Below are 107,089 nucleotides of genomic sequence, written 5' to 3'. Positions count from 1 at the left end.
TACCTTTGCATAACTGATTCTATTTTATATCGTTTTGCTGTAGTTTACACAAATTGGGTCATTGTACTTTTATGTTTCTACAATCACTCTGTCTTTATTGTTAAGGTCTAAATTTGTTTGAAGTATTTTTGGTATTCGTTTCGGGGTTGATTAGTAAGGGGTTGTGCAGTGAGTCATAACGTCTGATTCACTCAAATCAACTAATGGGAAACGATATTAGAAGGATAAGCCTATTTAATTCTAGCCGACCTGACAAATAATATTCTATTCTATTCTAGGCTATTCCGAATATGTAATTGAATTTCAAAAATAATCGACCGCTTCCTATCGGAAACTCCTGTCTCGAGATACCATTAAAGACGTACATCATTGCATTTTAAATCGCCTTTGTTAACCTCAATTTAGTCTTTGCAACATAATGTTTCAATGAACATACCTAATATTACCTAATAATACATATTAATTCGTCAGATTAATATGAATATTTTTACACGTAACAAGGACCGATGATAAAAAAAACATTACTTTACTATCAATACAAATAAAAAATAATGTTTATCTATTTATTTACGTTTAATTGTTCATATTGTAATTTTTTTTCAGTAAATGTGTAGGCGATTACGTCTGGCGGCTCGCCTGGTGTAAAGCGGATCCCAGAGTGTTGTTTCTTCGCATACTTTGATATCCACGATGGCCATTTTCCAAATAGTCGTCGTGGCCTACAGGATAAAACGTCCGGTGCATTCGTGTCAAGCGATGCACCGGTGTTCGAATCCCGTAGGCGGGTACCTATTTTTCTAATCAAATACGTACTTAACAAATGTTCACGATTGACCTCCACAGTGATGGAATAACATCCTGTAATAAAAATCAAACCCGAAAAATTATAATTTGCGTAATTATTAGTGGTAGAGTCCGCACGGGTAGGTACCACCACTCTGCCTATTTCTGCCGTGAAGCAGTAATGCGTTTCGGTTTGAAGGGCGCGGCAGTCGTTGTAACTATACTGAGACCTTAGAACTTATATCTCAAGGTGGGTGGCGCATTTACGCTGTAGATGTCTATGGGCTCCAGTAACCACTTAACACCAGGTGGGCTGTGAGCTCGTCCACCCATCTAAGCAATAAAAAAAAGTAATTAATTATAATATCACAAGCTGTTACCCGCGCCTTCGCTAACCTTCTCCTAATATAATAGTGTTACTGAAAAAAATCTATATCAATCCGTTGCTTCGATTCGACATGAAAGGAGGACGCTCTCACATTCATAACATTAGTATGGACGAAACTCAAGAAAAACTCCAAATCCAATCACGGTTCCATATGAAAATATTTTTCTTCAAACAGTTCCATCTAGGCTTGTCTTTAGATCTCTCGAGAAGCTGCTCGTAATCATAACACAACGGCACCTGCATACACGCAAGTTAATCAATTCTGCAAATTGCATTTAGACACGATGCAATCCCTTCTTGCGAGTCGCTCGTAAACAAGTGGAAGGTACCTACTTACCTATTTGCTTATCCGATTTCTTGGTAAAAGGTACCTACCTGCATTTGAAGGCCGGCAGTCTCATTACTGGATAAGGTTACAAAATCTTAGCTCATCATACGTACTGACTATAGTTGCTACTTTTTTTTCTTTAATATCAATCACAAATATTCGCGATTGACTTCCACGGTTAAGGAATAACATCGTGTAATAAAAATCAAACCCGCAAATTTTTAATTTTCGTAATTACTGGTGGTAAGACCACTTGTGAGTCCGCGCGGATAGGTACCACCGCCCTGCCTATTTCTGCCGTGAAGCAGTAATGCCTTTCGGTTTGAAGAGCGGGGCATCTGTTGTAACTATACTGAGACTTTAGAACTTGTATCTCAAGGTGGGCGGCGCGTCTATGTTGTTGATGTTTATGGGCTCCAGTAACCATTTCACACCAGGTGGGCTGTGAGCTCGTACCCATCTAAGCAATAAAAATAAAAAAAATCGGTAAGATTTTTCGGTAAGTTTTTGTTTTTGCCTATGTATACGAAAGTTGAGTGGTTTAGGAATTAACTGATACAATGAAACACAATTTTCACATTGATTAATTTATTCCATCGATTTATAATGATAAAAACACATTTATGCAACAAAAACAGGAAACGTCTAATGACAAAATCACTATCAACTAGATGCACGGGTCACTTATCTTCGATACACAACAAATACCAATAGTTACATAGTTATTTTCAAATTCAATAGTACATTTCAATTATTTAAGTATACACACACACACACAGACAACAATCATTTATTTCGTTTTTATTTTTATATTTATGTATTGATAGACACATATTTAATTACTTTAACATTTTAGATATCGTTAGTTATGTATCGGTAAGTTTTTTTTTTTTTTTTAAGTTTAGTAATGGAAGGTTTTCAGTAACGGTACCATTTGTTCGTGAGCAGTAGTGAATATATCAATTAATGTTTCCAGCGGGACGGTCATATAACATGTAATTGTAAATGTTTCGTAAAAAGCAAACGTTACATTACGAAACCAAAACTAAATTGTAGATATATATATATATATATATAAATATTCTCGTACGCGAAACGCAATGTAGACGCTACACAATCACAGACGCGGTCGCGTGTGTCGCGAGAATCACATCCTCCAACACGGCATGTCTTAAATTGACCGTTACAACCCTCTGCCGTCTAATGAGAAAACTAGACAGAGTATTATTATAGTTAAATTATGCACCGTATGAAAACTTTAGTTTAAGAAGATGCGCAGAACGAAAGACCGCGGGCTTCTAGTGCGATGCCTAATTGAAACGCGAAATTGGTAAAAGAAAGATACAATCAAGGGCGGATCCAGCTTTGGCGCCAGGATATAGTCATATAGTCGTGGGCAAGTTAAGAACTTATAATTTAATTTTGATAACAATAGCTAATAAATAAATCATGATGTTCTTCAATTAGTCCAAGTTAGTTCAAGTCCTGGAACTAGCTCAGGGGGGGGGGGTCATGACCCCCATGACCCCCCCCCCTGGATCCGCCGCTGGATACAATAACCCATGCGCATAATTAAAATCGGATCCGTTTTAAAATGTGACGTAACGTGACGGATATTAACGTTAGAATTGTCGGTAAATATAAATTTTGCTTGAACTTTTAACGTAGGTAGACGTCGCACTAAAACCTGCTTTCTTGATTCGAGTCCTGGCCCTATACATATTTAGTAACAAAATTTATACATAATATATTCTTATCACACTAAGTTAAATTAGTTCAAATTCTTAAAACATACATTTACGTAATGTAAGAGAATAAAAATTATAATGCATTCTTAAACAAATGCAAGGTATACGTTATTGAAAGCCTTAGCTTCCAATAAATAATAATATTACAAACATGTAAGTGAAAAAACAACTCGACGCCTATACTATATATTTAATAATCATTATACTTAAAATTACATTTTAACTAGAACAAACGAAAAGCCGTTTGAAATATTAAAATCAATACAATTAATAAAAATTTGAATAGTCAATAATTTTTTAAATATTATTTAGTGCCATTTTTTATTTTAATATTTTTTAAGTTTGAATTAAGCTGTTAGTTAAGTTTCGAGTGGATTGATTTAGTGCGCCATCGTCACGAAATCCGAAAATCAATTTTGACAGTTCTTATTTTTTTTTATTGCCTTTGTAGGCAGACGAGCATACGGCCCACCTGATGGTGAGTGGTTACCGTCGCCCATGGACTTCAGCAATGCCAGGGGCAGAGACAAGCCGCTGCCTACCGCTTAATACTCTCCACAAGCCTCGTTTGAAGAAGGACATGTCATAGCGCTCGGGAAACACCGTGGAGGGGAGCTCATTCCATAGCCGGATGGTACGTGGCAAAAAATATCTCTGGAAACGCACTGTGGATGACCGCAGTGGCTACACGTAGTATGGATGAACTCTACTCCGGTGGCGGGCGGTGCGATGGTAAAAACGAGACGTTGGTATCATCTCGAACAATTCCTCATAGCACTCCCCAGCTCGTATGTCAACGTCAACAGTCGTGACATAGGTTAGTCTCCATTTATTTAAAGGGTGTTCTACCGTTCAAACAGCCACGCATGAAGGCATTCCGCGGCAGAAATAGGCGGGTTGGCGTTAGATATACGTTTTTGTGATTTTAATCGATGCATTTATCTGGACGGTTATTCTGAGAATTTTATATTACGATTCCGTTAGTATTACTGAATATTTTATGCTGATTTGGGACTGAAATTTTGTTATATTTAAATATGTCATCGATATGTTTAACGATAAATGGTAACTGTTTCGATTAAAACTTTTATCCACGGATTTATAAATATTATATTGCATTATTGAAAAGTGTAAGCCTAAATTCAAGTAAACGTTTAGTTTGAGAATAATTAGTTAAAATTCTATTGTAATTTAAATCTTAATTTCTGGTAGGCAAACAAGTTAACGAACTAATCAGCGTAGAGTTGTTTTTTCAGTTAATTTCCTTACTTTACAAATTTAGTCGATACGACGAGTCACCAGCCTTAGAATTCATTCCGATACACTGATCTAATCACACATCCTAATTCTACTAACGTCATTCCAACGTCACACATTTGTCGGCTTCGTGCGTTCAAGACTAATAAATACGTTTAAAAAAATGGCTATGTTCAAGCTTTTCAGACACGAAGCCTCAAATGCGTCACGCCGTGACTCATAAGCGCATTTCATAAGTCAGTAAGTACGAATACAAAACCGCATATCATACACACTTTTAAACACGTAGAGATGGAACATTTATACAACAACAATATATTTAAAAAAAAACATCAATAATGTTCTTTCTGTGAAATAAAAAATACACCTATCGTAACTCCAGGGTGACGGATACGTGCCCACAGATAATCACAACAATAAATAAATAAACCAATTATTTTTATTTTAACGAAAAGCGAAAGTGAAACTTCCGATTTAAAACTCACACAAATTCATACATTATAATTCAATCATTATTTACATATTACTGGCGAACCGTACACGTGTACTATATACGCGGATATTATGAGTAAAATTGAGGATACGATATTAGGGTTCAATATACATTGCACACGGCGTCTAACATAAGAACGGATTGAGAATTCGCGAAAACCATATTTCGAGGTCCAATGCTTTATGTGATTGGTCTAAAGTAAAAAATCAAATAGTGCTATTTAAATTTCGAACGTTAAAATGTAATTTAGGCGAGATATAATTTTTTATTTTATTTTATGACCTGGTGACAGAGACCTTTAGGTCATTAGGCGAGATTTCGAAATGAGCCTGTCCAGATTGTAAAATTATTGCGATTCTTGTAGAAAAAAAAATATGTACCGAATGATTGATTGCCGTTCACAAATTAATAGTGCAAACGAAGAGGTGCTCTGACGTCAAAGCTGAACTTGTATTTAATATACGTTCTCGCAGAATATAACATTTATAACACTTAATATGTATACTTCATTTTTTTTGTGACTTTTTATTTTTATTAATGCTTTTATTCATAATAGATTTATTTCAGATTTTTTAATTTAAATTTATTTTAAGATCGTACCAGAGTGTGTTTTGTCGTAAGCTAAAGCAACGTTTTTCAATATTAGTATGTAATTTTAGCTAAAATAAATATTGATAATTTTTAAAATAACCAAATTTAATAAAGTCAATTAATAATAAATATTGTTTATGTACGTTGTTTTTCCATCTTACAACTTATAAAACAAGAAAAGCCTATTATTTTGTATTAGAATCTATAAAACAATTTTACACAATGACATATACAAGAACACAACAAACAAGAAACAAACAAAAATATATATGTACATACAGATATTTTAATGAGTCATTCAGCTTAAAAAAGTACAATATTAGGTCTCTACCATGCATTATCATACTGTTGTATACAGAGTGTATATGATCGTTCGAAAAATCTGAAGACCGGGGACTGAGAATCACATAGAAATACTTGTATGTTGAAATAATTGTATACATTAACCCGCTGAATTTCCCGCCGGATCTTCTCAGTGGATCGCGATTCCGATCCTGTAGTAGATTCAGTGAAGCATTGCTCTTGCTAGGGCTAGTGTTAGCAATTTTCTCAGGTGAAGGAATAACATCGTGCAGTAACCTCTAATCTTATCAGTCCTTAAGGACCTCTTATCAGTCTGCACGGGTAGGTACCACCACCTTGCCAATTTCTGCCGTGAAGCGGCAATGCGTTTCGGTTTGTAGGGTGGGGCAGCCGTTGTAACTATAATGAGACCTTAGAACTTATATCTCAAGGTAGGTGGCGGCATTGACTTTGTAAATATCTATGGACTCCGGTAACCGCTTATCACGAGATGGGCCGTGGCTCGTCCACTTGAGCAATAAATAAAAAACGCTCGCCTACCCCTACATGTTCCCACTCACCCTACCGGTCCACGTGAAGTCGGAATAGCTGCCTAAGCTACCAACGATTAGGTAGAGGAAAAAATGTATTCGAAATTCAACGTTTTTTTTTAAAAAAGCAGGCGCGAAAACTGTCATATCCGGGGAAAGCGAGACTATCCACCAAATGGTTTCGTAGAAATTCAATAAGTACCTGACGTATTTATGGTCGGTTTAATAAAAGAATATCGTTTTCAGTTATTTAGTTTAATCCGGCTTCGAATTTCAGAACGAATCATTTACACCCTGTAAATGGATCTTTTTAAACGTACGTCGGTGATACTATTACACAATGATACAATTATTGTTTTATCGAGTGTTTCTGCTGTTTTAGTAAAGTTAGTAAAAAAGTAAGCGCAGAGACAAACATCAAAGCATAAAACAAAAACAAAAAAGTATTGTATTTCTTGTCCAGTTGTAAAAACATTTTCGATATAAATCTGTAATTGGTAGTCTAGTTTTAAAATCATTTAGAATCACATTGATAAAATAAAATCTAAATAAACAGAGTTCGGAATACTCCATAATATTATTTCATATAGTCTCTATTAAAAATTGAATAATAATACATTCTAAAACATCATATTAAAAATTTCATAAAATTAAATTACATGTCAATATTGTAATAATGTGAGCACAATTTATTTAAATACCATCACTTGAGTTGTCAAGACGCTATTGGAATTTTAAGCTTGATTTATAATAATTATTAGATTTTTAATACTGCTATATTTTAGGGTAGCGAGAGAAAAATCAATTCGGAGCTATTTTCAATTAAGTAAAATATAAGTTTAAAAACAAAAAAAGACACTTTAGTACAAACTGAAATAAAAGCTTAATTTAATTTTTTTATTCCCGCGTTACTGGTCTGATATTATTAATCAAATGTTATAAAACTATTGTTTTGTCAACGGTCCTTGTGTGCAAATACATATTCAAGTTAATCCATAGTTTATGGATTTGTGAAAATTAAATTAAAACATTCCTTTACATACATAGCTAGACTGTATCTAGTTCATAAAGGAGCGTTAATTATATTTATTATAATAATGTAGCAATATTGCAGCCGGACCTTAGACTAATCAAACTGGAACTTAGAATTCAAGTCTCAAGATGGGGCGGCACTTACTTAATCGATATCTATGGGCTCCAGTAACCACTTAACACCAGATGGGCCGTGTGAGCCCACCAAAAGAGTGTTAATTTTATAATATGCGTATATCTTTACTCCGTAATTATAAGCAAGTGATGGTATTAATACAAATAAATGAATAAATAAAATCTAAATCAACATTCCAATAATAATTTGATTGTCATTCAGTTTTAAAAAATTAAGTACTTAAATCATTCGGCAAGAAAATAAAATTATAAATAAATAAATTGTTCACGGCTAAGTAGTTCCCTGTGACCATATAAATATGTATTTAATAATACTGCGCGTTTCTGAATATTTAATACAATGGGACGTCATGACTATAATACCACCATTATAATTTAATAGAATAAAACACTAAATTACATAAAATACGACCCGTTTAAAATTCATTAACATAAAACAACGACCAGGCGTGCCCAATGGACGATCTCATTATTATCATATCTTTTATTAAAAAACTTTTGACAGTTATATCTTTTATACATTTAATTAATATAATTTCTCGATTGATCGATAGGGTATTAAATAACATGAAGCTTTGATGAAATGTATTGTTTTCGTTAATAGTGATTTTGTTTCGATTTATCTATCCAAGAAGTACAAAGCCGTGAACAAAACGCAAAAGTAATGCACAGAGGCAGACATTGAACGTATTCCGACGCCGGAGTCTAATCAGCGCTTTTGAATTCGGTGTCTATGCGACGCTCTAGAGCGAGTAGCTCCTCTTCGAGTTGCTAACGACAGAAACGTCACCACAATGATTGAATTTCCATAATTATTCACATTTATTCATAATAAAATTATTTTGAAGTCGTCGTGGCCTAAAGGATAAGACGTCCGGTGCATTCGTATCTAGCGATGCAACGGTGTTCGAATCCCGCAGGCGGGTAACAATTTTTCTAATGAAATACGTACTTTGCAAATGTTCACGATTGATTTCCACAGTGAAGGAATAACATCGTGCAATAAAAATCAAATCGGCAATCTTATAGTTTGCGTAATTACTGACGGTAAGACCTCTTGTGAGTCCGCACGGGTAGGTACCACCACCCTGCCTATTTCTGCCGTGAAGCAGTAATGCGTTTCGGTTTGAAGGGTGGGGCAGCCGTTGTAACTATAATTAAGACTTTGGAACTTATATCTCAAGGTGGATGGCGCATTTACGTTGTAGATGTCTATGGGCTCCGTAACCACTGAACACCAGGTGGGATGTGAGCTCGTCCACTCATCTATGCAATAAAAAAAAGTTCTGCGTTTTTGTTTCGCTGGTGATGCCCATAGTAAAAAAGCCCATATCTTTTGGGAGCTTTAAGCATCCTAATGAGTATAATATTTTTGGTAAAATCGTAATTAACGCCAACACCTGAATTAATTGAAACTGGATTGACGATAACAAATTAAATCTATCAGAAATGTATATTTTATAAGATTACAGTGAACATTTAAGATAAATAGTTTGTTTAGTGAAAAACGAATTCAAATTCAAATTGTAAACAACGTTTTTTTGAACGAAATAGGTTCACTTATATAAATCAATTGTATATACTCACATCTTCGGCGCCGTCCGCAAAAAAGGACGGGTGAGGTGGAGGTACTCCACGCTCGGATCCTACGACGCGTCTATCGGATGGGAAACGCTAAGGAAAGATAATATTAATATAGAATAGGGATCGCAGCGCATAAAATAAAACTTCCACTATTCCAAAATATTCTATTATAATAATAATTTAATAAATAATAGTTTTATTACGTCCTTCTCATTTTTCAACCGTCTTTTATTTATTTATTTTTTATTGCTTAGATGGGTGGACGAGCTCACAGCCCACCTGGTGTTAATTGGTTACTGGAGCCCATAGACATCTACAACGTAAATGCGCCACCCACCTTGAGATATAAGATGTAAAGTCTCAGTATAGTTACAACGGGTGCCCCACCCTTCAAACCGAAACGCATTACTGCTTCGCGGCAGAAATAGGCGAGGTTGTGGTACCTACCCGTGCGGACTCACAAGAGGTCCTACCACCAATTCTTGCAATTCTATGTTATTCTCTTCTCCCTTTCTTACAGTTTTCTCTCGCTTTAGCGCTCCGTTCCACACTCTTTTCATACATTCCGTTCTTATTAATCCTACATTAATATATAACAATTATAATATATAATAAACAAGCGGACCTGAAAAATTATGAATTCAGAATTATGAAACAATGGGTTATAAACCGTTTAGCATCTGTGAAAGTGCACAAGTGAACAAGAAACAAAATCGCCGAGCGCGATTCCTCGGGATCTTCTAAAATATCCACCTAGATAGCCAGCGTTTTATTCATATTCTATTTAAGGCCATCTCATTTCGTTTCATTTAATTCCATCTCAATTAATTACAGTTTAAACTTTTTCTTCGACACTAACTCCTTCATCACATGCAATTTCTAAAAATAGCTTTTAAACCCGGAGCTTTAAGGTCTAATATGGTTTATAGGCACATTCCATTTTCATTCAATTTAAAAACTCAAAAATGGCATTTAACATCTTCATTCACTCGTGTCTTCAATTAATTGTTTAAGTAAAAAAATGAAAAACGACATTATAATGTTCAATTTTAAGATTTGGACATTATGGACACCTAAAGTTATATAACTGTAAATATGAAGATTTATCTCATCATCATCTCAGCCTATAGCTGTCCAGTGCTGAACGTGGGTCTCTCCAATCGATCTCCAATAGGGCCGGTCCGTCGCCGCCTGCATCCGACGTGACCCAGCGGTTTCCACCAGGTAGGTGGCAACACTGCGTTTGCCAGTACATGGTCTCCACTCGAGGATCTTCCTATCTCATTGGGCGTCTGATCTGCGCGTTATGTGGACCCATCCACTGCCACTTCAGCTAGCTAAAAGAGTTATCAACAAACAGAAAATATTCCAATAATCATGGCACTTACCCTGTCTAGAGGGGCCGAGCTGCGAGCGACAGTTGGCAGAGCGTCACGGATATTTTCAAAAGCGTATACCTAATTGGGGGAGCAATTTTTTTATTAAAAACAAATATGGTTGTTTGGTCCTCATTTTCATTGGTCGATATACAGCAATGGTTTTTTTATGACTTAGGGATTACTGGTGGCCCGGAGGCCTTTTCAGTTTCACCAGGACAGGTGGGCGAGCAAAGGCTTAGCAAAGGAGGGGTGGGATTTGCTAACAGCTGCCCGAGCGCCTCCAAAGGAGACCTAACAACTCAAGAGCAACTTCTTCGCGAATGAATCTACTACCGGAACGGAATCGCGACCCGCTGAAAAGATCCGGCGAGAAACTTAGCGGGCTGATGCATGGGTTAGGTAGCACGTCGGACTCTGCCGAGTATGATGAGTAGGGTTACCGGGGTCCCTAAGCCTGCAACTAGCGTTAGAGTTGAAGGCCTAATGCTAAGAGAGGGTCTAATGCTAAGAGTTTTTGGATCTGATGGATCCGTAAGGACGTGTACATTAATGGTTGTAGGAGTTTAAAGAGAATATTCGACTGTGACCAGCGGTGTAGCAGTACAACTGATATTAATGTATGTTAATGTATGTATGACCGAACGGAATAGGTACTCCCCCCATTTCTGCTGCGAAGCAGTAATGCGTTTCGGTCTGAAGGGTTGGGCAGCCGTTGTAACTATACTTGAGATCTTAGAACTTATATCTCAAGGTGGGTGGAGCATTTCCGTTGTAGATGTCTATGGACTCCAATAACCACTTAACACCAGGTGGGCTGTGAGCTCGTCTACCCAACTAAGCAATAAAAAAAAGTATGTTATAATGCGATGCCACTTAACATCGAGTGGGCCGTGGGTTCGTTCACCGGTCAACATACTAAAAAAAAGATACAGTAGAAGTAATTGAAAATCCCAGTTCGCGCTTAGCAAAATATTTGGCGACTGACCGACTAATTTGCGTGGGCCTTATTTATAATGGTCTCCTATCTGCGTCAGTTGCTTCCAGCCTTTGAGAATACAGTAAATAATCTACTAACATCGGTAACAGGCACCTGTGGGCCGGGGGGCACTTGTTGTCCTTGAGACATCTGGGATATCGGGGGCATCGGCCCAACTGGCCAGGTCACTTCGGTCCTCGGGACGTGATGCATCGAAGGATACTTCGGAGCCGGGATGTTCACGCGGATGTCGGATCGCAACTCAGAACGGATGTCGATCGGGGACTGGATTGGCGCTGCTCCTAACGAAATCAGAACAAAACGAGTTACTAATATAGCTATTCCAACAGCAATGGAATAACGATGATTTTTTGACCAGTAATTCTTGCTAGTGGTAATTGTTCAGACCGGCTGTTTATAATTAGATAATACTATTAGCCTCCTTCGACAACTCTAAGCGCTTCTAGGTTTTTTATTGCAGTAGATGGATCCTCCTCGCGTCGTTTGCTCGTTGCTGAGGGTCGTGATCATTATACTTCGACATGATTTTACTCCTTGTAATGTCCCGCCAGCGCCTCCGATCATTGGCCGCATGAAGGGCGTCGTAGAATGGGATCTCTAGTGTGGTGCGGATTTGGTCGAACCACCTTGCCAGACTGCGCGTACAAAAAATATCGGGTATGACGTTTCGCGTCCTGTAAGCTTCAAGAGTTACAAAATAATTACCGTCTTCGAAGGGGTAGCGGTTAGAAGCCGTCGGCATGTACATTTGGTTGGATCCTTCCGGCACCCCATACACCGAAGTCGGATACTCAGGGTGCTGATACTGCTGGGCGAAGTTAAAGTTCGGATTGCCAGAGTTAAGATCGTAGATGCGACGCGGACCCGACGGCATATTTTGTTGAACGAAATTCCTGTTGTTTAAATAAACTGTGAGATCGTTTGATAATAATAGAACGAACACGGGATATCTATGAGACAAAGTTCTTAACAGTACGGTTAGTGTGATCGTGGAGCCTTTTTTTTTTCTTGTACGGTGCCTAACCTCATTCGTGAGATTTCCGCGCCTAGGGGCCGTCCGGGGTTTGGGTCCAGGGATGTTTAGGGCCCTACCCACCAAATAACTCTCCTTGCACTCTCTCATTCAACGTCCGATCTCCGCCTGGGGTCAGTGCCCGGGCAGAGCAGGGGGCTTCCTGTGGCCAACACTACAATCAGACTCGTAGTGCCACCCCGAGGACGCGCGACCGACGGATAGTCGAGGCGATAATCGACGAGCAACAACACCGATCTCCACGGTACGGCAAAAGGCCAGGCCGCCTTGGGGGTATCACCGAAATGTGACATAGTGTGACAAGGGGCATGGGGGGTCAATAGTTTTGTGACGTCACATGTTAAAATTTAAAATATTAAAACGCAAAATTTAGACGTGAATAAAAAAACTTTAAAAATCTATGAAATTGAACTATAGTTATTAATAAATTGAAAAAACATGTGACGACACATCAGGGGGGGGCGGGTATAAAAATGTGACAAGGACGGGGGGGTTCGATTTCCTCATGACCGTAAAACCTACAGCAACACCAACACCGCCATGGCTATATTAAACACATGTTATAGATGGCAATATATGTTATCCAATTGCCTTTAGTTTCCTGGTAAATTCCAACATTGGAAGCCGCATGTGAGAAGTGAAACTTACGGATTTTGTTGCAGGTCAATCAGTTCGGGCATTTCCACAGAGGCAGCCTGCATGGGCCGTAATCCCTGTGGCTGCGATTGCAGTCCCTGGGGTTGCATCGATTGCGTTTGGATTCCTTGGGCTTGCATTGATTGTGGTTGGATTCCCTGGGATTGCATCGATTGCGGTTGGACTCCTTGGGATTGCATCGTTTGAGGTTGGATACTCTGGGATTGCATCGATTGCGGTTGGACTCCTTGGGGTTGTATCGATTGTGACTGGATTCCCTGGGATTGCATCGATTGAGCTTGCATTGCTTGGGATTGCATAGATTGCAGTGTGGTTCCTTGGGGTTGCATCGATTGCGGTTGGATTCCCTGGGATTGCATTGATTGTGGTTGGATTCCTTGCGACTGCATCGATTGAGGCGGCATTCCCTGCATGGCTGCAAGAAGAAAAAAATATACTCACAACGGACAAGCAATGTAGGTCAATTATGATTAATATGAAAAACAACAAAAAAATTGAATTTTCCATAAACTTTTTTTGCTATTCTGTAATAACATCATTAATATTTATAATTGTTAGTCATGTCTTTCGTTTATGATATAAATTACTCACGCTGGGCACCGAAAGCAGAGGGGTCGACGTGTTGTGGCATCGCGAATTGATTATACATGTTGGGAATTATGTGTATTGGCTGACCAGGTAGGATCGGTGCCAAGCCAGGTTGCATCGGCGTCAGTCCATGCTGGAGAGCGGGCACTCCTACTATCCCGGGCATGAACTGAAAGTGTCCATTTATGTTTGCCATCATCGCTCGATATCTGTACAAACACACGAAAGTACTTACTCGCGGTGCTGCGAAACCTGTTAACAAGATTCAGAACAATAACTGCGCTACAGTCAGTGTTACGCTGTGTCATTTATAATCTGGCGTGAGGTACCACGGGCGCAGGACCTGCTTCGACACGCGTCTCAGCTGACGGGAACGCATCACAACGTTGAACATTCATTAACTATTCTTAATAATATGTGTACATTTAGCAATTCTTCACGACCATGCACATTGACAGCAAAAGGAAAGGTACGTTAGCATTCTGGTAGTGGAAGGTGACTGACTGAAGCACAAATTCAGCACGACAATAACACTTACGTGAAATTAAGTCATATCAAAAGCTAATTAAATCAAAAACGAAATCGAGAACTCCACTTGATAAAATAAGACAAGTGGCTTCAGTAAACGCAACATAATGTTTCTACTTCGACAAACCTTAAAATATATAGTAGTAAAATTAAGTTAACATAAATAAAAATTAAAACATATCTTAAATAATAAAATAAAACGAAAAAATAATAAAAATAGTGTTTTGTAGGACTATAATTCAAAATAAAAATCGCTCACATGATAGAAGAGTTACAGTAAAAATCAGGTAATTTAATTACTGTAAACAAAAGATATACAATAAAAAGACAGTCATAACACTAAATACTTTATTTCATATCCATTCTAAAACACATAGAGATTACAAAAGATATGTATTTGATGTACGATATGTACCTAACGACAAACACATGGGGTCTAATTTGAATTAATTCATAATTCACTTGGTACCAGGAGACCGAGTAATGTAATGCCCACCATACAGGACGATACACAGGTCTGATCTGATTTATCAGGCGCCTCCTTGAAGCAAAATAAATTATGTATTATTGAGAAACAATATGTTAAAAAAGTTTCAAACACAGATACTGTGGCACAATTGAATATTTAAGGTGGCTACTGACATGATACTCTCATTGTTCTGGCATAATACTATATTAGTTGCACACATAATAAAATGTTTTATTACGTTGAAGTTACAGTCAATCGCCAGCTTATTGTAATTACTTGAGACTTAAAGTCTCATTTAGTTCTGTAACATTTGTAGCAGAGATATTAAGCACAGTAGAATCTCTGCAGATTCACAGTATACTTTACCACAATTAACTCTTTCAACAAGCAGTCAGGAATTTAACTGTCATTTGATTGGGTAATCTGGTTATTTAGAATCTGCTTGTAAAGAAAATTATAATATTTTAAATTTTTTCTTCATCTTCTTTCTCTCCATTGTGATTATGTTTCACTTGTTTCTCATAGAACGGACTATTGCCTTGTCCTAACAAAATCCTTTCAGTAAATGTGGACTGGAACCGTAGGCATCATTTTAATAGCAAAATCCTCTCAAGATATAATGCAGTCAGATCATAATATGTATAATATCCTTGTTGTAATTTCATTTGGTTATCTCCTTTAAATTAGTTATAATAATTAGCCATATGCTTATAATAAAATAGGCACACAGATAACTCCTCTTAAGAACTTTACAAGCATGGCATGGAAGTGCCTTTGGGTATTATGTCACAGTAACATAAATATTAAATTTTCATAGAACCTTTTTATATTAGATCATAAAATAAATTTTACTGAAAATGATTTTTTCAAAAGGAAATACAATATTTTCATTACTTCTAGGTCAAGTATTTACAAACACATCAGATAATTAAATTAAGCTAGCATGTTAATAAATTAACTCAGATGCCACTGTCATTCATTATACAAGACACTTAATCTTCAAGGAATTGACCAACAAAATTAGGTGATAGTTCATAGTAATTTATAAGTTTTAATCAAAATACTATTTTTCTTTTGTCTCATCACATTTCTTTGAATTAATATTACTCTTATTATTATAATCTCTAATTAAGTTGGCTTTAAGTGTATAACTTCCTTGAAACAAAACTGCATTAGTATGTGAATGATTGTCACTTAATTACATGCATTCACGGTTTTTTTTATATCAGTCAATCAGAAACATATCTAAAGTATGTTAAATGATATTATAAAAACTATCTATTTATTCCACTCTCAAACAATGAAATAGCACATTAAAAGTTCAAACTACCGCCAATGCATATATTTGTTGTGACAATGTCAATCCTGTTAAACGTCTATACCTTTCTAGTTCCTCTTCAGAATGTGCATACATGCATGAATTTCCCCTCGGACACAATGATCTCAGAACATCCTTACACATAGCCATCTTGTACTTCCCGTGGGTAGGTGTCGGTGTCGTACGGGCTTGGGGTGATGATTGACCTAATTCATTAACACTAATTGTACAACAATAATAACAATAAACTTCATATAGTCAATAAATAGTTGTTTTGGAAACTCAACATAGGCAATATTTGTTATCTATTAGATTCCTAGAGTTCCAATGAGCATAATATTATCACTCAGTGTTTGTTATTATACTGTGCAATACATCATTTAATTGCACTAAATTATTAAGGAAGCATTACTAATTTTTTTTAATGTTAACATCCTCTTTAAAGTTATTTTAGATAGTTACTTTTTTAAATTTAATGGTAAACAAAAAAAAAATTCAAAATTAATGATACTTTAAGAATTCATAATTTTCCTCTTAAATAATGAAATACAAAAATTAAAGATTCTTCATAGATATTGAGTGTGTAACTGATAATAATTATTACTTCCAGCAACTGTTTTACGGGATTGAGTGTGAACAGGAAAGACGTCTTATTGCTACAACTTAATATGTAATTTATTTTAAAACTGGCGGTACATACTTATTATTTTGGTTAGACTATTTATTTTTTCAATGTTTTTATACTAAAATTGAAAAATGTATCAAGACTTAAACATAAAACAAATACCTCCGAAAATGTAACTTTAATAATATGTAAATGCAAAATACATTTTTTCTTAGTTTGTTGCGTAAAGGCTAAAAATAAAAATAAATAATAACAGAAAATTAAGCTGTTTTGATTGTTGTGACACATTTTTTAAGTGGGTTTGGTCTTTAAAACGCAAAAGAAACAATAACCATACAGCCAAATTTTTTAAAATGAAACACCAAGGCATATTTTCTGCTGCAACCCGAAATAAAATTTATAAATCTGAAAAATGATTTTGCAATGAAATTGAATGAAATAAATTAAAGAACCCGTAAAATGGTTGGAGTTCGCTTAACTTAAACCTCACAGAACTTTTTGGATTATCCTGAAAACCTACATGCAGCGCTATGGTTTCATTTTGCTACAGTTGTGCGCCTTTATAAATATTAAACGATTAATAGCCATCGTATCACGTTTAAGGCTGAAGAATCAACAAAATAAAACAACTTAGTTACTATCAAACCTCGCATTCTCGCCGAATTATTGAAATAGCTGAATATATACCCTAATCCATACTAACTGAAAATATCTCCTTGAAAACCAAGGGCAATCTTCTACGCACTTTAGTGTTCTCCATATTTTTATACGGCGCAAAGACCTGGACTTTGAAGAAAGCGGATCGCGACCGAATTAACGCATTTGAGTTGTGGTGCTGGCGAAAAATGCTAGGAATTCCCTGGACAGCACGTCGCACCAACGTGTCGATCCTCCAAGAACTCCAGATAAAGACGAGGCTTTCCACCATCTGCCTTCGTAGAGTTCTGAAATACTTTGGCCACATTGCAAGAAAGGAAAACAGCAGCTTGGAGAAGCTAATGGCGACTGGTAAGGTGGACAGAAGAAGACAACGAGGTAGAGGTCCGACACGTTGGACTGACCAGATTTGCACTATCCTCGGCACTACAATTCACGATGCTCTACACTCGGCGGCAGATAAAAGCAAATGGCGTGGAACCATCTGGAATAAGCTCTTGTTGCGACCACGGCCCTCGGTATTGAGGAAACCGAAGAGAAAAGAAGAAGGATGCTTACGACTGAAAAACTGTATGTTGCCCTCTGTCTGACTAGGCCTAGCTTATTATCAGGTGGCCATACAAATATTTTTTTTAAATAAATAACAAAAACGAAAACTTCCTAAGCTGATTGACAAAAATCAAATATGTGTGTTGTATGAAATTCTCGATGAGAGGAGGGAGCTGCAACTAAGATACGTTGAACTGATAATCAGGGAGTCACTCCTGGACCCAAAGAGCAGGCGATTCGACATGGCATGTTAGATAGCTTAGTATCTGACATCCATAAAATAATCCTTAAATCAATATTATTCAGATGAACGAGAATGTAATATGTATCTATTTCAGATGATAAAATATTGTGAAGTAAAAAAAAAAACTTACTAGTTGATGGTTCGTTTCGTAGATCCTTTTGCCCTTGGTTAATGTCTTTTCCGGCCGCTTGTTGCTGAATGTAATTAATCAGTCCGATGACAACTTCCTTTAATGACGTCATCACATCGGCCATTTGCTTCCATGTTGGGCTTTTAGCATCTGCAAAAAATTCTTAAACTTGCCATTTGGAGTCTCAAATAATTAAATTTATTAGGAACTCTTGGCAAAGAATAGTCTGCCCATCTGATGGTGTGTTTAGCTTCGCCCATGGACCTCAGCAATGACAGGGACAGAGCCAAGTCGCTGCCTACCTATATGTACTCTCCACTTTTATTTTGAATAGATCTCGAAGGACCACACGTTAAATTCTTAGCACATGCTAGCGGTCTTTATAGCTTATTAGAAAAAACCGATACATCCAGATCTTGAATGAAAAATTCTCTTAAAAACGTTTCTGACCGGGAATCAATGCCAGTTGCGCTTGTAATAAAAGGTCGGTGAATATGGGCCGTAAAGTAAATAATTAAAACTACATAGTTTTAATTATTTATAATCCGATATTTTACGTATTTCGTCGCCAAGCAGGGTTTTTTTCATTTATTGCTTAAATGGGTGGACGAGCTCACATTCTACCTGGTGTTAAGTGGTTACTGGAGCCTATGGACATCTACAACGTAAATGCGCCACCCACCTTGAGATATAAGTTCTAATGTCTCAGTATAGGTACAACGGCTGCCCCGCCCTTCAAACCGAAACGCATTACTGCTTCACGGCAGAAATAGACGGGGTAGTGGTACCTACCCGTGCGGACTTATTACACGATGTGGAATTCACCGTGGAAGTCAATCGTGAACATTTGTCAAGTACGTATTTCATTAGAAAAATTGGTACCCGCCGTTGCATCGCTACATACAAATGCAGCGAACATCTTATCATTTAGGCCACGACGACTTAAAATTAATTAACATACGTAAGAAGCTAATAAAACACGTATTAAAAAATAATAGTTCATAGAAGTCCTTGAGATACTGACTGTCGAATATGAAGTGATTAAGGGTGTCTTACCGGCGTTGGCGTCGATGTTTGCGAGTTTATCGAGATGCATGCTCATTGTCACCAGTTGTTCCGGGTCTCCGGTACGTTGCAGCGCGACAAACAGCTCTTGGACCGATTGGGCAAATGACTGAGGCGTCTGTAATTTATCTGTACCCAACGACTTCTGCTTAGTGTATGTACTCAACATTAAATCATATTTGCGGCTTAAACTTGCGTTATTTTATTGTCATTATATCGCTTCGAATACCTTACAGTCTTCCTCCTTCTTTACAGTGTGCTTAGTGCGAGTTTATTAACTCCTCGATAGCGTAAAAGTTAACTCATATTTGGATTTGGATTTGGAACAGCTTCTCTTCGTTTGCCGCTAGGGGCGCTGTTCCACCTTGAGATATGAGTTCTAAGGTCTTAGTATAGTTACAACGGCTGCCCCACTCTTCGAACGGTTAAATATACAGAACGTTTTATTCGGTTAGTTAGTTCAAGGTTGCCGTGATAAATTTAGGCATGCGTATCCATTGGAATTAGAAGAAAGTAATTTTGTGCACTAATAACAAAAATAGTTGATTACAAAATGTCTGTATACTTTATAAATATAGTGGATACGTCTATTCAACTAAATTTACCTAAAGCCAAAAACATGAAGCCTCCGAATTCGAATTTCCTGTTCCAAAATGTAATTCTCGCTATTTCAAGTGACATGATCGACATTGAATCTGTACAGCTACATTTCAAATGAGTCAACTACATGTAGACGAAGGTTATCATCGAATGGTTTCATGAAATGTTTTGTTTCGTTGTATTTACCACGTTAACAAACAAATTGAGGTTTTTTCTTGACTTTTTAGACAGATAAGAATACGGCCCGCCGAATGGTGAGTGGTTACCGTAGCTCATAGACAACGTCAATGCTGAGCACTCTCCGAAAACCATATTTGAAGGACGTATCATAGGGCTCTGGAAGCACCGTGGAGGGGAGTTCATTCTAGAGCCGGATGATACGTGGCAAAAAAGATCTCTAGAAACACACTGTCGATGAACGCAGCGGTTCCAGAAAGTATGGATGAACTCTCTTCCGGTGACGGGAGATATGATGGTAAAAAAGAGATGAAGGAATCATATCGAATGATTTCTCAGAGCACTCCCCATTGAACATACGGTACAAAGCACAGAGAGAGAGGGTCACAATCTTGAACAGCTGATAGTGACAGGAAAGGTCAAAGGTCAAATGGCAAACGTCCCAGAGGACGCAGTCCTACGAGATGGTCGGACCAAATACGATCTTCTCTGGACATCAACTTCCACAATGCCCTTCATGAAGCTAAGGATCGCAGCAGATGGAGGGAAATTGTACAGGAGAAACTGATGCAGCGGGGGAGTCACGACCCTCAGTAATGAGGAAAACGACACGAGGAGGAGGAGGACAAAGTACAGAGAGAGCCGCAATCCTCACGTAGACTCAGAGGTTCCCAAAGATCTTGGTAGCTTTGGGTCAACGCCAGTGGTGACGATCATGGTAAAATGATTACAGTATAAAGAGTAGTGGTCGAGCACCTTGTGAAACCACTTTTTTGGTATTGCCACTGCCGAACTACAAATTCCCACATTGTAATTTGGCTAGCAACACTCGATTCACTATATTATGTTGCTATCGATGACATCATTTGTATATTGTGGAAACGAGGAGTACAGAATGAACATTATATCCTTAATTAGTATGATGGCCTGGGAAGGAAGATAATTTTAAACGAAGGTTATTTGTACCGAAATGTCTACAGGTTCTTAGCACTGTTGCTAAACTCATGAGAGCGATGTTTGGGAATGAGGAACAGAATATATAAGTATGACACAAAACGTTAAGGTTCGAAGTGATGACCGATTCTATATCCGGCTAGTAAACCTTATTATTCTTTGGACACAGATCAAAATACTATGACTCACCTATGATGCTCTGCATGTGACTCTTATGCGCGGTGTCGCCATACAACAAAGCACTCCACTGATCGGGTGCGATTCTCAAACCTGATTCGGTGGCGATCTGAACTATCTGAGCGTCGTGTTCGCGCCTCAATGAATCGTACGTACGGAATTCCTCCTTGAGTTGCATGAGCGACGAATCTGACTCCCTTTTCGATACCTAGTACAAATGCATTCAAGGGTTTACATTTCTCTGTAAATCCAACGGGCTCTAAGTTTACTAATTAAACCAATTAATCGGTGTTTATCCACATTAACTTTTGTTTAAAATGTTCTATATTATATACGTACTCTTAAATAAAACAATTCAAAGATTACGGTGACAAGTTATTGTATTTGTTTGTTAAGAAAAAAAACGGCGAGAAAAAGAACTAATTTCTTAACCTTTACACTACGGTGGCAGGTCATTTGAGAGATGGGCGAAAGATGGCGTTGCTTTTGAAAAAAGGCGACTGCCTCATTAGTTGACAATAAAACTTTTTTATTATAGAATTTAGGCAGTATTAAATACAATACAAAATGTGAATAAGATATTTTGAGGAGACATAAGATCTTTTTAACAGTTTTCCAAAACTTAAACCTGTATAGCCTGGTATGATTTTCAATTAGTTTTTTTTCTTTACTCAAAATTATATAATACCAGACTGTAAACTCATAGATTTTACTTAACAAAAAATTATTGTTACAAACTGTAAATATTGTTATCTTAATAATAAAAAATTTTCGTTACAGCAACATGCGTATTGTGATTCTTTTTATTTTATTATTTTTTAGTAATGAAGGATTACTGGTAGCCCGGAGGCCTTTCCAGTTTCACTAGGGCAGATGGGCGAGCAAGGCCAGGAGGGGATTGTGATTCTCCAAGATAAAGACCTCACCTTAAAACATGAGGCCCGGTACAGAAGCTGCACTACATGCCCGATGCTTGTTTTTGAGGCCTGCGGAAAATGCGGCTCCAGTCTTTGAACCACAAACATCACTAGTACCTGTTAAAAAAAAAAGGAGTAATATTAAGAGCATACAAGTAAGTACAGGTGAGGAGAGGTAGAGGGAGAGGTAGACCTAAGAAGAAATAGATAGATTGCGTGCAAGACGATATGTATAAGAGGGGAGTGAGAAAGACGAAGAAATGGTTTAAGATAGAGGAGTATGGAAGGAGAAAACATGTTGCGCCGACCCCAAGTGACTGAGAGAAAGACAGGCGAATGATGATGACAAGTAAGTATAGGTATGCATATTATATAACCTGAATGAGATCTTTAGTATAAAAAATTACACAGAAAACTAGGTACTGAATTTGTTCCATTGACTTGCGTTTTTAAATAGTAGTCGTTATAGCTTGCAGTAATTTTAAACTTTTCGCAAATAAAGAAAAACTTGTAGAATAAACTTTTCATTGCACTATGAATATAACTAACAAATAATGTAAAGGCACGTGACAATGAACATATGAAGAAAAAGAGTTTTTTATTTTTTTATTGCCCTTGTAGGCAGACGAGTTACAATGGGCGGCTATATCGCTTAAAGCGATCTCTTTCAGGCAACCTTTGTCGATGTGTATTAAAACAATTTTTTTAATATTTCTAAAAGATTATCAAATTCATATAATTAATTTTTAAATCAGTATTTAGAATGAAAAATCAATTGGGGTGCAGAGTGACGCGATAAGATGGGGTCGAAATCTCAATTTTGTTCCCCCTATCTAATTGTTGGAAGCTTAAGGGTCTATTCCAAATACACACTAATGGGAACTCAATAATGATTTAATATAAAGTTCAATAAATATTCGGAAATTCGTCCATAATTTTTCTGGTTCGATTTTATTGTATTAGATGAAGATGATCCTACACGGTGGAAGATGTTCATCTATATATTAATGCGTAAAGCAAAAATATTGTACCCCTTTTTACGAAAATTGCACCGGCGGGGTAGAATGAAATTTTCCACAGTTATAGAGAATATAGAGAAGGAGTGCAGAATGATATTTTTTTTGAAATTATGCTCAAAATATACAATAAAACAATATAAAAAAACACTACACACACTACCATGTATTTGACACACACACGCATGCATACTATGTGTTTATTGTCAAACTTTTCATAATGCTTATAGTCTGTGTGTGTCAAATAGAGAATAAATTGAATATTGTTTGTCTTTATATTTGTCTAAAGTGTAGTCTTGGCGAAAGCTGTGATTATAGAAGTATAATACAACAATAGAATCATAATAGTATACAAACTTATAATTTCACTTAATTATAGTCGAATTTTGACCGAGGGACCACTAGTTTTTATTAATTTACAAAATAAGTTTGACATTCAAAATACATCCCTTGTGATGATTGACGTTCAATCTCGTGATGAAACCATAATATCTCAGTCAACCATATTCTCGTTCCGTGAAAGATTATTATAGCATAATTATTATATTCAATTCATTACCTTTCGGGAGAGAGCGGAACCGTCTTCGAGTGCGAGGAGTACCAATTTTAACACCTCTTCCTGCATAGCAGGACCAAGGAATTGGCAACCACGCGCCCTCACTGCCGCCCATAAGTTGGCGCTTAGCTGCTGCGGATTCTGGGTACAAAATTGATAATTCATTAACTATAATACATTATTATTTGAGATTACAAGGGCGAGCTGTATAATTGAAACTAGTTGTGCGGTATAGTCACGCGTTTTATAAAATGTAAAAAAATTCGAAACTTTGGAAATATTCGCGAAATAAAACTGTTTTTAATTATATTTACCCGTGAAAACCAAATAAATTATTAAGGACGATTTTTCAGTGACGATTTTTTTAAAGTACAAAAACTTGAGTTTAGTTCATTCTTTTTTGCGATTTGTTCATTTTAAATTGATAATAATTCAATAAGTACAAAAAAAATTTGCAAACATAGAGAATATTTATTAAAAAAATATATATCCGAAAAAATATATAAATGTGGCCATTTCATATTGAATTTAATATATAAATAATAATAATAAATCAAATGTACACATAGTATGTGCCAATATCCTTGAAGAAGTTAAAAAACAACAATCGAAGAATAGACATAATCCATTGAATGTTGTTCCCTCCAATGAGTCGACAAGATTTTTTCAATTGAATTGCTACGGTATCTTTTTACTTGAAAGATTATTTTAATTGAATTTATATGGCTGTATCTGCTGCATCTTTCGAAAGAGTTGAACGGTCGTTAATAAATTCAAGTGTACGTCCATTGATTTGTAGGTTTAGAAGAAGACAATCGCAATCGGAGTCATTACAGCTGCGAGTCGGCCTTCTCTAACTTATCATCACTAAGTTCTTAGTGTCTAAGAAGACACAATAACCTCGAGTAATTCGGAAAAGTTAAGCAGGTATTGCGGTTAAGACTGTTTACCGACATCCACAAAAATAATACATAATATTTACAAATTTAATCTGCCTATTTATTCCGTAAATAATGAACCTGTAATCTATAATCCTTTGTACATGTCTGAGTGAGCATCACTTGAAAACGGTTCGACTGGTTTGATTGATTTATTTTTAGTTATATTCATAATGGTTAGTACAAGGTATTATTTTGAAAGAAAACTATTGATAAAAGCGCTTTTTTTTCTTACCTAAGCTGGTAGCCTTGAGAGGCTATGCCAACGGAACCGAGCGAGTAGGTGAGCTCACAGTGCTCAAATCTGACGACGTTGCTAACACTAACTCTAGCAAGAGCAGTGCTTCGCAGAATCTACCACCGGATCGAAAACGCGACTCACTGAGAAGATTCGGGGAGAAACTCAGTGGGCTGTGTCGGTGGGTTAATTAACACGCCGAGCCCTTCGTCGACGGGTTCGACGAGAATGATGACCGGAGAAAGCGCGGGAATATTTTTATATTATCATCAATAGTCACAACCGAATGTTTCACTAGTACTCAATAATAAAAAAATAAAAATTAAAACTACTTTTACAGAATAATCTTGCGTTTATTATTGTTATTATATTACTTCCGACATCATTGATTCCGTCCTCACCGATGACTACAATATTTTATGTCGAATTTTAAAAATATCATGTTAACTACAGTCAATTTTTCAATAAAAATATTTCTTGACTTTTTACCGTTTGTTTCGAAACTTCGGACATAATAAAACGACAATAGTAACACAAAATCGTCAACGTAGTTTTAATTATGTCTGAGACTAGCGAACTGATCGAATTACGAAATATGATTTTATAAAACAAATACTTAAGTTAAGAACGTACCAATCGAATTAGACGTAATACTCGTATTGAACTAAGAAGCGGACATTTCTTCGAACCGATTCGATCGTTATTACGTCGATTTAGATACTAAATTACAATTAATACTAGATCTATATATTAATACGTGAAGCAAAAACTTTGTATCCCTTTTTACGAAAAATGCGCGGACGGAGAAGTATGAAATTTTCCACACTTATAGAGAATATAGAGAAGAAGTGCACAATGCTAATATTTTTTTAAAATAATGTATAAAAGATACATTAAATCAATAAAGAAAACATTACGCAAACTATATAATATGTATTTGACGCACACACGCATGCATACTATTTATTGTCAAACTTTTGTTCTTGACGTCTGTGGTCAAATTGAGAACAGATTAAATATTGTTTGTCTTTATTAATATTTTTTTATAGTGTAGCCTTGGCGAAATTTGTGATTATAGAAGTATAAAATACAATCATAATAGTGTACAATGTTATTATACAATTCCAATTAATTATAGTCGAATTACGACTACTGCGGGACCTCTAGTTACAATTAATACACACACCACTATTTCAAAATACAAAGCTTTTATTGGCAGACGAACGCGCATTTCACCGAGTCAGTCAATTAAAACAGTGAACACGCGTCAATCATTGTGAAAGACAATTTTAGTTCACCGGCGAATTAAATCCGATACTGATAAATATCGTATTCGAGCAAAAATCAATTTGAAATATGCGTAGACTTATAAAGTTATAGTACAGCTTTTAAACAATAATATTAACGATTCGATTTAACCCACATTTAGGTACGTTAAGTACGGACTTAAGGAATTATTTACCTTTACACTTGCTTTCAGAATTAAAGTTCTCATCAAAGATACCGATTAAAACAATTAAGCACAAACACCTTCAGAAATCTGTTCTTCGCTCAAATCGTAATCAAGCTATCATACTGTAGCGAAAGATAAGCTTCAAACAGATATATAAAAGTTTGTGTTTGTAGTGTTGTTCCAAGGTCCCAAGTTCTAAGGTCTCAGTATAGTTAGTTACAATAGCTGCCCCACCCTTCAAATCGAAACGCATCGCTGCTTCACGGCAGAAATAGGCGGGGCGGTGGCACCCACCCGTGCGGACTCACAAGAGGTCCTACCACCAGTAATAAGAATTCAAACATAATATTCTATAAAGTAATTTGAAACCGTCCATGGCGGGTAAGTTTGGTAAATTATGTTCTTCACTAGGGCTGTCACTCTGTATGTAATCAAACTAACCTGATGTTGAAGAATGAGTTCAGTGACCGTCCGTTCGCCAAGAGACCTGGCTGCCCGTGCGGCCCTGCCCCGGCCTTCCTCGTCTGTTATCGAACACTGCAGCAGCGTTACCAGCTTCCTCTGCATAGGCCTCGAGAGTCGATTCCCGTTGCCACTCATATTGGCTGCAACAAAAAATTTCGAATTCGAAATATTAATACACAAGAGGAGGTTATTAGTGCTCGTATTGGTCTTAGCCTGATGTTATATGAGGCTGTCAGCGCAAAAGTGGCCTAAGCTTACCATAATTAGTATAGTTAGGTTTAAATTTTCATCAATTTGAATATGAGTAGGCAAAAAAACAACACGCGCAAAAATAATGTTTGCCAAGCTATCTGTTATCTATGGGTGACACTATAGGCCGGCTTTGCGTCAAAATTTATTATAATTTAAATAAATTCCAATATACGTCATATAAGCTTGAATATAAAAATTGTGGGTTAGGCCACTTTTGCGCTGATGGCCTCATATAGCCTATGGCCTTCTTCAATAAATGGACTATCTAACACTGAAATAATTTTTCAAATTGAATCATTAGTTCCTGAGATTGGCGCGTTCAAACAAACAAACTCTTCAGCTTTATAATATTAGTATAGATTGTCGAACGATTGACCACCGTAGCTGTAGTTTGAATCTCCCTCTGTATTTTCACCAAATTTAGAGGCATATTTTACGAATCTCAACTAAACTTAAACTAAAATTTGATAAAGCACGTTGAGGATTAAAATTGTAAATTGATAACTAATTTCTGGTATTATTCTTAGCTGCGATTGCTGACATTGCTTTTCCTTAGACGCTTCATACGACTGACACTTATTAAATATCCAAAGGAGAACTTTTCCGAACATCCGAAAATAGCTCTTAGCTCCAACACAACACGTGGAATAAGATATATTTTTTATTTTTTGTATTAAGTTACATTGTAAATTTCGTAGTCTTTCTAAGTTCAACTTTCTTTGTACACAATACTGATAAAATGCTATTTTAATAAAGTAACAAGCCTATTGAATTTTCTTTGTTTTTTTTGCCCAACTCACGACCTTTCTGATGTTAATCTATGACGAAAATTAATTGTTAGCGAGCACTAGGTATAAATTTAAAACATAATTTACGCCTTAATTGAAGTCGGTTAAACGCTTGCCTTAAGCACTTTGGATTATTTAGGAAAATGCATAGTTTATTTGATATGAATGTATTACGATTCATTTTACAATAACGCAGTTTCCTAGCGCGGTATGTCATTGCAATGTTCAATCAGTCTAATAGCGTTCTAATTCGAAACGAAGTGCCCGGTTTGGTCCATTACTGAATTGTACTTATTGGTTCTAAACTGCAACTTTGTAAGTTTATTGTGTTCGATCGACACTTAATGAATGTATCTTAATGTATTTTAATTGACAACTAGAAACATGGCCGCTGCTACAGACAAAGTATGGTTGGTGTAAGCGGCATTAACCAGTAAAACAATTTTTAAGATTCAATCTCGCATTTCACATTTTAATGCCTTATTTTTTTTTATTGCCCTTGCAGGCAGATGAGCATACGGCCCACCTGATGGTGAGTGGTAACCTTCGCCCATGGACTTCAGCAATGCCAGGGGAAAGCCAAGCCGCTGCCTACTGTTTAATACTCTCCACAAGCCTCGTTTGAAGAGGGACATGTCATAGCGCTCGGGAAACACCGTGGAGGGGAGCTCATTCCAAAGCCGGATGGTACGTGGCAAAAAAAACCTCTGGAAACGCACTGTGGATGACCGCAGTGGCTCTAGGTAGTATGGATGAACTCTACTCCGGTGGCGGGCGGTGCGATTGTAAAAACGAGATGCCGGTATCATCTCGAACAATTCCTCAGAGCACTCCTGATTTATCGTCAAACTGACAGAAACTGAGCACCAGATTGGCCGAAACCGCCTCACAATTCTCCTCTGTAGCCCGGATTCCACTTCATGATCCCGTCGAATCCATAGAAACCCTGATACATCTCCCGCGATAGAAAACGTCCGAACTTAGGAACCTCTTAAGAGTTAGGAGCGCGGCAATCCAGGTTCGCGATTAATCGGATTGGGATGCGTCGTTTACATCGGGACGTTAAATCCCGCCTAGACGAATCTCGAAAGAAATAAAACGGGATAGTTATTTATTAGGACTCGCACTCTCCCACCTATTCTTCTGGCGACTAACATGGACCATCAAGTCTGAAACTATTGCCATTATGCTCTCTCCTCTCGTACGTCCTTTAGATCAACTGTCGACGATGACGATGAAAAGGCAGAGTGAAAAGGCCGATGCACTGCAAGAACTGTGCACCACCAGTGCTCAGATTGCGGACTTCGAAACACCGAGTTAGTGGACAGGGAGATCGAGCGCAGAGCTTTCTTGCCATCCTCGGACGCGTTACCGCCTATTACCACAACCGAAGTCGTTGAAGCATTCGAAAACTTATACAGGCAGAAAGAATCCGCCCTAATACTGGAATTTTACTTAAACTATAGTTTATATATGTTATTTAAAAAAATTAAATAACTAATTTATTGCAGAAACTTCATTATATGTTATATATTCCAAAAACATAAATAAATATTTGGTTTTTATTCTAACAATTATATATAAATTTAAATTTGGCACTATGGGTGACTCATAATTATATTAAATAAAATAAAAACTAATTAAATTTCTTTAACTCCATAAAATCGAAAAATCGATTATTATTAAATCATCATCAACAGCCCACAGTCGTCCACTACTGGACATAGGCCTCTCCCAATCCACACCACTGAGCCCGGTCTGCGGCTCTCCTCATCCACTTCTTGCCGGCCACCGTGCGGAGGTCATCGCACCATCTAGCCAGGGGGCGTCCCACGTTACGTCTTCCGCTGCGCGGTCTCCACTCGAGAACCCGTCTGCTCCAACGATCCTCAGTCCTACGGCATATATGGCCAGCCCACTGCCACTTCAGCTTGCTGATTCTTTGAGCTATGTCGATGACTTTAGTTCTCTGACGAATAATCTCATTCCGGATTTTATCCTTCAGAGAAACTCCGAGCATGGCTCTTTCCATGGCTCGCTGAGCGACTTTGAGCTGACGGACCAAACGCTACAATGTCTCGTAGCGATCTGTTTCAGTTAACATTGATTGGCTGATTTTAATCTTAGTACATGTATAATACTAATTATAATATCGTTGTATCTTCCGCTAAGCGAGCTTTATGTTCTTATGAGAAACAAAAATTATTTAAAGCTAACTAGGACAACGTTGAAAGCTTAATTTAATAAGCTACTAAAACCATTCTTATAATATTGCTGTTTATGTTATTTTGTTCATGAAAATAATTAGTATCGAACTGAAATTCGGTTTGTTATTTAAACGGCGTTATTCTGTGACTATTATACTATCTACACAAATATATTTTACTTTAAGATAAATCTGGAATTATGAATGAATGACGAATGATTTATTTTTATTTCAGACAACAACAAGTCCATATGTGTACATAGTATCATTGAAACATACTTAAAATTAACAAAACCAATCAAATAAAAACGATACATTTATTAAAAATAATTATCAGTTGAATACATTTCAAATTTCCATTCAACTGATACTTACTTCGAACCAACCATTATTATTATTATTATTATTATTTAGTCCGCAAGTGAACCATGGTACAATGGTTCAAGTACCGACAGTCATAACGGTCTGTTAATGCCTTCGGGATGCTGTTAGGGCTGACCCGGACCCGGCGAATCAGGGATGTGCACCTTTTCCGCATGGTCGTAAAGAAACAATCGACTCGTGCCTCGGCGAACATCCCCGACGCGCTACAGAACCGAGGCAGCCCTAACAACAGTCCGAACGCATTGTTGTATTGGACGCGTAAGGCGCTGTACTGCTTTTGACTATAGAGCACCCAGCATCATCGTGCTTTGTTCATCGGTGTATACATATTCGTTTACCAAAAAATATTATCTACTAGAATTATATTACAATTATTAATATAAAGGTCGAACATTTGAAAAGTGCTCATTCGTCTAAATAAGTTCACCTACAATAAGACAGAACAGAGTTATTCGATTAAGGAGCATTTGCTATTTTTATTTTGCAGTCATTTCAAACAAACAAGTCCGCAAGGTGGAATAAGTCTCAAGTAAATATCTTTAAAACATTTTAAAAAGAACAAACAAACAAACAAACAAACAAACAAACAAACAAACAAACAAACAAACAAAAACATCCGCTTCAGACGCGACCAGCCTTGGGCTTCGAGAAAGTATATTAATTTACAGTGTATAATAATGCAAGAGTTTATTAGCCCCAAAGCGAAACAGAATATTTGTTGTTTAATAAAACTATGCCTTTTTTATTTGGACGTTTCAGTTTTCTGTTTAACTTTGAAATAAAATGTTACTAGTCTAGAAAATTTAAAGTGAATTTTTAATTTACTGGTGGTAGGACCTCTTGTGAGTCCGCACGGGTAGGTACCACCGCCCCGCCTATTTCTGCCGTGAAGCAGTAATGAGTTTCGGTTTGAAGGGCGGGGCAGCCGTTGTAGCTATACTGAGACCTTAGAACTTATATCACAAGGTGTGTGGCGCATTTACGTTGTAGATGTTTACGGGTTCCAGTAACCATTTAACACCAGGTGGGCTGTGAGCTCGTCCACACATCTAGGCAATAAAATAATAATAATTAAGTTCTTCACTAATTAATTCACATTCCGTTTATCCGTTCTGGAAATAATTATGTTATCATGGCCTAAAGGATAAGGCGCCCGGTGCAGGCGTATCAAGCGATGCGACTGTTTCGATGTTCGAATCCCGCAGGCGGTTACCAATTTTTCTAATGTAGTACGTACTTAACAAATGTTCACGACTGACTTCCACGGGAGTAACGTCGTGTATTAAATAAGAAAACCCACAAAATTATAATTTCCGTAATTACTGGTGGTAGGACGTCTTATGAGTCCGCACGGGTAGGTACCACCATCCTGCCTGTTTCTACCGTGAAGCAGTGATGCATTTCGGTTTGAAGGGAGGGTGGGGCAGCCGTTGTATTGTAAAAACGGAGACCTTAGAAATCATGTCTCGAGGTGGGTGGCGGAATTTACGTTGTAGACATTTATGGGCTCGTATTATAAAATTTCTAAAGTTCGATCTACGCACAAGTCTGTTATGTAATGTGAAAGGGCTGCCAATAAAACAGCCGTAGTCAATTACCATAGGGTTGTCTCAGTGAAAAAATTCAAAATAGAAAAAAACAGTTTACCGTTTTTCAAGACCCCAAAACACAGAGGTAACACAGGTTCACACGGTAAACATTTTTCACCTCTGAATTAACTAAACACGTGGGAGTATTCGAATATTAGAATTCATTTTCATCGTTACTGTACCTACATATTGAATTTTCTTCGGTTTCCGATGAAATAAACACATTTTTTCTTTGAATATCACAGCTTAAGCGTCAAAATATAGAAACGATATCAAAGTACGTATAGGGATTGAGAACTTAAAGGATCGAACACAAAGCAATAGTACCGTGAGCGCCTAGCGATCGCCCACATTAATAAGTACTACAAAGAATTGTTGTCAATGCGAACCTTCCATACTTTAATCTGGTCTGCACGTGGGCGGTATCGGTATGTTATTATTTATATAAAATGCATTGTATTTCGTTAGCTACAAAGGTGCTCCATTGTATCGGCTGTTCCTATGTTAAGCATGCCTGCTATTGATAAATTAATCGATGACTCGAAACTATCTTCGGATCCTTTTTACCATCGCACAGCCCGTAACAGAGTTCATCCATACTAACTAGGCTATGGAATGAGCTCCCTTCCACGGTTATTCCCGAGCGCTATGACATGTTCTTTTTCAAACGAGACTTGTGGAGAGTATTAAGCGGTAGACAGTGACTTGGCTCTGCCCCTGACATTGCTAAAGTCCATGGGCGACGGTAACCACTCACCATCAGGTGGGCCGTATGCTCGTCTGCCTACATGGGCAAAAAAATAAAAATAAAAAAAGAACTAGAACCGCTCTTTCATTGGTTTCCGGAAATATTTTCTGCCACGTGCCATCCGGTTTTGGAATTAGCTTCCCTCCACGGTATTTCCCGAGTGCATAGCACGTCCGTCTTCAAAGGATGCAAGGATAATCCGCAATGCCAGGGGCTCGATGTCTATATGCGATGGTGACTGCTTACCAATAGGTGAACCGAATCTTTATCTACCTACAGTGAATAATTTAACAAAAACCTATCATTTATAACAAATAACGGTGATTTCGCGCTCAGCGACACAACGTCTCGATTTCCTTATGTCGTGTCTGCCTAGATTTGCACTTTTCGTCTAAGCGATGTCTTAGAAGGCGACTGAGGACACGGTCAGCGTCATTCAATGAGGATCATATCAATATGCTGTTACCGCTAACATCCATTTACTGATGGCGGGAACATCAACGCAGGCTTTGAGCTCACGTTTCAAGATTGGTGACGGCATTTACGTTATGATTTCTACTGATAATAAATTTGAATTAACTTTTACGCTATCGAGAACGTTAAAAAACTCGCACTAAGCATACTGAACACCAGATGGACAGTAAGCTTCTTCACTAATCTACGTAATAAAAAAAGTTACACACGGATCAAATAGATTATTTTCTAGAATAAATTTCCGACATTATCAAACTAATGACAATCATTTTTAGTACTCACCGTTGCCGGAGCATTTCAAGAATACAGCAAGTTCCTCCATGGTGCGTATAACAGTGTCGTACGCCTGCCTGTCCGACTCCGGGAGAGCCTTGATACAAGGCGGCTGATATGGCTGCGAAGGTGGCGCATAGCCCGCCAGCTGAAGCAGCGCCGTGTTCACAACCAACTCCTCGGGTTCAACTTGTATGATCGTCTGTTGGCGTTATCGAACAATTACTGGTGGTAGGACCTCTTGTGAGTCCGCACGGGTAAGTACCACCACCCTGACTATATCTGCCGTGAAGCAGCAATGCGTTTCGGTTTGAAGGGTGGGGCAGCCGTTCTAACTATACTTGAGACCTTAGAACTTTTATATCTCAAGGTGGGTGGCGCAGTTACGTCGTAGATGTCTATGAGCTCCAGTAACAACTCAACACCAGGTGGGCTGTGAGATCGTCCACCCATGTAAGCAATAAAAAAAAATTTGATATGAACAAATAAATACCCATTTACATCGGCGGTTATAGTACCCGGTATCCCAATTACATATAAAGTCGTATTTAAACAAGAAACGTTCGTAATTTACCGAATGGCGTATTGATTTTAATTGTTATAATTGAGTTTCGGGTGCAATACACTCAAACGCGAAACTACGTTTTAGCGAAATGTGCCTTATACTTCACGACACACACACCACTTTCCCCTGCTGCCCTACGACCTCTTTCTTCGCTTAAAGCCGTATTTAAATTCAGACGCCAAATCGATGAGATTTTTGTTTTTGTTTCCTTCGTGACTGTGTATGATGTATTTTCAGCACGTCTCTGCTAACTATAGTACCGCTTTATTCATTTCTGATAAATATTAATGGGAACGGAACACGGTCCGCGATATTCAATCGTTTTATGCAACCTCACGAACTATTGTATTGATACAAAAAAACGTATTTTAATGTCTTGAATGAAAGGAATGAATCACTGATCGCGAGGTAGTTTTCAAGACACTGCATTTTTTTTTTTTTTTTTAGATTGTTTTTCGAAGCCCTTTGTAAAATGTGGCGAATTGTTTAAGGAGTATCCTCCTCCTACTCTATACGTTCGGTCATTGCTGAGCATCGTGATGCAGACAGCCCAGACCTTTTCTTGTGATCTGTAGTCACTATGTCGGTCCTAAAGTACTTTAATATAAGTTTGAGACGATGGTTAGCCCAACGTTCGCAAGTCGACGAAAAATACCTTAGTCCTCCATGACCAGGAAAACAATGTAGTTTCGAAACTTCAAAAATAATGAATTTTTTTAAGAGATTTTATGACCTGGTAACTAAGACCTTTAAGTCATGTCTTATTTTACTTTATTTTCTTAATTTTATGAAAAATGATAATATGGAGTGAAATGAAATGAAGATGATTAATTTGAGACATTAATCAACTGGGATGAAATTTAATGAAATGAGATGATATGGGATGAAATATAATCGCAGTAAAATGGTGGTCATTTACTGAGATTTTTTCAGTGGACTTTTTGGAGGAACCCGAGAAGTTACGTTCAGCAGCTTTATTTCATTTTCCCACATTTGTGCACTTTCACAGATATTAAACAGTTAATAAACCACCATTATTACACATTTAAACCTGAAGAAACACTAAATAGACAAAATAAAACAAATCACACAACTTCACTCCTCGCGTTCCCGCCAAAAAGTCCCAAAATAATGAATTGGAAATAATAAATGCGAGATTAAACCGTAAAATTAGTTTTAATTGCGTCTACATAGAGTACTTTACGGTAGGCAGCGGCTGAGCTCGGCCACTGACATTGCTGACGTGCATGAGCGACGGTAACCAGTCACCATCAGGTGGGCCGTCTGCTCTCGTCTGTCTATTGCGGCAGTCAAAAAAAAAAAGATTTGTGGTGTCGTGGGACACCGGATAGGAACGGAGTGCCAAATTATAAAAATATTAATTTTAAGTTCTATTCGAGGTATAAATAAAATAATCATTCGGGTATACATTTTTTAATGTGCTTTTTTTTATTGATAAAAATAAAAATAGTCGCTAGGGTCAAACCACTCCGCAGTGCAATGAAGCAGCCTCGCCCTGGGGGAACCGTCTGCATTATAACAGTATCCCTTAGCTAGGTAGGTATGATTTAGCAAAAGAAATACGAGAACGTCTATCAACTTTGTAACATCTCGTCACCGCGATTCAGGAATTGTTGAATTTACATGCAGCGACATCTGTTAATATCAAACTAAATTGAAAAAATCTTACGTTTCGGACGTTTTTTCCCGGTTAGGGTACCCCTCCACTTCGTCCCATAAGGAACTTTGTTCCAAAAAGACGGAAACAATCTTGAAATTTTGTGGTTACTGGCAAAGTAACTGGCAAAAATGATGATGAAAATGAAGGAGAAATGAAAATGTTGATTCCCATAATCTTCGATTCTACCGAGTAGATGATTACATGAAGAGCACGACCGAGGTGTTGGATATTACATAGACCTTTAAACTTTTAATAGACTTTAAACTTTTCATATTTGTCGTTTGTTAGATCAGCAATAATGCAATGAATAAAAAATGCTCTCTATGATAATGTTATTAATAAAATAATTAATTATCATTATATTATATGTTAATATTGAATTTCAGAGAGCTAAAGCCTGATGACCACAAACCGGTAACAATTTGACTAATTAGATTGCGATCGAATTGGCTTTCAGAGTTACATGAGATCATCGTTCATCTGAATTCAATGGAATTCACGTTACACTGAAACAATTGACGTAACTGACAGCTGAGCTTTGAAGTTCAGATGACATCGTAATTGCAGCTTAATTGAGTATTGCACAAAACGGAACTCTAAAAGTCAAAAGCGGATTTTCGATTACGGAATTCCCGCAATTCCCAATTTCGAAACATTTATTGGCATCGCTTGAATTTTTTAAATGTAATGTATCGTCGTACATTGTAGGTTAAATTTGGGTAAAAAAAATTGTGGTTCCTTTGCTTTTCGTGAGACACAATTACAACTACGTTCAAGGGTTAATTTTCGCATTTATAATCATCATATCGTTTCAAATACTTAACATTTTTCGTTATCGGGAGAGACAGAAACAGATGTAGAAAGATCGTGCTAGAGAAACTAACACAGGAGCAGTACAGTTTTTGTGGTAACAGGAGATCGACTGAAATTGGTCAACGATGAATGGTCAACGATAATATAATCAATGAATAACCTTAATTATGTAGGTACCATATCACTCTAAGGATAATAACTGCCATGTGATAAATCAAATCCGCTAAACTATAAAAATTGCGTACAGCCGGTGGTAGGGTGTGTTTTGCCCGCAAGGGTATGTGAGATTGGAGTCTCAATTATATTGTTTAACGACTATCCAACCCTTCGCCATCCCATTACCGTTTCGTGGCAGAAAGAGATTGAAATATTTGAAAAAGAAGCTGAAACGTTTTTTTATGAACTTAAGACGTTCTGAAGACGACTCCTAAGTTTTTGGAAATCTTGTGAAGATGTTTCAAATGTGGGAACGAAATACCAATAGGCTTTAATAAAAATAAATTTTAATTAATTGATTTACAAAAAGATGTAAGAAAAAATGATTTTATTGTAAAAAAAGCGTGAGGTGCTTGTCAGGATATTATCAAAATAACCCTTCTACTCATATCTGTTCATAAAATTTTTAGAACTACTGAGACCATGCACCCCACGCTTTTTTTAAAATAAAATATTTTTTTTTTACACTATTTTTAATTCAAATTTATTAAAATTTATTTTCAATTTTTTAGTTGGATTTTCTATAAAAGCATATTTTGTTGGTCTTTTTTAAACTATTATTTATTTTTAATATTTAGTTGAATTTCAATAAAAAAAATTACCAATTTTTTATTTTAATATTGAATTGTAATCGGTCCTTAATAAGTATACCAAATTTCGAGTTAATTCGACGAAGGGGGGGGGGGGGTGTCAAAATCATGTTCAAAGATTCCGTTAAATACTAACATACATACGTCTGAAGCTAATAAAAGCGTATTAAAATATTGAGTACTGTCCCGAACAAATCCCACGACATTTCATCACCACTTAACCAGACGCGAAAGGCTGAAGAAAGTGTCCGTCTGAAGGACCTGCATTAACATTACACAACTTACGGGAAACTACAAAATTTCTTCTCGTCTGCTCCTTAAGATAAAAGTTTTCAATCATCGTGAGTATAGCGATGCTAACTGAAATATACATCACCCTTAAATATGAAAAGTCAGATGATGTTCCAAATATCCCGCGCTGTATTCAAGACTTGCTGAACCATGATATGCATGATATCATTTATGAATTTATTTCTAATACGATTCAAAACATTTAAAAGGATTGTAGTACTCCCCGGATTGACTAATTCGATTGAACGGACATACTTTTGGATTTACCTTAACATATCGGATTTGAAATAAGCACTTGGAAATATAAATAATTTTTATTTGGATTCTACTATTATTGCTTATGGGTTTGACTTCGACCAATTCAAAACATCAAAGAAGTGGCTTAGGCCTTATGACCGAGAATAATAAGACATGACAACAATAAGACAAGACATGGCTTCGGCCTTACGATCAAGAACAATGAAGACGTGGCTTCGGCCTTTAAAACTTCGAAAATTCTCCAATCATTACCAAGAACAATACCTGGCTGTATGGGCTAAAGTCCTTTGCCTTTCCCATCGGGGTTAAATTAATATCATCATCATCATCATCATCAGATGATGTTTCGAATACATTATACAGTCTTTGATGGTCTCTCTCCGTGTCCAAACCAACATATTCGTTTATAGTGATTCTACCATTGAAATCAGAGAAACTTCTCGTTTTAATCAAGCTAAAACATACACCAACATGGCACCAATGCACCTTTGGATGCCCAACAAGCTTTGTAGGAAATCCAGGTAAGTTCTAGTGTGCTAGTTGGACATATATACATATGTATGTACTCGATATATGCCAGTCAAATGCAGTCCGAAGTAAGTTATCAAACCAAGCCTTTGAGGACCTAAAATGTAAACTAAAATTGTTTTGAGAAAATACGAGTAGTTACTCTAACGGGCAATACTATAAATAATTACTAACGTGGTAAGTGTTTTACAAAGTTAAGTTATTTTATCTAGTTTAAAAAAAAATTATTCCCGTTTTATCCTTATTATTTACTCTGCACTACCTTTGGTTGACTGGTAGAGAATTTCTTAGGCATTAAAGTCCGCTAGTGTAAAATTTACATGAAGTGTATTAAATAAATAAATCGTTGCATGATGTTGTATCGCTTGAATGGTATCAGCTTTAATAGTCCATCTCGCGGGTTACAAAGGTTTTATTATATAAAAAAAGATAGATAGGAGAATAGTGAAAAATTTCGCGTACAACCTAAATTCGATTTTTCGCATACGACGCGCTCCACGACGCGTGCTACAGGCAGACAGGTGTAATTGATTCAATTTCGTTACAGATATTAATTCGAAAACTGCAGCCCTCAATTAATAGCGCGGGCTGCAGTACAGCGAATTGCAACTTAATATAGAACTCGAAACAGAGGATTTCGTTACGGAATTTCAGGTGAAATTGTACGTTGAAGAGAATATGAAGCCACAATGGCGCTGTGATCGGATATTTTAAATGGAAACAGGGGCACTCGGTGCTCGCCAATGTAAATAAATGTACGCCATATTAGCCGTATTGTATGTAGGTAGTAATTATTGTGAATTCCGTAACAATTCAAAATTGGTTGTGTAGTGCATTCAATTTGAAACGTAATTGTTCATGTCTTAAACAAATACTGAATTGCTGAGTTATAATAATAGGTTGAGGAAAAAGTCTTTTCCCATTATATAATAGTATGTATGAACTTGTATTAAAATCTCTTTGGCTATACTATTTGTATCTGGCTGGTTTTGGGTATCATTAAAAGTTTAAATTTTAAAGAAGATAATTCCAAATTCAAATTAGGCAAATGTGTGATTTTTATTTATTTTTCGTACTGTCAAGATGAGTGAATCTAATGAAGAAATTCGATACATTTTAAAATTTCACTACAAAAAAGGTACAAATGCAACGCAAGCCGCGAAAAAAAATTGCGATGTTTATGTACCTAGTGCAGGGTCTGTGAGAGTAGCACAAATTTGGTTTAAGCGTTTTCAATCCGGAAAGTTTGATGTCAAAGATGCACGTCACTCTGGTCGCCCTATTACTGATAAAATGGATGTCATTTTTGATAAAGTGGAGCAAGATCGGCATATCAGTAGTTACGACGTAGCTGAAGAACTGGGAATTGACCACAAAATAGTTTTGGAGCATTTGAAAAAAACTGGATACACAAAAAAGCTCGATATTTGGGTACCTCACGAGCTCACTGAAAGAAACCTAATGTAGTCATTTGTAATTCTTTATTACGATGTAATGAAACCGAACCATTTTTGAAGAAGCTGATAACTGGTGATGAAAAGTGGATCACGTACGACAAGAACGTGCGAAAAAGGTCGTGGTCAAAGGTCGATCAGGCTTCACAGACTGTGGCGAAACCCGGGTTAACTCGCAACAAGGTGATGCTGTGTGTGTGGTGGGATTGGAAGGGCATTATTCATTATGAGCTGTTACCACCACGCAGGACCATCGATTCTGAACTCTACTGCGAACAACTGATGAGAATAAAGCAAGAAGTTGAGAGAAAGCGGCCGGAATTAATGAACAGAAGGGGTGTGGTTTTTCATCATGATAACGCTAGACCTCACACATCTTTAGCCACTCAGCAAAAATTAAGAGAGCTTAGCTGGGAGGTGTTAATGCATTCGCCGTATAGTCCTGACCTTGCATCTTCAGATTTCCACCTGTTTTGGTCTCTTCAGAATTATTTAGGCAGTGTCAAGTTAACATCACGAGAGGACTTTTTTACTGGTGGTAGGACCTCTTGTGAGTCCGCGCGGGTTGGTACCACCACCCTGCCTATATCTGCCGTGAAGCAGCAATGCGTTTCGGTTTGAAGGGTGGGGCAGCCGTTCTAACTATACTTGAGACCTTAGAGCTTATATCTCAAGGTGGGTGGCGTATTTACGTTGTAGATGTCTATGGGCTCCAGTAACCGCATAACACTAGCTGGGCTGTGAACGCATCCACCCATCTAAGTAATAAAAAAAAATAAAAAAAGGGACTGCCAAAACCAATTGTCGCGGAACTTTGATCAGAAGCCCCAAAATTTCTATAACAATGGGATCATGTCCCTAGCTACAAGACGGCAAAAAGTTATCGGACAAAATGGTACCTACATACTTTAGTTAAATGTAAATAAATTATATTAAAAAATGTTGTGAATTTTCTTAAAAAATACGAAGAAACTTTTTACCCAACCTATTAGTATTTTGTTCGCGTTTCATGAGCAGACGCGGAGACGAGAAGTAGAACCACTTTTACGCTTTTTCATTGTCATTATATTATTTCTATTGATCGACCTCGTGATCACAAAAACCTTAAAGTATTTGATTTAACTATAATGAAAAACGCAAGAGTATCCGTATGGTGGTAGAACGTCTTGTAATGGTGGTAGGACGTCTTGTGGGTCCGCACGGGTAGGTACCACCACCCTGACTATTTCTGCCGTGAAGCAGTAATGCGTTTCAGTTTGAAGGGTGGGGCAGCCGTTTTACCGGTTAGGTGGGCCGTGAGCTAAACCAACTATCTAAGAATCTAAGCAATAAAAATTAAAAACTTTATGTTCAAGTTAGTACTATTACGTTTTAATTGTTGTTCGGTATGTTTTAGCAATAACTTGATTCGTGCTACAGAAATAACCACTTCTAAATAGAACTGCGGTATATAATATTTTACTGTCCAGTATATTGTATAATTGATTATTTAATACTACGTCTTCAAAGTTATTACAAGGGCATGATAGAACATAAAATTCAGTTAACCGTGTTATACTTTTAAAGTTCGTTTGTTATTAATTTCGATATGATTGCACGCATTAACAATAGTCGATCTTGTTACAAAACTTTGAGTTGTTGCTTTTTTTTAAGTGATTTTATGACCTGGTAACTAAGACCTTTACGGTCATGTCTTTTTTTAAGTTATATTTTTATTTTAATGAAAAATGATAATATGGAGTGAAATGAAATAAAATGAAATGAAATGAGATGATATGGGATTAAATATAATCTCAGTAACATGATGGTCATTTACTGAGATTTTTTCAGTGAACTTTTTGGAGCATCCCGAGAAGTTACGTCCAGTGGCTTTGTTTCATTTTCTCACATTTATGCACTTTCACAGATATTAAACAGTTAATAAACCACCGTTATTACACACTTAAACCTGAAGAAACACTAAATAGACAAAATAAAACAAATCACACAACTTCACTCCTCGCGTTCCCACCAAAAAGTCCTTTGAATCGTTGCGTTATCTGTGATTCGTTCTCTATCATTCAAAGTAATAAATATTACTGGTTATTTGGAAATTTAAAATTACACGTGACCTATTGTTCTATGCTCCATAGCACATACATATACATATATGTACATACTCGTAGTTTAAACTAATTCAATATTTTTTGAAGTCGTCATGGTCTGTAAGATAGGACGTCCAAAGTAACCGTATCGAGCGATGTAACAATGACGGCGTTCGAATCCTGTAGGCAGCATAAATAGTAACAAAACTACATGGCTTCATTGCGTTATGTTCGCTAGGTCCTCATACTTCAAATTTAATAGAAATGAATTTGATACCTAGGTATTGAACTAAAATCAAAGTATAGATTCATATTTAAATTGCTTTGTCAATGATCAAGTTATTGAATGAAATTTTTTGTTTTTATTCAAACCTCGGACATTAGAACAGACGGCAATGATTCTAAAATTCACACATCAAATAAAAAGTTCGAAGTCCAGAAATGACATATTAAATTAGAAGCTAACAAATAATTACCTGGTCGAAGGGGCATTGTTTCCGATGAAGGTGAATCAGACAGTGCCTACAGAGGGTGTGGCCGCAGCTGAGGCTGATAGGACTCCGGGGCGGAGCACCGAACTCTCGGCAGCACACCGGACAGGTTAGGTAGTCCGTCCACTGAGGCGCCTGAATTGGCATTCTGTACAAAAGAAACATATATTTATAATTATAATAATAAAGCCTTTATTCAGACAAATACTTTTTTTACATGTACAATTATTATTTCATTTGTTTTTTTTATATGGTTTAAATAAGTAGTGGTATTAATATTAATTAAATTTTTATTGAAGTTTTTTTTTAACCTAAATTATTATTATTTTTTGTCTGTTTGTCTATTATAGACATAGGCCTCCTCCAACTGCCTCCATAAGCTTCTATTTTCAGCTGTTCTAGTCCATGTACTTCCCGCAACTGCCTTAACGTCGTCCACCCATCTCTTAAATGGTCTACCTCGGTTTCTTTTTCTGTCTTTCGGATACCAATACATTATAGTTTTACACCATTTCTCCTGTCCTCTTATAGTATGCCCCGTCCACTTCCATTTAAGCTTCCTTAATATATTAATGTATTTGGTTTAAAAAGTATCGCCGGCAAAAATCGGAAATATGAAACATTACAGCGTCGAGCCAACGACGCCAGGTGGGGGAGGAAAGTCCTCGAATGGAGGCCACGGATTGGTACCAGGAGCGTGGGGCGTAATGCAACCAGGTGGACCGACGACTTAGGGCCGATCCGGAAGGCGGAGGACCGCATTCTGTGGAAGGCATTGGAGAAGGCCTATGTTCAGCAGTGGACAGATAAAGGCTGATGATGATGATGATGATGACAGAAGTTGTTTAGGATATTAATTAAGATTCAATGTTACTCATACAAAATTCACATGTTAGAATTCCGAGTATGCCTACTAGGACACAAATAAATACACAAAAGTAATACAATTAGAATAACAGAAAAACCGGTGAAGAGTTTCTAAACACACTACATGTCTTAAATAATGTTAGCTCATTTCCTAGAAGTTTCTATGGACTCTGGCATGTAAAAAATTCAATGGAAAATACACCTCATCTGACAATCATCTATTTTTAAAAATTCCTATCAAAAATCGACATAGAAATTCGAACTCCAACTGCGACTAGAATTCGTACGTTAATAACCTTAAGTGTCATCTCAATATTTGTTTAAAGATAAAACTAGTAAATTTTTAAGCTATTGTATAGATTTTATCGCGGGCCTTGGGCGCGGCTTGAGAGCGGAATCGTAAAATTCCGTAACAAAAAAAACCTTCCACGTTCACTCAAAAACATTCCAACACATTCACACGTTGCGCTTGTGTAGTGTTCAAAGTAAGAAGTCTAAACACCGATTTATGTACTATCAAAATATGTGATATGATTTCGTGGGTAACACAACGATAGCGCGATTCAGCTTTTGCGTCAAGCGCCATCTATCGGCGACAAACGGAATTGTAAAATAGAAAATTATATCACATTACAATGAGTTGGGCGTGCCATTTTCTATCGCTTAGTCGAATAATTTTATTACTACTCCTACTACTCATTCAGTGATTGGAGTGGCATTAAAAATAAACTAGCTAAACCGTTGATTCTGGGCGAATGAGAGTTAGAACTAGCATCCGAAGGCGTGTCTCTATCCCATGTAGCGCCCTCTAGTGAGTGCGCGGTCAAAATGGAATACTCACAATGTAGCAGATTCATTGAAAGTTAGCCCACTGAGTTTCTCTCCGGATCTTATTTTATTGTTGTTTTAATATTAAATTATTATTGTCGATTTATAATTGCATAAGTTGATAAAAAATGCTATGCAATAGCTTTACCAAGCACTTTACCAGCAGTCTCCGAGTGCCACACGTCTTTTTTTTTATATTATATAAATTATTATATGTAATTGCATTGACTTGTTGCAGATTAGATTTCAATATACAAATGAATTCGATTCTGGCATAGATCTTTTTGAACCTCTATTCCAGTCTTCGTGATCTTTTTAAGCCGTTTCTAATTTATCGACACGAATATTTCTGCTATGAAGCAGTCTTGCGTTCTGGTTTGAAGGGTAGGATTTCCCTGTACAAATAAGACATAGACCTCATGTTTCATGCTGAGTGGAGACATTCATGTGAATGTCTGTCTGAGGCTAACTTATGAGGTCATCTAAATTTCACATAATTTATTACAAATATTTTTAATAAAGTAAAAAAATATGCTGTATTAGAAATAAATGAAAGTAATAGACCCTTTGAGAAGTCGATAATGGGGGTCGAAGGAGTATTTTATATTTAAAGGGCGCACTTTATAATATACCAATTTGTTATATAATCTCGTTAAACTGTCGAAAGTAAAAATCAAATGAAAATCAAATGTAATGCAAAATTGAATTATAGATTCAATTTGTAATGCAATTAATTTTATATTGTAAACAAATTGCGTGCTTCCACTGGTAAGCGCAGACCACTTCTATGCCTACTTGTCTCCTTCTTCATGTTGTGATGTCTATGAATGCAAATAACCGCTCAGCACCTTTGAACTCTCAGCTTATATGTCCGTCGTTAATTTACTTTGTAATTATATCTTCACGAAGCTAAATTCGCTAGCCTTGGCTTGACAATAAATGAAAAAAAAAACTCAATTTCGCATAGTTGTGAATTATAAATACCTACGTGAGTTTGCGTATACATACGAATGGGATACTGATATTCCATGACAAAATTAAAATACCTGCAAAAAACCTCACATTTCGCACATTTTTTAAAAATTTCGTTGTAAACGAAAACCCATTACTAAAGTTTTCAGGGTATCACTCAAAATTGGATTTTCAGCGATAGCTTTTTAGTAACAGCAAAGCATAGAGGTGCTTTGAATAAGCTCTTGATAGTAAATAAATAAAAAAGTCATCCGTCATCATAACGTAACAGTTTCAATCAGTAATATCGATGGTCTTGTCTTATTTAGTGTTCTCATGTAATTCATTTCGAAGTCGTTGTGGCCTAAGGGATAAGACGTCCGGTGCATTCGTGTTGAGCGATGCAACGGTGTTCGAATCCCAGGCGGGTACCAATATTTCTAATGAATTACGTACTCAACAAATGTTCACCATTGACTTCCACAGTGAAGGAATAACATCGTGTAATAAAAATGAAACCCGCAAAATTATAATTTGCGTAATTACTGGTGGTAGGACCTCTTGTGAGTCCGCGCGGGTAGGTACCACCGCCCTGCCTATTTCTGCCGTGAAGCAGTAGTGCGTTTCGATTTGAAGGGTAGGGCAGCCGTTGTAACTATACTGAGATCTTAGGACGTATATCTCCAGATGGGTGACGAATTTACGTTGTAGATGTTTATGGGCTCCAGTAACCACTTAACACCAGGTGGGCTGTGAGTTCGTCCACCCATCTAAGCAATAAATTTAGATTGAATTTATCTTTAAAAAAATAGCTTCGTTTCATCATCACCAGTCCACAGTCGTTCACTGTAGGACATAGGACTCTCCCGATTTTCACCACTGAGCCCGGGAAAATATATTAGCTACACGCTTTCCGGTCACTTTTAGCTTCGGACCGATCGGCAGTATGTTCAAAAGAAATCTTCATCTGTATCATCTATACTAATATTATAAAGCTGAAGAGTTTGTTTGTTTGAACGCGCTAATCTCAGGAACTACTAGCCGATTTCAAAAAAATCTTTCAATGTTAGATAGCCCATTTATTGAGAAAGGCTATCACGCTAAGACCAATACAAGCGGAGCACTAATAAATAATGTTTCAAAATCGGGGTTTTTTCCCTTTTGAGAGCTTTCGCTGCGTGCGCTGCAGAAACGGTTAAAGTTTCGCTAAAATAATCTATGACAGAATTGTTCCCCTTTAAAAGATCTAAAAAAAGTCAGCGACAGCATAATATGTATATATGTTATGGTTGGCTCACTATAACGTTTTTATGCTAACCAAATTTGTTCTAAAATAAAGCATTATTTGTGAACTATTCCACGCGGACGAAGGCGCGGGCAAAAGCTAGTTAGGTATATATGTTTCCACCTGTGCGTACCGGCGAATACTTCAGGCTATGTATAATTAAGTACAGAAAGACTGAAAGAAAAGTGCCGCCCGGCAGGACAAGCGTCCAAAATCTTCCCACGCATCGTTTGATTGTTATACATACCAGTTAAATTTTAATAATTAAAAATTGGAAAAGGAAAGACTAATTAAGATCTTCTCATCCCGCTTGCATGTTAAGTGCCGGTAGATACGGGAAAAAGAGATCGTCGTATTCTTTTAACCAAGTCTAAAGTAATGCAGCGGAATTTTAAATTGTTTTTTCCTGTTAATTCGAGGAAAACCTTTTTGGTCGTTAACTCGTCTCAAAGTTTATGACAGTTTAACACAGAGCACGCTAGCATAGTTTTAAAATCCGATCAAAATAAGAAGAAAAAAAACATTGTTAGATTAGCTATGTCAATCGAAAAGCAAATAGTTCAATCAAATAAATTCTAGCAATACAAAAGAAAAAAGAACATCGATACGCTATTTCGCAACAGTTCCATATCACAGAATGCATTAGCAACATTTCGTGACGCTATGTGCAACAGCATGTATTTGATGTATGAAAAGTATATTAGAAAATGCACAAATGCACGAAGAAAATTTCGGGTTGATCATATAAAAAAAACCACATGAATAAGTGACGTAAAAAGACAAAGTGATATGTAAGCGGATACAAAGATGCATTGCGTTAGCAAGAAATCGAGAAATCGCATGGCATCTGAAAAAAACTAAGAAAATACACTCATCTAAAAACATCAACTAAAATATTACTTTTTTATAATACTTATCCTATTCTAATGATGATGATATTCTATTAATTACAACAAAAATTCTCCACTCGTTATTGGTTTCCACAATTCCTATTTCCTAAGACCTCTTAAGTCCGCAAATAATTCGGTACTAATTATAGCGGTATGTATTAGTAGTAATGTTTCATACAGCATTAGTATTCACTCCCGCAATACAAAATGCGGGGTTGCGTTTAAAATATCGGCGTAATCAACTGCCACAATCGCTACTGCTTCTTAAATATCTTGTGATTCTCAATATTGGAAGTACATCTGTATACGCGTCATAATTAATATCCCTATCTATTCGCTGGTAGCCTAAAGGGCAATTTCAGCATCGCGCAGACGGGTAGGTGAGCTCACGGATTTAAACTGAGCTAAAACACCAGCCTCAGCAAGAGCAGCGCTTCGCAGAATCTACTACCAGATCGGAATCGCGACCTACTGAGAAAAAACCAGCGAGAAACTCGACTGTCTATGGATATGTAAGTCCACGCATCATATGCAGTCCGATTTTATCAATACGGAAATTAGTTTGCGCTTAGCTTGTTGTTTTATTTTTACTTACCTGTTTAATTTTAACAAAATGTTTTATCTTAAATCGGCGGTTTGGCTAATTTCTTATCGGATGTTGTAAGCGTATCTTGAGACATGAAATCCAGGTTTCCACCGCTTTAAAATAGCGTCCTTTGTAGCCGTAAAAGCAGAAAGCTTGATTAATTTCGTTGCACAAAACTAGTACGGGCTTCATTAAAACTTTGACAGCCTGAAAATAGTTTATATCGCGGTGCACATAGTTCAGCTTTAGTTCCTATTTAACAGTTAATCCGTTCGAATAACAACAAAGGGAACAAACATTAACTGGAAGCCACGTTCCGTAAGCTATATTTAAAAATTATTAATTATTTCTAAAGTAGGACTGATGTTTTGGATTTCTATTCCTTTAATGATCAGAGAATGTATTAATTTAAGACACTGCTAGATAGCATTATAATTAATATTTGGAAGATAAATCTAAAGTCGTAGTAAGCGTATGTTGTAAGTGAAATTCGCAATCTTCTTCGCACAATGACACTATTTTTATAGATAGCAATGACGTAACAAGCCGTAACGTCCATCTTTTTCACTTTAATTACAGAAATATCTAGAGTTCACTTGAAATGATCCACAATAAACGAGACTATTTCATAACGAGAAATACCTTCAACAGGTATACTTATTAAGACTAATGTTAAAATAACGTTCCTGTGGACGAAATTCTGCCATAATCAGACAACTTAAGACTTAGATTAATTCAAATATCGAATTATCTCTATTGTTTTGATATTGACATTATGAACATTTTTGGCCTGTACCATAGAAAAAAAAAAAGTTATTAAAGCAAAAGGAAATCATAGCTAGCTGAACTAAAAACTAGAAAAAAATATATTATAAAGATTAGGTAAAAAAAAAAACAATGATTAAGAAAAAAATTTTTTTATCGTAAATGTTAGTAGGGTATTAGTTAAGCAATTATTGTAAATATTTTATGGACAGATATTGGTAGAACTAGTCATTATAAAATATGTTAAAATGCATCCCACGATAATAAAAAAATTCTTAAAAAGGAAAAAAAAGGCCTTTTACTACAGCTAGTTAGAGAAAAGTGTTCTTTTGTTTTAAGCTATTATTTATTTTTGCTTTTTATGTTTTTACGATAGTAACATCATATAATTTCATAAAAGCAGTAAGGGATAAACAGCTTTTTTAGTGCATTATATGTGAAAACAGGTTCTTCTATGTTTGATTTTTCGTAACCTAAACATTTCATGCAATGCATCACCGTTACCGTCACATGGGGCTCTCCTTGTCAATCTGAGCAATCAAGTGCTTATATCCAATGATAGGTTCCACGATTACCAGGGATTCTAACATGCCTAATTTATTTATTGTTTTTTTTTTTTGTTACTCTTGTAGACAGACGAGCATACGGCCCACCTGATGGTGAGTGGTTACCGTAGCCCACGGACATCAGCAATGCCAGAGCCAATGGTAGAGCCAAGCCGCTACCTACCGTTGAGTACTCTCCACAAGCCTCGTTTGAAGAAGGACAAGTCATAGCGCTCGGGAAACACCGTGGAAGAGAGCTCATACCAAAGTCGGATGGTACGTGGCAAAAAAGATCTCTGGAGCCACTGTGGAGGAACGTAGTGGCTCCAGATAGTACGAATGAACTCTACTGAATTAATAATTAATTTTATTAATATTTTAGAATCATTTATTAATTAGGATCTTCCCTATTTTATTTTTCATCCGCTTTGAAAATCAGTGATAACAGTCTCTACATTTGTTACCAAATTTTGAACTGTAATTTATGTGCCTAATGATGTTTCTTGGTGGAAAATAATTACTAATTGTACGTTCTTTTTTACTTATCACAAGTATTCAAATATTCATGTTAGGTACCTCTTACGATATTTTCTAGATGAAATAAATAATCGATATAATATAATTAAAACTCAAAAGATGGTAGTTCATTATCTTCATTAGCATCAAGGTGTATTCGTTGTTTTTTAGAAAATTATTATTATCAAAAATCGATATAATGTTATTTATACTATATACTATAATAATATTATAAAGAGGAAAGCTTTGTTTGTTTGTTTGTATTGAATAGGCTCCGAAACTACAGAACCGATTTAAAAAAATATTTCACTGTTGGAAAGCCACACTATCCCCGGGTGACATAGGCTATATTTATTATATTGTGCGCTACTTCCCAAGCGAAGCCGGGGCGGGCCGCTAGTTTTAATAATAAAACGAGATTAGAATAACAAGTGTCAAATTGCCGTGAATATGAGAGATCAAAACAGGATATGCGAGAGAACGATATGAGGGCAGAGATAATGTATAACAGATCTGAATGGTAAAAGAGAACATGCTGTACCGATCTCACATCATTTTAGATGTCGTTGTGGCCTAAAGGATAACACGTCCGGTGCATTCGTGTTGAGCGATGCACCGGTGTTCAAATCTCAGGCGGGTACCAATTTTTCTAATGAAATACGTACTCAACAAATGTTCACAATGACTTCCACGGTGAAGGAATAACATCGTGTAATAAAAATTAAGCCCGCAAAATTATAATTTGCGTAATTACTGGTGGTAGGACCTCTTGTGAGTCCGCACGGGTAGGTACCACCGCCCTGCCTATTTCTGCCGTGAAGCAGTAATGCGTTTCGGTCTGAAGGGTAGGGCAGCCGTTGTAACTATACTTGAGACCTTAGAACTTATATCTCAAGGTGGGTGGCGAATTTATGTTGTAGATGTGTATGAGCTCCAGTAACCATTTAACACCAGGTGGGCTGTGAGTTCGTCCACCCATCAAAGCAATAAAAAAAACATAATTTGGGATAAGGACAAGAAGAAGTAGTTGCTGTAATATAACAATAAAACTTAAAATCCCTAAAGCATTTGAGATGGTGTATTTTTTTATTGTACACTCCTTATCTCCTATTTTTGTAGGTTGTAGAGGGGGAGGGGGGTTAGACTTATTATTGCCATATTAATTACAGATTTCCATTTCAATCCGACACTTTTTGAGTTAATCCCTATTATTATGAGATTGTTTTACAAGCTATTACGTTTTATTTCTTTGTTTCAATAAACGAAATGACATTACTTCCAATTTACTTCAACAATTAAGAAAATGTATTCTATTTTTGGACAGCAAATGTGTAATTAATAGTTTCTGATGAGCATCATCAATTGATTGATGATATAGTACAAAAAATGGGAAATTCCTAATGTATTTTTTCCGACTTTAAGGCGACAGGACATTATTATTTGTTATTAATATAAATGTACAGCTATCGCCAATTTCACTGACAAAATAGGGAAAAAGATATTTATCGTGACCATTTTGATGAAAAAGATACCAAAGGTGGTGACAATAAAACAATAATCAATAAACAAATGACTGAATTGTAAAATAAAATTATATATGTTTTAAATACAAGTACTTCCAATTTAAAATTTATTACCAGCCTTACATATATAAAAGTGTTTTAATTGGGCACTGTTGTTTAAGCGCAAGTTCATAGGTATCTATACCTATGAACCTTGTTATTAAGGCAGTATTCTGGCTTTTTTTGTGTATTTTCAAAATTTAGACCCTTAAGAATATGACCATAAACGGGTTTTCAAAAATTGTAATTATGTTCGGAGATATATTGGATTTTGTGACGCAGTATCTAAGCCAGTTGAGTAGAGCGAATCACACAGTTAACTTATTAAATTAAAGATTGAAAATCGAAGAGAAGACTAATTGAAGATTGATAATGAAATTTACCTCTAGATATATGTAAGTATTAAATATTATTATCTGAGTCACTCTATTGGAATTGTTTCTCAAACTTAAACGTTTTTCTCGAAACTACTTTTTTTTTAAATTGTTGTCATATTGTTGTTGTGATATTTTGAGTTCTACTCCACTGATTCCTTTTAAATATGTTGGAAATCTTCTTATGTGTATCTCTCTATCGAGTCTTCCTTGGATTTTAGAAAATTTCAATATTGAGTACTTCTAAAAAATCCGAAAAGGTAAAAAAAAGAGAGAGTGAAAAACATTCGAAAAGGAAGGACAAAAAGAAGAGAATCCGTCCCAGAACAACTTGGCATCGTGTCGCTCAGTAGAGCTGGAACTGGGCGTCTCGGGCATGACGTAGGAGGACATACAACAGACTGCCCAAAACCGATGCAAATAGAAGAATTTGATTTGAGCCCACCGCCCCAGCAGAGGATAATAAGAAAGAAAGAAGAAGAGTTAAACTCTGGCTCGGCTCGATTAAAGAAGATATAAGTAGCGGTTGCTTTGGTGAAAGATTGTGATACCCTTCACACCGGAACTAAAGTGCTGGGCAAACAGTTTGCCTGAGACCTGATGACCCTGGGAATTCTCCATTGACCCTGTCATTCCGCTTATCAATATTGCTCATCTCCAAACAACGCTTCCATGAGCATTGTAACAGTGTTTAAAGATACTAGACATTGGACAACAATTATCTAGAATCTTCATTCGTGTCCTAGCGGTCACAGAAAAGTGTGGGGAAGCTATTTCATTATGTCTGCAGGCACGTTAAGGTTTAGGTGCTTCTCTATTGATAAAGCGCTTTGTGAGAGTCCCATACCAAATGCCTTGTTTAACCTTTGCAAAGATTCCTAGCTTTGTTGGTGTTAGATTCACATAAGAAATCCTTCGGGACTCTCGGTGACGAAGTAGTGCTCTATTCCAGGATAATTTGGGTTTTGGAGTAGCCCTCAAAGCATTATAGTCTATCTTGTATGGACGATTCAAGTTTCATCATTGCTTTATTATTGTGTCATCTAGCTTCTGATTTGTGTCAATACCGTTATGTGATCTACTACTGTTTTGCGGGGAAAATAGCTGTATATCGGTGGCGTTTCACTCTATAACATCATACCTAGATCAAGACAGATTAACTATTGAAATTGTTGACAGTAATGTAGAAAGGTTAAAACCAGATCACAGTTCAAAGACATCGAGGACGTTACCTCGTAGGTAATATCTTAATAAACAACCAAGCAGACTGTTATCTTATTAGGTTCTCTGACCTTCCCCGAAAGAAATTCCATACAACATTATTTTAGGTATTCTTAATTTGTAACTTAACCGTAACTCCGCGGTTGGTCTTCATTTGATTGCCTTTTAGCAATAATATTTTAATTTGAGCGTATCTGTTAGCAAGCAATCATTTCAAATAAAGAAAAAAAAATCGTACTTGAATAAAAATAGAAACCATATTTCATCACAACGCGAAGATTTTGTATCTTCGAAGAAGTCCGAAATTAATATGTTCAAAAATCAATCACTTAATAGGTTGGGGAAAAGTCTTTTCGCATTATAGTATGTATGAACTTGTAATAAAATCTCTTTGGCTATACTATTTGTATCTGGCTGGTTTTGGTATCATTAAAAGTTTAAATTTTAAAGAAGATAATTCCAAATTCAAATTTGGATTTTTCGTACTGTCAAGATGAGTGAATTTAATGAAGAAATTCGATACATTTTAAAAATTTTGCTACAAAAAAGATTAAAATACAACGCAAGTCGCGAAAAAAAATTGCTATGTTGATGGACCTAGTGCAGTGTTTGTGAGAGTAGCACAGATTTGGTTTAAGCGTTTTCAATCCGGAAATTTTGATGTCAAAGATGCACGTCGCTCTGGTCGCCCTATTACGGATAAATTGGATGCCATTTTTGAAAAAGTTGAGCTTGGCTGGGGGGTGCTAATGCATCCGCTGTATAGTCCTGACCTTGCACCTTCAGATTTCAACCTGTTTCGGTCTCTTCAGAATTCTTTAGGCAGTGTCAGGTTAACATCACGAGTGGACTGCCAAAACCAATTGTCGCGGTATTTTGATCAGAAGCCCCAAAATTTATATAGCAATAGGATCATGTCCCTATCTACAAGATGGCAAAAAGTTATCAAACAAAATGGTATCTACATACTTAAGTTAAATGTAAATAAACTATATTAAAAATTTTGTGAATTTTGTTAAATAATGCGAAGAAACTTTTTCCCCAACCTTATATTTACGCAGTAATTACTCCGAATTGGCATGTTAGTTTGCTTTTAAAATGGAAAATCAATCAATAGATAGATGTTTGCGGTAAACGTATGAATAGAACACCGGTGGCTATAATGCGCACAAAGTGCGTTCAAATACAACCAGTGATGCGATCGAAAACAGTTTTATTCGTAGATCTAGATGGACAGTTGTCAAGTAACTACTGAATACAGGGTAGGCCGTGACGCTATTTCGGAGCCTAATGACATCACGATATGAATACCTACTACCCACCTGAAATAGGCCAACGCCAAAATAATCAAAGTTGTTTATGAACGTCAGTAATGCCAAGGGTGTAGCCAAGCCGCTGTCTATTACTCAAGACCCTGCACAATACTTCTTTGAGAATGAACCTGTCATAGGGCTCGGGAAATATCGTAGCGAGCATTTCATTCCAAAGCCCGATGGTACGTGGCAAAAAGTTCTCTGAAAATGCATCGTGGCTAACCGCAGCGGTCGTGGATAGTAAGGATGAACTTTGCGCCGGCGGCGGGAGGGTCGATCGTAAAAAGGAGATGAAAAGATCATATCGAATGTTTCCTCTGAGCTCTCCCAGTGGAACATATGGTACAAAGCACAGAGAAAACCAAAGTCTCTCCGTAGACTCAGAAGTTCCAAGCTATCAAAATGAGGCAGTTAAATCTAAATCCAATCACATTTACAAAAAAAAATCGGTAAAAATGTTAAATATTTTTAAATGTTAACATGAAAAGTAGGCTTTACTTCAATTTAAAAAGGAACGAAATATAATGGGATTGGGGCATAAATGAATGAGAAACTCACGAACAAAATTGCAACCTAGTCTAGTACGTAATTAGACTAGGGTACGGGCGTTTCAAAATTGAACTAAAAGCCAATTTTATTACGTTACTCGTGAAGCCCATCCAAGGTTCGCTGTGACAAACGCTATATATATATCGTACGTAGATAATATTATGCCAGAAACTTTTTCTACATTACCGACAACATCTGTACAGACTTTAGATGTAATTGGCGACACGATAGAACAAAAACAATATATATGATATTTGACAAAATTGTGATAAATCAGTGTTCGTCCAATGATAGAAAATCGAAATGATCGAATAACGACACGTCAAGTTATCGAGGTTTTGAAAAGCAAAACGATTTACAATTTTGTTTATCGATATATCAAAACCATTCAATTTCAACTAAACTAAATAAAAGAAAATCGACTGACGAAGAGAGGAGAGAATGGCAATTAACAGTTTTTTCTTTGCCTATTGATATACGGAATGTCAATTCTCAAATACTAAAATTAAATGTTAACAGTAAAAACACATGGACACATACTCTTGGTCTATCATTCACTGCGTGTTATCAAAGTACCTACTTACTTCATCGGCGATGGTCACCTCCGGGTTCTTTTTAATCGCTTTAGCAGGCAACAAGTATAGGGCTCACGTGTTGGTGAGTTGCTACCAATGCTTATAGATGTCAGAACTGCCTCTGCTTACCGCTTAGGATGTAAAAGTGTACCAGTAATTACAGTGGGGCGAGTTAATTCCCGACTCGGTTGATAATGGGAAAATAATTTATGCATGCAAATGAATTTTGCTCCGGCGGCGGGCTGTGCAATTGTAAAATGAACAGACGGTATCATTTCTGATCCCATGTTTGCTCTAAGCACGATCGCTGAAGAGTATCGTGCAAAACTTCGACCATTGTATATCGTTCTTATAGTTTTTTTTTTGTCAGGAGGAAATCGCCGGACTTCCGCCCTTCACTGGGGATGGAGGGCGGGGCATATCAGATTCGAACCGACTAAAACCTCCTGTCGCTCAACAACCAGCATCCAAACCTCGCATGAGACAGAGCTCATGAAAAAACAAAGGGAGAAAGTGAAGCGTTTAGTGCGGAGCACATCTCTCCCATCACCCTACCCCTCGGGACGTCGGACTGGCGGTCTTCGGCGCCACGACCATCAGCCCTCTCGGTTGGCAGGCTATCCGAAGCCCGCCTAGATGGCGCCGGTTAGAATGGTCTATCATACGGAATACCCCGCTGGGTCAAAACAAGCGTGGGTTGAGGATAGCCGGCTTTCCATCACCCGGATGCTCATGCATAAAACGCGTGCAGAGCAGCTTGCACGTCGTCTTCTTAGGCCCCCTTCGCCGGTCCCCAGGCCGACATGTGAGGGAGACCCGAAGACCTAGGGCTTAGGCGAAATCCGCCTCTCTGGCCCCCGCTCGACGGCGGCGGAGCTGTGTGGGTCTCACGCGCCCCGCCGCCTCCTTCTGCGAGATGGTGCACCCGCAGAAGTCGAGCATCGCCTTCCACGACTCGTCGTCACCGAGCATCGATGCCACAACACTTGGCAACGACAAGTCGTGTCCTATTTTTGCGACGAAGACATGGCGCCACCCCTCCCATGCGAGGCAGGCGACGAGCGTATGCTCTGCCGTGTCGAAGTCGCAACCACAATGGTTCTTATAGACAGGGAAAAGGCATTTTACAGTGTCCCAAAGGGTATGTGGTCTAGTAGAGTCTTCGCAAGAAGAATGTCTCCGAACATTAAGTTAATATCACAGCGGACATGTACAAGGAGACGAGAACAATTTTATGAATAGCAGTGGGTCAAAGAAAACCAATAGGGGTTCTGATTTTTTTTTCTTTTTTATTGCATTAATGACGGACGAGCTCACAGCCCACCTGATGTTAAGTGGTTACTGGAGCTCATAGACAACTAAAATGTAAATGCCGCTCCCAAACTTGAAATATGAGTTCTAAGGTCTCAGTATAGTTACAACGGCTGCCTCACCCTTCAAACCGAAACGCATTACTGCTTCACGACTGAAATAGGCAGGGTGGTGGTACCTACCCGTGTGCACTCACAAGAGGTCCTACAACCAGTAATCACACAAACTATAATTTGCATCGAGGCTCAGTACTGAGATCCTTCCTGTTTTGTTTGGTTTGAGACCCATTTTCTGAAATGGTGCAGTCCTCAGCCTTGAGAACTTTCATATACGCAGACGACTTTGCTATATACCCCAATAGCTGCGCAGAGTTACAAAAGGCACTTCTGTTATGGAAACAGCAGCTACAGGCCTAGTACTGAGGATTGCGAAGTCTCTTTTTTTAATGACCCAAAACCAGGTCACAACAGTCCGATTCCCATTGATGGTCAACTTGTAACCATGTCATCAACACAAGTATTTGGATGGTATGTTGAACAGATCTGGGAACTAAAAAAGGCAATATTCCACACAGTAGTCGCAGCGTGGCTAAAGTAACAAGTAATCAGTGTCAGGTCCGAGAAGATGCCTGTCAAACTCAAAGGTTTGACCTATTAGAACATGATAAAGCCAATTCTTATGTATGGCAGCGAAACATGGGCTGTAGCCTAAAAGAATGTGAGGTGGATATGCGGCGTAACCCGACTCGATAAAATGCGCAACGAAAACGTACGAGGGAGCCTCAATATATTTAACATCGCCGACAAGAACCAGGAGAGTAGGCTGAAATCTTATGGTCAAAAAGGAGCCCAGCAGACTACGGAGGAAAGGCTATGGCAGCTCAACCTTCCCGGTCGGAGACCTAGGGGATGACCCAATATAAGGTCAAAAGATATAGCGTTGAAGGACAAGAAAAATAAGGAAAACCGATAACCCACCATGTGGGAAGGAAGAGAGATAGTGAGTATCATTCCAAATTTCTCCTCAGCGCACTCCTGGCACACCGCAGGGTTCAGAACGTAGAGCGAAGACAGAAAGCTTCGGAGCGAACAGTCCTCATTATGACCAAACGAAATGGCGTTCTACTGTATTGTCCCGAATCTAAATTGCCGATACTTAGGAAAACCGACACAGATCTGAGGATAGAGTACCACACGAAGTCGGGGACCTGTGATTACTGCAACTACATCTCTTCATTCGTCAGAGTCAAAGTGTCACTGACATCGTAGTTTTTTTATAATTTCACATGCACCGGCCTCAACTGAGACGGACGACACACCTAATATCAAATATGTCTAAGAGATATCGAATCCAACCGGCATAATTGGCCGAGAGACTAATCAATAGGCCAACTACGTGACCATGTCTAGTCCAAGCTAGCTTCCTATTTCTCAACCCCTAAAATCTTTCCTAAGTACGGGTAATAAATGCAAGCCCGCCTGATATCAATTGTACGAATCAAATAAACGTGTCAGTATGGAGAGTCGTCGTCAGTATGTCGTCAATCGTCTTAACCAATTAATTTCAAATTTGACTGTTAAATTTCAATGCGGTCAGCTGAATTTACATACGTCTACGCATAACGTCAAAACAGGCCGTAAGTTCACTACCCTTTCTTTTTCTTTTTTTCTTTTTTACCATAGCTATAAAAAAATGTTAAAAATTAACACTTTAATTCTACTTAACTTAGTGCATTTTCATACGTCGTACAACCGTTGTTCTACGTAAGTAATATTGTAGGTGAGTTATGTAATAACGCGTAGCTCGTAGCTGGTGCTACGGAACTATTTATCTTAACTTTTTATTTTAACTTTGATGCTAGAAATATAGTTCAAATTATATTTAACGTAACTTCTTATGGCTTACTACATAACTAAAATATCAAGAAACAATAAAAAAAATTAACTTTGCACTTTTAAAATTCCAGAACATATTCGTTAAGTAAAGTGCTACGACTATGTTGCTACGAACTATATAAGTTGTTTTAGTAGTTGAGATAATTTTAACTAAAGTTCTTTAACTAAATCTTAATTTGAAACAAAAATCTTTTGAGTGTAATAAGTACCGTTATTTCTCGGACATTGTGACGTAGAACGTAAGATGTGTTTTTATTGTAACACATTCGGAACTGATTATGATATGTATGTACTGTTACTCGAATAAAGAAATTAGCGGTAGGCAGCGGCTTTGGCTCTGCCCCTGGCATTGCTGAAGTCCATGGGCGACGGTAACCACTCACCATCAGGTGGGCCGTATGCTCGTCTGCCTACAAGGGCAATAAAAATAAAAAAAAGCTAAAACAGGATTCAACACATGTAGCTACAACGCTGCTCTGATATATCGAATACTTAAATAAATTAACGAATAACACAAAAGCAACTTAAACAGCAATTATTCTCAGATTGATTTACATTTAAAGTTACTTGATATAACATAGATATGAATAATTAAAATACATTTACAAAAGAAGTAGAAAATATTTTAAAATGTAACATAGGAATAACAAAAATGTGTTAAAAATAAAAAAAAATCTGTGCTACAAATGTAAATTAAACCATGCAGATTTGTAATTATTGCAACATAATAATAGGAAAACATAACAACATAACATATATAAAGGATCATAGAATTCATTTTTAAAATAACAAAAATATGTTATTACAAAAAAGTAAAAATTGTAAAGCAATACTGATAAACTTAATTAGCTATTATACAATGTAATGAAAATAAAGGAGTTAATTTATAATTTTGCACTAACTTACTCAATACAGCAGACGTAAGTGTAAAATAATACAAAAAATATCAAAACCACAAAAATCATAAATACAACCAACTTAATTGAATTGAAATGGGCTAGAATTAGCAATTATTCCTAATTAATATACACAAAATACAAACGAGAAACTAGTTTAAAAAAAAATGATAAAAACTAGACAACGTATTTCTGAGAAATATAGATTAGCCGTTTAGTTTTAATCGTTTCCGGTTATATAAATTCTGACCTTAGGTTGGGGTCTATGAAAGACTCGTCGAAATCTCGTGAAACCGGGGTTTGAGACATATTTGACTAACGTCCAGCCTCGACGAGCGCTCGCGTTGTACTGGGCGATCCGCCCAAGTAAAGCGTCACATTTGATCTTTGTAACATTTTTATATTATGCATGAGATATTTTTCTTTTAAATAGGAACCTAGGCATTTTTTCAAAAGCCATGGTATAATATATATGTTTACAGTAATAAATGTAGTTTCAAATATTAGCTGAATTCCATTAGATTTAATTATTAAATTCCTTTTGTCCTATTCCTTAACATAATTTAAATTTATTTAAAAAAAAAAATTGTTTACGTCATCAAATATAGGATATATATTTGTTTTAATAAATGAAAATATGGTATTTAGGTTAAAGTTCTTTTTTTTGTTTGGGTTTAAGTTTAGTTCGTAAGTAATTTGTGTTAAGTGTATTTTGAAGCCCTCGTGCGATAGTAGTAAAGGTCTACGTTATCTGTAGTTCTGTTCTTACGGAACTTCCACACCGAACTTTACCAATAATGTGTACACATTTTTACGTACGACTTCAGCTATAGCCTATATATATATAAATGAATTGCTGTTCGTTAGTCTCGCTAAAACTCGAGAACGGCTGGACCGATTTGGCTAATTTTGGTCTTGAATTATTTGTGGAAGTCCATAGAAGGTTTAAAAGGTAGATAAATATGTAAATGCTCGGAATTAAATAACAAATAACAATTTTGTTTTTACTTTGATGTGTCCGCCGTCGGACGGATTAATTTTGTTTGTTTTAAGTTTATTTTATACAAAATTTTAGGTATTTTATTTATCGATTGAGGCAGTACGAAGTCTGCCGGGTCAGCTAGTACAAACTAAAATCTTTGTGTTATAAATTTTAAGCCATGGTTTTTTACAAATACGCACGTACTTACTGTTAGTTTCGTGGAGGTTTGCACCATCGTTTTTTCTATTACTAACGCTAAATATAAATTACAATAGTAATAGTAATATAAATTATTATGCAGGGCTGAGCACTGATTGCATCAACCAGGGACTTCGATCAAGTCTCGTTGGCTATTATTACCTTTCGTCGTCAGCTTCATTAAGAAACTTGTCCGTCCATCGACGACTAAAAAATTATGTTGTGCTCATACTAACGCTTTGTAAGAATCATTTTTTTTATTGCTTAGATGGGTGGACGAGCTCACAGCCCATCTGGTGTTAAGTGGTTACTGGACCCCATCTACGACGTAAATGCGCCACCCACCTTGAGATATAGGTTCTAAGGTCTCAAGTATAGTTTTACAACGGCTGCCCCGCCCTTCAAACCGAAACGCGTTACTGCTTCAAGGCAGAAATAGGCAGGGTGGTGGTACCTACCCGAGCGGGCTCACAAGAGGTCCTACCACCAATAAAAAATAAACAAAATCTTGTAATATGAAAAGGTGGGTGCCACATCTCAGCACTTTTCGCAGTTATACTTACCATTCATGTGGTTAGACGAGTACCAAACACCATTTAACATCAAGTGGATTGACTCTATTTAATAATTTTATTCAATCGAAAGTCATACCGCAGATGACTTAAATATACAAATTCAATATTCTTTTTTAAAAAAAAAGTTCTCCGTCTGTACTTTTCCTGTTGTTGTAAGATTTCTTTTTAATTATGGGAAGATACATTTTTGCATCTTGGCCCGTTTTGAATAAAACGGAAATATTATTTCAAAGCAAGCTCGGGGCGGAAATTTTGTTATTTTCATATTGCATTTAGGTCTTTGATGTTGATACTAGATGCGCCAATAAATCGAATTTCCTACTAAGCTCACCGGTCTCCGCGGATAATTTTGCGAGAGCCTGTTCTAATCAAATTCCGTTACTGAAACAAGGGTTGCAATAAAGTATGAATTTATCGAGAAATTCTTATTTCTATGCTATCGTATAAAGAGGAAACGTTGTAATCCAAAAAAATAATAAAGAAAGTACTCATTATTCAATAACTTCCAAATGGTTTTCATAACGAACTAGAAATATCATCCAAAACGTAATTTTTGTGTAGTAAGTGTAATATTTGCATATTTTTTATTGCCCTTGTAGGCAGACGAGCGAACGGCCCATGTGATGATGAGTGGTTACCGTTGCTCTTGGACTTCAGCAATTCCAGGAGTAGTGCATATCTATGTGTTTGGTTTTTCTATGAATTACAGCGATCCGGCTGACAGCCATTTAAACTCTTTGAGATTTAAAATGCAACGCTCTCATATTTCCTACGTTCGAGGCGTCCTTTGTAAGATTCCCTTTGTGGGATCATAAAATGATTACACGTGTCGCACAAAATATATTTCTCAAAGTGACACAAGTGTCTAAGAGCTGAGATTAAACTCACGCCTAAATGGTAATGAAGTCTTAGGAAAAATTCATATGGTTTTTTTTCCTACCTAATTGTTAGCCTAGAGAGCTATTTCAGCGTAACCTTAACTAGTAGTTGAGCGCGCGGGGCTCAAACCTGACGACGTTGCTAAATCTACCGCCGGAAACGCGACCCACTGAGAAGATCCGGCGAGAAACTCAGTGGGCTGTGTCTGTGGGTTAATTTACTTACTCGTCAAGCCCTTCGTCGCAAGCGACGGGTTCGACGAGGACGATGACCGGTGCTTGAGGTACCTAAAAGCGCCTTTAGTGGATCGGGAGGATCCGAAATGACGTGTCTTGGGCGACGTCTAATGCTTTCCATTTTGTCCGCAGAATCGGGATTCATATGGAAAACGAATGTGGTGCTTAAAGTTTTTCTGCTACCAGAGCTCCTGATCCTCAGCTACTACAGTCACATTGCCCACCGACAGTCAGACAGCTGGGACAAAGTGATTGTGACGGGCAAATTTGAAGGAAAGAGACCCCGCGGCCGATCACCTAGCCGCTGGTGTGACCACATAACCATCCTAACTGGGCTGCCAGTCGCAACCTCCATACGAGAAGCTGAGGATAGGACGAGATGGAAACAGCTCACAAGACAGGCCACGGTCAAGTTTCAGGGACTTTCAATAATGAAGCAAGTGACAAAAAAGTCGTCTAGGTATTCGTCAGTTGAGAAATGCTGCATCTTGTCGATAATTTGCAAGTAACGTAATTTTGCTAGGTAATACAAGTAATATCATTTACTGTGGTATTAGAGTACCCACGACTTCACTCTCATTATTTGTACTAAATAATATGAATGCGCTTAAAATATCAATTCGTCTCCTGAATATGTATTAAAATCTATCAAGTATTGCGTAGACGAACGAGGTCATGACCCACCTGGAGTTAAGCAGTTATCGGAACCTGTAGACATCACCTAAAATCACCCACCTAAAACACGAGGTCAAAGTCTTCATTGTACTGTCTCCACAATAGTCTGATCGTTGAACGAAATATGCAAATTAACCAACAAGTAACTAAAGAGATCCGTTCCTTAACTGAATGCCATAATGTCTTGTTCATATATATATTATTTTTTTAATTTTCAAACATCCCGATGCCTCTACTATAGTTTTACAATTAAATGAAACCGATATTGCCCTCGGTGAAATTCACTGATAAACGTCACCCCGAAGTATGTCAGACATGGATTTGCATATTAACATACAAATCGGGTTTTCGCATTAGCGCTCATTTGTAATGCGACAAGCGATACAACATGACACTTCAAAGCAATTAGCTCCCGATGAGTTAATCAATAAGGTTTTATTTAAAAAAGAGTATCTACACATTTTTTTATTGCCTTTGTAGGCAGACGGGCATACGGCCCACCTGATGGTGAGTGGTTACCGTCGCCCATGAACTTCAGCAATGCCAGGGGCAGAGCCAAGTTGCTGCCTACCGCTTAATACTCTCCACAAGCCTCGTTTGAAGAACGACATGTCATAGCGCTCGGGAAACACCGTGGAGGGGAGCTCATTCCATAGCCGGATGGTACGTGGCAAAAAAGATCTCTGGAAACGCACTGTGGATGACCGCAGTGGCTCCAGGTAGTATGGATGAACTCTACTCCGGTGGCGGGCGGTGCGATGGTAAAAACGAGATGCCGGTATCATCTCGAACAATTCCTCAGAGCACTCCTCATGGAACATACGGTACAAAATACAGAGGGAACCGAAGTCCCTCGGCAGACCAAGGGGTTCATCACCTACTAGTTAATCAATAAGTTAAATTAAAAACACGTGTTTATCCATACTTACGTGTACCGCTTCGATATTTTTACAAGGCATTCAGATTGCAAAACAAGAAAAGCAATTACATTCAAAGTGTTTATTTAATGGAATCGGAAACACGGTTCCAAATAGGAACAATCTTCTACCGCTAGTCTAGTTTCAAGCCCTTTTAAATAGACTACAGACTAAGAAAAACGTATTTTGTTACAATGTTTATGAGTTTACGCTTACGTGCGTACTCTTTATCGCACCGGTCACTCATGCAACTGAAAACACTATACATTTCATACATAAAGTTACTTTCAGGAAAACTGGAAATATAGAGCACTTAGCGCGCGTCTTAGATGTGTGACATTTTCAATGAGAAAACGCAAAGATAGGGATTCGTCGCGCGCGCTAAATTATTTTTAGGCAAGAAATTTAAAAACATGTTTTTTTTAAAGGGATTTTATGACCTGGTAACTAAGACCTTTAGGTCAAGTCTTATTTTAATTTATATTCTTATTTTTATTAAAATGATAATATGGAGTAAACTGAAATAAAATGAAGATAATTAATTTGAGACATTACATAATCAACTGAGATGAAATTAAATGAAATGAAATGAGATGATATAGGATGAAATATAGTCTCAGTAAAATGGTGGTCATTTACTGAGACTTTTACAGTGGGCTTTTTGGAGGATCCCGAGAAGCTACGTCCAGCGGCTTGGTTTGATTTTCCAACATTTGTGCACTTTCACAAATATTAAACCACCGTTATTACATATTTAAATCTGAGGAAACACTAAATAGACAAAATAAAACAAATCACACAACTTCACTCCTCGCGTTCCCGCCAAAAAGTCCCTTAAAAACAAGTACCGCTAAACGTCTCGGCGGGGCCAAGCAATCGTAAATGGAGCGTTGAACACAATGATGAATTCTCTAACTGACGCGCTTCGCTACTTCTTGTCATCGTCATATCCATCAAGTTCGGCCGCGACAGGTCGGATCCCGTTCTAAGACCGATAAATTTAATAAATTGACTGGCGCTATCGCTGCCTGGACGCATCGTTCAAAGCCGCACTCGTATAACGGTTATCCCGTCCCAGCCCAGAAAATCTCTCTGCTTTACAACAAAAATGAGCAGTACAATGTTGCCGGCTGGTCTGTCACGCTTTTTCAGTAGAAAACTGTTACGTTATTCCTTCGTTGGGGGCTTTCGTTAACACACGTTAATTTACTGGACGTCTTGTGAGTCCGCACGTGTAGGTACCACCACCTTGCCTACTTCTGCCGTGAAGCAGTAATCCGTTTCGGTTTGAAGGGTGGGGTAGCCGTTGTAACTATACTGAAACCTTAAAACTCATCTCAACATGGGAGGTGGCATTTATGTTTTATATGTCTATGGGCTTCGGTAGCCACTCATCTAAGCAATCAAAAAATAAATAAAAAATACATGATGACAAAAAAAATTGGTACCTACTCGAGAAACAGATTACGGCATTGTCACTAAACATCACCGAGCGTTTCACATTTACGCTTCAATAGAACATTAATATCGAAGCACGAACACTGAACTTTAAATTTAATTTAAGTTTAAAAATCTGCACTGATATCTCGAGATATTTCTTAGCACAGTAAGTAGTTTCAAAAGAAGAAAGAAAAAAAAACGATATCAACGGATATTGCAGCAGAAATTCTCAGTAAATCGCTTCAGTAAAACAACATTCAAACTAACTGAAAGTATAAAATTCTTGGTTCGCTGCACAGTAAGCACTGACATAGAAAATAAGAATCAACAAGTTCACTTGCGCACTTTTAGTTCAGTTGTAATACTCGTCACTTACTTACAAATAACTTGTACCTGTTGCTATAGATACGGGAAGACCGGATAGCGTTATACACACTAACAATGTATATGTACCTAGCGATATGTTCGATGATACAGGGCTGACCCTCGTTATTTTGTAATATGCATATTATTAAAGTGACATTTATTTACACAAAAAAAGTGGACAAATTAGGATAAAAGAGAAAAATCGATCAATAGCGGTAACGGGCTTAGTGACTGTTTCCACGTCGATTAGAAAGGATGAGGCAGTTGAACTAATGTTAGTAATGAGTTCATGAAAATTGATTCAATGTGAAGTGTACATTTAGTCTGTTTGTTTGTTTAAATTAAAGAAATAATTGTAAAATACTGGTAAAAAAATATATATTATGAAATCGTTATTGGTGTTGTCATTTTTAAAGGTAACGTGTGTGACACTAATGTGTGTCACAGACTTTTCCCCCTTTTGCCTTTTCATGAGTTCTGTCTCATGCGACAACTATATTGTCAACTCATATTTTATTTGATAGCAACAAAAAGTTGTTGGAAACCAGGGTGTTTGTTTTACGTTGCATTATCCCATGTCTGTAATAGGCGGTCTATGTAGCGAATTTACAAGATGGAACATGGACCAATAGACTTATTCCGTGGAGTGGTCCAGTGGGAAAGAGACACAGAGATAGGCCTTATACAAGATGGCAGGATGACATCACAAGGATAGCGGGCCCAAGCTAGATACAGTGGTCCAAAATAGGGAACGTTGGTTTGCGATGGAGAAGGCCTTCATTCGAGGAGAGGATCTTGCAAACGAGTAAAAGACAATAGTACATTGTGCACCAAGGGAGAAAAGTTGTAATTATTAAAGCGTGTAAAATTGGCAAACACACACACAAAAAAAAAACAAATTAACTGTTTTTTAATTTTTAAATAAACTACTACTAATTGAATAAGAACTGTTTGATGAACTCATCTTTGTTTAATACATCACAATTAAATTTTATTGCCTTTTGTTTATTTCACTTTTACACTAAACACAATATGGCAAATTACCCGCGCACAACAATGGCGGAGAATTTTAGGTGGGTGAGAGCAGACGTAGATACTAACGCGCATACGCATTTGTACCCAGGGAGAAAAAGTTACACTTTCTTCCCTGTACAGCGGGAGGAAAAGTTACATTTTCTAGCCTGTACAGCGGGACGAAAACCAAACTTTCGGCGTAGGTAGGAGAAAAAATAAATTATTGGTTACAAGAAATATGGAGGCTTTTATATTATATTTGATATTTTTATATCCCATGTCTGTAATTGTCTGTATCTATTTAAAATGAACAAAAAAACAGATTAGTAAAAGTTTAGAGAAAATCAGTATTTTTTAATAGGTTTACCCCACGCAGTAATCACACAACACGTTCGGTATACTCGTAATATTACTTCTAACAAGAAAAGTGTTTTCAGTATCTATTTATAATTTTGATAGATTTATTGATTTGATAGATTGGCAAAAAAACGTTAATGACGTAAAAAAAATGTTTGCGTAATTAATTATTTCTTGTATCATGGATAAAATATCTATTTTAAATTCACGAAAAAGTTACAAATGTACAACCCTAGGATTCGAAACTCACAAAGCCTTTCCATGCTTGTAATAATTTTGTTAGGTAGCTGCAAGCGGAAACTTGGGAAAATCACATCTATTTTCTATTATTATTATTTCATAAATGGTCCCGAATGTGTGTGCGTCTGTTTGAGCTTCTTAATTACGAAAAAATATTATAAACGAAAATAATAATATCTTTAAATGGGTAAGCGTACGACGTACCCGATCTTTAGTATATACCGTAGCCATCGCAAAGTCAATAGCGGCATTAAGCCTCGATGGTGTTGTAAAACGACCGTTCTACCCTTCAAGCAAGACGGTTCCCAGAATTAAGCCGCCAAAGGTTTTGGGGAGTTGGTGTGGCATGGGGTTTCCGTTGATAAAGCCACTATCACTCAACAATTCGCGTCCGGGCCTCGGAAGATATAGAGCTTAACGAAGGCAGGCAGCGAGTACGCCTCTTCTCCCAACGCCCTAGCCTCACGAGACGCCGAACTGACGGCTCCAGGATAAGCCACTGGGTCAGAACCAGACAACCGTGTGAGGCAGATTACATGTACTCTTGGATCTCCCTCGCCAGTCTCCAAACTGGCACACAAGGGAACCCATAACACATATCTATAGGGCCTTGGTTTGGGGCGAAATCTCAATTAGGATACAACATTTCATCATTTGTAAATATAAAATTTGGATAAACGCGATTTTTAACAGCATTCGTAATTTATAGTTACAATTAATAGGCGCAGTCGTGAAAATAAAATATTCACTTTAATAATGTACTAACCGCAGCACGAATTTTACGCTGATAATTTCTCTTTGAATGTTGATTTTATGAAAATACACAGGATATTCAATCTTTTTCGAATCAAGTGCGGCGTACTCTGCGGGAGGCAGGTGGTGCAACAGGGCCGAGAAGGGTGAGGTAGCAAACGGGTTACGGACAGATGTATCACGTTGACAGGTCAACACTAATGAGATGCTCAAAGTAAAAAAGGATTCTTTTTGATTTGTACGGGGGTTTATATAGTTTTCTAATACAAATGTTAAATGAAAGAAAACTACATATTATTGCGAAGTTGTCTTCTTAATAAAAACCTTCAATGTTCAGATACACTATTCGTTTTCTATACTAATATTATAAAGAGGAAAGATTTGTTTGTTTGTTTGTTTCGAATAGGCTCCGAAACTACTGGACCGATTTGAAAAATTATTTTTCCATTAGAAGCCGACATTGTCCCTGATGAACATAGGCTACTTTTTTTATTATTTTTTTTATTTTATTTTTTTGGTTTCATGTGTGTTTTAATGTTTCCGAAGCGAAGCGAGGGCGGGTCGCTAGTACTTAATAATATAAAGAATTGGTCTCAGTTAAAAAAATATATAGATTTATATTTTTTAGTGCTTTGAAATGCTGACTTTTATTTATATTGTGAAAGTAGGACTAGTTTGTCGTGGCAAAGCGTTCTTAACGTTATATTTATGTCGCCACAATCTTGAACTATGAAAACTTCAACAATTTACTTTTACATGAAAAACCTAAAAAAAATATCTAATACTAAATCAAACAAGACATTTAATACCATACTTATTTTTTCCTATGCTCATCCTGGTCAAAATATTAGGTCAAAGAAGTAGAACTATTTGCATTGTCATCGACCGATATGTGCGCAAAAGTTAGTTGAACGGCCTAGCGTTGATGAAAATTACTTTGAAAGATCTTACGAGTATAACATAATATCGCATATATGGTTTTATAACGTCACATAAGCAAATTATGTAATTTTTCAAGAGAAGCGTTTGAAAATTCGACATCTTATTACAATTGAATAGTTCTTCTCGACTAAAGAAATAAAATGATAATATTTAAACAAAAACTTTAAACTTCATCAGTAAAAGCAAACATCTCACTAATAAAAAATGTGTTTCTCATACTCAATTCAGGTTTACAAAATAATTTGCATAAGTGACATTAAGGCACCGTATGTGCGATATATAAATAGATACAGGTCAAGCCTTACAAAGAGTTTAATTTCAATATTAATTAAATAAATCGGAATTCATTTTTAGATTCGTATTCATATATTATATTTAACCTACTGTCATTCATACACTCTGGTAGAACAAATCGGGCATGTTAAACAGTTTTCATGTTTATTTTATTATTAAACGAAATTATATATTTGATTCTACCGATTCAATTACTACGTGTTTGCGCTTCGTTTGTAACGACCGAGTTCAAACTTTGTATTTGTGGTGGGGTAAACTTTCTGACGAGGTGGCCCGTGAGGCGATTCAACGAATGGATGTGTTTAGCGTAAATTTACCGGTAGCTGCAGTGAAATGTGGTCAGCATTTAGATAAACATTGAATAAGGATTTTTTAATCTCGCCCGATTCATACGTTTTCAATAAACCTAGATTACTCTGAATGTTACTGTGTTTCGTATTAATTAACGTGCCATGGAGACCTAAGAGGATTCTGTTAGTTAGATGTAATTGAATAGTGCGATTGAAACAATAGTATTCTAACATAATCTTAGCCGTTGCAACGATATATTGAACTTGTGAATCGTCTAACAAAGGACTAAAGGATAGTGTGGATTTGGTTGTTGCTATTGATATAATGGATTCGGATTATATTGACATATCAAATGGTTCATGCTCAGATAGTTGGACGGCGTCGAACAGGACACAAAGGACTTTGATGATGGGTGGAATAGGGAATGGGATTGGGATGAACTGCAAAGAGGGGATAATTTGGAGATGGAAAGCTGCGAATAAATCGGACTCAAGATACTTACAAGATACTAAATGTTGTGTGTACGACTTTTTTTTCGGCATATGTTCCTATACGTGTATTTTCAAACGAGGACTTGTAAAAGTTAAATACGAACACTATATTTCTGTGCCAGCGAGTTTCTCTACATCTTTTTAACGACAGTATTAAAATAGGATGAGTTCCCACTAGTCTCTGAGGTCTAATACTTATGTAACTTCAAAGAAATTTCAACCCTGTGCCTTGGTTGTTATATACCATGGTTCCTTACATTTATTTAATAGTAGATCATGGCAAGGTACCGCCGATTAGTACATTCAAATAGTTTAATTTTTTTAATTAATAATTACCTTCATTGTAATCCAGCGTCAAACTTTGTTGTGAACTTTGAAACGTACCCCAGGTTCTTTAAATAAACTGACCACGAACTCCTTTTCCGGGTAGCCGGATCGATTGTATTTAGCTTGATCTTGGAAAATTGAATAATGCCGTGTTAATATATGCCTTTTCTTATTAGTTGGAAATAAAACGATGCATATATTCATATATTGGACCGTCCGTGCAGGAAGGAAAGATTTATTTCTCAATATTTATTTAGTTGACACACGTCTCGTTCTGTTTAACATTTGACAATTTTCAGCATAAATATTACTAGATGATGACCGAGCTTTACTGGTTTTTTTTTTTTTTATAACGCCATCTTGTTGTGTCTTTAAAGCGGTTAGTTGCTCTCAATTAAGAAAAATAGTATTATTATTCGCCAATACATGTCGGGAACAGTCATAAAGTTGATTATTGAAAATACGAATAAAACAACATTTTCTGAAAATAAATCGTAATTAGATCGATTTATCGCCCCGGAAATCCCCTGTATACTAAATTTTATGAAAATCGTTGAAACCGTTTCCGAGATTCAGATTATATATATATATATATTTGTAATTTTAATTTTAATTAAATTTTTAAATTTCTATATTTCTCTTCTTGTTCACTCTCTACTTATATGTGATTTTGATTGTGGAAACATTTTTGGTTATTGTTTTAGCTATATTTTTTTAAACATTATATGTTTATATTGTACTGTTTGTTTCCCAAATAAATAAATAAATATATATACAAGAATTTCTCGTTTAAAGATATAAGATTCATATCGGGTACATAATTCGCGATCTTTAACAAAATAGCGCTGTACTTGCACTTAAGTCTCTTGCATAAATCGTTGTTTCTAGGTTGAGGGAGCGCTGCGTATGATACGCTAATTATTAGAGTCTAATGAATGAAGTCCGCAAGATATAAATAGAGCTTACACGTTTATTCATTTGTGGGTATGAACGTACTATACATCAATTTACGCGAACACATTTAGCGTAAATTGCATAGCACATTGAATAATATGTGAACCCTTTTACATTCTTAATTTTTTACCGCGTAGTCTACAAGATTTTTTTTTTGTAGCTTTATAGTCGGAGATACTATAATAGTTAACATTTCAGTTTTCGAATTTGGAACGAGACTGGCTAGAGGTATGACTGCCTAACGATGAGTATTAATGGAGATGTTCTAACAAAAATTAATTTTGAGTTTAAATAAAATTGAGAACATAATATTTAAAACTGTTTGTTCCAACTAGATCTAAATAATATATTTTTTCTGTTATTTGCAAGGTTGATTATTTGACAGAAAATTTTATTTAATTTTATTGTTACACCGTTCACATCCACAGATCTTCAACTTGAACGCCATGGCGTAAAGGTCCGCCTGCCTACCTTCGAAGCAAAGTTATAATAATTTAATTATTCAAATAATGTAACCTCAACACCGTCGTTGAATACTATTATTAAAAATATTGAGGAAGCTTTTTTTATCGCCGTCATTTCGTCATAAGCGTAAAGGATCATTTTTACTTATTTAAGGTTTTAAGGTTTCAGCCGAACGAGACATTCAAAAAGGTGAATGCCAAACTCTGTCGAAATGATGTGTGCTTGAAATAACAACGAATTCAGACGAATCTGTTTTTTATGGTATCTTTGCACAATAGAGTAAGCGGCATGTTTTATCAAATTTATTCCTAATAATGCAGAGATGACGGAAGTTTTTGACCAAATTTAAAAAAAAAGATTTTTTTTGTAATTCGACATTTTCTGTGGTAATTTTGAACTGTTTTCTAGGTGAAACGATTTTGATGGTCCCTTTTTTATTTGAAAGCGTATTCGTATTTTATTGAGTTCCGACCAGCAATTTTTAAGTTAATAATGGTTATTTAATTGACTTTCGCCTACATTATTAACTTTTAGGATTTATTGTAAAAAATAAATAAATAAAATTGTGCTAAAAATTTTGCACAATATTTTATTATACTTCACAAGTCATTATTTCTACGACGAAAAAATATTTAATTAAATCGACCCTAATCACTTGCTACAGCCGAATAAGCAATGAAATAACAAGCGAGAGAGCTGATTTGTTTACTAAGTTAGAATGATATAATTTAATAGGTTAGTATTTTGTGACCTTTGTAATCTGAAGTTGGATAAATCTCGTCGCCTTAGGCGATTCTTCATTACATAACGTGCAGTGTAAAAGTGTTTTTTTCTTCGATGGTGCTATTTTTGTGACGTAGGGCAACAACTGCATTGCCGCTTACCTATATTTTATATATCGATTTACTTACACTCTCAATTCTTATATAATACCTAACGCAAAAACTTTCAAAATATTACTTGATCTACTTACTTCAATAAACGCGTGGGATTTTGTTTAAGAAAAAAATATATGATTAAAGTTTACGTTTATCACAAGTGGATGAATTTATACAACAGTGTAACTAAAAGAGATCATTACGAAGCGAAAATAATATACATGAACACTTTTAATGTCTTCATGAATATTAAAAATATGATTAAGTTTTTGAAAATTCCCGTATCTTAAATCGTTGTTGTACTGTGCAGACACGAGGTTCCAGAGGTTTACAGAATATCAATTCGTGTCTTTGACTTATTCGATTCTTCATTGGACTTTCGTGTAGTAGGTACATACAATGTGGATTCCATTTTTATCTTTACTACATTACGTAATTGTTTTTACAGCTACCACATCATTCTGTTTGGTGATGGTGATTCCTATCACCGATATATCTATCTGCCAATTGTATTATAGAAAAATATGTAACAAAATATATATTTTCTAGTTTGACTACAAATATTAACCGAGTTTAGTTTTTCCTGAAATTGTATATATTATGTACGTTAACGTCTCAACAAAATAAGTAATAACGAAGTGGCGACGTCTAACTGCGATACATTTTTGGTAAACTTAGCAGTGTGTCGTTTTTCCGTATCACAGCTTCCACTTGATACGACAATGGGTCTCCTAGTCCATTATCGATTTTTTCCGTAAGTGGGTGAGGGTTTAGTTTGGCATGGTTTTAAAGTCGTTATTAATTATTTCAATTATCGATATATATATGTATAACTAACATAGTAATAAGCTTTATAGTGTAATGACATAAAAATCTGAAACTAAATTGCAATGGGGAGAAACTGGTACTTATCATTGCTATATCACTCGATCATGATTACGACTAGTCCACGAGTTACGGTGTCATAACAGCTGATCTGAAGCAAGCTTGTCTGTGTAACTTTATGACATCGTTAAAAACGTGATGTCCTGTGTTAAGAAATGTCACACAGAAAATAATTTGATACAATGTAGCAATACTCGTAGTAAGGAGTCAGTATACTGGTATATAGAGTCGAACAAATACGAAATCGCGTCTTTTATATCAATTTCATTGTAGGTGTTTGCGCGAAATTCTTCGAAACCAAAGGCTTGTTTACATTGCTTAAACCATAGTCAACAAATTCGAGTGAATATAAAGTAATAATATTATTTCGTGTACACCCCCTAAGTACGATCCTGCCCCAGTACTAGAATTCCTTTGAACCAGGTCACTCGTAAAGCTGTATAGAGTCTCGCAATGAATTAAATAAAAGATCAACGGTAGGCGAAGCATTTTATTGCTCATGTAACTAAATATCAGCCGCTGGTTATAAAACAGTATTGCTCAAGTTTACCATCAGATGGGCACCAGGTCGGCCATCGCGACCGGCTCTTTCGGCTACGGACGTAATTAAAATAGGGACGAGCATTTGCTGTCCTTTCATCGGTGAAAACTAATCTACCAGGGATCTTAAATAAAAGGACATCTTCAAAACGAAACATCTTCAACTTTTGGAAAAACATGTGTAAAAATTGAAGGTGTTTTATATAACGTATTTTTATTTAATTTTATAAATTTTGCTAAATGATTCTTTACATCAGGAGACTCTCGTTAGTAGTAAGACACTTGAATTATGCTCCGGTGACTATTTTAGTTGCATGCTCTACATTTGAGATACAATTTCACTGTAATTGACATTGTATTAATTTAATTGAGAATTGATTGTCAATAATTTAAAAGAGTAAAATCTAAATATTTATCCATCGACATTATCACTTAGGTTACAATAGTCATAGTTATATTAATTTAAATATATAAAAAAATCTTTCTGACAATAATATTACGAATTTTAAATTATTCATAACTACTTATCTGCTTTTTTTTTAATTCCGTACACATTCTATATCAATTAAATGACAATGTTATCAATACAGCAATTATGAAATTATGCTAAATAATTAAATGGCGATAAAATAGATAATGATATAATAACATTGTTGTAATTAATAAAATTTCATATTAATTATGAATGTTTTCATTTCCATATTCATTATAATTTTAATGTAATAAAATTATATTGCTTTCAATTTTGTTCGACACTCAATCTTAGTTTTTTTTAATTTTGTTTATATATTTTCAAATTTTAAAATGACGATGTTAAATTGATAGCTCCATTATTATTTCCTATTTAGTATGTGGTAGGTTTGATATGAAAACAAACGTACAAATATTATCACATATCTACAAGGTTATTGTTAGTATCTTTTTAAGCTCAGTATTCACATAGCCACAATATTTATACAAACCAAGTAAAATACAAAATAACTTTTCAATTTTAAATATGGATTAGATTAGTCTATATTACTTTTAGTTTTGGCATTCCATACTTATTAATTTTGTCTTACTCCATTTACTTTATTTCTATTTACTACTTAAATAATGAGCAGCGTGAAAACTACGTATTAAAATGTACAAACTAATTTTACAAGTATACAGTATCATCTGCTGGGTATTCAGACCTTTAACAATCTTGAGTGTAAATTTCGAAATAAAAATTACAATTTTTATAATGATTTGTAAATAAATTAAAATGAGGGTGGAACAATCTCACTGTAAATTCTTGTTAGTCATAAGTATGTTATCAATGACAACAAGAAACATAATAGAAGTCAATAACACATTCATTGAAGGTAAGTTCAATGAAATCATAAAAATAATATCATTATCATTATTTACCTACTGCTATTGTTATTTTTTATATGTAAAAATATTTCCTTTCTCTTTGATATAAAGGATCCCTGCACTCAACAAACATTCTTACAATAGGGCGCAATATAAATTTAAAAAAAAGAAGAAATTAAAAGAAAATCCTAGCATTCTTTAACTCCATTTAATAATTTTTTTGTATGATAATTACTGAAGATACACCGGTACCTGTCTCTTGTTGTTTCTATATGTATTAGACTTTATACCGGCATCATTGTTTTACTTTATGATTACCTCAAAATTAAGAAAAATGAAAAAAATAAACGAAATAAATAATATTAATCTTCAATTTATGACATGCAAAAATGCCACCTAGGCAGTACTATGACAAGTTATTAACGTCGAAATCAGCTGTTAGTAAATTCGTGAAATTCAGCTGACGACGCGACTGTTGTTAATAAAATAAAATAACATAAAATTACCTTATAAATAACACGTACACTCATCACAAAAATAACACTTTATACTTCTATCCACTTCAAAACATGATCCGTCAGCAACCTCAAGACATAGACTAAAGAACTAGTAGAACTCTATTACAAGTGCCTTGTAGATTACATTTTATATCTATTTATATATGACCATTCAACATTAATTATCATTTTATATTTTCTGGAATAAAATAGGTCAGATTCAATTTGTGAGACACCGTTAATAGGGCAAACCAATTAAGTCATTACTCCTTTCTAATGGTTCTGTGGCGACTAGAAATGATTGCCTTCCTAATTAACTATTATCTTCCTACTTAACTTTTTATTTACTTTTATTAATAATTTGATTTTAATATACGGCTGTGGTCGTTTGGCCAGTTCTCAATTTTCTCAGAATGTCTTTGCATTATTATTTGTGTAGCAGCCCGCAGAACAAAAAAAAACCGTGGGCGTCAGTACACGCCCGCGCTTATTGTGAATCAAAGACGATCCGGAAAATACCTACGATTACAAATAATTCTTCGATATATCGTTGTTATTGAATTCGTTCAAATTCGTTGGAAGGGACATTGATGTTTCGACATCAACAGAATATGGAATCTTCGAAATAAATAAAGGTGTGCTCAACTTTTCACCGACCTATATTTTGAATTATAGGTCCACCTGTTAAGGCTGCGATGTTGTCGGCTAGAAAAGTTAGAAAATATGATTTAATAAATGATATATTTACTAACGAAGTAAATTTTTAGACATTGATTTAAGTAAATATATTAAAAATTTAAGTATTCTCTGGTGAATATTTGTTCTCAAACTTTGTCGCCCGACACAAATAGGGAACCGTACTTAAAAACAGTGCGGAACGCAACTTTGTTGAGAATGGTGACATTTGGAGTCAAAATAAAAAATACATATTTAATTGCTACCCGTAGCCCTCTCGACATCGATTAACATTGCTAGCAAAATTTATATATAGCTGAGAGTTACGGAAGATGAAATTAAAACTGCGATTACGATTCGTTAACTTATATCAGTCAGTCTACATAACGTATCTCAATGTCGTTAGAAAAGGAAGCATCGTAAAGTTCTTAAAACACCGGAAATTGTAAGTAAGTAATTGAGTAGGAGGAAGAAAAAACCACTTGTTTTACAAAAATACTAATTTTATGATTGTCTAAAACATATCTGAACAACATGCCGAATTATACATTAGATTAATTAAGTTTTAAACATGGTGGTCTTAGTAGGGATTATAGTATTAAATTAATATAGAACCAAAAGTTTATATGAAGTCAAAGAGAATATCAATAGAAAAAAATTTATGGCACGTTTCAATGAATATACGGAGATCCAACCTAAGGAGGATTGACATCAAGCATACGGCTGATTGTACTACCTGTATTAGTTTTCCAATTACAGAGCATAATGCGACTCAGTGACGCGCAATGCCCAATTATGCTGAAGCTTAGTTGAGCATTATGCCGCATAATGCGCTCTTGTGCTGTAATTGGAAAACTACCATATGCTATTTATTTTTACAATCAGCCGTATGCTTGAACTCAATCCTCCTTAGGTTGGATCTCCGTATATTCATTGAACTACCTGTATTAATTTTCCAATTACAGAGCATAATGCGACTCAGTGACGCACAATGCCGAATTATGCTGAAGCTTAGTTGAGCATTGTGCCGCATACTGCACTCTTGTACTGTAATTGGAAAACTACCAAATATGAGGGCATGCTGCGCCGACCCCACATAATGTAAGGTAAGGGCAAGAAAGAGTAGAAAGAGTTTGCAGCCAGGATTGTGGGCCAAAGTAAGGCAATTATTGCACTGTCATCGGTTCTTGATACATGCCCAAGCTTTCAAATTAATCGGGCGTTGTGACGTTGATGGAATTACATTACGCCTTACGTAATTCATTAATTTCATAGGTCAAGCTAAAAAAGTATTAAAAATGCGATAGATTATTTAATACCTTTTAAGACTAGTGAGGCAAATAGTAATTAAAAATGAAAAACCTGTTTAGGAATTGAACTTATAGAGTTGCATTCCAGTAAATAGAGAAGAACGTTACATAATTATTATACCCACTTTAAAATTTTCCTTATTACATTCTTAATATTTGTCTTCATTTAGCTTTATTAAAAAAATGTACTGTGAAAAAACACTAAGCCGTACTTCCAAATAGTCTCTTTTTTTTTTGTTTACACATACTGATAACACAAAGTGTTATTAATAATGCTCATCTAAATAAAAAAACAATTTTAATCATCCTATTTTCATTGTCTTTTTTTCAGCATGGTAACCGCTTCTTCCAATATACTTTTCAGTCTCATTATAGAAGATCTTAAGTTTTTATTGTAAATAAACATTTAAGTTATTAAATACATACAAATAAACTGCGTTCAATGAAAAATGAAATGGAGTGAAATGAAATAAAGTTGATTGGTCTGAAATTGAATGTAATGCAAAAGAATGAGATGAAATGTAATACTTAGTCTTAAAATAATAAAATGTAAAATAAAATAAAATGACAGGAAATGACTTTGTTTTTTCAGAAGATTATGAGAAGCAACAATCAGCGATATATATATATATATATATATATTTAAATATATTTTTTTTTTTCGATACATATTCACTTTCAAGTTAGATAAATGGCAATCACTATTACACGTTTAAACAAAAAGAAATACTACATATAGTAACCGGCAAACTTCTTGAGCAAATGACCTTGACAAAAAAGAAGACCGAACCGACCGAGTTGTAAACTACACCAATGAGCCCTATGTCGACTCATCACGATGATAGCGACTCGGGTGATGAAAACAGTGAAGATGATGATGGTCAAGATTAGGATAACGAAAAAAAATTTACAAATACCAGCTTCGCTTCAACTGAACCAAGACCTGGCAACAGCTCTAGTTTTGACTTAATAGAAGGAATATCTATTTTACCCCAAGATTAAATTATTACAATTATTAACCTATATTTTTTGTTGATGTTCTAATAAATATATAAATAAATACATAATATGTTGATTTTCATAATTTAATAGCATTATGACGCAGAGTAAATAATGTTTTTGCACGTGAGTGTACCATGCGCGAACTTACCCCCACTACGTCGACAAATGCTCAAGAAGTTTGCCGGCTGTTATACCTAATTTAACAAAACTTGCATTCCCGCTAAAAAATTAATGAGATTGTAATCGCCACTCTCGAGTACTTCTGAGTAAATATGTTTCAATACACCCATTTGTTGAAATTATTCCTAAGCTATTTGTCTCACGTAGAGGATTTTGTGACAAAAGTATTTTTTGAAGTATACATCAATAAAAATTGTAGCACACAATGAGCATTTTAATACAATATGAAAATTAGAACAAAAATAAAAAAAAAAAATTATGCTGTGGTGGTGTTATGAACGCACAAATTTATATGATGTGTAAGCCGGAACGCACGAGAGGTGAAAAAAAGAAGATAGTCTGTGACACGAGTCCTTTTTACCGCCAAAAATTTAAAATGTAAAATAATTTATAATGTGTGTTTAATAACTAATATAATATAATAACATAAAATTGTTTATGCCGCTACAACAATAAAATTTCTATTGTTTCAACTGTGTTGTTAATTACATAAAACACGACTTTACGGCGAAATAAAGAAGGGACTCTATATGGACTCCCTCAATGTGTTTATTTAATTTTTTATTGGAAGAAGTGCATTTGGTTTTTTAAAAGATGTTGAACTATAAGTATGCATGTTTGCAAAAATGTAAATGTCAATGCGCTTCAAACGTCACTGTCAATGTATTTCACTGTGTTGATGTTGATTAAATCATAGACCTTGAAAGAATTATCAGCCGCTGTCAAATTTGTAGACATACTTGTTGAATATTGTTGAAACTTAGAAAAATTAAGATAAATCTGTGTTAAATATGTAACGAACGACTTCAGGGCTTCCTTATATATTACAGAATATCGTACATGAAATGTATTTTTGAAGTGAGAAGTGGAAGATGGAGTTGAATATATACATATGTTTCGTTTTAATTTTTTCGCCTGTATTGGTAAGAACTACTGTTGTGATCAGTTTCATCTCAAATATTATTTATTATAGAAATAAATATCAAAATTATAGTTGTACTTTAGTAGTAGTAGTAGTAAGGTTAAACAAAATTTCAGTTTAATAGAATATCCTAAATGCTTCGATCAGATTTTATGTAATCCCATGCCCATGTAGTCCCATAACTCTCTAAACTAGTCCTTAAACTCAGTTTCGCTTAAACTATTGGACTATCATTGTTCTACATTGAACATTGAACTATCAATTATTGAAATATCATTCGGCAGATTCAGGATTTTCTAAAATATCTCATATATTTAATGAAAGTTACTGCTGCATTGCTATTTGTGATTCATGCCCGTCAATATGGTCATTGAAACTCTTCTCAGTAGTTGATTGATCAATAGTTTATGTATCGATAGTTTAGGAAAAGAAAGGAAATAAAGTCTGAGACTCAAGTATTTGAATCAGATGCCATCTCATGTGACCTGAATTTCAAACATGCCATTTATATTGTACTAGTGTGACAGTTGCTCAGAAAAAGTGGAATTGGGTCGGCCCCACATGCCGTTGCACTGGCAATCGGTGGGGCACAAAAGTACTGGAGTGGAGACCTCGTACTGGAAGTCGTAACGTGAGCAGACAGCCAACGAGGTGGACCGATGACCTGGTCAAAGTGGTTGGTAGAGACTGGATGAGAAAGGCAAGAGACCAAAGAGAATGGGGTGCATACGAACAGACCTGCACTCAGCATTGGGTGGACGGATTGAAGAAGACAGTTGCAACAGAATTGAGTTTTATTACTATACTGACTTTTCGTCTGCAACTTTATCTGCATCTGTATAGCATGTACATAAATTAGTATTTTGGGTAGAAAACTTCATGCAATGGAATTACAACCAGCCTAAACGGAACTTGTTATATATATATATATGTTATAAATGGATTTTTTATTCAAGGATTCTTATTTTTCAATGAAGAGTTAAATAAAAAGTAAAAGAGAAAAACAAAGTAAATTTACTGGTGGTGAAATTCTTGTGAGTCCGCACGGGTAGGTACCACCAACCTGCCGTGAAGCAGTAATGCGTTTCGGTTTGAAGGGGAGGGGCAGCCGTTGTAACTATACTGAGACCTTAGAATTTATATCTCAAGGTGGATGGCGCATTTACGTTGTAGATTTCTATGGGCTCCAGTAACCACTTAACACCAGGTGGGCTGTGAACTCGTCCATCCACTTAACAAAAAAAAAAAAAACGCTACACCAATATCCAATGTCCACTTTTCAGACTATGTTTCTAAATATCATCACACAGTAAATCTTGTGTCTAGGGTCAATTTTACGAAGACAGGAGGTGCCGATGCATATGTCCAAGTCTCGCTGCCGTTTTGAACAACAGCATGACCACAGATCGAAGATTTTATACCGATAATGTTCCACCCATAAAGTGGTAAGTTTCTTGTAGTATAGTTTGATTACCTTAATTTTGGGGACTGTTAAAACAAATAAGACGCTAGGTGATTATAATTTGACTAAATAAAGTATGAAAACATAAAGTATCAGTTTAATACAGTATCCGTGAACAGCACTACTAAAATATGATGAACCATAACTCCACTCAATTTCTCTCTGGACAATCTCAGAGGGTCGCAATTCCGATCCGGTGGTAGGTACTGCGAAGCACGGCTATTGCTAATGTTAGCAAATTCTCTCAGGTCGAGTCCGTGAGGTCACCTAGCCGTCTGCACTTAGATGGAATGGCCCTGTAAGCTACCAGCAAATAGGTAGAAAAAAAAATTGACCATAAACTAGCTGAGTTCATTGAGAACCTATTCATATAGCCCTACTTGAAATCTATTAAGTTATCAGTAAAACACCTTATTACAGAAATACCCATAACACAGTAATAATTATATGATGAGACAGCCAATTAGAAGTGGGTGAACTTTGATTTGAAAGATTTCGTTCGTACATACATTTACAACGTAAATGCGCCACCTACCTTGAGAGATAAGTTCTAAGGTCTCAGTATAACTTTACTCAGGCTTGGGTTAGTATAACTATACTGAAACCTTAGAACTTATATCTCATATGTAACTACAACAGCTACCCCACCCTTCAAACTGAAACATTAACGCTTCACGACAGAAATAGGCGGGGTGGTGGTACCTCCCCATACGGACTCGCAAGAGGTCCTACCACCAGTAATTAGGCAAATTATAATTATGCGGGTATTTGATTTTTATTACACGATCTTTTTCCTTCATCGTGGAAGTCAATCGTGAACAAATACACCTTAATCAAGATAAGCACGTAAATTCGAATATGAAGGACTCAACTTAAATACGTCCAAACCTCAGAAAGAAAACGAGCTATTATGGGTCTTATTTTCTTCACTACTTAGTATATATTAGAACATATAATTTGTATTAAAGTTTATTCACACGTACGTAACAAAGCAATCTTGTAAAATTGATGAACGATCAAATTTATTCACGTCCAAGTAAATGATTATTTTCCGTTAATAGCAGCATTTGCGTAAGATAATACGGATGTTTTGATAACCTCTGTGTCGATAAATTCTCCAGTCACTTCTAAACTCAATTCGTTATCCGAATATAAATAATTTGCAAACTACGAGTGTATATTATTATATACTACGAATCAAAGAGACGCCTTAATTACAATGAATAAGACAAAAAGGAACTTTTGGAACTATCTCATTCGATCATAAGTGCTGTAATGAATAGTTAAACATAATTACAGGCATAGTGAAACAGCACTTATCTAGTCGATACACTAAGCACGATCTAGATCAGTTTACCTTCATCTCTTAGATTAAAAATTAGCTACCTTAGGATCATGCCAATTACCGAACTCAGGCTTATAAAGATCAGTAGTAAATTAATAAAAAACTTTCAAATTTTGTGTAAATTTGAAATATTCCATTAAACCGATCCATTGCCCAAAGAGGTCATCCGGTCAATAATAAAGTCGGTATAAATTGAAATTGAATACCTAGTCCAGCCATAAGTTTTATTACAAATGAAAATGCATCTTTTTTTAATGAAGTAATATTATTAAAATTTTGTACCTTCATATTTATTAAAGTCTCAGCAAAAAATAAAATAATATTCTATTCGAAATTGCCACTTTTGGCTTTTATACAGGCCTTTAATCTATTTGGCCATGAATCTATGGACTTTCGCACTGTTTCCAAGGGAAATCTCGCCACTGCTCCAAAGATTTTTTAAGAGACTCAATGTCGCCGTGTCGTTTAAACCAGGCCATGTCCTCTAAAACTGACCATAATTTGAAGTTTAAAGGTCTGGGCTAGATGAGGGCCAATCTTCAGTTCTTATAAAGTTCGGAATGTTAGTTTCAAGTCAGGCTTGGGTAGTTCGTGCCTTGTGACCAGATGCAGAGTCCTGCTGGAAAGTCCACGGTATATTTTTATAAAGAGTATTGCTGAGAGATTTTACAATATGATCCAAGACTGTATCTTGATACACCTTGGCTGAAGTTTACACTCCTTTTTCACAAAAAAGTGTAGTTTTGTGACTCCTTGATAAGGCACGCCCCATCAAACTATCTCACTGACACAGGATGATGACCACGTTGTACCTTTCCAATAACTTGAGCAGCTTCTTTATAACTCTAAACGTACATTTTATCATTTTGCTTATTGCCGTGTTCTTCAATCGTGAAATTTTTTACATCTATTTAATTGTTAAGATTGATTTAGGGCATGTCCTGTATATCGACGATAAGCACCGAGCATCAGGTTTTGTTATATAAAGCGCGACAGAGTCCTAGCCAGAATCTTCATTTCTGGTGATAAGATTTTATGCTTCTTAATGGGGTTTTGACGAATTCTGGCATTAACGGCATTAACAGTCTTTGTAGCTCTAACAGCACGCGGCCGCCCCGATCTTTTCTGGTCTTCGACAGACGAAGTGTTGTTGTATCTGTTGATAGTACGACATACGAACATTCAGCTGATAATAAGCTTTTGAAGTGGCTGGAATATGACCGACGGCTCCATAGCCACTTTGTGCAAGGCGATCACTGTAATCCTATTTCCTTTAACGCCCCATTTCATATTGTAATTTGATAATAAACACGAAAAAGTATGTGAAATGGCGCAAAATCCAAATAGGTTTTTAAAATAATATACGTGTTCCAAAGTCAAAATAGTTACAAATTTGAAAAAAAGAAAAGTTTTTTTGTAACAATATTTATGGCCACAATAGTTATATACCATACCATGCAAAAAGTAGTCATTCGTCCTCGGTTATGTAGAAAAAATATTATAGTTATTTAGTCTTAAATTCATTGTTACATTTTTATTTTTTGTCTCATTAAAAGCCCACAAATGTCTTATAAAATAAACTAAAGAACAGCAATAAAACAACAGCTTGGAACGGTTAAATTAAGTTAATACTTGAATAGGACTTGCCAATAATGAAGTTCACTAGAATCGAGTGCTGAAAACCTCCTCATTGAACCACCGAAATGATTTCGGGTTGCTGGTTTTTAAGTTTTTGCACAGTTTGTAGTACTAGTAGGCATGTAGTTCAGAGTTAACTAGATTCCTCACAGGATCAACGTGATAGAACTGTTATAAAAACGTGTATGTGTCTAATTATTAAAACGAGACGAGTATTGCAAAATCATGATCCCTTTTTTTACACTTTTGCAAAATAATTGGTGCCAAAAAAATAGTTTGGTATTAAAATCGCGCGCGTTTAAGAGATGTGGCGTCAAAAATAAAAAAAATAAAATGTTTATGTGTTAAAACGGGCTTTCATATTCAAATCTTAATTAGCTCAGCGTTTATCGCTCTGTTATTATGACAGACGACCTTTCTAACTCTACGATTACTAAGGTAAAGTCTCTCTGAGGCCTGACGTAAATTCTAAGATAAGGCCATCAAGTGTTTTGTTAGGGACCAAAAAGTAATGTTCTGTCTCTTTCCAGTAATGAGGATTTGGTAGTAGATAAACTTCGTGTAACGTGATGCCGTGAAGCGTTTTCTATCTAGCACATAATTTATAGATTCTAAAAGTTTATAGATTCCGTATCTCTGAATAGTTCTAAAAAAAAGGTGATCGGTTCTATTAAAAAACATAAAAGATTAAAACCATTTTTTGTCTTTATCTTAATAACAATTCTTAAATAGCTTATTAGTAAAAGAAATATTGTGATGATATATGATGAAGTGTGCCCCAGTGAACCAAATTGGACTACAATCAGTGAAACCCCTAGATTTAGATTCATTTTGTGTACTAGTCTTTAACTTCCACAACTGGTGATAGGACCTCTTGTGATTCCGCGCTGCCCATTTCTGCCGTGAAGCAGTAATGCGTTTCGGTTTGAAGGGCGGGGCAGCCGTTGTAACTATATGAGACCTTAGAACTGATATTTCAAGGTGGGTGGCGCATTTACATCGTAGATGTCTATGGGCTCCAGTAACCACTTAACACCAGGTGGGCTGTGAGATCGTCCACCCACCTAAGCAATAATAATAATAAAAAACTTGACCTTCCTGCCTCAGGAGTATAGGTTGGCTGAAGAGGGTAATAGGTGGTGCATTTACATTTAACAAGCAATGTAATGTAGCATAACAAAACACTAAATTAAATATTGGAATTTATTTTTTCACTTTATAGTATAGATAGATGTATGTGCAGCAGATATAGATGTACAGAGATTTTATATGTACTAATAACAGCGCATAAGCAAGCGTATTACGAGTTCAGACGTGTGCAACGTAAGCGGATAGAAAGGTTTTCAATTTTGTGTGTTTTCTTTATATGCCCGTGCGTGCCACACGTGCCATAAGCATGAAATTAGGTGATAAACATTCCATAAATATAATATATCATTTGATTGTAATTCTGCGATATCTCTGGGCAGTAGGTTACTGTGGATAGATCAACGCAATTGAATAAACAATTTTATAATACAACTCAAATTGACAAACTTCTACATTTTTAATTTTTAATTTGAAGTCGGTTTAAACGAATTTGAAAGGAGCAATATTTGTAATATAAAGCTTTGTTCACAGATATTAGGTACGGTATTAACAGATACATATAGTACTAGAAAAAATTAAGAACAAGATTGAAAATAAACAAAATTGTTATGGATTTTCTTTTGTGTTATAATGTTCTTGTCTGTTTTTTTTTGTAAATAGGTTTCCTACAAGGTATCCGTAGAAACACTTGATTGAAAGGTGTTGGTTTAAAATAGAGATGTAACGATTTATTATATGTATGTAAGATTTGGGTACAAGATAACTCGCGCTAACTGTATTTTATATGATACTAGCGACCCGCCCTCACTTCGCTTCGGATAGCTCCACTATTTAATGGATGTTATTATACTTGTAAACCTTCCTCTTCAATCACTCTATCTATTGAAAAAAACCGCATCATTATCTGTTGCGTAGTTTTAAAGATTTAAGCATACATAGGGACAGAAAGATATAGGGACAGAGAAAGCGACTTTGTTTTATACTATGTAGTGATTAGCTTAGTCTTCGCGAAGTAGCAGACATTTTCTGTTCATGTGGCAGAACAAATTATTGTACGAAAATCCTTCTCATGCTTTACAGCAATTGCGAAAACGTTGTCCTGCCGAAAGTCAGCAACGAACTTAAAGGACACGAACTGGAGTTTTGCCCTCGTTGCGATTGTCACTTTGAAATTCGGAACACTACCGTTATAAAAGTGAGTTCGCTAAACATATCACTGGCATGCTTTTACTATATTATCTAGTCATAAAATCTTCGAACATAAAGTCACTAATGTTTAATTTTCAGCAATAAAAGCTGCTTTCAGACTACGCTATACTATAGTGCCATATAGTATAGCAGCCTATAAATAGCCAAGAATATATTATATTGTACAGTACAGTTTGAACATGTCCATAACAATGTATGGTGTGCGATATTGTTGTGCTATAGGTAAGCTTTATACTAAATGCTATTATATTATAGCGTAGTCTGAAAGCGGCTAAGGGAACGATTCTTGGTACCCAAATCGAAGAAATCAAGTACGAATGATTGCTTCGTTACAGAGTTTCGAAGTTTTCTTTATGGCCGAATAAGCACTACTTTCTGCTCCAGATGTTAAGGGTCGATCTGAAAAAATCTACTTTATACCGAATCTACAATATGATTTGATTAAAGTATAATAATTAAACACAAACAAAACAAATAGTGTTTACTAGGGATATTGCAGATGCAGATTGTTTGACGTTCACGTATGTCATATTTTTAATGTAGTATGTTTAATTCACAAAAGATATGTAAGAGAATAAAATGAAAAATTTCAATTTTAATAAAGTGGAAAAGTAATGAAGATCGGTGCTTTATATTGAATAAAGAACGATATCGCTTCCCGCTAATTCGTATTGAAAATGTTCATAAACTCATTTTGCGATACCAAATTCGCAGGATTGGCCATAACCATAACGTTTCGATCGATGAAATATCTCAAATAACGATCAAAAGAAACCCATCCGGTCTTGTATTAAGAGCGACGAGTGACCGAAATTAAGATCCCTATTGATTGAACAACGAAAGCATTGAATGCGCTTTTAGATGCGCACATACCTCACAACTTCTTGTTACCATATGCACAAGTGCATCAGCATTGGCCATTTAACCCACAGACACAGCCCACTAAGTTTCTCACCGGATCTTCTCAGTGGGTCGCGTTTCCGATCCGGTGGTAGATTCTGCGAAGTATTGCTCTTGCTAGGGCCAGTGTTAGCACCACTCTGGTTTGAGCCCCGTGAGCTCATCTACTCGTTAAGGCGAAGCTGATATAGCCTCTCAAGGCTATCAGCAAAGGTAGGATAAAAAAAAAAACGGCCAAACAAACAAATTCACAACATCCCCGGTATTAAGTTTGGTTAAATTACGAGGAACCATTGTTTCTTCTTGATAACTGAGACTCATTTCTCTACTATATGCGAAGCGAGCCAGATTGCTTTCGTCGCTGTCACTACTATTACTAGTCATTAAGTTCTATATTGTTAAAAATTGGTTTTGTCTGGTACAGGTGGTCGTCATAATGGTATTATGGGTGTTAACGTTACTCTTCGGCTACATGGGCTTCCTGTTGTGCCTTGATCCTCTGATCAACAAGAAAAAAGTCAAGTTCTACCAGGAACACAGCTCGGAAGAGGTAAGACGTACACATCAACACGATTGTGGTTGATTCGGTCCTACCTAAGATTTAAATAGCATAATTGGAGTTTAATAATTAAATCTATCTGGCAGTTCAATTGCCAGATAGAATGCTTTAGGGTGACTAGTCAAGAGATGATGCTAAGTGCTGTGCTGAGCTGAAGCTGGATTTATTAATGCTATGTTTTGCTCTGCAAATAAGCTGCGCGATGTATGCCGTGCTGTGCGATTTTCTCTAAGTGCGAGCGAGATAGACGATCGAGTTAAGGGGCAATGCGCTGAGGTGCGAGTTCGTGGGATCTTTGCTGAGCAAAGCGCGACGTAATACATTGCTTCTTTAATACAATCCAGATTGAGTGTACTGCTTGAACTACAGCACCCAACAGCGTAGCTTGAATTGTTGACTAGTCACCCTGATTCTGTTATCATTTAAAAAAGTTATGGTTAAAATGAAGTAATAATGCAAAATACAGGAACACATTTTGCGGTCATATTCTTTAACAAATGTTTCTCTTGTTCTGAAAGTTATTTCTGAAGGCAGTGTTTTAAAGAAAGCGTGTTTGTTTAGATTAGAGTATGAGGCAGATCAGAATTGTTATACCATCAATAGAAGTGTTCATTTTATTGCACAGATGAGCTTAATAGTAGGCGATACAACGTTCACTCTCATATAGCTTAAGCAAAAATATTCGTAAATTAAACAAAGTTAGTTTTTTTCGTTATGCTAAGACGAGTGTACGGCCCACCTGGTGTTAAGTGGCCACCGGAGCCTGTAAAAATTAACCTCGATAATGTCGTCCGCCAATCTTGAGAGATGAGTTCCGAATCTCCGTTTTTACAGTACAACGATTGAACCATCTTTCAAACCGAAACGCATTACTGTTTCACGGCAGGAATAGGCAGGGTGGTGGTACCGTGATTAGTATGTCTATTTGTAGATCAAGCATGAAACATTTTCAAAAGTTTCCGTCGTCCCCTTCGATCAATACTATTATTGTCCCATTGTTTTACTTTACTATTATTGTCCCGTCGTCCCATTGTTTATAGCGTCTGAGGAAGACAACTTCCCGAGAAACAATTTGAACCAGAACTCGTTTAATTACAGGCACGTACGCTACTGATGCAGGGTGAAGATGTCGAAGACTGAAAGGGTATATATATATATTTACTAAAATGACAGAGCATATATTCTTGTATTAATCTCGTGAATTATATATACTCTTTACAAATGTAAACCTGTTATCGTTTAGTAATATAATAATGTAGTTATAAATCGAGAGAAAAAGAAAAACTAACAAAATAGTATAGTAGAATAGAGTATGCTTTGTTGTAAACGAAAATGTACACGAATGGAAAAATATTGAAAAGTACATGGGGCGTTTCTTCCAGAGAACGATCAGGTGGACGAGAATAATTTAAGTTTTTGCTTTTATTCGCTCGGTATGTATCTATCTATGTTTGTATCTATAGGAATCTTTTGAACGTTTACGAGCGCGGCGTTTGCAACACCGTCGAAATATCGACGGCACTCGTAAATGTTAAAAACGCTCTAAGAATCCTTCGAATAATAGTGTTTTTAAAGCAGATAGTCGCGAAAGTTGGAAACAATTCGCAATGCTTAGTTTAACTAATGGCTTGGGAATAATGGTCTTAAATTAATTACGAAAGGTGAACAACATAAACGGAATTACTTTTAATGTACATTACGGTTCTTAGATAATAAAATTTTATATGAACAAAGTAACCTTATGAAATGTAAAAAGATTACGCGCTTGAAATTTTGACAATACCTCTCGAAATGAACGTAGTTTATAGACGGAATTTCTTAAACGTTAACGGTAACGGATGTCAATGCATTTGACTGATCGGGGCACGCTTTGAGCTTGCACTTATCAGTCTGGTAACGTACCGCTAATGCAAGTATAAGAGAAAATTACTTTGTATTTTTGTCCTCGGCAATTGTAAAAATATGGTTAATATATGTAATTGAGTGATGGCTTCCACGTTGTGCTCTCTAGGTGCTCTCGCTAACCACTTAATAACAAGTGAGCAGTAAGCTTGTTTGCCTTAGAAGAAGAGATACTAATCAAGCGATTACTGGCGATGCGATAAGATATGAGAATTATCAGGGGTTTTCGTTTCTCGATTTATATAAAATAGACATTAATGGGTTCACTCCTAATGAAATTTTATTGAAGAATTAAAGTACAATATTTTTCTATATTACGGAGATTATATAATAAAATTCGTAAAAAAAAGCGTTATGAGAACAATTTTTATATCTACCGTCTTACTTGAAGAAACATACTGGGGGTGTTCAATAAAAAGTGTTAATGACTATGACGCAATTATCTTTTATTAAATATTATTTTGATTCATTTAGTCACGTTTTAGATTTATTCGATTTGTATATCTTTTTTCTGAAGATAAAATTCACTTTTAAAAAAGTCTTCTTTATTCCTTAAAAAATCATGTACCGTGGCGACTAATGCGTCATCATCTTCTAATTTATGACCTATTGAGATGTTCCTTTGACTGCAGAAATATGTAGAAATTCCTAGGAGCTAGGTCCGGTGAATATGGAGTTAGCTCCATCAATTCTGGCTTCGAATGGCAGCCACCGCAGCTCTGGACTTGTGCGCCGCGCCGTGGCGTTATCTTGGCGAAACAAAACAACTTTAGTTTCCCGCGCCGCTGCTTGCGTATTTCCTCACGCAACTTTGTTATTTGTCACGCGTACAAAGCTCCCGCAATAGTGGCCATAGTTAAGGTATTCGATCATTATCATACCTGGGCTGTCCCAGAAAAAACGGCCCGGCATCTTACCGGCAGATGGAATTCTTAAATCTCTTTGCAGTTGGTGAAGACTTCTAAGTCACGCATTGTTTCGTTTCCGGCTTATAATGGTGAAGAATTGGTCGAAAAATTGGCTCGATTCATTAAGATCTTGTTCAAATAGAGGTATTTTAATACCGCGCGAATTTCAAATTTATCCATTTTTAAGAACACGTTCCGACATAACGTAACCGAAAATGACTTCTATTTTTAAAATACAAAAGACAATTGATTGCTTTATATTATTGTTATATGTAATGCCTGGGCTATGCCTGCCAGTATTTATTTTTTCTCTCTGAAGAGAATGTATCGCATTACCATTGTTTATTGAACACCTTGCGTATAATGTTTCTTTAGAAGTTTTGTGGAAAATATATTTACTTTAAAATTACGTTGACCACTTCACATTAGGTGGCCAATCAACATGTTACGCAGTATTCGTAGACAAAAAAATCTTTATAAGGTTTACTATCAGAGGAAACACTATTTAGTCAATAAGTGGAAATCGCTTGAACGATATTTACAAGATAAGTACACGAATTTAGTTGATAAAGATGATATAAAAGCAATTAGTGAATTAGCAGTAACATTAAAAGTTTTTTTATCTACCTATCTGCCTGTAGCTTCGACGGGCTATTCTGGTTAGTCAAGGTGAAGACTGGTGGGTGAGCACGTTGGCCTAATCTGTATGTTTAGTGCGAGTTTTTTAACGTTCTCGATAGCGTAAAAGTTAACTGAAATTTGTATGGAGTTGGAACAGCGCCCCTAGCGGCAAACGTAGGCCTTGTTCAAACTCCATACAAATTTGAGTTAACTTTTACGCGATCGAGAAGTTAAATAATTCGCACTAAGCACACTGGACGGACTTTTTAACCACTAGCCCTAACAAGAACAGCGCTCGCTGAATCGACCGATCGACCGACCACCGGATCGGAATCGCGATCCACTGACAAATTCCGACGAGAAACTAAAACTATTAAGATATAGAATATTTCCTGTGCACACATTATGTACTTATTTGCTCAGTAACAACGATTAAATATGCTCAAAATATGTTTAAAAGTTAGATTTTACTGTATGTAGATGGTTTTACACGAACGCTTTTAAAGTAATTTTGTATTCGTTTTTATGCTGATATATTATTTATAAATAGTGGAGCATGACGGCTTCGCTATAAACGAAAGCAAGGCTTTTTATTAGTCGTGAATAATTATTCAGAATAAATTCATTAAATGACGAAAAAATAAAAAAAAAACAGTAATAATACCAATACCAAGGTACGGTACTATTATATGTGTTAACGAGAAAAATAAAAGTATCTTTTTTGTAATAAAATCTTTTGTTTAATGCAATGTTTTCGAGTATGTTCTAAGCAATAGTTTATTGACCTCGTCGAAACAGTATACGTAAAATAAAAAAGTAATGTGAGTATATTTGTATGACTTTTTGTATGAAGTCTTGCAACACCATATAAGTTGTATGATTTGGAGGGATAACGTTTTTTCCCGTGTACTGAATTGTATTATTGCGTACTATACACAAATCCATCACACAAAAAACTCATATTTTGCTTAAAATGTAGGCAAATGACGAGTTACAGATACCCTTGCACTATGTTTTATTGTCTTTTATAGATTACATAAAAACCATGATAAATATGTACATTATTATATCGAGTTGTGAAAGGCTTTTTGGGTTAAGAAAAATTTTTGCTACATTACAGAAGAGTCATTTATAGTTTAAAATTTGGAAAAAAACATCATAAGAAAAAAAATCTTCAGCTATTTGAATGGAGTAAACTTAATTGAAGTTCAATTAAAAACATCGAACTGTTGATGCTGATACCAAATAAAACGAACCTTTAATTACAAACATAAATATCGCGTGTTAAATGAAATTTCGCTTAGACCAAATAGCATTTCATCTCTCGATAATATTATGTATTATATTCAAATTCGATTCGATGATGTGATTATTATTCTTATTATATTAATCTCGTATTAAACAAACTACGAATCATCTAACTAATGTTATGACCTGCGAAATGGTTTGGCTTATAATGATTTTAAGTTTTTCTGTTCAAGGTTTTTATGTACCAAGCAATAATTATATAATAATTAGGTACGTTATTTACTACGTATTAGTCTAATCAAAATATCGACTTTGCTATAGTGAAAGGTGTGGGGCTCTGGGATTGTATAGATTTTACTCTAATATTATTATGGAGAGTAGAAGTAATGAGCACACTGTGTATAAAAAAATGTCCGACAAGAAGCGACCAATTGGGGAGGAAACTTCAATTTATTTATTTATTTTATAAATAATAAATTAATATCGCACCCTTAAAATATAAATGACACTATACGAAAATGTTCATTTTACAGTATGGACGTTTTAAGTTTTTTTAAGTATTGTATGGGTGATATGGAACATAAAAAATGTAAATAAAGCTTCGTGATCGGCTTAAAATAACAGTTTATCTAACGCTGTTTCAGAATCTAGTGGCGTACCATAAAATTATTGATTATTTATCAATGGAGAAGCATTTAAAAAAAAAGTTTTGTATAGTGTCGGTTATAGTTTGATAGTTATTCAATAATTTTTGCTTAATGACCTCTAAGTCGTTATTTTACCTACATTGTAATGATAAAAAAGAGACAAATAAAACAATATAATTACTGAAATATTAAAGAATACTATTTATTTGACACACGCTCACAGTTTTAGGTCAAAACTACCGCAAATAATCATAATAAAAAATTTGTCTAAATCTAGACAAAGGTATTGTCAAAAAAACAGAAACTTAGGATTTGTGTTTGAATAAAATTCGTAATTTTATCATAATTAACATTATATTAGAATCTTGTTCTTACTACTTACTAATCAATACAAATTAATAGAGGTATTCCAAATTAAATACCAAGGTTAAAAGTCTTTCAAAGTAGGAACTGTAAAAGTTACGTATAAATAAGCGTATTAAAGGCTTAATCACAAGTCAGCAAAAATATTATTTATTATAACTTACAGTAGGTACTTAACTTAAAAATATTGTTTTTCACAAAAAACCGTAAGTAATTATAAAAAATATTGTATCAACATCATGTAGGTAGGTACATCCTATAAAATCTTGTAAAACTGAATTTAAAACTGAACTATGTAAGAACCTGTCGTCTTTTAGCAATTCGGTCTTTAAACATCAAGTTCTAGAACCGAGAAAAATATTAATAAAGTGACAGTAACTTAAAAACATCTCCGCACAAAAATCCGTAAAATAGATCACAAAAAAACACCTACCAAAAACGTCTGCTTACAAATAATAATTAATCAACTACATTTTTAAAGGTTGGACACTACCCCCCTAGTTCAAAACTCTGTCAAAGTAGGAATTGTAAAAGTTGGGTATCAAACCAGCATCTAGAAGGCTTTTCACGTCACTCTTCTTTCTTTCGGATAAATCTCACTTTTGGTTATACAGATGTTGCAATTCTTCAGTCATCTGGTTCCTTGCACTGGCTCTTTTAGATCCCAGGTTAAGTTCTTTGAAATCATCAACGGAGGATGTTTTGTAACAAAATTTTACCTTATTATCTTCAACTTTCACCACTTTGATGACTTTTATATCAGACACCTTTACAAGCTCACTTTCAACGCTTTTGTTCAGTCTAGGAACGGGCAGTTGTTTGATGTCAATGAAATCGTTATAAGCCATTTCGTTTACTTTGAATGGTGTGCCATGTTTTTTTGCACTTCTGATGTCGGTTACGTACTGGGAAGGCACATAAATGGGTCCAGATTTAAGTATTATTTTTATTTGTTGCTCAATCGTTGAATGTGCTGCATCTCCTTCGTTCTGTGTGTGTCCACGGATTTAAAACTTGTGTGTTATAGATGTTACTTTTCAGTTAAGTGCACATCATCGGTATGTACATCTATGCAAGATGTACATACCGATGATGAATTGATTTTTCTGCTGGCCGCAACAGTTATCTGAATAGAAAACAAATCTATGTTTTTGTCAGCTAAAGAAGATTTTTTTGCAAGTATTTCAAGACACAACTGCCTATTTCATTTGCTCCATGGTTACCTTGCGATTCGTCCCAGAAAAAAACATTCAGTATTATGTCTTGCAAGCTCAGAGATGGTAAAATTCAAACAATTTATCTTTGACTTGTAGAAGACAGAAAACAAAATCCTAATTAAAGTTATTAAATAACTGACGTTAAACTCAAACTGCCACTTATGCACTTACTCACTGTAAATATTCGAAAATATATTTATTTAATAAGTGACACTTAACGAAATTTGCCAGTTTTTTACTCACCTCGACGAGGGATCCCTCCGGTGACTTGTCGCGATCTGGCATAGTGCCGGTTTATTAATTATCGACCGTGCAAGTTGTTACAAATTCATAAGTGACACTAGCAACATCTAGCGAAAATTAAGCACATTAAAGCAACAGGGGTCTTTGCATTAGGCGCGTTTCGTCTTACGCATTTTGACACTATACTTAACTAAAAAATAGCATTTTTTGTATAGTGCCATTTATGTTTTAAGGGTGCGATATGTTTTTCGTATTTTTTGTATAAATAATAAATAATCTTCATCATCAACAGCCCACAGTCGTCCACTGCTGGACATAGGCCTCTCCCAATCCACACTATTGAGCCCGGTTTTCGGCTCTCCTCATCCACCTCTTACCGGGTACCAAAATTAATCTTCTTTTTCTCCACCTTATCCCACTAAGTGGGGGTTCGGCACAGCTATCCATCTCTACCATTCTTTTCTATCAACCGTTATCTCAATACTCACTCCTCTCTCTCTTTCTTTCTCTCTCTCTCTCTCTCTCCCTCCCTCTCATATCGCCATTCACACACTCCATCCATGTCTTCTTCGATCGACCTCTTCCCTCTCTACCTTGAACTACCATTTCCATACATCTCCTAGTCACATACATTTTCTTTACGACCTGGGCCTCGAATCAATTCGGAAATACATGAAGTCAGCGTCGGAACGATACTTCGATAAGGCTATGCGTCATGATAATCGCCTTATCGTTGCCGCCGCTGACTACTCCCCGAATCCTGATCATGCAGGAGCCAGTCACCGTCGACGCCCTAGACACGTCCTTACGGATCCATCAGATCCAATAACCTTTGCATTAGATGCCTTCAGTTCTAATACTAGGGGCAGGCTTAGGGACCCCGGTAACCGTACTCGTCGAACTCGACAAAGAGGTCGACGTGCAACCTAACCCATGCATCAGCCCGCTGAGTTTCTCGCCGGATCTTCTCAGCGGGTCGCGATTCCGATCCGGTAGTAGATTCATTCGCGAAACAATTGCTCTTGAGTTGTTAGGTCTCCTTCGGAGGCGCTCGGGCAGTTGTTAGCAAATCCCACCCCTCTTGGCTTGGTGAAACTGGAAAGGCCTTCGGGCCACCAGTAAACTTTCAATCATAAAAAAAAAAAACATTTTCTCTCTACGCATCACATGTCTTTACCACGCTAACCGTCCGCTCTTTAATTTGTTAATTACCGGGGCTACTTTCACACTTCCTCTAGTAAAAATAATAATATATACAATTCTGGTCATTTAAGTAAGAATGATTTGAAATCTTTTGTTTATTAAATAGCCACGAATAAAGCAAACGTGATAAAGAATAAAGAATAAAAACGTTAACTATTTTTGGTGAATTTAATTAATTATCTATAGGGACAAATTCAAATAGTAATGCAACTAACTGGATGAATAATTAAGAACGATTTGTAAATAGTTGTTAGTTTGAAAAAAAATCTCCTTAAATAAACGTTTTAATTGTGTATGATCACCGCTTTATATATATATTAAAATTTTGCGCTCCTAAGACTGATGTCAGACTAAATTATATGTACAAAACGTGTGGATTCTGGACCTCAAAGTCCAAAATTGTTAAATTTTTCAATTCGGCCCCCTTCACTCAGTTTACAACTTCTGCATACATATGACAGCATAGCAAGTGGCTATGTTATCGCTATTTTGGTGGATTTTTGAGTCTTAATTTACTGGTTACATTTACACTTGTTACATGTACTGGATACATTTCTCGTTACCTCTACTCTCCATATATAAGAGCATTTAAAAAAAAAATAGGCTCATTTTTAAACTGACAGAACAATTGAATTATATGATGTAAAATACTAAACCAAAACACAAACAACTTTATTCTTCAATTTTTTAGTCAGTTTAAGATTCACCTCAATGGATAACTTTATGTGATAGATCATGATGAACGATCTCTAGTGCTCTAGTGTACTTAACACAGGCCATTAAGAGTTGGTTTTGTAATTTTTGTCATTACCATTTTTAACTAACATCACATTTCTGTGAAATTTTATTTATTAACGTATTATATTGTTTAACTTTGTAATGTTTTTGTTTGTCTATTTCATAAAAATTATTTATTATTAATGTGAGGTATTTAGAAAAAAATATTTCTTTCTGTTTGAACTATTCGGATTCAAATAGGAAAAAACCTATTTAAAAACATGAACATATATGATTTAGTATAATAGTTTTTTTTAAATTAAGAAAGTAACACAATTTGCTTATGAATGTAGACAAGATTTCAGTATTTGATTATACAATATGAAATTATATGTTTAAAATATGTACATTCATCATGTAACTTTGTAAGTACATAAATCGTTGTTGGTATAATAAAATAATAATTCATTTAAATTATAATATAATTTTCATATTATAGTGTATTAATGTAAATATGTACGAAAATTACTAATAATATGTAAGGAGAGAAATCGTATTTTTGATGTGTCATTGTTGTACGATTATATGAAGCATAATGACGTCAGCTAATATGCCATCAAACTTTTATTTTTCATGGAACAGCAATGGCACGATAAGATGTTTTCATAAAATGTCGAAATTCATAATGCGGTGTAGTGTTTCAGTTTAAAAGGCAATCTGTCATTGTTACTGTATATATTATACTTGAATGCTCCGAATGTTTTCAGTACAGGTAACCCTCCCATAACAAGGTAGATACGTTCCTGAAATTCCCGGGTTATTCCCATATATCGTGTGTTCATAGTGCTTAAAAAAAAAGTAGGCAGCGGCCTGGCTCTGCCCCTGGCATTGCTGAGGTCTACGGGCGACGGTAACCACTCACCATCAGGTGGGCCGTATGCTAGTCTGACTACAAGGGCAATAAAAAATGTAAAGGGTGTTTTTGGGCAATTTTTGTTTTAATGTTAAAGTTTGAACCGCGTTATAAGGTTACCTGTATAGTTTTTTTGCAGCGAGCAGTTCAACGCCTTTTCATACCTTTTTGATATTAATGAACAATGTGCCTTGTTCATGTTTGGTTTACGTACACTGATAACTTAGTCTTGTTTTATATATGTACTCGACGGCTAAAATTTACGATTCTTGTACCAATCATATTATACAACATCTATATTTATTTTATTAAGTCTAAATAGACAACTGAAACCACGAACAATTATTTTAAATGTTTAATAAAGTATTATGTCTTTCATTAATTTCACCATGTACCCTGAATTAACAACCCACAGACATAGCCCACTGAGTTTTCTCGCTGGATCTTCTCAGTGGGTTGCGTTTTCGATCCGGTGGTAGATTCTGCGAAGCACTGCTCTTGCTAAGGCTAGTGTTTGCAACGTCGCCAGATTAGAGACTCGTGAGCTCACCTACTCGTTCTGTGAATCTACTATAACCCCCCGAGGTTACTAGAATATGTAGGAAAAAAAAATACCCCCAAGAAAAGTAATTTCTTTACAGGCCAATTTTCAATCACACTTGGAATTTATTCAAGGTTAGGTATGTAGGTAAGTTGATTTTTATCCTTAATTCTGCTTTATGTTTCTAAAGATAGAGCTTCATTTCATTTTGACTTATTAAATGTGGAGCTGAAAATAAATAACCATATTTTTTTTCTAAAAATAAAATTCAGTTTACTGGTAAAATGTTTGTAAAAAAAAAATTTTTTTTTTTATTGCATAGATAGTATAATAGAGGTAGAACGAGCTCAAGATCTACTTAGAAATTTTTTTCCTACCTAAGCTGATAGCCTTGAGAGGCTATATCAGCGGAACCTTAACTAGTAGGTGAGGTCATGGGGCTCAAACCTGACGATGTTGCTAACACGAACCCTAGCAAGAGCCGTGCTTCGCAGAATCTACCACCGGATCGGAAACGCGACCCACTGAGAAGATCCGGCGAGAAACTCAGTGGGCTGTCTCTGAGGGTTAATTTACTCGTCGAGCCCTTCGTCGCAAGCGACGGGTTTGACGAGAACGATGACCGGTGCTTGAGGTACCTAAAAGTACCGTTAGTGGATCGGGAGGATCCGAAATGTTTGGGGCGACGTCGACTGCTTTCCATTCTGTCCGCAGGATCGGAAATGTAGTTACCGGCGGCCACGATGAGAGGGTTCTCGTGTCGTGCCGTTTTATCGAAGTGGTACTTAGTAAGTGATTACTATAGCCATAGGCATAATGTGGATCTTGCCTTCCACCCATTTTTTTATTGTATAAGAGTTTGATCCTAAAAATCAGAACGCATGATTACTCTGCGATGGATTTAGGCAGTAATGTTGGCAAGTTCTCATATGAGCTTGCAATACGTCCTTCCATCAGAAATAGTATTTTAAAGTTGGACGAATGGAGTTTGTGGGTACTTATGCTTCTATGTGTTTGTAATTTAAGCCCCGGCCAGATTTGATAGAATTTTTTCCTATTTCCTATGTTATATTTTTTCCTATATTTAATGTATTAATTAGCAGTTTTTTCGTCAAGTATCAACAATACTAAGAAAAATGTAAGAAATAATGCTCAGTTTATAATAATATTTATATAACATTATTATTTTTGTGAGATAATAATTTTTATAGTTAATAATTTCGAAAATTTGTGTTTTCCTTCGGGGTAAGACGGGCGGGATAAGGGTGGTGGTACCTATCAATTGTTACAGGTAAGCGTATTGTAAAATATTTCAACAATAATTTATTGAAGCCGATTTTCACTTCGTTTAGGTACCGAATTTGCCGATAATAATCATGAAGTTGGATTTTATAAACCATAATCACGGAATTTTTTATTAATTGGTTAAAATATATTTTGAATGAAATATATCTTTTTCAATTAATGTTACAATGAGTTTTTTGTTTTAATTATACTAAAAATTATGAAACATTAGCTTTTACATTATTTTATTATATTTTTACACCGTTTAAAAACAATAAATTACAGTAAAATAACAATCAAAAATTATTTTAATAAAAACCATTTATACAGATGACATCTTTAAAATAGATCAAATAGTTCCATTTTATTTTAATACTATGAAAACTAAGAACTAATTTAATACTTAACGATTACAAAACTTAACTACTTCAGAGTTTAAAATAAACATTATTTGTATGAATCTTGTAAATCCATTTTGTCTTGCAATGATTTTAAATATCATGTTATACTGTTATGTATAATTAACAGCAAATGTGATAAAAATAATTACTTCACTTTAACATTAAAATGATTTAGAGACTATTTAGTACCAAGTGAACAATATAAAAATTTTCAAATCTATAAATAATAATAGTGGTGTATATTTTTATAAATAGCCAAAATTCAATCATAAATATTATTATATAATTAACAATTTTAAAATGGAAAAATTAAATTGTATGATTACTTAAGTGTAGTTCTTTATAATATGCAGCAAATTCTTTTTAATATAATTATTACTTTCAATCTAGTTACTTCAATTATTTTGTTTGACTATTTAAAACGAAAGTTAAAAATACATTGGCGAAATGTAAAATTATAATTTATGTTAACACAAATTATACACAATGATTATAATTAATAGCTGCAGAATTATAGGTGAGGCTTGCTGTAATTGTCTATTTCTTTATTAATGAAAATAGATTTAAAGTCTTTTTTTACAAAAGAAAATGGTTAGCCACTATAGCCTTGATTTGCATGCTAAGAATTTAAAACATAACTATATAGAATAATTATTATGAGTATACTAAATTTGAAAATCACCGAGGGCGCATTTTTTACAGATAATCAACAGGTATCAATAGGCATTAAAAAACAGATTTTTTAATTTTATTTTGTTGATGTCATACAATATATTGATACATATAATTCAGTGTGAAACTTGGGTGTCCATATTTTCAGCTAATTTCTTATAATTGGAGATATATTTAGAGGTTCCAGTCCTTAAACAATTATCTAAACGTGAGTCATTAAGCTTTGTTCGGTATTGAAAGAAAAGAATTATTTCGGATTACTTGGTAGTTTTAAATGCACGGTCTAAGCGTGATCTATTCGAAATATGATCACACAGTAACAAAAAATACGTGGGTGTCATTAGATACGCTCAAGGTTAGCAAACTGCTAATCTATACACAATCCTAAACTCAACTGACTACTTGCTGTATATCGCCGTTAGACAAGAGTAAGTAAATCGCTCTGGCTCTGATACATTTACATTAGTCCAGCGAGGGCGCATTAAAAATCGCCCGCGAGCGCCGCGGTGCCCACCCCTGCCTTAGAATGTTAAACAAGCAATTTATTTATTGTATGTTTATCAGCTAATGGTAACTTATGACCGTCGTCAATTAGACAATGTTTGTCACCAATTCTGAGTTTATGATCAAATAATATAGTTGATGTTTTGCTTAACATAATGATTCATTGCTAACCAAAATGGGGCCATAATGACTCAACTCCAAATAATTTAAATATTAATCCGATGTTAACACAGAGGAGTACAGCTTCAACTATGCAAAAGGTATCCTGATAACAACAGTATCAGTAACAGCTCAAATTGTTATGCTCTATTTTTATGTACACATTCTGAACGAATGTGACAAAGCTGTGAATAACACCGAATCCAGTGTATTATAACAAAAATAACAATTGAAACAAAACTTTAAATTGAATATTTTATGTTCTTGTAGTTCTTAGTCGTATCTTGCAATTATGAAATAAGAATTTGGGGGAGGCCTTTGAAATTCCCATTCTTATTTATATTGCATTCTATCAGCATTGTTTGTACAATACACATGCCTGTCAATCTCTGTATTCGAACAGTACATTCTCATTATCATTCATGGTCTGAGGAGTTGAGTTTAGTCATGAGCTAGTTCAACATAGTGTGTCTATCATAAATGTTGCGACGCTGCTCACGGACCTGACGCTTCCACTTGTCCTGCTGATGGGTAACCCGGTTCAAAACATTCCCGCGGGGAGTTGCACCCATTGTCTGAGACGTTCCTGGTATAGGGTTGTCATCCTGCAAAGATTTTGCCATTTTATCACAACAGCTTTAAATTGTAGTTTGCACAATAAAAAAGATATTTTTTTTATATTTTATTGATGTATTACAATTTTTTTTGTGTCAGTATTCAAGGTGCAAATTGTATTATTTTCTATCTATCTATCTATCAACCCACAGATATCCACTGCTGAATATATTGTCGTTGTCAAACCAAAATCTGCTATATGCACTTTTTGAGATTTTTACTTTTTGACCTTTTCATATAGCTCACAGCCCTATCTACCATATAAAAAAAGGGTGCGTGTACTTATGTACGCGCGTAAGAAGTTTTACTTTATTTTTATTAAATTTATTTGGTTTTTTTTATTTAAATTTTAATCAATTTGAAAAAAATTCGATTAAACAACATCCTCAAACACGCATATTGGACATCCCTTTTTTTGACATCGTATAAATTCGGTCTTTCTTGGTACGGTTCGGAAAGTTCACCTGCGGCTATATTCAGACTCGCCAAGTTACATAATTTTGTGTCACGGTGCACGCGCATCGTAAAATTACACTCATCAATTTTTCATAACGCGCCTAAAGAAGTATAACTTCACAAATTGTTATGTGTCTATAGCTTTAATATTTATGTATAGGTTTCATTTGATATGGTTTTTAAAAATTCACCTTCATATAAAATTTTATACAAAAATGTTTTTACTCATTAATTCAAAAGAGTTTTTGCACATAGCAGATTTTGGTTAAACAAGGACGATATGCAGATGTCCACTGCTGAATATAGGCTTCTCCAAGCCTCACCATGATGACCGGTCCAGCACTGCCTGCATCCAGCTGATTGCCATATTCTTTCAATAGGTCATCGGTCCACCTTGTGCGAGGGCTACCTATGCTAAGTTTTCCGGTGTGCTTGAGAAATTTTCGCCAGTGGCCATCTGTTCTATAAGCAGTGTGACCGGGCCACTTCATGCGAATGTACTCATTCCTGATTGGTCATGCAGAAAACCACCAAGCCCTCTACATTGTTATTTGATTGACGTTGAATCCACTAGACCCACTGTGAGCAACCAAGGCTCAATGCCAGATATATATTTTTAAAAACAGTAAGAAAATATATTTCTAGCTATGTTCAAAGACTTCTATTAATAAATGTTTACATTTATTAAAATTTCATGCTGTGTTACCTACCTGATATAGAATGTGTCTTAAATCACAAATTTTGTTTTTATATTAGAATACTTGTGACAAACATACTTACATCCTCATTGGTATGCTCCTGATATGATGCCATGGCTCGCTTGTTGATTAGAGGATCCAAACAAATCAGGAAACCCATGTACCCCACCAGCAACATGATCACCCAGATAACAATAATCACCACTACCTGATCAAATGCATAATAGATTAGTTATACAAATTCCTGTAACCTTACAGACTTGTAATTGTATTATGTTGGAATTATAACAATAAATGATTATTACATCAGAATAGAACTATGAATTGTGTACTTGATTCTCTTCTTTTAGTGTCTTAATAATAGTGAATACAAATAACCTTTATAATTGTGATGTTTCTGTTTTCATATTTGCACTGACAACGGGGACAAAATTCTTGAGCACGATCTTTGAGTTGGTCTCCAATTCGGGGTAGCACTAGGCCTTCACAGTTGCTGTTGGGAAATTGATACATTTAAATCATCTTTACACTACTCATTCATTAATGATTTTATTGTAAAGTTTTGAAGCAACAAAAGCAATTATATCTCTCGCATGTTAACAAATGTTTTTTTTAAATTTCATATAATGTAATATTAATTTAAAAGTTAAATTATTTACAAACCATTTATTAGGAGGCACATTGTCGATAAAGGGACTGCGTCCTGTGTCAGCAGTGTTATTGAAGACAGCTGCGGGGCTCGGACACACACACTTGCAACGTTTGTTCTCAAAAGTGCCCTGTTCACCAAAACACTATTACAAGAATGTTGTAATATTCTCTTGTTAATATAAGATTATTGCCTAAGCGAGTGGAAGTAATAGTAGCAAATACTTCTAATGCAATATTTGAGGCACTCCAACATTTTACCTTTAGTTTATGTTAAAGTTCAGAATATCATTTTCTCTTGCCTTATACCTTATATCCAAATGGGTAAATTACATCTTTGTCATCCATGGGTAATGTATAAATAGGTTTTAATGAGTGTATGCTAAAGAATGTTGGTTTATCTGCCACCGAACTATCTTGGGCATAATCACAAATAAAAATGAGTAAGAACAATTTTTTCATCAACATTCTTATGTAGTTTGTAATGTTTTTATTAGTGTATTTAAAAATATATGCATACAAAGCTACAGAAATATTTTATCATGACCCACTTTGTCAAGTTCTAGTGTAAAATTTATTATTGATCTGACCTATAAACATCCTGGCGACCTCTCGCGCCCTAGCCTATCTAGCTTCTAGAAGCTCCAATTTCTGTATGCACTAGTCTACGTCAGTTAAAATAAATAGTCTAATAGGTAGTGAGTTTAAAATGTCTCTGTGAATGGCGCTGTATTTAAAAATTATCTTAGAGAAGATAATAGTTTGAGTTAAAGTTAGTACAATAAACTTGGGAATAGTGCTAAACTTTACAGATTCCGTTCTTTACTTGATACACTTACAGACACAAAGAAGATGCACGTTCCGAGAAACACTAAAATAATATATTTCAAATACATTTTATAAAATTCGATAAAAGATCACAAATTTTTTAACTATTACTTTTAATAGCTTAGGTACTGTTAGTGCTTCTTTCTCAATTAAATCACAATTCTTTTCTTATTTTGTCAACATAGCAATGTAGGCCATTTTGAAATATTATTAGCATGTTGCCATGGTATAGAATTTGTTACGCTGCGAAATGTTGGATATATCTGAATGTTGAACAAAATTAAAAATAAGAACAAAGATCATAAATGAACATAAATTTGCCCCTTTCTAGTCTAGCATGTTATGTTGCTAACGTTGTGTTCCCTATGTGTACGCGTTATACATTTTCATGTTGTGTTTATTTTATTTATTATTTTATTTTATTTCTGCACGACTATGATACTATTTTGGTAGTCCAAGATCTTTGGTTACCTACTAAAACGGCTAATAATTATAGTCTAAGGTAAAACTCATTCATCCATAAATGCACAATAAGGCTGTAAGCTTACTGATAATCTTCAATTACACAAGTATAACGTCTATTTGTACATTGTTCTGTTGAATTCAGTTGAATAACTAGTCAGGTCATAAGTATTGTCACACAGTAAAAACTTTTCTTTTAGAATGCTGGCCACAAAAAAGTTTATTGAATTCGAATTTCGAATTGTTCATGAAAATAAAAATGTATACTTTTAGAATTTACTTGTTTTTAAGTATGGAGTGGACGCTTAAAGAAGGACGTGTTGCAGTTATTACGTTGCATCGTTGCGGTTACGCGCCAATTCAAATTTTTAACATACTGAAAAATTTGTAGAAGAGAGCTTCAACAAACAAAATGATAAGGTGTACGCACACAGTAGTGAAGAAGCGAGCAAGCGTATTCCGCGTGTCCAACGAGGTCATTTTCCATCCTCGCTCATGGTATGGTTGGGAGTTTCTTATTGGGGCTTAACAGAGGTACATTTTTGTGAGAAAGGTGTAAAAACGAATGCAGTTATGTATCAAAATACAGTCCTGACGAACCTTGTGGAACCTGTTTCTCATACCATGTTCAATAACAGGCACTGGGTATTCCAACAAGATTCGGCGCTAGCTCATAGAGCGAAGAGCACACAAGACTGGCTGGCGGCGCGTGAAATCGACTTCATCCGGCACGAAGACTGGCCCTCCTCCAGTCCAGATTTGAATCCGTTAGATTACAAGATATGGCAACACTTGGAGGAAAAGGCGTGCTCAAAGCCTCATCCCAATTTGGAGTCACTCAAGACATCCTTGATTGAGGCAGCCGCCGATATTGACATGGACCTCGTTCGTGCTGCGATAGACGACTGGCCGCGCAGATTGAAGGCCTGTATTCAAAATCACGGAGGTCATTTTGAATAAACTTTAGTGTCATAAGAATCTATGTTTTGTTAAGTTCATTTTGGTATATGAATGGTTACATAATGAATAAACTTGTTTCAATTATTTTACATTAAACATGTGACAGAATTTATGACCTGACTAGGTATTTTAGTAGTCAGAATTATATTATTGCAACATTGTGATTTATATGTCTGAATACGTCAACAGATGTCTCTGATTTTAGAACAAAAATTTAGTAAATTAAGTAGGTAACTATGCTGACATTAAATAGATGGCTGTGAGAAGGTGACTGAAGTTAGCCCCTCAAAAAAAATTTTCTTTCCTGTTTTCTACTTATTTTCTATTAATTCGTTTGTTCATCATTTGTTCTTGATTGTTCACTGTTAATAATTGTTTGTTCTGCATTTGTTTATTTTAAAAAAATTATTAAAAATATATGTATAAGTTAGCCCCTTGATTGCAATTTTTAATATTTTTTCGTCCTTAATGGCTCGTAAATATTCATTTTCGATTGTTCTTATATAAAATACGTTTGTTCTCTTTCGAAATTACTAAT

The 107,089-nt window shown here is 35.7% G+C and overlaps 3 protein-coding genes across 10 annotated transcripts; 1 reads left to right on the top strand and 2 right to left on the bottom strand.

Annotated features, from left to right (window-relative positions):
• Window positions 1-2,070: 2,070 nt before the first annotated feature.
• roq (RING finger and CCCH-type zinc finger domain-containing protein roquin) lies at window positions 2,071-76,181 on the bottom strand. 7 transcript variants are annotated; one of them, XM_089727294.1, is made up of 18 exons: window positions 76,060-76,181; window positions 42,573-42,735; window positions 33,626-33,818; window positions 26,879-27,042; window positions 23,812-23,949; window positions 22,246-22,353; window positions 21,332-21,527; window positions 19,403-19,540; window positions 18,347-18,496; window positions 16,206-16,347; window positions 14,770-14,895; window positions 13,830-14,035; window positions 13,230-13,653; window positions 12,254-12,441; window positions 11,627-11,829; window positions 10,561-10,629; window positions 9,176-9,262; window positions 2,071-8,359 (listed from the first exon to the last, which is right to left on the bottom strand). In XM_089727294.1, the coding sequence occupies exons 2-18, from the start codon at window positions 42,732-42,734 to the stop codon at window positions 8,294-8,296; spliced, it is 2,760 nt and encodes a 919-aa protein (XP_089583420.1). In that variant the 5' UTR covers window position 42,735; window positions 76,060-76,181; the 3' UTR covers window positions 2,071-8,293. The 7 variants fall into 7 exon arrangements, with proteins under 7 accessions (XP_089583420.1, XP_089583413.1, XP_089583418.1 ...); XM_089727287.1 differs by lacking the exon at window positions 76,060-76,181 and adding an exon at window positions 59,767-59,866; XM_089727292.1 differs by lacking the exon at window positions 76,060-76,181 and adding an exon at window positions 59,767-59,866 and having other exon boundaries at window positions 11,642-11,829.
• Window positions 76,182-79,901: 3,720 nt separating this feature from the next.
• On the top strand, window positions 79,902-98,689 carry LOC114246027 (uncharacterized protein CG1161). Its single transcript, XM_028178404.2, has 5 exons — window positions 79,902-80,140; window positions 81,466-81,584; window positions 86,754-86,868; window positions 88,207-88,332; window positions 89,440-98,689. Exons 1-5 carry the CDS (start codon window positions 80,090-80,092, stop codon window positions 89,479-89,481), a joined length of 453 nt encoding a protein of 150 aa, XP_028034205.2. The 5' UTR covers window positions 79,902-80,089; the 3' UTR covers window positions 89,482-98,689.
• Window positions 98,690-100,376: 1,687 nt separating this feature from the next.
• LOC114246362 (uncharacterized protein CG1161) lies at window positions 100,377-105,341 on the bottom strand. Of its 2 annotated transcripts, none has more exons than XM_028178849.2 (5): window positions 105,141-105,341; window positions 104,317-104,447; window positions 104,032-104,146; window positions 103,736-103,861; window positions 100,377-102,489 (listed from the first exon to the last, which is right to left on the bottom strand). In XM_028178849.2, exons 1-5 carry the CDS (start codon window positions 105,195-105,197, stop codon window positions 102,337-102,339), a joined length of 582 nt encoding a protein of 193 aa, XP_028034650.1. In that variant the 5' UTR covers window positions 105,198-105,341; the 3' UTR covers window positions 100,377-102,336. The 2 variants fall into 2 exon arrangements, with proteins under 2 accessions (XP_028034650.1, XP_028034656.1); XM_028178855.2 differs by having other exon boundaries at window positions 104,317-104,432.
• Window positions 105,342-107,089: the final 1,748 nt, after the last annotated feature.

Source organism: Bombyx mandarina, chromosome 01 (genome assembly GCF_030267445.1).
Source record: "Bombyx mandarina strain Sakado chromosome 01, ASM3026744v2".
NCBI lineage: Eukaryota > Metazoa > Arthropoda > Insecta > Lepidoptera > Bombycidae > Bombyx > Bombyx mandarina.
This window is presented reverse-complemented; position numbering and strand designations above follow the sequence as displayed.

Coding starts and splice junctions, on each gene's coding strand:
- roq (XM_089727287.1), bottom strand. CDS start 59,825: ATGTCTCAAACCCCGGTTTCACGAGATTTCGACGAGTCTTTCATAGAC. Junction 21,528..22,245: donor ACCGGGCCTCATGTTTTAAG/GTGAGGTCTTTA, acceptor CATTTGTACTAG/GTATCGAAAAGGGAGTCAGA. Junction 9,263..10,560: donor GCTCGGCCCCTCTAGACAGG/GTAAGTGCCATG, acceptor ATCTTTCCTTAG/CGTTTCCCATCCGATAGACG.
- LOC114246027 (XM_028178404.2), top strand. CDS start 80,090: ATGGAGTTGAATATATACATATGTTTCGTTTTAATTTTTTCGCCTGTA. Junction 80,141..81,465: donor TAATTTTTTCGCCTGTATTG/GTAAGAACTACT, acceptor TCTTGTGTCTAG/GGTCAATTTTACGAAGACAG. Junction 81,585..86,753: donor AATGTTCCACCCATAAAGTG/GTAAGTTTCTTG, acceptor CATGCTTTACAG/CAATTGCGAAAACGTTGTCC.
- LOC114246362 (XM_028178849.2), bottom strand. CDS start 105,197: ATGTATTTGAAATATATTATTTTAGTGTTTCTCGGAACGTGCATCTTC. Junction 103,862..104,031: donor GAAACATCACAATTATAAAG/GTTATTTGTATT, acceptor GCATTTGATCAG/GTAGTGGTGATTATTGTTAT. Junction 102,490..103,735: donor AGGAGCATACCAATGAGGAT/GTAAGTATGTTT, acceptor AAATCTTTGCAG/GATGACAACCCTATACCAGG.